We start from the raw sequence: 144179 nt of genomic DNA on the forward strand, positions 1-144179 counted from the left end.
AATATGAATATTTGCTTGTGTAGTTAATAGTCGCATACAGGATGTTTCTGTGTGTGCAAGAGAAAGACACAAGTGTGCAGAGAAAGGTGAGAGAGAAGGTTCAAGCTAGAGAGAGCAGGAGATTTGAGAGAAATTGTCAAAATGTCGCAGGTGGAAATGTCAGCAGTGAGGTGGAGAGGAGTCAAACCGAGCGAGAGCAGGAGGTTGAAACCATAATTAGTGTCTGTGAGTCACGGCGAGAGGACCTGTGTGATGTCACCGACTCCCGGTCCTCTGTCTCCACCGCTGAGGACAAGCAGAGGAACCAGCACGTCCTGACCTATGGCCTTTCTGAAGAACACGCTGTACTCTACTCTGTTTCACCGCTGCTCAGACTGCAGTCTCCAGGCCCTAGCTCCACTTGTGTCGGCTGTAAATGACCTCATCACTATTTGCAGGGTCACAATCAGGCCCGCTGCGACTGTCGATGTGTACGTGCCCCCGTTTCCAGCGTGCATCATATTTATCTCTAGCACAGCATGAGCAGCTGCTGCACGACTGCCAGTAGAATCAAATTGCCGTAGAAAATGCCGTCTGCCTGACCATCTTGCCAGGAAATCAATGTAACATTGGAGCAAATCAGAGCAACATATGAGAGGAGGCCTCTGTGCATTCCCTTTCTGTGAGGCAGACGACTGTGGTGCGTGTCATGCTGTTTTCTCCTCACTGTGGTATCTCAGGGAGACAGGCAGCCAACCCCTGTGAAGGAGTATGCTTGGGAATGACAAACACCCACTTGATCTCATGAACCTGCATGACAAATGGTTATAAGAGCCACAGACATGCAGGCCAGCACCATGAGATAGAAAGGAAGAGGAATTCAGAGAGCTAACTCACAAAACAAAGCAGTAGTCCCACTATTGTTGAAAAAAAGTGTATATTCCAGGTCTGGTGAAATTCTGGTTTTAAAAAGCCTTGATCTATAACCTTGCACCCATAAAGCCAGTTTAAATTGATAAACAAAATGCATAGAAAAGAGAAAAAAACACCTGGTGCATACATGCCAACCTTTCCAAATCCAAAAGAGGTAGGTTTGCGCGCGGCAAATGTGCACGCCCAAATTAGGTAATCAGAAGAAATGGAAGCCCAGTAATTACAGGTATAAACCATGTATTTAACATATATTGCATAATTTTATGCATTTTTCAGAAAAAGTGGTAGTTTGGTAAACAGTGACATCAACGACATGTTTGGTCTGTAAAATGCCCGAAAAGTAAAAGAATGGGAGATAAATATCCCAAAGTCTCCACATTTTATTATATTTTTAATGTGTTTCTGGTCCTCTTTCAATTGAGACAGTGTAGATGAAGGATGTGTCAGGATGTAGAACTCTTGTGTGAACATTGGATAAAGCCAGGTTCATATTCTTGTTTCATGTTGTTGACATATAGTCAAAGGTTTGCACAGAGCGATATATCTTTGTGTTGCGCCATAAATCAGAAAATACCGCATTAAAAAAGGCATTTCTTGCATTTTTCTACTGATAAAGTGTGATATAAATAATGTACAGGCTTTCAGATTGCTGTAGTTCACTAAACAGAGACATTAACGACATATTTGGTGTTGAAAATGTCAGAAAAAGTGAAAGAATGGGAGATAAATATCCCCAAATCTCAAAATGGTATTATATTTTGTGTGTGTTTGTGGCCCTCTTTCAGTTGAGACACTGTAGGTGAAGGATGCTTCAGGAAAAGACCAAACACTGGATGTCTTTCAGTCGCCAACATGTGTTTTCGAGACACTGATATTAACGGGGAAACCCTGCAGGACTCAAATGCCTCGTCTCTGTTCCCTTAACTAATTTGGGAGTGATTACCCATCAGCCCCGGGGGTGCACGTTGTTTCTCTTTCAGAAACACGGAGGACTGTTTGTATGATGGGATCACAGACACGCTGCAAACGGTGTCCGCCAAAAGTCGAGTCCAGTGTCTATGTAGTGTCATTTTTATTTGTTATAATTTGGGAAGGATACAAGCGGCCGAGATGGGTTTTCTCCGCAGGGTGGCTGGTGTCTCCCTTAGGGATAAGGTGAGAAGTTCGGTCATCAGGGAGGGACTCGGAGTTGAGCCGCTCCTCCTTCGCGTCGAAAGGAGCCAGTTGAGGTGGTTCGGGCACCTAGTTAGGATGCCACCTGGGCGCCTCCCTAGGGAGGTGTTCCAGGCACGTCCAGCTGGGAAGAGACCAAGGGGTAGACCTAGGACCAGGTGGAGGGATTATATCTCTTCGCTGGCCTGGGAGCGCCTTGGGATCCCCCAGTCAGAGCTGGTTGATGTCGCCAGGGAAAAGAAAGTTTGGGGCTCTCTGCTGGAACTGCTACCCCCGCGACCCGACCACGGATAAGCGGGAGAAGATGGATGGATGGATAATTTGGGAAGATTGAAAATCGGTAGGGAAAGTCAGCTAAATCGGTAGGCGGTAGAAACATGTCAAAAGCGGTAGACTACCGCCCAAATTGGTAGGGTTGGCAGGTATGCTGGTGGGACTGCTCCATAGCTAATGGGACCAAGTGACAACATAAGCATTAGCTTGCTAACACAAGAGCGTTTTAAACTAAGGAATAGAGTAGTAGGCTATCATCCAAATCTGACACCAGATCAAAAATAATATACATGTTTACACTGGGAAGATTTTTTAATTTAAATAAAACAAGAAAACCACAACTACAAAATGTCACAGAAATAGCAGCTTAAAATATCAAATGTGCTAGCTTGCTTAGTGAATATTGCCTCTCGTGCATAAATACTCTCATGCATAAATACTAAAAGAAATATAACAACAAAATATTAAACAAAGTCATATCTACGTATCTACAAAGTATTGGCAGGTCAGCTTAATATGGCTATGTATTTTTGGAAGTTATGTAGCTAAATGCTAATGCTAAAGTGACCTTCTGTTAAGATAACTTATGATCTGATGGTGTTGAAAATGTTTCTTTACATACAAACACAAGTTTTAACTTATAAATTACTAGTTTGAAAATAGCTAGTTGTTACAGTGAATTGAGGAATTTCTCACAAATTGGTGTTGAAACTGAACCCAGAATAGTAAACAGACCTGAGAGATCAAGTGGGTGTGTAACACCAAAGCAGATTAGAGAGGAGTTCCAACATTTCCAAATGAATCATTTGACACATGAAATGAACAAACACTTGGTGTAAAAACACAGGTTTCTGTGGTATTTGTTCCACGAGTGTCTGGCGCACACCGTGCCAGGATCTGCTTAATGCGCCAAGTTAAACAGATTGGACAAAATGGAGGGAGTAGCAAGCTGCTTGTGTTCCTGACCTAGTGATGTATTTCAACAGAAAAAGCCGTCAGGGAGCCTGATCAGAAATACAATCCAACTGGTGCTGAAAAATAAGCAGGCTCTTGTGTCTGTCTGGTGTAATTCTCAGTGTTCAGCCTCTCGTGAAATTATTAAGTGCAAAAATCCTGCGCTATAGGGATTTCTCTGTCTTTTTCCTACTCTTTCTCCTGATCAGTCGAGCAACATATGATGTATGTAGATTGTCTCCGAGCTCATCTGTCATTTAAAGAAGACAATGGCTGATTCCACCTGGCTGGGAAATGCACACTTGTTCTGTATTCATCTAGTCCTGATCCGTGCACACCCATACATCCACTACCAGAAAACAAATGGACAAAGCTTACTTTGTGCTTTAAATGAATGTTGTGCTAGGGCATGGCTGTCATAGTAAATCACAGTAACGCAGCGTCCACATGGCGGCGTGCGTTGAAGGGTTGAAGCTTGCCGGCGGGCGTGTCTGAAACTTGACCAACAACCAATCACATGAATCTCCCACCCCGGACACACAAGCACACGGTTTGATTGGCTCGAGCTTGTACTGGCATATGATTTGATTGGCTGACGCTTCCGTCAAAGCTTAAAAAGTTGAACATTGCTCAACTTTTGAAGCGAGCAACGCGAGCAAAGCGAAGCGACGCTCCCACGATTCAGTTCGGCAAAGTGTGACGTCACCCCATTCAAAGTGAATAGGCAGAAGCGTTGAAGCTTCAACGCACGCCGCCGTGTGGACGGGCCGTAACACGCAACATGCTACTATCCCCCTGCTCAAAGAAATGCAAGAGCGTCCATTTATCTGGTCTGTATGTCAAGCTCCACAATGCTGGAAACCAAATGGGGCATTTTTACTGAATAATTTTACTGGTACGTTCTTCATTATGTATCTGGTACACGCCATTTAGTGGCCTCATTTAAAGTAGCTGATATGATATTACTGTGTGTACATATGGCAATGAAAAAGAGCAAACCAAGGGAGAATATGTGTCCCCTGAACGTATGAGCTTTTTGTGTATTTCAAATGTGTGTACAGTTGGAGAAGAACGCAGGGTTCTTACGGTCATTAAAAACCTGGAAAAGTCATGGAAATTCAAAATGCTAATTCCAGGCCCTGGAAAAGTTATGGAAAACAATATTTTTCCCAAAGTTTTGGAAAAGTCATGGAAATGTAACTAAAGTTGCAACAAATATAATTATATTTTAGCTAATCGCCGAAATAGTAATACTATAATGATAATAAATACTGTATCGCATATAATGAAACGTAAAATACTGTCGAGGTATTTTGCTGGTGAGAAATGTTAGTTGCGTGTAGAAGCTAGTAAGCCTACTATTTGATTTGTTTTAGATAGGCACAACATGTTTCATATGCAGACCTTATTTTCCTGTTCCATGTTAAAATAAACCACTTTCAGTGGTACCGCTGAGAAAGAGTAATTTTTTTTGGTCATGGAAAATTAGGTAAAGGTCATGGAGAAGTCATTGAAAATCATTGGTGAAAAGGTGTATGAACCCTGAGAATAGTGTGTTCCACACTATAGGAAAACCAATACATAAATAGGATGGCATCGTGCTGTCTGTTTATTAATTCATAAATGTCAGAGCGTATCACCGTTCAGCAATGACAAAAGATGAGGGGAAACCTAAAAGTCTTATTTATGAAAGTATACATTTTCCTGCTTGAAACAATCTTCGGTAATCCTATCCCCATCGAGACATGAAGCTGAGTTTTGTCCACTTGTAAAAGGGGAAACCTGCATAAATGGGATTACATTCAATACAAGGGACACAGATAATCAGTCTTACTGTAATGAGGAAACATCCTCAATTTAGACAATTATCTTTTGTGTTAGGCCTGCAAGTTTTAGAAATGTTTGATGATGTTGATAGTAATTTATGGAACATAAATATCATATACATAACATTGCTAAAGCCAGGTAGAAATGTTTTAATTTATTATAGAAAGAATCTGTTTGTATTATTACATTAACCAGAACAGCTATTTTCTCCATATTTTGAGGAATAAACTGGAATGATATATGAACAAAGCCCTCTGTAAAAACCTTCAGAATATAAATAGGAATAGTTTGTTTATGTAAGTGCTACTGAGAACTTCTGACATACTTGGGAAAACAGTCTTTAGAAATATGTAATAGAAAATTTGTTATGATTTTGCTAAAACATCACAGACTCTCCACAGTTAACAAAGCGTAAAAAACAATGTTTTGACTGCTGTTTCGGATTAATAGAATATCCAACAAAAAACAGCACACCCACTATATTATGGCCCCCTATGGCCTTCATCAGGCTGTATTTATGGTTGCAATCTGGCATCCCATTGTGAAAAATGGGTGATTAGGGGTCGCATTATGATTTTGCCAATAACATCAACCTTTAAGTTAATGTACTGATTTCATATTGCAGCTCTTTTTTCAACATTGATTTGTGACCAGCATTTACAAATGTACATACATGCTTAACCAACCCAGTCTCATAAAAAAACGTGTAATACCTACGTTGGTCCACAACGTAGGATGTAGTATTTCTACAAAAACGCCTCTGAAATTGTAAGATCCTTACGTTTTTTTTCACCATTCCAATGGCTGGCGTCTATGTCACGTGATCTTCACATTTCTCCCTGCAGAAAAAAAAAACATGGCCGAACTTCGTTTTATTCTCGGTGTAAAATGCCTATTTTAAAGTTAGTTTGGCCATTAAAATGCGTTTTGATGTCATTTGATGCGAGAAATATGAGTTTTTATTTCAGATTATGTGTGCAGTGGATGTACATGATCTTTAGTTTGCTAGTTATTACGAAGATTATTTCAGGAAATTGTGTCTATTCAACGTTTTCATTGTCACCAAGGTGGTTGCTAGGGATGCTGCTATCGATATTATTTCTGTTATGTTGTGTAACAGTTTAATGGTGTAATCGTTATTGCTACCCCCTTCCCCGTCAATGTGTCCACAGCGCAAACGTATTAGTTTAACAAAATCCGCATCTAAAATTGTGGCATAGATACGTTATTTTCCCCTGTGCAATTCCAGTCTCACATCTCACAGCACATCGTCATAAACAAATACCGGAAACAGACCGAAAACACTTTATTCCGAGTGTGCTTGCTTTTCTCTTTGGAGGTCATCACATAACGGCATTGTAATACACGGTTCGGCTGCATTACATATTACATATCTGCCGTAGTTCTCTATTTATAGAGCCTTGATGAGAAGACTTCTAGACAAACATGAGGAACTGCCGCCCACACTGAAAACGTGACGTGGATCATAAATATATCAGCCATTAAACAACATCTTACATTTCTTTTCACACAATACGTCTCCTTGCAGTATCAACACTAATTCGGCTGACTTTTATATTTGATCCAATTGGTAGATAGGCTGTATTTACACCATAAAGGTGCACAGCTGATATAAAGGGACACCTAGTGGTTAAAGCATGTTATTGAATTTCATTATTTTTATTATTAGATATTAATAGGATCCCTAGCAGTGACCACCAACTGGCGGCCCGCGGGCCACATCCGGCCCGCCAGACATTCTCATCCGGCCCGCACGACGGGGGTGACTGCGGCGTGGTTACTGCGTTCGCAGTACCGGAGTCCAACAGAGAGGCAGCAGCTGCGGGACAGTAGACTGCGTACTGCAAAACCTTCCCTGCCTTGAAGAAGAAGTGATCCTTCGTTGTGAACAGAGCCATATAATATAATTATTCTATATATAATAATTATATTATATGGCTCTGGTTGTGAAGAGTCTGGTTTGTGCGCTCCGCACCACTGCAGTAGCCCTGCTGCGACAGAGTCCAACAGAGAGGCAGGAGCTGCGGGACAGTAGCCTAGAAGCAGGGTTGGGTTGTAACGAAATACATGTAATGGCGTTACGTAATCAGAATACACAAATCAAGTAGGCTAACTGTATTCAGCTGGCGTTACATTTGAAAAACGAGTAATCTGATTACAGTTACTTTCGTAAACCTGAAGTGAATACATTTTGGAATACTTATTGGAATTATTGGTGGACAAATTTCCTCACAAAATGTAATATTCATTACCGGCAGAGCTGTGTGCACACTGCACGGCGCTGCAGCATGTCTGTGAGCGAGAGAGAGATGCAGCGCGTCTGTGAGGCCCCGCCCCCGCACGCAGATGAGAGAGAGATCTCTTTTAAAATATATTGACAGTTAGAAACGGAGATTGTTAGATAAAATGTGCAAGATAACCTTTATGTAGAATTTCTTTATTGTCGAAATGATGACATTTCATAACGGGATCAAATCAAAGTGAATGGCCTGCTGCTGCTGAATGCCTGGGGCAAGTGACTGGAAAAAGTTTTAAAAGTTATAACATCGTTTCAGATAATAAATAATAATGATAAATCATTCTATTTAGGCGCGCCTTTCAAAGCACCCAAGGACACCTTACAATTCATAACATATTCTAAGGAAAGGTTTTAAGACAGTACAAAGAATGCAGTTCGGGTGATGTGTGGTGCAGATGAGAGGGAGCTGTCCAGAATGACACCAAGATGTTGTGTTTGAGTTCTTGATAAGCCATTAAAACAGTAAAATACGTGTCTCCTGTTCACCAAAACATACCCATCTGTTATGGAAAAATAAAGTATTCTAAAAGTAATCTGAATACGTTAAAGTAGACCCAATTCCAACGTTTAAGACACGTAACTGTAACTGTATTCTGATTACTTTCAGAGCCATGTATTCAGTATTTAGTAACTGATTACAGAACACTCAATACCCCCCCGGTCTACAACTTCAAAATTCTGGATTATATAAAAATCGCTGGCCCGCGATAGTGTCTATTGGATACATTTTGGCCCTTGGACAAATATAGTTGGTGATCCCAGTATATTCATTACTCGTTATTCTCTACTAATAGTTAATTGAACACTGTATATAATGACTATTTTGCACATCCCTTTCAAGATTTCAAGATTTTCTAAGGTTTATTGACATATCATATACACAAACGGTGTAGTTATGCAATGAATGAAAAACTTTGTGTATACCTCCAGCAATGTTAACTATGTTGAAGCACTTATTTTAACTGATATTATACGTATGTATTATACTCTTATATAAGATGTATGTAGGTAGTATAAGAAATGTGCAGAATACGACAGTTTAATGGTGGAGGTATACACACATATTGATCAGATGTCTTGTAATGCACTGTTGAGGAATCTGCGACCAAAGTTTTTCATCTCCGGCCTTGTCAGGTATTGAACAATCAATAAATATAGAACACAGAATTATTAAATATAAAACACAAAATTTGTGTGATTATACTAAATGATTTACAAATAAACACTACTGCATATTTACAACTGTTACACATGCTGATGTAACGCAAATGTTTCCAACTTGGGATCAATAAAGTATATCTTATCTTAAGATGATCGATGGCTACTGCCATATTTGCAAAATGTGCCTCTGAACCTTGACAAGTGCATGTTTCAGGCTCATCAATAAACAACAGGAGGGGTCACAGACATAAGACCAGATGTTAAATAAAGTTCTTCTGACCTTAGCTGGCATGTGGGTAATGCTGCCCATTATGGACACAAGCAATTTTCACCCATTTATTAATTATATGTTTTACATTTGAGTGTTTCCTATCCCCTAAACCTCCAGGGATGGACACAGTTTAATACTGGTCACTTCTTATTATGGGAAATACGAAAACGTCTTTTAAAACTACAACTCCCAGTAGAGGAGTGCCATAGAGCATGTTGCGAAACACAATAGCCAGCATGTGTAGTTCTGGGGACGGGGTGGGGGATGGGGGGACGGGGTGGACCCGTTCAAATCCAGTTTTGGACAGTCTGCCGTGGTTCCATCCCATTTCAAGTGCTGTTCGACGCTCGGCACACTCTCCAATCACAGAGCTTGAGGACTATCACAGGGTTTGTCAAGCGAAGCGGAGAGAATACTTACTTCCGGGTGTAATATTCTGTAAAGCAAATGAGCTGCTCCGACCCTCGGTCCATGGGAGCCTGCCTGCCTGCAGACCTCCACTCTCAGGACAGTTAAATAAATAAACACAAGGATAATTATGTGTTATTGTTGAGTAAATGGAGAATTGCACAGGGGAAAATAACGTATAACAGAAATAATATCGATAGCAGCATCCCTAGCAACCACCTTGGTGACAATGAAAACGTTGTATAGACACAATTTCCTGAAGTAATCTTCATAATAACTAGCAAACTAAAGATCATGTGCATCCACTGCACACATAATCTGAAATAAAAACTCATATTTCTCGCATCAAATGACATCAAAACGCATTTTAATGGCCAAACTAACTTTAAAATAGGCATTTTACACCGAGAATAAAACGAAGTTCGGCCATGTTTCTTTTTTCTGCAGGGAGACATTTGAAGATCACGTGACATACTGTAGACGCCAGCCATTGGAATGAATGGTGAAAAAAAACGTAGGGATCTTACAATTTCAGAGGCGTTTTTGTAGAAATACTACGTCCTACGTTGTGGACCAACGTAGTTATTACACGTTTTTTTGTGAGACTGGGTTGGCTTAACTTAAAACCCTCCCCCCTCAAATCAAGTGGAAAATTCCCCAAACATTTGCGATTCTACTTCAACCTTTTGAAGATGCTGTTTTTTATTGCACTTCCATGTTTGTGATGATGACAGGTTTTGTTGATCTCTTGCGCCTGTTCCTTTGCAGAAGACCACATGGAAGCGTATCTATGTTCCCGGCAGTTCAATATCCTCATAATATGACACATACACAAGCCTTTTCAAATGATTTTATGTTCTCTTTTTCCCATGTCAAATGTTAATTGTATGTTTCCCTGGGTCAATATGAATCATAACCCACCCACAGCTTATTACCGTATGATCATAGTGATGACTCCACATCCTTTTACATTAAAAACTTCATCAGTAGACATACAAAGAAAATGAGAAGTATGTGTGCTAATGTGAAACCAAATGCTTAAACATGCTGCAATCAGCTCTGTGGACTACCTGAGGGCATAATAGTAAGATTGGCTTGGTAGTGTAGGTTATTAACTACCTGTTCAAAGACATAGGCTACTGTAGGCTACATCGACGTCTGCACTCACAGTGCCGCTGACTGTAGGCTACGTAATGTTACTTTGATCCGGTTACTTATGTTGTGGCAGATATTTAATTAAGCTTTCTTAACATAGCCTAATAGTATAATAGTCAGATTGCTCTGAAGATGGGAGGTGATGTTCTATTCATTTTCACGTTCACACAGTCGGTGATTTTGGCCGGCCGTCTTTCCTGCAACGGCAGTTTAAACTGTATTTCCTCCGCACACTGAGCTCTGATTGGTCAGCAGGCGGGTGCTTTCGCTGAGTTGATCTCTTATCCTGGAACCTATCCTGCTTCGGAGCACAGACTAGGTTCCAGGATAAGTCACCATGGAGATCTAGCCCGCTAAAAAGTGAACCAGCTTCGTAGTACCGGAAATCCCAGAAGTTATCTTGCTAAACGAAAATCCTGCTTCGTAGTATACCCCCCAGATGTGTCTTGTCTTTGTGATTAGTCTTGTTTTCAAATAGGCCTGTCTCTCCTTGTGTTCTTTGTCGGTTCGTCGTCTTTGTTCCTGTCTGTTTCCCAGAGGTCCTGCCTGTGTTGCTGCTTCTGTTCCTAATGCCCTCCGGTCTGTACTCGTTCATTTTTTCTTTATTTTTGTTGTTTTATCTTGCTTTGCTTGTTCTGGTCCCCTTTTTGTATCAGCTTTATTTAATTACTTACTTTCCTCCTCTTCATTCTGCGTTTGGGTCCTGATTTTCTTACCCCTTGACATTCATAGCGTTAATAACTTAAGGAAAGATTGTATAGTGAAGCAAAACAATTACAAATAATATCTGGATTATTTATCATTGGAATAAATGCCATGATCTGTGGCTGTGGTTGCTTAAATAACTGTTATTTAGCAACCTCTGCCTGTTAAAACATGAATTTAAACTTTTGCCAATGTCTATGTATCCACAAGTGTTAATGGCATATGAAAAATACCCTATACAACCACATTCTGTTTTCATTTTGTATGCTTAGCACCAGTGTTCGAATTACCCATTTGCTTTCGGGGAGCCCTATTCGGCAATCATATAGGCAGACCTGAAATATGTATATGTTTCCTGCATTAGTTCAATATTGATTGCCAATAGGCCTACCTTATTTGGTAGGACATCTTTTTTCTCATCTCCGAAATCTCGATCGCTTTTTCGTGTGCCTGGCTCTTAGTGCTTATAAATCTTTTTCCGCAGGTTATTCTGTTGATCACTGCTGACTTTTCCCTGAATCCATTCTTGTGAAAGGTGCACAAAGGTGGATTTTTTTGCGAGCGGCATGGAGATCAATATACTTTTGGCCTCTTTGCAAATCTCACATCCTTAATTTTTTTTGAAAACCATGGATAACTTTCATTCCACTCACTCCATATTTTCTGTGTCCAGTTAAAAGGCAGGTCATGGGCATCGTCAGGTAAGGTTCGCTAGCGCAGGATGCGCCGGCGGCTGTAGCCGTTGTTGAAGCCTCTTCAGGCTCCGCAACCATCCCTCGGTGTGGAGCTGTCAAACTCGACCCTAACGGCGCTTACATTACATTGCATTTAGCTGACGCTTTTATCCAAAGCGACTTACAATAAGTGCGTTCGACCAACAAGATACAAACTTGAAGAAAACAGAATCATATAAGTAGCCTACATCAGGTTTCATAGAGCTAAAACATTTCAAGTGCTACTCAACTGGTTTTAGATAAGCCAGCCCTTTATTAATATATAAGTGCTCTGTTGGCAATTCTTTGTTAGTAATTCTATCGATCAAAGTGGAGTCGAAAGAGATGAGTTTTCAGTCTCCCCCGGAAGATGTGCAAGCTATCTGCTGTCCTGATGTCAATGGGGAGCTCATTCCACCATTTTGGAGCCAGGATAGCAAACCCACGTGTTTTTGCTGATGGCAACTTGGGTCCCCCTCGCAGTGCGGGTGCAGTGAGCTGTTTGGCTGATGCAGAGCGGAGTGCACGTGCTGGGGTGTACAGTTTAACCATGTCCTGGATGTAGGAAGGGCCAGATCCATTCGCAGCATGGTACGCAAGTACCATTGTCAAGTGTCAAGTGGATTCTAGCAGTTACTGGAAGCCAGTGAAGTGAGCGGAGGAGCGGCGTGGTGTGGGAGAATTTAGGAAGGTTGAAACCAGACGGGCCGCTGCATTCTGGATGAGCTGCAGAGGTCGGATGGCACATGCAGGTAGACCAGCCAGGAGGGAGTTGCAGTAGTCTAGGCGTGAGATGACGAGAGCCTGGACCAGAACCTGCGTCGCTTTCTGGGTCAGGAGGGGACGTATCCTCCTGATGTTGTAAAGCATGTATCTGCAGCAACGGGTTGTAGCAGCGATGTTTGCAGTGAAGGACAGTTTGTTATCTAGGGTCACACCCAGATTCCTTGCAGTCTGAGTCGGGAAACAATAGAGGTGCCAATGTTGATTGTTAGGTCAAGAGTAGGACAATCTTTTCCCAGAAGGAAAACCAGTTCAGTCTTGTCAAGGTTGAGCTTGAGGTGATGAGCAGACATCCACTGAGAGATGTCCGCTAGACAAGCAGAGATGCGTGCGACGACCTGGGTCTCTGAGCGGGGAAAGGACAGAACTAAAACTAAAAGTTGTTCCGTTCACGTTGTCAATTTTAGACTCCTTCGCTTCTTTGCTTGTGAATCCAAAAGCTGCGGGGCTTGGCTGTTATTTCGTTTCGCCATATTTTTTATTACAAAGCTAGAGTTAAAAAAAATATCAGTATGAAAATATCAAATACCGCTCCGGCATCGCCTGCCGTAACCATAGCAACGTAAGTAGCGTAAAGAATGCAGCGCCGCCACGTACAGATGGCAACACCCAGAAATATGAAACAAATATAAAACAAATATTCAGAAACTGTAATGAACAATGACTATTATTTATTTCAAGAACTTTTATTTACAGAAACTCAACATTTCTAATCTGTGTGACACAAATATGCACGATTCTTTTGGGCTCCCCCTATTTATCTCAAAGTCGGCCTTCAGGGGAGCTCCCTCCCTCTCCCCCTGGCTCCCCCCCATTTCGAACACTGCTTAGCACCAAGATGGGTCTTTCCCTGACAGCAGCCCTGGTCTTCCTCCTCTGTTTGTCTGAGCACAGAAATACTTATGTTAGCATCTGCTCCTGCCTGTCTGCACACACCCCAGAGTACTTTGCTCTTAAATGTTTCCTACATGGTAAACAGTGCAGATTATTCACGTAAGGAAACATTATTATACACCTTTAAATAGCTAGGGACGGGTGGCGCAGTGGTCTGTGCGTTTGATCATCAGATCAAGGGGGTGTTGGGGAACTCCAGATCGAAACCCGCTCCCGCCCCACTGCGTCAGGCCGTTGTGTCCTTGGGCAAGACACTTCACCTGAATTTGCTCCTGTGGGTATTGTCCACAGTAGATGACCATTACATGTATGATCTGTATGTGTAATGTGTATTTGTAAAGCGCTTTGAGAGTCATTGATAAAGCGCTATAATAAATATAAGGATTATTATTATTATTACCTCTATTAGTATAACATGAATAATTCAGCAGTCCAGGACCTGAGGGTGTGTTATTTATAATCAAGATTAGGACGACAACAGAGTTTATGAGTTATGAGTTCTGGGGTCCGGGGTGCACTGTCATTGCATCGTTGCCACTTAATTATGCTTATGATGTATGACGTGTTACACATGAGCAGGGCCCCGAATAGCCAGCATCCTATTGGGGGAGGTCGCAACTTTATTACTCTGTCCGAGATCAGTGCGAGAGCCTGCTCAAACAAGCTAAGACCAATTATTTAGATTAATACGATACACCCTTCCCAACCTCATTCTGCACGGAGCATCTGCTTAGGCTCGAGGAAATGATGATGTACGAGGCGTAATTTAGAGAGAGAGGGAGAGAAATCACTGCAGCTGATTGTGGCCAAATGGAATTCGGATGATTATTAAGAAGTAAAGGGGATGGGGGTGTTGAGGTAAGAGGTTTATCAGTGTTAATAAATGCTACGGCCATCTCCTCTGCAAGCTCTATCAGAGCCATGGGGGCCTTTAAACGCACAAATGGACTTTATATCCTCTGTGCCTTGCAAAGGATTCAGGATATTACATCTGCTCATTTCTAGGAGTTAGTGCTGCTTTAATAAGGATATATTTCTCAGAAGTTGATTGGCAATATGTTGGATTGGTGTCCTCTTTTAGCTAAGAATGAACAGTGATGTTTTTGAATGGGCATCCCTGTCGACTTTCCAATTCAAACGGCATAGAGAATCGCGCGAGGCACCAAACTTCTGCGACAGTGGGTGCAAATGTCATCATTACTTATGAATTACACCAGAGCTCATTTTAGCAGCAATGAAATCTTAAATGGGGTTATGAGAACATCATCACCAATTTGTATTACTGAGCTTTATAAAGTAATGGATTTAAATGGAAACTCACTGCCAGCCTTAATGAAGCATGAAAAGCATTCCCAGTTTACATAGGGAGAGGAAGAGTGAGAGGGAGGGGTGAATGATAAAAGAGGAAGGGACGTCTGTTGTTTTATGTTTGTGACAAGGAGTGCCATTGAAGGGATGTCAGGTTTTCCTAATTGTATCTGAATAAAATCAGCAGGATCCTTTGGGGTGGTTTAAGGTTTGAGTGTTGAGAGAGTTAAAGGTATACAGCTTTACATTTAAATTAAGTCTTGTCACGTTCTTTGTAATTAGTTGTACTTTTCCATTGTTCCTAATAATTATGCTTGTTAACGAACCAATTGTTTGTACATCAGACAAAGAAAGACACTGTGTTTGTTTTTCAAGACTTTCTTATGCCATCTGTTTGTGTCCTCATTGACATCATATGAGACGAAATCTCAGAGCCCATCGGCTATTTATCTGGTGAAAAATGTTTCACCGGGTCCAATATTTCTTGGGTTCCAGTATAGTCAGCAGAAGATAACCGGGTAATGAATATCTGGGCCAATGCTTCTTCTTTTCTATGCTGGTAACTGTTTATAGTCCAACTAGCAACTTGAAACGCAAGAATGGAGTTAACAGAAAACAGAAGTAGTAGCTACGATGAAAAGAAGAACTGTCGTCAGAACCCTAACCCTAGCCCACTGGTTCCAAGATATCATTTCAGTCAATGCATTCTATTCCAAAATGGACTGCATGTCACCAAAGCCCGCTCAAATGTCATTGGTCAATATGACTCACACTTTAAACACAGACAAGAACGCTTGTTTTTATAGAGCCCAGGTTAATATGAAATCTAAACTATTAATTTCACATCTTTTGTTGCCATACATTCGAGAGTGTGTTATGTTGAGAGCAACGGGAGGGGCGTCAGACAACACAACCAAATATATTTATCCTATTTAGCATGAAAATAGTTTATCTGTAAGTGGCATACCCCGTTGAGTTTAATAGCATTTTACAAAATTGTACAGGTAGGGCTGGGGGACTCTTTCAAACCCTTTTGTGTTTGAATTGAAAAGGAAAAATACATCTGGAGTTAAGTTAGATTGAAGTGTTTTTTAATTATATATACTGATTAAAGTCTGCCTGTGTGCCTATGTTTCCGCATGACTATATCTGTGTGTGCGCTGGAGTCCACTCCGAGCTATAGATTCACGCCTTTGTGGGCGCCGAAATGCAGCCATGTGTTATGCTTGCTAATGAAGCTGAAGGATGAGAAGAAAGAAACCTTGTTTACTCAATGGAGATAACAACAGCTCAATCACCGACCTGACCTGAATCCTTAATTGGTATCATTATTAAACTGGGGACAACTAAAAGAAGATAAGTTCCCATTTGCATAACAGACCGGAGATGATAACTGACGCTGCATGTCACCTGTAGACAAGGAACTTCCATCATAGTATAGACCAGATTTATAGGTTGCTTACTTACGGAGCAGATATCATTTATTAGTCGGCGGTTAAAAGTAGACAAACACATTTCACATCCTTAATGAGGCTTCTTTACCATATGGGAATCAAATCTCTAACTGTCATGCACACTGTACGATCAGAGGTGGGAAGTAATGGAATACAAATACTTCGTCACTGTACTTAAGTCAATTTTTCTGGTATCAGTAGGCCTACTTTACTCCACTACTTATTTTTCTGTCGACTTTTTACTTTTACTTCTTACATTTTTAACACAAATACCTGTACTTTCTACTTCTTACATTTTCAAAACAGGTTTGTTAGTTTAGTTTTAATCTGTGTTTAGTGGCCTGATCATTATTATTTAGAGTCATTGCGTGTCTGTTGATTTTAACACGATCCGTGTATCCATCATTTCCTGGTCTTCTCTAAAGAAGAGGGACCAATGAAAACGTTGTCATGTTGCCGTTGTTCAGCATCGAAACATTCATTAGCTAACAATGACATTATTGTTCTATTGATATAAAGGGAGGTCAGTTACTAAAGCAGTTGGTAGTTATGGGTACTTTTTACTTAAGTACATTTCGAAGCCCATACTTCTTTACTTTTACTTGAGTAAGGAAGTTTAGTCAGTACTTCTACTTTTACCAGAGTATTTTTAAACACGAGTATCTGTACTTCTACTTGAATAAAGGATGTGTGTAATGTTGCCATCTCTGTGTACGATCCAGATCACCATATGGAAGACGTTTCCATGCATCTAGTAGCCCGGTTAAACCTCTGTGAATCCGCTGTGGTGGACACCAGCTAATCTGAACTAATCCATTTATTAGGACGGAGTTGAATGTGTGATATTGCTTTCTGCTGAGTGCTGCGACAGGTGCCATCTGATGTGCATGCGCGTGGTCGGCGAGCTTAAGTGAAATGTCACTTTTACAGTGTGCCTGATTGCATATGCCTCTCCAGGTGACACCGACCCTGCCGGAGCTCACTGGAGGCTTCTCTGGTTAGATATTCATTTCACTCAGATCTGCCCACAGTTGGCCTGAGTGCATGAGCGGATGAATGCACACAGTCACATATATACAACCGCAAAAACCTCACTTTGAGCTTGAGATTTCATTACTGCTATGACTTAATTGCCATTGGCAGCGCATTGAGGAATGAAATGCCACTTTCCCTAAAGTCAGCCTGGAGTTATACATGTGTGAAATATGACAGACAGACAATTTTACACCCGGCTCTTTGATCAAACAAATCAATTTTATGGCCACTATGTGTCTATGTAGAACTGACACTTTTCCGGCTATAACAGTAAATGTGATTCATGAGCCAACCTGTTATCAACATTGTGTCATTTCCCCTACAACTCAACCCTAATGGTAATAAAGGCCAAAAAGAGGCAAAAAAGATCCTCCCAATGTTATTTTTTTATATTGCATTTCTATGGTTCCAATAAAAAAAGAAAGAATAAAACATAACAGGTTCTTTATTTGTCATAATATTGGTTAATTCACATATGCGCCTTATGACAAAATTAGATATGAACATCTCATGTCTGTATGGTAAATATGAGGCTACAGCCAGCGGCCAATCAGCTTATCTTAGCATAAAGACTAATAATAAAGTCACAAATTCCACCCGGGTGCACCTTGAAAGCTAACCAATTAACAAGATGTATTGTGTTAATTAGTGAGCTTTAGTAGTGTAAGTAGGACCTATCCATTTCCCCATTTATATGCTTGGATGGCTCTATCCTTATAGTTACCTCGCCGAGATATTGGTGGTATCGATCTTCTTCATTTGATTCACGCCAAGAAAGCATTTCCCAACAAAAAAGCAGTTTCTTTAGGGACCTAACAAGCTGACCATCCCTCCTTGCAGCTAAGAGGTCTTTAGTTTCCCGCAAAATCTCTCAAAGAGCTGCAATGAAATCAATCTTTATTTTCAAACCGTAGTATCAGAATTGCACATATATTTTTATTTCTTCATTCATATACAGGCGTTCAAAGCACCCACTCAGCAGTATTGGTTGGAACCAGAGGAAGCAATATTATAGCCATACATTTAACCAGATGGGAGTGTCTTTGAAGACTTCGATTCATCAGGGGGGGTAGGACAGGAGGGCTGAGGGGGCAGATCTTAGCTTTTCTTATTGATGTGCTCATTACTGTCAGTTCCACCAACCATAGATGCTTCCAGACGAACAAGTTAACTCCGGCAACTCCAAATCGGCACGTATGAAAAAGGAAAATAGATTTGATCCATTACCTTGTCTCCACAGTGTGCATTTAGCATGTCATTACCCAGCTCCTATGTATCAGGCATCGGAAGCCATTACAACGGAGAGTGGGAGGATAACTATACTCTCAAACTCTATCTTTTCTATAAAGTAATTTGTAGCAACGGTGTTTCAGTCAGGCCTCTGACAGTGGCATGGAATATTGAAGAGTTTGTGTCATTCTTAAGTGCCAGGGATTGTGTATGTGTTTGTGTGTACCTGTGTGCACTTGTACCGCCTGAATACAGATGGTCTATTATGGATGTAGAGAACACTGAATGACAGCACTTGCAGTTAGCGCAACTCAACAGCTAACAGAGGAACACTTACTGCCACACTGACTGAACTAAGGTAGCTGGATGTGAACAAAGGCATTTCAGAACTGTTTTTAAAAGTATCCAGTGTGCTGTGAGTTTAGCAGGCTGAAGAAGAATTTATTGATCGTTTCATCCAGACCTCGTCGGATTAAAGTCCAAGCATAATGAGTAATTGGTTGGCAAATGATTTGAATGCAAACATTGGCAGTTGCTATTGAGTCTGTTCACCAGGGTGGGTAATTATTCAACAGCATTAACTGAAACACATTGCCGTTGTCTGCTAGAAAAAGGGTACGCTTCAATCACACCAATACCGTTCTTATTAGAGTTGAGTCTCATTTGTTGGCGCAAGAAAGTGCAGCTAGAGGAAAAGTAAATGGACTGTCTAATGCACTGAAACCAGAATGTGTATTAATCCATGTCATGTTTGGAAATTCAGAAGAATTACAGGGGAACATTCTTAAAATGCCACTGAGCTCATAAAACATTCCTCAAATTATATAAACTGGCAAAAATCCATCTTCTTATATATTTTGGCAAAGTTTATTTGTAAAACAATATAATCACAGAAAATGGGATTGTTTAAACATTACATTTCATTCCCCAGGAGCATTTTACCAGAGGTAGCAGAGGTTATTTATTACAGACTCAAACGAGGCTAGTCGTCTGATGAATCATCTACTTCTCAAGGCAAAGTGGGCAACTGCCCCCCATCTTGACTAAGGCAATTTGGGGAAATGTGATTAATCGTCATCTTTTTTAGTAACATGCACCATAAAACATTATTAATAATTGAAACGTTAAGAGCCCTTTGACTGCTCCTTCATTTTTAACAAAGCTTGAGGTCTTGCCACATATATGGCCTATGTAAAATAAGTAAATAAAAAGCTTTTAACCTCCTTAAACAAGTCAACTCGTCATTACACTTACAGGGTCGTTTTACACAGTAGAAATATAGGATGGTTTCTTAGGCCAAAAGTGTTTATATATATATAGCAATTTGGCATAAGCATGTCTCATAGGACTTTAACGAGAGGAACCTATCTGTATATGCTGATAAACTCTGGACAAAATGAAGCAATTAGCATGCAGCAACATAAAAAATACCATAAGCACAGCAAATTGCAGAATCCTAACAAGGCTACCATAACCCTCTTTTACTGGGTTCCCAATGGCAGCTCTTTTTTTGTTATAGCACTAATGTCTTAATAAATTCTCTGCAGCACTAGGATGGATCAGTCATATGAGTACAGTGAGGATGGATGATTTTGAATTTGGATGTTTTCAGAGTTTTCACTAGAACTAAATTGCAACAGGATATGTTGCCAGCAATGAGGAACTGGGGAGGAAAATGCTCTGCTGCTTGCAGATTTTTTTTCTCGATTCAGCAAGCTAACAGCATCCTGCAACTGGAGGACATGACAGGGTAGATGGAGGATGAAGAGGCTGAATAATGGAGAAAAAGGGCCGGTGTAATGATTTACGGCACAGCATATGTCAACACAAGCACTTGAATGGAAGCCTATAAAAGTTTCTCAACACTGGTGTTCGTAGGGCTCTATCCATTGGGCCAATCAGAGGGCTCTCAAAATGTAAAATGAATGTTTAATAACTGTCCAAGCACCGACATCATCTCATTGGTCGATTGAGACAAGCCTTCTGATTGATGCCTTGAAACAAGCCTTCTTATTGGTGCATTGAAACAAGCCTTCTTATTGGCGCTTTGAAACAAGCATTCTTATTGGCGTATTGAAACGCCTTCTGATTGATGCCTCGAAACAAGCCTTCTTATCGGTGCATTGAAACAAGCCTTCTGATTGGTCCTTTGAAATAATTCCCTCTGAATGGCTTAATGGAAAAAGCCCTCTGATTGGCCCAATGGATAGAGCCCTACGATTGGGACACTATTTGTAATTAAGCAGTTCTCCTTATTGATATAACTTACAGTCCTAAATAACTTTTATATTAACACTAGTTGTTTGGTTGACAACTAAGATTTACTAACTGCCTCTCCATTCAAAGCAGTCAACAACCGGTTCTACTTGCGGGAGATACAAGTTTTTCATGTAATATTTTTAGTATCAAGAGTTGTTGAGTCTGTCTCCCAGTTGCTCAGGAGTCATCAATCCACAAGAGCTTTATCTTGGACCCATGGTTAATCTCTCCACTATCCTGCTCTGTCAGGATAAGTAACAATACTAAGTCTTCATTTGCCCCCTCTTGCCTCCCTCATAAATAAACTAATTAACTTGGGCAGCTGTGGGTGTGTGAAGGAGACATAAACTGCCTAACACACATACAAATATTCACAGGGAAGCACACACCTGGCCATGCACATGTATTAAGGGATACATATCCAGAACACACATGCACTCACATCTTCTTGCCCGCTCACTCTTCCTTTCCCTCCACTCTGTCAGGTTGTTTGGAGGTCCAGATGAATACAAATCAGTCGTCTCCTGTCTGACTAGGTTTAGGGGATTGCAGCTCGGTAAATACCCAGAAACAATGTGCGAACAAATGGAAGAAGAGATTTCATAAAGCCGATTGTCGAACCTCAGATTGAGGAGGAACAATGCGGATTCCGTCCTGGTCGTGGAATGAGGGATCAGCTTTTTAGTCTCGCAAGGATCCTGGAGGTGGCCTGGGAGTATGCTTATCCGGTCTACATGTGTTTTGTAGATTTGGAGAAGGCGTAAGACCGGGTTCCCAGGAAGTTACTGTGGGAGGTGCTGCAGGAGTATGGGGTGAGGGGCTCTGCAGTTCGGTGGACTAAGGATTGCACCACTGCTTTTTGCAGATGATGTGGTTCTAATGGCTTCATCGGTCTGCGACCTTCAGCACTCACTGGATCGGTTCGCAACCGAGTGTGAAGCGGCTGGGATGAGGATCAGCACCTCCAAATCTGAGGCCATGGTTCTCAGCAGGAAACCGATGGACTGTCCACTCCAAGTAGGGAATGAGTCCTTACCCCAAGTGAAGGAGTTCAAGTATCTCGGGGTCTTGTTCTCGAGTGAGGGAACAATGGAGCGTGAGATGGGCCGGAGAATCGGAGCAGCGGGAGCGGTACTGCAGTCGCTTTACTGCAGTCGCTTTACTGCACCGTTGTGACGAAAAGGGAGCTGAGCCAGAAGCAAAGCTCTCTGTCTACCGGGCAATTTTCGTTCCTACCCTCACCTATGGTCATGAAGGATGGGTCATGACCGAAAGAACGAGATCGCGGATACAAGCGGCCGAGATGGGTTTTCTCCGCAGGGTGGCTGGTGTCTCCCTTAGGGATAAGGTGAGAAGTTCAGTCATCAGGGAGGGACTCAGAGTTGAGCCGCTCCTCCTTCGCGTCGAAAGGAGCCAGTTGAGGTGGTTCGGCACCTAGTAAGGATGCCACCTGGGCGCCTCCCTAGGGAGGTGTGCCAGGCACATCGAGAATCTGCTAAGTGTAGTGTTTAGTACTAATATGCAAATGTTAGTATGCTAACACGCAAAGCTAAGATGGTGAAAAGACAAATTCCTGGTATGTGTTAACCTATTTGGCAATAAACCTGTTTCTGATTCTAATTCTGAAACATTAAACTTTCTATACATCAGCATGTTAGCATAGTCATTGTTAGCATGCTAGCTATGGCATTCTGCTCAAAGCACAGTGCTTTAAAAAACAAAGAGACAAGCTGCAGGGCCTTTAGTCCACAATTGTTATTCCTTTTTTCATATTTCGGCAATCATTATTTTCCAGAAGGTCAGAGGTCAAACACTGCTGTAGCAAAGTAAAACGTTAGATTAATATCACTATGGAGGAGGATAAAGTAGCAAGGAACTTTTAGCATGCTTAAGGAACATCAGTAAATTATGTATTTGAGATTAGTTGAGCCATTAGCTCCAAGTTATTTATCATTTATGAAGAAGTGATTAAGAGATTATGTAGAAAGTGTTACCAGACATTATGTCAACTGGAGCATAAATAAGGCAACACTTCTAAAGTTTTGCCACCTTCATACTGTCAACATGATAATTAGTTGGGCTTGGTTACTATGTATGTATCTATCATATATCAGCATGATGCAGCACTGAGTCAGTTTATTGTGGGTTTTTCAGATAATGACTGCAATATTGTATATTCCCTCATGATACTTTTCTTTCACCCCTTCAGCAAATGGCTTTCCCCGCATCTACCAAAGGCTCTGAAATAACCTCTCCTCCTTCTTTTGGAAACAGATATTATACAAAAAGCCAATCTATTGCAGAAGCCCTGACAGAAATCTTATACATTATTTTTGGGGAGTGCAGAGGAAGAGTGAGCGCGGGGAAAAAGGTAATCCATTTTAATAGAGCTGTCTCTGTATTATTGGCAACTTTCCCTCCATGCGCCTCTTTTGAGTTTCATATAAGACACTGCATGTGTGTGTGTCAGCACAATACTGTAAATAATAAAGGAGCCACAGTAGCGATAGGAAACTGCAAGTCTTGAAATAGCTTTGAGGGGAGAGAATATTTATTCACTTTAATGATCAAGCCCTTTATTGACTTTTTGGAAAATCCAATATTCAGCCTGCAAGCCAGTGAGAATCTTTCTCATCGCACTGCAATCTCACGATGGTCTCTGGGACTATAAGCATTTATAACCTTTGAATAGACATCACATGCAGGAACATACAGACACCTCCAGGGCTTAAATGTAGACAATGATGTACTGAATATGTACGTACATGCACATCTTACTCACATAAAGCCTTTAGAGAGAATCATAGATTACAAATGCGTCATGAGGCATCTAATTATTCTGTCGTCTCATTCATTCAGATGTGCGCAGGATGTTCATTTACACACATACATTATGGCTGTGAACATATGGAAATGGACATTTATTGTCACATTCATCTCTGGTCAGATCTGGCTTTCTGTCCCTTGTTCCCAATGTCGTGTGCTGTTGGCCGTCATCACACTGTAGTATCCAAGGATGAGACAAAACATGATTTTATCTGGCAGTCAGTTTCTGGCACTGCATTGATACATGGTAATCCAGCTGTCAACGGGGAGCTGAGGGGGGAAGAGCTGCAACAAGGAAGAGCAACACAAAGGGAGAGACAAAGACAGAACAATAGAGAAAGTAAAATATATGAAAACTGCTAACAGGCAACACAATGGGGATGGTTTTGCAATATTACAGTAGACATTTGGAGCACCAGAGAGCTGTCTGTGCAGAAATAAAGAATATTTAACAACCAACTAGTAAAAGAGAGGTACCATGAAATGATTGGATACATTAGATTCATGTTAAAACAGCTATCATTAATATTTCTATATTCAAGGATCACATAAATACATGTTTGTGAAAAGGGTTTCTCGTATCGACAGAGATTTATCCGTATTCCTCCAGCTTGTTGTTTTGGGTTTTGCTGCCCAATCATCTGTTTTATAGACCATTCGCTGTCTATATACTTTTAGCTAACTTAGCAAAATCTTGTAGGAAAAAACGAGCCACCTAAATTGATAATTAACTGTATTTCTTGGGTGAGACAGCAAAGTTGGACGTGTAAAACTGCCGCTACTTGTCGCCTCTCGCTGACGTTCGGGAAATGGAAGAGCCTACTTCCTTTTCAGTAATTGTCTTGCTCATAGACACCGCAGAACACGATCCTAGAACACTAGATTTGATTATCAGCTGAGCAGGCAAGACAAATTCATCAGCGGCCTCTGACCATTCAGAAGCACTGAACGATTACCAGTAATGCATATGTGTGCAGATGCATTTCAGATATTTCATTAATGTCAGTCGGAATATGTTCGACTCCGGCATTCACCAACCCTTATAATACCAATCATGCGGCGGTGCAAAAATGCATTAAATTATCCTGCTATGATAGTGAGGGAAGCCATCAGGAGACAAGCTGTCTGTACTGATGAAATATCTCCAGACTCAGTATTGATGAGCTATTGATTTTGCAGTTAGATGTTGAGGTTGATTTGATGGCAAATGTCCAGTGAAAGCCTAAAGATTCTTCAGCAAATGATATTTCCTTTAAAACACTTAATCATGAACTAGCGTCTAAACCACAAAAGCCCATCAATCCTTTTTCTAAATGAAAAGTGTGGAAATGTGCAATGCTTAATAGTAGGCAATGTGGTTAACAGGCCTGTGTAATACACCTCATCTGACTTAATGATCCCTATAGGAGCTATCTCATCAGGCTCTGCACTCAAGTTGGACGTTTCCTTATAAGTGTTTCTGCCCTGTTGTAACCAATTCCAATATTGGCATTTGGTTCATTAAGCCAATATCTCATTGTTAAAGCCTTTACACCAGTGATACTAAACTATACGATCCAGGTGTCCTGCAGACAGCTTTCTTATTCTTAATGCCAATTGAGAAAATCGATTCAAAATGGAAAATGGTTCTTGTACTCAAATAAGATGCCAGAGAGCATAACAAGCTACAACATAGAGCTTGTAAATACAAAAAACCCTACACTCATGTTCCCTTTTCAAGCGTGTTAAAAGAAAAAAAAACTACTGTTGCCTTCAGGTAACCTTAAAAAGCAAAGACCCTATCTTGAGCCACAGTTTGATTTGTCCTTTCAAGGTTTCTGTAGTACCATGGCATTGCAACATGGCAGACTCCATGGAAAAGGACACTGTGTAGATAAGAAGAGTTTAATCTAAGCCATTAGCTCCAAGTTATTTATATCATTTATGAAGAGGTGATTAAGAGATTATGTAGAAAGTGTTACCAGACATTATGTCAACTGGAACATAAATAAGGCAACACCTCTTAAGTTTTGCCACCTTCATACTGTCAACATGATAATTAGTTGGGCTTTTTTACTATCTACGTATCATATATCAACATAATGCATCAGTTAAATGTCACTGAGTCAGTGGTTTTTCAGATAATGACTGTTCCCTTTTCAAGTGTGTTAAAAATAAACAACTACTGATGCCTTCAGGTAACCTTAAAAAAGCGAAAGGCCCTAGTCTTGAGCCACAGTTTTGTTTGTCCTTACTATGTTTCTGTAGTACAATGGCATTGCAACATGGCAGACTCCATGCAAAAGGACTTGCTCCCTGTGTAGATAAGAAGAGTTTAATCTAAGGCAGTGGTTCTCAAACAGTGTTTTTTTTTCTGTCAGGCCAGGTCAGAAAAAAAAGTCGGGCCCCCCCAACACAAATAGTCATGTAATGGGCCAAGTTAACATTTAATAAAATACATCAATATGAACGTGAGCATTCCTTTGCTAGAACAGTGATAATAAAACAATGCTCCATAAGTCTGTGTGGTCAAAACAATAAATACATAATACAATTGTGCAATCCCTTTGCTAGAACAATAAGTTATAATACTTTTCCACTTTGCAATCTGTGCAAAAAAATGAACAGAAAGAAAATGCTGATATTTGACAAACAAAGTGTGTCTTATCACAGCATTAGTGGCTGCAATGAGCCTGTTTGGCACTGCACATTTCTTCAAAACGGGGTTGCAGGCTCAGTGGCGGCGCCAGAGATTTCTTTTGGGGGTGCTGTGGGGTAGCTTGACGTTTCATCGAGGGTGCTCAAACATTTAGGGTTTCCCATTAATGTACCGGTCGCTACAGTGGAATTTTCTACTGCAACACTCCCCACGCAAATACACAGTGTACTGTTACAATGAAGGCTCGATAATCAGCTCACGGCATATAGGTGTAAGCAGGGGTAAAGTGCTATTTTTATAAGTGGGGACCTAACCTCCTCTAGGGGGGTCCGTGGGCATGCGCCCCGGGAAGATTTTTTTTTAAATATTGAAGTTAAAAGCATTAATCTGGTGCACTTTGAGAGCAAAATGAAGAGATCTATGGATACATCTCTCAACACCCATTTGAAACAGAACTGTAAACAGATTTACTTTTTCTTTATGGATATTTTACAAATCACTCCCGTTTTAAACTGTATTCTTGTTTTACTGTCATATAGTATTTCATACCTGTTTTTCATTTATTCTCTTATTTTTTTATAACTATAATGATCATATAAACGTGTGCCTCGGAAATAATTGTTTACATTAATCGTGACCAAACCGTTTGAGACCCGGCCACTAGCTCGCTAGCACCGGAAGCTAACAACAACGATCTCCGGTACCGGTGCGCTCTCTCTCTCTCTCTCGCTCGCGCACACACACAAAATGGCTCGTTCCACACACACACAGAGCCGAGCTTGAATGAAACATAGAGACCCAGACGTACTTGTACTGTACTGTATCATATTATTTTCGAATCAATAATTTTTCAAATTATGATTTAAATAAATAAATAATTCAAAACCATTTTTCCTCAGGTAACAAAACACAACACAACAAAGGAAAGGAAAAGAACAAGTCAAGCTCTGAAGTTAAATTGTAAGCTGTTTAATGATACAATTCAGTCTGCATAACATGGCTGCACAGACTTCAACGTTTTCTGATTACCAGTAGTGGAACACAGGCATACACAAATACACCTAGCAGCATTTAACTCCCCATGGATACTTTTGAGCAGCACCAAAACAAGTGGTGGTGGTGTTGAAAATCCTGAGGCAGTACCAAAACAAACAAGAGCTGCTACGTTTGCAGCATGTTGAGCAAGCAGTTGTATTTGCTATAAAGTGTCTCTACTGTAGGCTATTTTTATTTTATGTACAGCACTTTGGCTCGACCAAAGATCGTTTATAAATGTGCTAAATAAAACTTGATTTGATTTGATTTGATTTGAAGCTGCCAGTCTGTATACTCGGCTAACATCAATATGGGTCTGGTCAAAGCAATAATGACGACTGATATTTTGAAGGCTGTCTGCACTAGACAGCAGAACTCCATGTCCAGAATTGTTACAGCATGTAGCATTAAGAGCCGTGTTATGGAGCCCTGAGGAGGGCACTGTGGAGACGTGGACAGAAACACACAAGGCTGCTTTTAAAGGATACAGTTCAGCAGTTGATCAGACTGAAGCTCAGTTCTAATAGGGGCCAAGGGATTGACTTATTATGCATCCTGATAACTTCCTCTTGCTCAAGGGAAAGTAAAATGAACATTGTACATGGGCAATAAATACCCTCAAAGGATGGATTTAAAGAAAAATGTTTGAAGATTATGCTTTTTTACCTGCTCTTTTCCTGAGAAATTATGGTGGAAATAAAGAATTAGATGGAATAAATCTTAAGGTATTACACACTTAAATTCAAGGTTATTAAGGAACTGATTCTTCTTTTTTTCTCAGATGGTGGCACGTGTTCGTGTGTGTGTGTGAACAAGAGTTAGAAGCTTATCAGATAGATAACTCATCAATACTAAGAGTGTAGGAGTCAGAACGCGTATCAGATATTCTTAAAATGTTGTTTAACATAGTACAAAACTGTCCTCCATTTAGTCTTCATTTTGGTAATAGCATTTAAAGGGGGATAATTGTTTTAATTGATTCCAATTTAATGGGCAAACAGAGGCTGTGTGTGTTAATAGCATGTTGGAAACACGCGGTGTGTGTGTGTGAGATCGATGATGAATAGATGGACATCTGGTCAATAGTTGGAGTGCAGAGCAGCTAAAAAGATCAGATACTCATTTCTGAAGTAAATAGACCAATGCTTATTGTGACCAATTGAGTGTGTGATTGATTATTAAGCATATACTCAGAGGAGACCAACCACAGTGTTACTAATCCTGTCTTTCAACCAGAGGCAATGTTTCTGAATAAAAATAATGTTTTCTATGAACCTATTCATATTCTGGAGATGGAACTCACATAAGCCCTGGGTTACAAACACCCTGCTTAACATGTGTTCCTTCTATGTGTGAAGGATAGTAGGTATCATATTATATATTGTTAGGTTGGTTGTATCTGCTATAATAAATATAGCTACATCAACATGGATTAATAGGTATTGAAATGGGGTAACTTGAAGTATCAAATCCCACAAAATCATGACCCCACTTCTCAGTTCCTCTTAGCTTTCTAGCATCTCTCTGCTCATTGTTTTGTAGCCCGCAACGTTTCTGTTTTCATTCATCCTCACCATGTTTCCAGACGCAACAGGCAGCTATTTTTCATCAAAAAAACATACTGTAGGGGAGACCGACGGCAATTGCAACAATTTTCGGTTTTCATGTCATACCTTAAAAACATCTTGAACTATTTGTATACAATTTGTATGTGGTAACTTGTATCTGTGTTCTACCTGTTACATAATCATCAAATGTGTTTACAAGCCAACACTAGAAGTCAACAGCATGGGGGCAAATGTGATACCTATATATGATTCCAGGAACACAATAAACTCCCAAGAATATAGATGTAGTGTAAATAATGTAATACCCATTATACAACTACCTGGTCAGCATCACGAGAGAGAGAGAGAGAGAGAGAGAGAGAGAGAGAGAGAGAGAGAGAGAGAGAGAGAGAGAGAGAGAGAGAGAGAGAGAGAGAGAGAGTCACACAGTTAACGACAAGCTGGTCATAGCGAGCAATTAGCAGTGAGACCAACCTCTGGGTATTAAAAAGGAAGCCAATGTGGAATTGCTTTAAACTTGCATTCTCTTTAACAGCCAGCAGAGGGGTGAAACTACAATTCAGATTGTACCGAAGTCTATGAGAAAATGACCCCACGTCTCACGGATTTTTTTGTTAAGTTTAGGGTCTCATTTGCTGGTTTGAATTATTCTTCAAAACAGCATGATCTGAATTTGTCAATGATGGTCCCATTTAGAGCAAAATAGATGATAAAACAGCGTACATAGTAGAAAGAAGCTACCCTTTGATTGACAAGTCCTTACAACAGCGTTACGTCAATTCTGATGTTCAAAGTGTGTTTTCAGTTCATAAAAGTTAATAGTAACATTTTAGTCTCTTTTTCATGTCTTTTGTACATAAACATGACTGTGTCCCCTCTGTGTAAAGAGACTCTGAAAGTTTCAGGAAAAAAGATTCGCTCACTTTTTGTCCTGATCCATTTATATAAAAACTAGGGCTGTCAGTCGATTAAAATATTTAATCGCGATTAATCGCAAATTAATCGCACATTTTTTATCTGTTCTAAATGTACCTTAGAGGAATATTTTTCAAGTTTTTAATACTCTTATCAACATATGAGTGGACAAATATGCTTTATGCCAATGTTTATTATCATTTGAACAATGACAAATATTCTCATGAATATTAAACACAACAACCTCTGAACATTACAAATATTCGCCTCAATTCAACCTGGAACCTCTCTCATTCAATAATACAATACAAATGGTGTGTGTGTGTGTGTGTGTGTGTGTGTGTGTGTGTGTGTGTGTGTGTGTGGTGTGTGTGTGTGTGTGTGTGTGTGTGTGTGATCGTTGGAGCTATGTGCAACTCAAGGCGTATGCTCGAACGGGAGCTGCCTGGATGCTGCAATCATGTTGCGCACACTATCCGTGCTGAGTGTGCTGACTTTTCGTACAGTGTCCCACTGTCTGGCTTCCTGCATAAAGTCAAGTGCTCGGCGCAGTTGTGGCGAAATGTTTTCATTTAAACAGCTCCTTATATCCGTTAGCGCAGCTAGCTAGCACCAGATGCTAACAACAATAATGCAGTTGCACGTAAGGTCCCTCTCTCGCTCGCTCGGGCCACACATACACACACACTCCCGGTCCTCCCAATAGCCAGTCGGTGCCTGCCGGTGAGCGTGGAAGTGTGGTCTGCCACAAGCGGGCGGCAGGAGCGGGGCTGTCAGCATCAGCTTGTAGACGGTATTTTAAACTCGATGCGCTCTGAAACTACGGGGCGGCCGAGGAAAAAAAATACACATGCGTTAATCGCGTTAAAATAATTAGTGGCGTTAATTTTTGTTTGCGTTAACGCGTTATTAACGCGTTAACTTGACAGCCCTAAAAATTATGTATTGTAAAATATGTTACACATGTCAAATAATCAAAATATAATATGCTAAATAAACAAACAAATAAATAAAAATTACAAATTCACTTTGTCTCAATAACTATTTACATTCCACTCCCTATCATCACACAAGGTTAGCCTATTAGCTCCTACTGGTTTCCATTTACAGTGCAATCCACCAACCTCATGGTTAATACTGATTACAGCCAGACCACTGAGGCGTTCTTGAGCCATGGTTGACCTCAGGTATGTTTTCAAGAGTTTTAATTTGGAAAAATTAATTATCGCAGAGCAATACACAAGTTGGGATATATTTCGGTGAGCTGCTTTGTGTGTATGAATTTCAACAACTCAAGAGTTGTCATGTTCTTTGATGGCAAGTCAGGTACATTTTCCAACTCCTGAGCCAGCTCCTTCCCATCCAAATCAGATTGCGCTCCATGGCTTAAGGTGTGTGCAAGTGCCTCTGCTTGCTTCATCAGCTCTTGGTGTGGCAGGTCTGGGAAGTTGTACAGAATGCCAAACTTGTCTTGCACATGTTTAAGTGTGGTAAACCTCTCCTTTTGTGCTGACACTGCAGCATCCACCACCACGTTAAAGAACGTTACCTCCAGATTTTGCAAGGCATCCCTCAATGGCTCATCAGGAGACTCATATGAGAAGTGCCTCTTTGTTAACTTCAGCCGCTTTTGAACAAGGACTGCGTCCACATTCATGTCTTCACACATGTCCTTGGCTGATGTTTGTGCAGCCACAAAGCCTGTGGCTCTGTAGGATTCGAGAGTTTTTTCAGTCTTTTTCAGTAGACTTACTGCTACATTCAGTTGCATTGTTTGGGACTGCAGGAGTTTGCTCACCTGCTGAATTTGACTTAACACATCATACCAGACCACTGTGCACAGTGAAAAGCGGAATGATCCCACTTCTTCTGCCAGAGACTGGGCTTCAATCCTGATGATTGGGTCTTTGGCCTGGTTTCTCACCTCAAGCAGTGCCTCTCTCACAGCTGCGGCTTCATATCGCAGAGGCTCCACAGCTTTCACTCTGCTCTCCCACCTGGTTTCTGACCACATTTTGAGTGAAAGGTTGACGTGTTTCTTGAGGATGGCCCATCTCTGTTTAGAGGCAGAAAACAGGCAGTATAGCTTCTGCACAATGCCAAAAAATGATATGGCATCTTTGGAGCTTTTGGCAGCATCAGCAATGACCAAATTGAGTGTATGTGCCCCACAAGGCACAAACAAAGCTCTGGGTTCAACTGCAGTAGCCTGGCCTGTACTCCCTTGTTCTTCCCTCTCATATTTGCGCCGTTGTCATATGACTGTCCTCTGCAGTCATTAAAGGCAATCTGCAACTCCTCCAGCCTCTTCAAAATCAGGGCGGACAAACTTTCACCAGTGGACTGCTCTGCTACTAGGAATCCCATGAAGTGTTCTTTAATCTGGGGGTCTTCTTCCAGTGTCACAATTCTGATGACTACTGACAGCTGTTCAGTGTGGCTAACATCCGGGGTGCAATCTAAACTGAGGGAAAAGTACTTGCATTTCTTTATTTCTTGCACTATTGTAGATAGAATCTTTCCACTGATGCATTCAATCAACTCATTCTGAATGGTTTTGCCCAAGTAGCTGTGGTGGGATGTTTGACTTTTCATCTTGTTAGTGTGGTCTTTCATCACTGGGTCAAACTGCGCCAAAAGCTCAACCTCTTTCAAAAAGTTTCCATTTGAAGGAGAGTGGAGTATTTCTATCTTTCCTCTCAATGCCATATTTCGCCCTGCCAGTGACTACAATAGCAACCAGTCGTGTCAACACTGCTCTCCACCGACTCTTCTCTGCCTCAAGGAGGGCCTGCTCTTGTTTGTCTATTGTTGTACTTTGTTTTAATCGAACTGCCAATTCTTTCCATGACGCCAAATTGTTCAGGTGTTCCGGACTATTTTCATGGCTGGTCAAAGCAGCACTTGCATTTTTCCAATCCGACAGTCCTGCATTTGTCAAATGAATTTGTTTTGGAGAGAAAAGTTGACAACAAAAACAAAAAAGACTGTTCTTCTTTTTTGAATATGTCACCCATTTTCTTTTGATCCTTTCTCCATTTACTAAGGTCCTGCTGAAGTACTGGTGGTGGCAACTTCTCCCATCATCTCTCCTTGGGAAAATGAAATCAGGTGTTATCTGATATGGTCCTCTCTGAACAAACTCTGTCCTCATTGTGTCTGTGAGATGTGAAGGGCAGTCAGCAGGATCGGTTGGCAGTGGATCGTCTGTCTTTGCTGCATCTGGAGGGCATGTGAAGCACATTTTCTCACCTCATATTCACAATATCTTCACACACACACACACACACACACACACACACACACACACACACACACACACACACACACACACACACACACACACACACACACACACACACACACACACACACACACACACACACACACACACACACACACACACACACACACACAACCCCAATTCCAAAAAAGTTGGGACAGTGTGTAAAATGTAAATAAAAACAGAAAGCAATTATTTGAAAGCATGAGGACAATTAGGTTTATAGCTAAACATCTTTACATTCATCCGGCACACACCTGAGAAGAGTGTATGGGTGGAATCTGTGGTGCAATCAGGATGAGATGCAGCAGGCTGGTCTGACGTTCCTTGCAGTGGTTCTGGGCCTATACATATATAGAGAACACACAAGAGCAAATATATTGGCTGGATTAGAAATGGCACAACAGTCATTTTTACATTCAATTATTTATCATCACATCAGGAACATCTATTGACATATTGTACTCACCAGAACAAACAGGCACAGTGGTCAGTGGCAGGGTGGAATCAGTGGTCATCTCATCAGGATGAGCAGCTTGCTGTTCTGACATTCCTTCATGTGGTTCTAGGTCTATAAATATAGAAAGAACACACAAGAGCAAATATATTGACTGGATTTCACATTAAATTATTTATCATCAGGAACATCTATTGACACATTGCACTCACCTGAGGAAGCCGGCACAGCTGAGCTGCATGGCTGTTCCTTGTCAACTGATGCAGCAGGTGGTCCCAGATATTTTAAAAGTGAATCTAAAATGATATAATAAAATGTGTATTATCAACATTGAATAATTTCCATTTGTTAAATGTAGCTATTATTTAGTTAGTAAGCATTTGGACAGCCTGACAGGTCTGATTCAACTAATCAAGAGCTATGCCTATCTTATTAGAACAGTTGAATCAGGTGTGTTAGTTCTGGGTTGGAACGAAAACATTCAACAGGACTGGAGTTGAGAACCACTGAGCTAGTTAGCTAACGATAGCGCACACTATGACAGGGTTGAATTTGGCAAATGTTTGACTCGGATAGTCAATGTGCTTTTTGAGGTAAACTTAACGTTAGCTAACGTTACCAACTAACTAACATTCCACCACACAGCTCGCTAGCTCACACTAGCTCGCTACACCAAAACAAACATTGTTATTATTACTAATATTTCTATTTCATGACACAACGAAAATAGCCTTATGACAGTTTAGACTGAATGGCAATAACAAACGCTGGCTAGCTAACGTTGGCTTGGCTAACTAGCAAGATTACATGATCCATTCGCCAATGTTGATAATACAATCAAAATTGCATACCTTTCACCTTGGCACGTTTCTCTTCTTCTTCATTTCTTCAGTTTTTATACTGCGCCCCGGATGGCTTTTGCCTCGTCATAGTTCTCTAACGTTAGTCTTTCTTTCCTCAACGCTCAATTTTATAAACACTTGACTGATAGCCATCAATGCACAGCGCTCTAGCATGTTCTGACTGTGAACACCTAAAGCCGAGGCTCTTACGGCCCGTCCACACAGCGGCGTGCGTTGACGCTTGCCGGCGGGTGTGTCTGACACTCGACCAACAACCAATCACATGAATCTCCCGCCCCTGACACACAAGCAGCGGTTTGATTGGCTAGAGCTTGTACTGGCATATGATTCGATTGGCTGACGCTTCTGCCGAGGCGTCATAAGTTGAACATTGCTCAACTTTTGCAGCGAGCCACGCCAGCAACGCTCCGCGTCGCTTCCCACGATGCAGTTCGGCTAAAAGTGATGTCACCCCATTCAAAGTGAATGGGCAGAAGCGTTGGAAGCTTCAACGCACGCCGCTGTGTGGACGGGCCGTTAGACCGACCGACCGTTTTAGATTGTTGGCTCATTTTCCCTTATGTTAGAATTTTTTTGTATAATGTTGCAGATATAGAGGTGGGCGCCAAAACTGCGCCAAGCAATTTTGCAATTTTTGGCGCCCCCCTCTGGGTGGCGCTCTAGGCAACCGCCTATACCGCCTGTAGGAAGCTCCGCCCCTGCTTATGGAGAAGATGCATGTTTGCAAGAATGCCAATCACTGCTTTATTGGGCTACAACATTACAGCTGCTTCTACTAACCTTGTTTTGTTCTTCTTTATTGCCGCTTGCGTTCAATAGACTGCTGACTCATGCCTCACGCTGGATACTCTGTTTCACCACTGAAGCTATACAATTCACCTAGCGCACCCTGTGAAAATGAAACTTTTTTATCAGTGAACCCCACAGTAGTTCAAGTAAATGAAAAACGAGCAGCAAATTGACAAAACCCATTCCTATAGGGATGTTATTCTTTAAACACTCTGTGAAAGGTTACATACATATCCCGCCTGCGCACCTGTAGGTTTGACATTTTGATTTTGCAAGCTGTGTGTGGAGAGTTTGTTTCCAGACTGATGTGGATTCAATACTTTAGTTTATCTGTGGTGTGTTTAAAATAAATACAAGTTTTCTTCAAGCTTTTCTCACCTCCCCCAGCTGCTTTTTATTCAACTCACCAAGAAATGGGCTGTATATGTTCATACCCATGCCGCTATTGAACTAGTTAAGTACGGAATGAAACATTGTTCTCAAAAGAAAATAAATAAACAAAATGTACCCAGTTGAACATTTCATGAATGTCTCAAACTGATAAAATAGCACTGTGACTGTCTGAGTTGCAGAGCAGGGGAAAATTGCCAGTGCCAGCGGCCCTTTCATTTAAAGCTAGAAACCATCAGGCATCTAACAGATGTCAAACATTTGACAGGAAACTCAGGGCTTCTGTTGAACATCCCGTCATCCACAAAACAATAAAAAGTACAGATTTGGCACAGTCCCACAGTGCATTTGCAGTTTTGCATTCAGCCAGCCACATTTAATGTCAGACATTGTGATCATCAATTCCAACGATTAGGTTTTTCCTACAGTGAGTTAACATACGCAGCATTGCTTGCTTGGAAGTCCCCTTTCATGCATATTTATACATATTGTCATGTTCTGATTCTGTAAAGTTCAATTTTCATATGCCTTTGCACATTGCCAGTCCTTTTCTACCTGTTCGATTGTTGCAAATCTTCATGATCCCATATTATTTGCGTCCATAAGTGAGGCAAGTATAGCATGGTTCTCTCTAATTGCATGCAATCATGTAGCTGCAAGGCTCCCTGCAGAACTATTATAGGATGAACATACTGTATCTTGTACAGTTTTAGTTATTTTTTAGATAAACATGCTCCGTTTCGCCGGTTCAGGGTGAAGGGCCGTGATAACCCCTGGTTCACTTCTGATCTGGCAGCCCTCTTACGCAAGAGGAATCTCCTTTGGGCTGCTGCGAGGAAGACAGGTTCTGAGGCTGACTGGCTTCTTTTTCGTCAACTGCGTAATCGCTGTACTGCTTCCATTAAAAAAGCCAAAAGCGATTTTTACTTATCCCAGACCACAGACAGTTTAAACGATCCTAGGAAATTTTGGCATACCATAAAATCCCTCTCTGCCAGCTCTCGCTCCTTAGAGCTGCCTCCTAACATTGTTGTTGACTCCACCCCTGTGTCAAATAAGACAGAGATGCTTAATTGTTTTAATAAACATTTTATTGCCTCCAGTTCCTTGTTTGACACATTATCTTTTGGTAAATCATCTCCCTCCATCACCACCAGTCATGCCACTAGTAGCCACACTTTCTCCTTCAACCCCTTCAATGTTGGGGAGGTTTGTAAGGCTCTAAAGGGCCTAGACCCCAAAAAATCAGCAGGTCCGGACGATCTCCCCCCTTATTTCTTACGGCTAGCTGCAGATATTATAGCCAAACCACTTAGTCATGTTTTTAATCTTTCTATAACAAGCAATGTCATTCCAGATGTTTGGAAAACTGCAAATGTTCTCCCCTTATTGAAAGGTGGTGATCCCATGGTGATGAATAATTACAGACCAATTTCCAAGCTCTCTATTTTAGCTAAAGTACTTGAAAGGCTGGTGAATGATCAAATCAAAGAATATTTAAGCTTGAACAACATTCTATCTCCTCACCAGTCGGGCTTTAGGAAGCAGCACAGTACAGTAACGGCTGCTTTGAAAGTAGTGAATGACATTGTTGAAGGCTTGGACGCAAAGAGCTACTGTGCTGCCCTTTTTATAGACTTATCCAAGGCATTTGATACTGTGGACCATGGCATTCTGTGCCAGAAGTTATCCCATATAGGCCTGTCTGACCAAGCTGTTGGTTGGTTTGCAAACTATCTTTCAAATCGCAAGCAATGTGTAAAATTCAGCGGTCTCTCCTCAAGCTTTCTTAATGTGCCCAGAGGCGTTCCTCAAGGTTCGGTCTTGGGACCGACCCTTTTTACTATTTATATAAATGATGTGGGTCAAAGTATGGATGCGTCTGTACATCTATATGCAGATGATACTGTTGTGTACTGTTGTGCTAGCACTGTTGCGCTTGCATTTGAACGTCTGCAGTCTGCTTTTGACACTTTTCAGTCACATCTGTTCCACCTTAGGTTGGTGTTAAATTCAGATAAGACAAAAGTCATGTTGTTTTCCAATAAGAAAAAGTTACCAACTGTTCTTCCCTGCATCATGTCTGCACAGCATAACCCCATTGAAGCTGTTAACACCTACAGATACTTAGGCATCACCATAGAGGAAAATCTCTGCTTCAAACCACACATTGACAATCTTTTAAGGAAATTGAAATTAAAGCTGGGATTCTTTTTTAGAAATAAGGCCTGCTTCTCCACAAGTGCGAGGAAACGGCTTGTAGCTGCCACATTTTTGCCGCTCTTGGACTACGGGGATGTTGTGTACATGAACGCCTCAGCTCACTCCCTTCATCTGCTGGACGCTGTTTACCATGGGGCTCTGAGGTTCATAACCAACTGTAAACCCCTCACACACCACTGCACGCTGTACGCTTTAGTCAACTGGACATCATTATCAATGCGCAGGTCACTGCATTGGTACAAACTCATCTATACCGCTATGCTTGGACTGCTGCCCCTCTACATATCCACTTACATATCACACAAATAGTACAGCTATAGACTAAGATCTCAACATTACATCACTCTGTCCGTCCCCTCAGTCCGCACGGTGCTTGGGAAAAAAGCCATATCATACTCTGCCCCCTCGACCTGGAACACACTTCAGCAGGAACTTAAGCTGACCACTTTGATACCCATCACGGATTTTAAACTCATTTTAAAAAAGCTGGAGAAATCATCTGTGGGTGTTTGCACCTGCTATATCTGACTGCTGTATATGGATTTTAATGACTACTTTTTTTACCATGTTGTATTTTAGTGTTGCCTCTGTGTTTAGTGTCCTGTCTGTCTGTAACTTTGTGTGGTAGTGTTACCACTGACAGGTCTCTCTTGAAAATGAGACCTTGTGTCTCAATGAGATCTACACCTGTATAAATAAAGGCTAAATAAAAAAAATAAAAAATGATGTTGTACATGCTACTCTAAATCATATATCATGACACAATCATAAGAAAAGATCACAGGATTTTCACACAGGGGACTGTGTGAAAACGAGTTTTATAACAAGGTAATTAAACTAGAATTGAGCCACATAACATAATAGCCTTACATTCTTTGAAAATAAATCATGATTTATTTTTAACTAAGTGGTTTGGTGGCCTAAACCTAACTGCGATGTTATGGCAGGTAGGTATACGTCTACGAGTGACACATAACAAGGTAAGCCACGCTCAAGGTTTGCTTTTGTTAAGATTTGATTATACACAGTGTTTTTGTACCCAGAAGAAGGCTTGATGCCAAAGTACAAATTAGTTTGTATGTCTAACCATGAAATAGAGACGTTTCAAACATTTAAAAAGTGTGCCTTGAAGTTTTCTTGTGATTCTTGCCTCCACATCTATTCATATCCAAGGAGCATCTCAAACAAGGCTCAGGCTGGTTCTTTTTGGAATATAATGAGTAAAGATTCATTTATATTTTTCATTTGTAGGAGTATACAACAATAGGCTTTACCATGTAGTTAGTTCCTATACTTTATTCATTGACATTTCAGAAAACGGGCTGTATCATACCATGATAAAACATTTGTATCCATACCAGGATAGGATTTTTGTTCCCAGCCTATTCTGTTGATGTTGCGCTTTTAAGCAGAGCGACCACCTGAAGGTGCCCCCCCACGAGTGAGCTTTAATGACATCACGGTCAACTGGCTGGCTCAAGTGTGTGTAGCCATGGGGGGCAGAAGAAAGCGAGAGACGGTGACATTTAAACTCACTTTGTTGAGCATTCAGCAGAGTTGCGGGTCGTCTGTAACATCAGAGAGAATGTTGTTTTGAGCTGAGTTATGCTTCTGCATTTTTGTTTCATCCATCTCACAGATAGCAGCCTCAGCTCCCCTTGCTTGAGCTTTTTTCACAGCAGCAGTGAAAGTCCATCACTCCCTTGCAATGTTAATCTCAACTCTTCCTGCTGCTGTTTAACGGTAACAGCCTTCCAGCCGAGTGGTGTAGAGTTTATCAGCACAGGTATTCAGCCCAAGGGAAATCTGCCCATATTGTCTTTTTCTTCTGATCTGTTATTTATTTCATTGTTATGTGGGTTAAAGCCTCTTATGTCTTGCTGCTGCCTGAACCTATTATTCTGCTTTGGCGACTTTTTTAATCATATAGCTCTTCCTTAATATTGTCTGTCAGGAATGTTGAGTATGTTTCATAACCTTCATTTAGTAAATTATTTATATTCCATTTTCTTTGATGTACTTTGCTGCTGCAATGTGATTTATTAACCCATCACTGTACCCTGTATGCAAGGGCAGGTTTGCCTTGAAAAAGAGATCAATGATCTCAAGGGATTCACCTGGATAAAGGTTTGAAATGAAATGAAATGAACGTTGTTTCATTGCATCAGATCGTATCAGAAAGAATCCGAGCGTGAATAGTGAAATATGTAGAACATGGTTACTTTTTCTGCAAATGAAAAGCACATTATCAAGTACAATGTTGAAGGTTCATAGTTAAGATGTAAGATTTAGATAAATTAAACATGAACTTCAATAGTACATTCAGTGATCAATATACAGCTGCCCAATTTTTGTACATTTATTGTAAGGTGATATTTCACATTCATGGCGGAGACAGTCTTAAGTTGAATTGATTAAATTAGCTTTGTCTCTCAGTATCCTGGCAAAAAATGATTTTTCTATGCTATGCCACTGTTTTTGGTAAGACTTACTGCCAGACTTTCATGCCCCCATCTGTTGCTAACTGCTTTTGAAAATCATAAGGAAAATTGGCCAGAGTGCACTTCCAGAATAATTTGGTAAAATCACCATCACAGCTGCTAGCTAGTAGGCTACCTATTTTCATAAATAGCTGGAAATTAAGTTGAAATAACTGAAAGGAAAAACTGTATTAAACTGCAAGAAATGCTTCTTGGGATCATGCCTGGCAGCTGGATAATGGTATTTGTAAGAAAAATAGGCAGTGACCTATTTTCAAAATGAGAGCACATAATGCGCCTTATTTATTAAAATAAGCACATAATACAAAATATTAATTAAAAATAAAGTAATCCAAAGAAAATTTTACCAAATTGGGTTAACTGTGACCTTCAATACTTCCTAATTATAATTCCATTGTTAGTTTTATGTCTGTTACTTGTTCATCCCCAGTCCATAGGTATTGTTGGGGATCTGCTCCTCAACATCGACGGTTCCATCATCCACCCTTCGATCCTCAGACTCCGGCCTGCTCTCCATTCCCCATTCACGCCTCCGCACCTTCGGGGACCGTGCCTTCAGTGTCGCTGCCCCCACCCTCTGGAACTCCCTCCCTTCTGAAATCCGTAACGCCCCTTCTCTGAACATCTTCAAATCAACACTGAAAACTCATCTGTTCAACAAAGCCTTCCAACATTAACTCACTCTCCCCCGCCCCCTGCAATGTAACACTTCCATTTCTGCCCCTGTTTTATGTCTCGTAGTCTTGTTATATGTTCATTGCTAAGTGACTTTGGGTTGATGAAAGGCGCTATATAAATTAAAGTTATTATTATTATTGTAGCGATCCTGTATAGGGTGCTGTGTGGGTCACTCAAGCATCCCCCGTCTCTCTGCCAATCACAGAGCTGCACAGTAATGCTGGTCGGTGTGCGGGCCTGTGGTTGTAGGAGCAGAGGGGGAGGGCTGCAGTGTGTGACATTGACCCCGCTGTGTGTGTGTGTTAGGGGTTTCACAACTACCAATATTTACTAGTCGACACGTTTTTCAAAATAGCAGTCGACTAGTCGACTAGTCATTACGTCATAATAAAGACACACAAAGAGAGGTGTACAACTGTATTTTATATTGGAACTCATACAGTTACATTAAACACTGCATTTTAATTTGTGTTACATGGCTGAGTAAATAACAAACAGTAACTGGATTTAGTAAATAACAAACAGTAACTGGACTCACCAAAATCGACAGCAAAGAACTCTGTTTACTGAAATACCACGTAAATCCAGTGCGCAACAGCGCATTGCGCAACACTTTACTCGCTGTCCTCCACGATAACGTCCACCTTTCCAGATTGTTGGTTTGCGTTGAGGAACACCAAAGCATCGACATGTGAGGGAAGGAGGCTTGACCACTTTCGGGTGACAGTGTTGCCTGCCAGGGAAAAAACCCTCTCGCTCGGGGTGCCTGTGGCTGGAATAGCCAGGTAGCTCCTCGAAAGCTTGGCTAAACGGGGGACACGGTGCACGTTTTCTGCCCACCACTCCAGTGGGTTATCCATTGTGGGGATATGCGGTGTCCGCTGGCAGTAAACCCTAGCTCATCATCCGCATCACTGTAGACCCGTTTTTTTGCGGCTCGTCTGCCTCTGTCCTGTGCTGACGCCGGTCCGTTGCTCACTGGTGCTAGCATTACTGCTAGTGCTAGCTGTCGGCAGCGGGTGTCTCATCTTCAGATGGTTGCGCATAGCAGATGTTTTTTTGTTGTACTTCAGTACAGCTGTACACAACTGACACTTCACTGTGGAGTTGGTTACATCTTTGTTGAAGTACTGCCATACATAAGAATGTCGGACGTGTTTTGAAGCATTTTGCAGCACTTCGTTTACCTCCATTTTTTTCACGACTAGTTGACTAGGGCCTACAGCGCCGACTAGTGGTAAAAAGGTAGTCGACTAGTCGATTAGTTGGTGAAACCCCTAGTGTGTGTGTGAATTACTAGTGACGTTGAACCTGCGACCTGTAACCTTTAACCTATGTGTTGGGAACACGGCGTGCAAAAGTATACGGGTCGTGCTACAGCTTGATTTTCCTGTCCTCTGTTAGAAGGTGTCGGCGACGGACGTGCGAGGAAGAACGGCTTTCCACAGGCAGTTCCAATTTAACTACTTTATTGATTTCCAGGGTAGTACATTTTACATGCAATGGTAGTTGGATGGGTGTGTGAATGGGTGTGGTATCTGTAACATAAAGATAAACAGGTATGAACAAACATGTAATACAGAGGGACAATGACTAGTGACACCTTTACACAGCAAACCAGGCAGACAAAGAAATGGCACAATTAGCAGGCCTATGCTGCCCTCGATTGGCCAAAGGCCGCAACAGAATGGCGATTGAAGTGACACGTTATTACATAAAGTAATTAACTATTATAAACAATCACGCATGAACAACATACAGGAATGCACACAATGAAGTCTCTATAATGAATACAATTTAAAGAACACTGCGAGTGACGATACTGCGTCACTCGCAGGGAACGCTTGGCAGTGGTGCTGTCCATCAGGCACTTTAAATACTACCTGTGTGGCCAGGTGTTCACGGTGAGGACTGACCACTCTGCACTACAGTGGCTCATGACATTCAAGGAGCCAGAAGGGCAGGTCGCCAGGTGGTTAGAAGAGCTCCAAGCTTTCGACTTCAAGGTGGAGCACCGGGCTGGGGTGTGTCACACCAATGCAGACGCTCTCTTCCGCCGCCTGTGTGCCGCCGACGGATGCCATTACTGTGAGAGGAGAGAGACCCGTGAAAAAGAGCTGCTGGAGGAGGACACGGTCTGTGCTGCAGCTCGACAAGTTGAAGAGGTTATTTGCCGGGAGCTTCGGATAGTGGACGTGGCAGAGTGGAAGCAACAGCAAGAGCTGGACACAGACCTACAGCCTGTACTGCAGTGGGTGGAGGCGCAGCAGCGGCCACCGTGGGAAGAAATGGCAGTGTTCTCCAAAGCAACCAAGGGGCTGTGGTCTCAGTTTGAGGCTCTGCGCCTGTGTCAGGGCGTACTGCAGGTGGTGGTCCAGAAGGGTCTGCAAGAGGATGTACTCAAGGCCATGCATGGAACGGCAGGCTCTGGGCACTTTGGCGTCACTAAGACTCTCCGTCGCCTTCGCCAGGGGTGCTACTAGGGGCAGTGCAGGAGGGATGTCGAAGACTACTGTCGCCGCTGTGACCCCTGTATGGCTCGTAAGGGTCGTTCCCATGCATTCAACAGTTTCCCGTGGGGGTCCCGATGGAGAGAGTAGCAGTTGATGTGGTGGGGCCGCTACCTCGGTCAAACAGGGGTAACCGCTACGTCCTCACCCAGTGATGTACCTGAACGCGTTCAATGAACGATTGTTCATGAACGCGTTCATATTTTGGGCGAACGTGAACTGAACGTACTGTATTTCCGCTAGATGAACGTAATTGAGAACGCGTTCATTCTCAGCGCTGTATAACGGCGTTCAAAAGTGCGTTCATTCTCAGCACTGTATTATAACGGCGTTCAAAAGTGTGCCAGATTTCATATGCCTTTCAGCCGAAAACCCAGTTAAAACACACCGTAAACAGGCTTCAAAATAATGCGGAAAACCACCCAATCTGGCAACAGCAAGCTGCCTGTGACGCGTACGCGCCTGTCACCCCTGGCTGTCGCACTAAAATATACATCATCAGACTCCTCACAACAAACAATGTGGAACCGCTGAACCGGCGAGCATTGAATGAATGAATGAATTAGTATAGACGAAGCCGAGAGCAGCTGCAGCAGCACTCGCTCAGAGTCAGACTCTACGGCGTCGGCGTATGAGCATTTAAAAGAGTTTTACGTTAAAGTCAGTACTGACTCAGACGGAAAAAATCTAACGTTTGCCTGTAACCTTAGTTTCATACCTCAGCCTGGTTCCTAGCTCGTGTTGTGTTAGTACAGAGTTATGTCGGCACATGTTTATATAATATGTTTGCACAATGACTACTTTCACTTTTGGTACTTTAAGTATATTTAGATTATTATACTTAATAAAGACCATTCAAGCAGCACGTTTTTCCTCATGTTTTTGAAAATATACTGTAGAGATTAAAGCTGCAGCTGCTACTAGTGTGGACTGGGCGGCAGCAAAGCGTTATGGAAATGCCAGTATTCTGATTGCTGTCTGTAGTTCTATATGGGTTGTGGCAATCATTTTGACAAATAATAGCTCGCAGCAACGTATTGAAAAAATAACTATAAACTATAAATTAGTTCATTTTTGAAACCATTAACTTTAGTTCAACATTTTGAATTATGAACTATGAACTGAACTAGTTCATTTTAAAATTTGTGAACTGTGAACTGAACTAGTTCATGTAGAAAGTGAACTTTCCCAACACTGTCCTCACCCCCATAGACCATTTCACAGTCGCAGATGGCCGGCATGTTTAGCCGGTTTGGAGTGTCGGAAGTCCTGCATAGTGACCAGGGGAGGAACTTTGAATCCCGGGTGTTCGCCTCCATGTGCACACAACTGGGCATGCACAAAACTCGCACCTCCCCCTTGCAGCCTCAGAGCGACGGACTAGTCGAGAGATTTCATCGCACCATGCAGCTGGCCATCCTCACGTCTCAGCACCAGCGTGACTGGGACGATCATCTGCCCCTGGTGCTCATGGCATTTAGCTCTGCAGTCCAGGAGGCCACGGCCTGTTCTCCTGCCCTCCTCATGCTTGGGAGAGAGCTTCGCACCCCTGCCGTTTTGGCGTTTGGTCAGCCTCCGGATTCCCTGGACACTCCTCCAGGGCCTGAGTACGCCAGGAGACTTCAGGACCGCCTTGATTCAGCTCATGCCTTTGCCCGCGATCAGCAGAAAAGTGCTGGTGTGAGACAGAAACGGAGCTATGATACAAGGACACAAGGGCAGCACTTTACGGCCGGGGAGCTGGTCTGGGTCTACAGCCCCCAACGGAAAAAAGGCCGGTGCCCAAAACTTGACAGCCATGACAGGTCCCTGCAGAGTGCTGGAGAGGGTGGGGGAAGTTGTCTACAGGGTGCAGCTGCCTCCCAAGGGGAGACAAGTTGTGCTCCACAGAGACAGGTCGGCAACAACTTCACAAAACTACAGAAGTTATTTGACATGGATATATTGACCACTTCGCCTTCATGAATGGAAGGAGCCTCAAAAGTAAGTCAAGCACAACATGTGTCTGTTACCTCATTCACACCAATGGTGTTTCAGTGCCGGTTCGGAGCTGGAGCTTGAAAAGCACCGGGTTTTCCTCTTCACACCGCAGCGGAGCAGCCTCTTAGCTCCAGAATCCGGTTCGTTTCAAGCACCAAAAAAATTGTCCGGCAAGAGCAAAAGCACCACATACGTCACGCTTACGTCGAGGCGGGGACAGAGACAGGATCAACTCCTGAACAACAACAAAAAGCCCGCGTTTTATCCAGTTTGTACACAACGATGGAGAAACTTAACAAGAGTTTCAGTGTTTCTGCCATAGACTGTACAGGTTTCTGCTCATGGTGAAGCAAGGTGTCTGCGTGTTAAGGTGGAACCTGAGCATTCACGTTGATCACCTCTCATTATAACTCATTATAAATCTATAAAACTATAAATATTAAACTTGACTTCACTTGTTCATTTGAGAACAGCTGTTACATACCTGGGTGAAGGTTACAGTTCATTTAAATGAAAGATACAACGTTACTCCACACTCATGGTTCAGTCCACCTTAAGAAATAAGTCCGACCTCGGAAGCAGTTGTGTTAAAAAAACCTTTATTGACACGAGTACACTTTTTTATAAGAATATAGTCTACTCTAAACCACAGAAATGACTCCGGAAAAGCTGCAGATAGAGCCATAAGAAATTAATGCAACTGATTTCATCCGCACGGTTTGGCTTTATGAAGCAGGCACGCAAACGGTTACGTCATGACGCAAACGATGACGCAGCACCAGTCGGACTCTGGGCGGTGTGAAAAGAGCCACAGCTAAACCGAAGAACCGGTTCTGAACCTGAAAAGCTCTAGCACGGAGCTTGAACCGGAGTTGCGTTGGTGTGAATGAGGTATGTATGTCTCTGCTCTCTGGTGGTTTTACTGTTGACATTTTGACTGCTGTTGAGTTACTTCCCAATTGCTCTACACCAGTGATGGGCAACTTTGATGGTGGTGGGCCACATAATTGATGTACTGGCCACCAGGAGGCCGCAGATTCACTTGGAACACACACACACACAAATTCCATGTGTTGTATGTAATTATTAACAAATGTAATAAGTCTGACATCTTCATTGACATTTTACAATCTTTCAGGTAACATCCTCTAATAAGCTCACTAAACAAATATCAGTTCACAGAAATGTTATTTAATTTTTACAAGTGGCATGTTTGTATTGAACAGGTTATTTAACAGTGGAATGCAACTATTTTAAACTATTGGAAAACACGGAAAATGTGTGTGCATTGAGATTAACCATTACAGTTTTTCTCGATTGCTAACACACACACAATTGCTCAGTTTCTCAGAACACTAAACACAATTCACAAAACCACACACCCAAAGTGCAAAAACACCTAATTTGCTAAGTGAAGAACTGCACTCAAAACTACATAAACACTTACCAAATGTAAACTTTTGCACCAAATATAACACACTTCGTTCATAATACTAGATTGTTTGACCACCCAATCACTTTCATCTTTTATGGGCTATGCTCTGTACATAGAGGTTTCTGCAGAGAAAGTTGCTTGAGTTTACAGAAATACAGTAAAGGAAGAAATACAAATGAGTTGTTGAAAATCACATTTTATTCAAAGATAACATTGTGCAACATGCATCTCAGCACATAGTTACTATGCTTCGGATCTCTCTAAGTGTGATGGCATTGTTTGCCAAAACCCAGTTTGTAGCTGCTGCTTCCTGTGCCTCATTGAAAATCCTTAGCTTTCCACCTGCACCTCTTTTTTTCTCAGTCGTTCAGAAAAACAACAAAGATATAGTGGTTGGTCAGTGTCTGTGTTGCATAAAATGTGTCGTAAAACTGTGAAGTAACACATTTTTTGTGTGAAACGCTTATTGAACTACATCTCTGGTCTCGCAGACTCTCACAACAACACACGTCACCAAGATGGCCGTCAATACTGTCTTGTCAAAAAAGTGATGGACTACCCTCACTATCACCACAATGAAACACGTCCAGAAGAATGTCATGCAAAGTTGTCTGCCTTCCTTTGATTCTCTCTGAACTGCCTGGTCTTTTTAATGTTTAATGTCAACCATTTGTGCAGATAGCATGAAGTAGAAAATATCGCCAATGCTAATGTAGTGTTAGCATTTCTCCCCCGGGCTTAAATGGTGTATTATAGAATGATCACACGTGTGACAGTACTCTTCAAAGGGTTCACGAAATATGACTACTACTCTTACTGTTTAACATTTTGGGTTACTTGATGTTACTTGATGTTAAGGCTAATACAAATGACAAGGCTAAGGCTGTAATGCTAACTAGCGTGCTTGCTACTAGCTAGGTAGCTAACTTGATCCAGCCAGCCAGTCCTGGTCCTTTCATCAGACTGGAAGCGAAAGAACGAGCAAGACTAGGGTGACCAGATGTCCCGCTTTGTGCGGGACTGCACAGCATTTTCACGACTTTTGGTGCGTCCCGCAAATAAAGAGGCGAAGTCCCTCCCCTTCCGGGAGCCTCAATGGGACCCCGGAAGCGGAAAATTATACATTGAAGTCAATGGAGAGAGAAAGGTTATCTTTTGATCCCGTTTGAATTGTGCCACGAATGACACATATGATGTTTGTCAATTTAATAGAACATTTTGCAAGTCAAAAAAATAAAAATGTGTCGTAAAACTGTGAAGTTACACATTTGTTTGTGTGAAACCGCTCAGTGAACTACAGGTCTCTGGTCTCGCACAATACGCGTCACCATCACAAAGACGGCCGTCACGTTAGCAAATTTCACCTGTTTCTTTCAGAATGAGGCGAAAAGTATAAAACGAGGTGAACATCACTACAAGTCTGGGCATGTTGAGAGCTGTACATACACGCAGGGGCGGATCTACCGGGGTGGCATGGGGTGGCAACTGCCACCCTAAACAATAGCCTTGCCACCCCAGCTGCCACCCCAGTTGGCATCTTTGTTTTGAAAGAAAAGTTGTGGCTCATCGGACATTTATGAGCGAAAGTCTCTAATGTCCGAGTGCAAGTGAATGCAGCACAAGATGCACGTCATGTAACCCCTCCCCCGGTCCTGGCGCGAGAGTGGAAATATGATTGGTGGCGAATTCACTTGAACGGGGGGACGGCGCAAAACGAGAAGCCTTTCGGACCCAAGCACTGAAGGAATGAGGTAGTTGCGGTCTACAATGACAGAGAAGAGAATGTCAAGTTTGGCTGTACTCAGCATTGAATCAAAACGCACTAAAGCTGTTGATCTTAATACATTTGTGAGGCGTTTTGCTGAACAAAATAGTAATCGCCGCATTCAGCTGTAATAGACATGCCAACTTGATGCTCTGCTCACGGATGACTCGATGAGAATAACAAACTGTTAAGATGATGACCTTGTATGCGTGTATATATATTTTCTTTGAGGGGGTCTGCCCCCAAAAAACAGTTTTAAGTCCTGAGAAAGTAAAATAAGACGGTGTGTAAAACTACACTGCCCAGCCAACAGAAAGTAACCACTTTGATTTAACTAGGCCAGTAGGTAATGACCTTCCACTGGATAATAACTGCAGCGATGTTTTAGCTGAATACACGTTTTTTAACCCTAACTGATGCAGTTAGTCACTTCTTTAATGTTTGTTCTTTCTGATGTAAAGTCAAGGTTGTAACTGTATATCAATAATTATATAATTACTTGTTTTTCAAATTTGAAGGACGGTGAGTAAGCATCTTGATGAACATTCATCATTAACTCCTCCAAAAAATATAGTTTATTCAATAATAAATGAATATGTGAATCATAACAGTTCTTCACTATATCTGTAAAGCGTCTTTGAGCACCTGTAAAAACGCTAACAAATTAAATCTATTATTATTATTTATTAACAGTGATTGACAGCTGATAGGAATAATATGATTGTTAATAGTATCATATTCATTCAGACAAACATCGATGAGACAGTTAATTAATGTACTTATTGCAGCAGTCTGTATATATTTGGTACCCCTGCTGGTCTAAGAGTGAGACAAACTCATTCAGTTATTGTTCAGTTAAAATTCATTAAATTACGTCTGCCACCTTATATGTAAGGCTTTACTGATGTGCCACAATAATATCACCTATGTGATTGAGTTAAAATATTAATATTGTGGCTTTCCAAGTTAACATTGATTGTAGGGGTGTAACGGTTCACAAACATTTCGGTTCGGTACGTACCTCGTTTTTAGGTCACGGTTCGGTTCGGTACGTTTTCGGTACATCAGAAAAAATTATCACAAAACATTAAATATTTTTTTTAAATTATTATTAAACTGACTAATGTATTCAAATAAATACAAAATATAGTAAAATAAACATTATGGTGCAGCATTTCGATGAACTGAAATAATCTGTATTTGAACTGTACTAGTACCTAAGCAGCCAGCTTGACATGAGGACTCGCTTGTCATTGTATTTTCATGTTGTTTTAAAGAAAGATGAACTTGTCCACATTGCTTGCCGAAAGGGCAGATCTGCTGGCACTAACACAGTCTCCTGCTGTGGAGAACACCCTCTCTAGGGACAGAGGTAGCAGATACAGCCAGGTAGCGCTTTGCTAACATGGCAACATAAGGATATTTGGCGTTTGTAATAGCTTTGGCTCGGTCTGAACTTTTTGCGAGTGGTGGAGGCTTACATGCTAGCGGGAGTTGGGTTTGCACTTCAGTCTTTTTTCTTTTGGTACCGGTGATATTCACGTTCGGGTGATGCCTTTTCAAATGAGTGTGCAAGTTTGATATATTGCCAGCCGCGTAACCAATTTTAGTTGAACAATGCCGACAAACAGCTTTGGTTCGGTCCACCTGTCTTTGTCCGTCATCCTTGTACGTAACTGCGAAATCAAAATGTTCCCAAACCGGAGACTTCATTGATGCTGGAGGATTTTCAGCTCAACTTTATCTACGTTCGCCATTTCGACAGTTCCTCAAATTACTGACTACATTTGAACGCATCCCTGTGACCAGCTCTCATAGTATGCCTCTCGTCCAATGAAATGACTTGGTCGCTCTATGATATATACCTGAGATTACTTCCAGAAAGTTGTTCTCAATTTTTTACGTTTAACGCTATATTCGTTCGGTACACACGTGTACCGAACCGAAGGGACCGTACCGAATAATTTCAGTACGGGTACGTGTACCGTTACACCCCTAATTGATTGATATGATTGCGATTTCAATCAGCATATACTTCTGTCAGGGGATGCCACCCCTCAAAACCTCCTGCCACCCTCTTGCCACCCCATGAATATTTGTCTAGATCCGCCCCTGCATACACGAAAGGGGAGTTAGTCGGTTCTGTAAGAGCCAGCATGCGGGACCGGTGAGTAATATGAGTGCAATGTGTAACGTTAATGTCAGCTAGCTAACATTAGCTAACAAGGTACAGTAAGGTGTTTTGTTTTAGTAACTAGTTTTCTCCTTAAGAACTTCGTGGTCTCTGTGTATGCTGTGGATAACATTAGTGTTCACAAGAACAAGGTACACTCCCGTGTTTTGTTTTAGTTGCTCTTCAGATTGAAGCGGACAGTTTTATATTGACTATACTGTATGTGTGATCTCCTTTTTCTCGTTGTGTCATTTGACTTTATTTGCTGTGTGTAGATTCAAGGATTTTGGTTATCTAGGCACAGCTGTGTGTGACTCCCTCACTGGTATGTGTTTTCCTAATTTAGAGAGCATTGATTAATTAATAAACTACACACTGAGTCTAGATCCTGACCAAATCAAGGAGAATCACCCATACTGGCACCAGGTCCAAGGGCAGCTGCACATCACAGACCGGAGTCTCTGCTACTTTGTTGTGTGGACCACGAAGGAGGCGATCATCATCCCCATCCCCAAATACCCTGCATGGCATGGAAATCTCCTCCTCCTGGAAAAATTCTACACCCAGCATATGCTCCCTGTGTTGGCCAGTAGAGAGGAGGACATTTCAATAAACATACTCTTAACACCCTCGGACTCTGCGTTGTGTTTCGTATGTGTGATGGGGTGTTATGCAGGGGGGAGGAAAACAGGACACAGCAGATTGGGATTGTGGTGGAGATGCTGAGCAGTTATTTAATTGTTGCATGTAATTATTATTATACTGCGTGTTTCTTAGTTATTCCATCTTTTGCTGTAACATGGATCTGTATGTAACTCTATATTTACTTGTTATCTACCACACTTCCTTCTACATCATACACCATCATTATACATGATGGTGTATATAGGATATATATATTTGTATACATATCTGTAAATTGTATAATTTTATTTAAACGTCTTTTTGATCTCTCTGTCTATAAACACAAACTGAGTAAGATTGACAATAAAGTTGACTTTGAAAAATATATATATTCTTTATGAAAATAGTTGACTGTTGTCAAATGAATCCAAATGAAACGTTGGACTGAACTACAACTACGCCTTTAAATCTCTACGGACTGTTTTTCAGTGGGATGGCAAGTTCCTATCTTTAAACATTTATTAGTTTTTTCTCAGAACAGATTTGATTTTCTGAAGTTAATTTAACTTTGCTGACCATGTAAGGTCATTATTAAAAGGTACAATCAATTTGTTTAGGGTTGACTAAAATAATGAAAAACATTTCATTTGGTTAATTTACTGACAGAATAAGAAACTCAATGATGCTCTACTCACCTGTTCCCTTTTTATAAAGTGAAACAGTTGAAACGATAGATTTTAGTAAACTTAAAAACAACCTTCTCCAAAAGCTATCAAGGAATATACTGAATACTTGTTTTAGAACTTTATTACATATTTTTATATAGTTTGAATGATCCATAATTGACAGAAGCTTGTGTTTACACTGACCTGTTACTCATATATTAATGTCTTTGTAACTTCAGTAAACCACTACCTCACTAATTTATTTCATTCATCACGGTTCAGTAAACTAAGTGATACATGAACCAGTTTAATCATTATAATAACGTAGGATTGCAACTCTTTGAAACTGTAGGTGGCTCTTAAAAGAGCCGTTGTGTTTGGGTGTGCTGGTCTCAGGTCAGTCTAAGCCCTCTCTCTGCGCATGCGGCGGGCCGGCTGGATGTCCTTGGGCATGATGGTGACCCTCTTTGCTTGGTTCATCTTACTGGGGGGCAGCTACATGGATGTCGGTGCAGTCCACAATTATTGTGCAGTTGAAGGCAGAATTAATTTATTATTGACTCCGAATGAAGCACAACTTCATGTCATACAATACAATGACTTTATTTGTAATTGTGTAAAAAAATATGAGCATTGATTAGCAAGCAGGACCTGCAGGAACAGAGAATGGTGATGGATGGAGCTGGGAAGAGAGAAGAATAAAGAAAACAGATCAACTTTATTATCGGATATTAAAAATTCAATTTCAAAACAAGTTGCCGCTCCTACAGTTTTCTAGTATGTAAAGATGATTTCACATGACCTATGCAAAATATCACACTCAATACATGTGTGTCTCTGGGGGGTGCATTGTGCCTTTGATGTATATACATAATATACCATAACCAAATACTATTACGTACAGTGGAAATCAGGTTGCCAGAGCAGGTCAGTCCAGTGTGCATGTTCCTCAGGGTCTCAGCAGTTACAGGTGAGGTAAAGAAAATAAAAGAGAAAAAGGTCAGTAACAACACTTAGTTTAAAGTAACAACACTTTGAAACACTTTGAATAATTATATCTTCTAACAATTTTCTCTCAGTAAGCACACAACGACTGTCTTTCCAACAAACAGATTGACTCACCCTCACTGTCATCACAATGAAACACGTCCAGAAGAATGTCATGCAAAGCTCCCTGCCTGCCTTCGACTCTCCCTGAACTGCTTCCTTAGCACCCGGTGGAGGGCGCAGTATGCTACTCTTCAAATGTTTCACGAAATACTTACCATCATGACTACTCTTACTGTTTAACATTTTGGTTTACTTCATGTAATAAAATAATAACTTCATGGTAAGGCTACTAAAAATGACAAGGCTAAGTAATGTAATGCTAACTAACATGCTCGCTACTCGTCGCTACTAGCTAGGTAGCTAACTTGACTATGTTCCATGCACAACATGTATATTACCTATGATATTACCTGATATGTCTGATCCAGCGACTCCTGGTCCTTTCATCAGACGGGAAGCGATAGAACGAGCAAGTGGTATGATCACTTTTGTGATTACAACCTGGTACAAAGCACACAGGCATCTTGTAAAAGTGAACCAACCACTTGGAGCATTATCGCCTGTGACATCACTTACGCGACCCAGAATGGGATTTGGGATTTGTAGTCTTTGTAGTCACGTATTTTTATTTTTATTTCAACAGTTTTACGACAAAATGTGACTTTTTTGACATGGAAATTATTGTTTAAGATTGACAAACATCATATGTGTAGTTCGTGTCACAATTCAAACGGGATCAAAAGATAGGTTTTCTTTCTCCATTGAATTCAATGTATAATTTTTCGCTTCCGGGGTCCCATGGACCGGAAGTAGATGGGCGTGACTTCGCCTCTCCATTACGACGGGGAGAAAATTAGCTCATTTCTTTAATACCTTCCAGGTCATGTGACCGATTCACTCAAAATCAATGTTGGGTCAAAGAAATACACTGGCTGAATGGGAAACACCTCTTTGTATTGCATTTTAACAATGTCCCGCATAACATGTCCCGCATATTTGATTTTGATAGGCTATAACGCTTTTCTTAATCAGATGTATCCAATGGCTGTTGAGAAAGCAGGGAAGGCTATCATCACGGGGGTGTGTTTGCTGTCAATCAAACTGTAACACACGGCGGGTGCTGGTCAAGTGTTAACCAATGAGAGTAACTCACTCACACACACACACACCCCCCGCGGCCCCGCCAAACAACAACAACGAAAGTCAGTCAATAATGCAGGCGACGCAGCAGGTTATGGAAAATGGAGGAAACTGAAACTACAGCTAAGAAGAAAAGAAGATGCACATACAACAAAGACTGGGAAGACACTTACCCGTGGGTGAAGAATTTTTTTCCCGGGTGGGGGGGGGTGCTGTTGAGAGGGTGTCCCACACAAACATACTCCTTCTCCCACATTTGGTTTGTTGGGACCCTGGTCACCCATTGCTGGTATGATCACAACCTGGTACTAAGCACACAGGCATCTTGTTAAAGTTATCTTATTTTAGCTATCTCTTATATTTAGCGGAGGAAAACAATTGTGACATCAGTTATGACATCACTTACGCGACTCTGGGATTTGTAGTCTTTCTAGTTGCGTATTATTCATAGTCTTATATTTCAACAGTTTTACGACAAACTGTGACTTTTTTTTACATGGAAGTGATTTTTTAAGATTGACAAACATCATATGTGTAATTTATGACACAATTCAAACGGGATCGAAAGATAAGTTTTCTCTCTCCATTGACTTCAATACATAATTTTTCCGAAATAAGGTCCCATGCACCGGAAGTAGATGGGCGTGACTTCGCCACTCTATCGTAATCATATCGTAAGACAGTTTGTTTTCATATGATTTCCAATAAACAAAGTCTTGGTTTTTAGAATATTAAACTCGTTTCGCCAAATTCAGATGATAAATACAACCTTTAAGCTTGTAAAGGCATAATTACAAGCGGCAATTTAACGTCGAGGCATAACAACAGCCGGTGTTTCTTGTGAGTGTTTCCCCGGGAAACAAACACAAGAAAGCTGACATCCTCGTGGATTCATCTTCTTATTACAGACACATGCATTTCCTAACATTCGGTCTATATGCTGTAAAATGTATTATCTCTTCGATTTACACACGGCATCTATTGCACGTCTGTCCGTCCTGGGAGAGGGATCCCTCCTCTGTTGCTCTCCCTGAGGTTTCTCCCATTTTTTCCCCTTAAACTGTGGGTTTTCTCTGGAAGTTTTTCCTTGTACGATGTGAGGGTCTAAGGACAGAGGGTGTCGTTTTTCTCATACTGATATTCTGAACAATCTGTGCTGTTGTATTTGCTGTAGTGTCTCTACTGTAGGCTATTTTTATTTTATGTACAGCACTTTGGCTCGACCAAAAATCGTTTATAAATGTGCTATATAAATAAAACTTGATTTGATTTGAATACACACAAACGCGTCACAGATTATTTCGCGATATTTGAAATCATGTACGCAGCTCGCGACGTAACTAGGAGTCTAGTGGACGGTATCAGTACTACACGTAAACAAATAAATAATATATATATATATTTTTTTAATTAATTACGTTGTTTATAAATTAATCGAGATCAATTTATGTTTACTGTGTAATTTGTGAATGTTTGTTTTGCTGAAAAGGACACTGTAGTTGCTTGTTGTTTTGTTTTCCAATTCGGATCTGTTTGTGCTGCATAATGAGTTAGTCTTTTGGTATATTTTTTAATGCTCCGCAGAGTACAATGAGTGTTAGTCATGTATTTTATACATGCATTGCTGCTTCTTTATGTAAACATAAACTTATACTATAACTACTATATTTGAAGTGTGTATACCGTTTAAGTTGCATTCAATACTGCTGTCTAAATGTTATCCAGTGGTCAACTAATTCAATGTTGTGTAATTTGTTGTGAAAGGCATGAACCACAAATTGAAGAAGTGCTCCAAACCGTGTTATGTTTTTTTGGTAAATTGCGAATGTCCTACTTTTTTATACCTTGTGCACAGTAAATTCACAGCTCAAAACAAGCAGATCCCACTGTGGCCCATTAAAGAGGCCAGGATTTGCATTGTGTTTAGAATACAACATTTAGATTTAAAATGGCAGTATCTACAGCCTTCTTTGTGGAATATTTTTAATCGCTTTCATAAGGGGAGACTGATGTAGATAACATTTCCTATGACTGTGCTGGTACTTAATCATGATATGCTAATGTTTTGGGACATTTTGATCCGGAAGCTTTATAGAACATTTACTAAATGGGGTCTACCATTATTGGTGTTTAATGACATTATCAGCATGCAGTTGTGTTCAGTAATTGCTGACAACACAGGAAACTGAAGCTCCATAGTTTTTCTCAGTATAAGAATGATTGCTGTTGATCACATAATGTAGCGGGTTCATGTTCCCTTGACTAAAGGTCTGGAGTTAACGAGTCATGAAAATGTGCAATATGCAGTCAACCGGTATGTTGTTTCTGTCATGAACATCTGATCATTAGAAAAAACTATATCAGTTAGCAACACCTGCTGTATTTGCACTAATTAACATTTTACATGTTGTTATATAAAAAAAACCTGACCTTTGCAACATTATACATCGAATTCATTACACCATGAATGTTTTAGCTGAAAATAGCTTTTAATCTTCTTAAGTGGAAGGATCTCTTTCTACTTTTACTGTAATAGAAAAAAACCTTTGTGTTAGAAATTGTGAAAATCTTCTCTTGTAAAGATGCCATAATCAAAAGATAAGACGGGCCTGTTTCTCTTTGTTGGGTCTGCAAAGTTGGTTCCTGCCATATGTCAGAACTTATACTATGTATGACTGTTTAATTCTCTCTGAAGCAGTTTCCTCTGAATTGTCTACTTCCAGTAGCAAGCTAATCCTTACACGCTTGTCAAGTCCCCACATTGTAATGCTGTGTCTTTTGCTTGGAAAGCTGCTGCATGAATTCAGTCTCACCTTATTCTGTGACTGGGAAGGCATTACAAGTCTCCTAAGTCCCTCATCCTTTTGTGCCACTTTTCAATGGCATAACCCAAAGTATGAATATAAATGGTATTTCAGTAATTTGCCAAGAATCACTTTTAAAAAGAGGCTCCATAAAACACCCTGCTCTTGAATAAATCCTGAAGAACAAGAATCTTACATACCCTCATGTGGGCACTGGCTGTTCTCATCACCTGATTAAATAGTTTAGGCAACAGCAGACTCATTTTATGAGGTACAAAAGGGTAATTTACATTTAGCTATTGCAACATAAATGTCAAGACAATAAATGTCCCTTGGTCATGCTTAAGCTTTTACTGACTTGTAAGGGATTCTAGTCCAAAAAGGAAGTTTCTAAGATATCAAATGGACATTAACCTTTTAACCTGGATTTAAATTGAGAAATAAACATTCAGTTGCCGACTACTATTTATGTCATGTTGTTTCTTTGTTTACAACATGGAAAGTATGAAAGCTGAAACTATCTGTAGCAAATCTTGACTTTATGCTGAAGGCAGTTTTAGAGTTTGAGGGGTACGAAATTACACATTAATGCGCTCTACTAGTCTTTCTTTGGTCTTTTCAATCCTGCATGTTAAAATGAATTTCCAGTGGATCTCTCCTTTTTGAATTGATATGCATACAGCGAGGAAAAGGTTGGCTATGGCAGATCAACAGAGTTTTTGTCAACAGAGCAACAGTCTGATGACAGCGTGACGATCATGCTCGGTGTAGTCCTAATCTGGTCAGGTGTACTCGAGGCTGAGCACTAAAGAGAAGGCAGGCTGTAATTTTTGGTCAGGCTAATGGGCTATTTCTCACCTCTGCAGAGCATAACTCTGCCATCTGCTGCGGGGAGTCTCTCTCAGCGCCTCGCCCCTCTCTCTGGAACAGGGAATGGACAAATAGCAACCTGAGAGCGGCACTCAGCAGCTGAGTACAGGGCTGTCGCACATGGACTCTTTGCTATTCTCCCTGACCTCCTCCTGCCCACCCATCCACCCCCACCTACTACCACCTTGTCATTTTTAGTTGTATAGCCCAATGTCCCAAATCACAAATTTGCCTCACGGGGCTTTACAATCTGTACAGCATAGAAAACACTTAGACCCATGATTTGGATAAGGCAAAAAAACAGAAAAATATTCTTAAACCTCAGGAAGAGTGTTACAAAAATATCACTCGTCACCGGCTTGAGCTTCAATATCAGGATCCATGTATTTATTATCCTTGCAAGAATGGAAGTAGTCATCACATACAGAGCATTTAGTACAACTAGTTCCATTACAGTGTCCTTCACATGCTGATATACGAGAGAGGGAGTTACACAGTCACAATATGCAGGAATACCGGTTCAAAGCAGTATACAATGTTTAGTTTAGACTAGCTGAGACCAACGTCAGAAATGTTCTTGCTCTATCTCCATAGAGGCTGAATCATCATGTCAATCGTTGTCACATAGCTATCATATGCCTAAAACAGTGTGTCCTGACGCTCTTCTGGGTAATCATACATATTGTCATGTACACAGCTGCGTAGGGCCTTTGTTATCATGTGCTACTCTGATATAGGAAGAGTACATTCAGTATTTTCCAAACAAAGAGCCACAGAGAAGTGATCCATTCTCAAAAACAGACCTGCGATAGATGAATTTCACTGTGGCTCAATCCTTTCTTAGTTTGTCCTTGAAAAACATTGACCCACAGTTGCATGCATTCACAAGCACACTGAGCTTGTTGAAAAATGTACAGGCTTGAATTTGTAAGAAACTAAACAATTTATGAAAGGTCTTGAAACCATGTATAAACCTTTTCTGACTGAATCAGCAGTCGTGTAGAAATGTAAAGAACAACTTGCAGTACATTTTATATTTGACACTAGGTAGGTGTACATGTTTTTGTCACTGAGTCACGTTCTAGAACTCGACAAGGCAAAGAGAACTTGATGACATGCTCCTTTCTACAACCTACCTAATTTTCTCAAACTTGTTAGACATTTCAACTTTAGCCCTTGTGCTAAAGTAAGCTGAGGCAGATCCAGCATCTGATTTATCCCACAGCCCTCCCCGTTAAGTCTTCTACAGTGAGCACAGATAAGCAAACCTGGGAGAGATGCTATCAGACAGCTGGGTTAAAGAAACTGACAACTTAGTCAATTCAGAAGGGAACTGGAGAGCAATGTGTGTACTGTAGAGCAGTCTGAGATGATACTCTGTGTGATGCTTTGCACAAGATATAACTGCTTAGGAAGGGTTAGACGGTATGCAGACTTTGAATAAATGAGGGGGAGGGCAGGCATTCATAGCAGTCTGACATGGTGCCCTAATGTGCTGCAATTCGTCTAGGTTTCTGTATGTTACTCACACATTGACCTGCAACAATGTACTGTGGAATATGTCTGATTCCAGATCATCTGAAGGAATAGAGGTTAGGGAGAAATTAAAAACCTCATGCATTTCTCAAGGCGACATCTGCCATTTCTTTCCTTAATAAAAACGAGTTAGGAAAGAGCTTTTAGTGTCTCTCTGACCTAAGGACAGTGGCAAGGTGAACAGTAGAAGGTTACATAACTGCAGGCCAGTCCAGGAGAAGGAAATTACAACAATTTAGCAGAGTGACAAGCCAGGCCTGGAGGCACGGAGCCTTATCAGTCATGTTCCCTCATGTATGACAGCCGGGGCACACTGCCCTAAGAAAAAAAATAATGACTGCACATTGTGTGTGTGTCTGTGTCTGCCTGTGCCCATGTGTGAGTGCATACTGTACACACACTGTGTTTAAATATATGTGCTGCCAAAGAAAGCCACAGCTCTGCAGAACAACGGGAGTCGTGTCTCCTCTGATGAGCAACACAGTCAAACGATTGGGCATTGTTTTTGTAATATGGTGGCATTCTGCCTCCAGCCTGCAAGCTGAGGCTGAACACAGAGGCATCTGTATCCACAACCTTTGAGTAGTCAGAACATGTACTTGGTATTCCTGATAGGATGGAGCTGCCTAACTGAGCTTTCCTGGCAGATCTGTAGAACTGACAATAGCAGTACAGAAACAATGTATAGGCTCAGAGTCAACTGAATGTTCTGTGTGTTCATGACAGGAGCAGAATAATTGGTCCAATTGATGCTGTGTGGATTTATGGCAAGCTGTCGCACATTTGGTACAGGCCCTCACGGTTTTTCGTTGTCTTCGATTTGTCATTGATGTGTCAGGGTTGAAAGAAATAGGTGCCCTACAAGCGCATGTGCGATGCTTTGAATGTTGGTAATGTTGCCTGAAAAAAAGGGAAAAGATGTGTTTGTGTGCAACCAATTAAAGTAATCACTTAATTCATTATATTGCCATTAAACCTAATAAAGCAACCCAGATGGAAATGCGGTTCTGGTGACTGCAACATAACTTAGAAAATGTCATCAGCATCATGGTGCACGCGCTCCAAAGCGGAGTCCAAGTTCACTGTACTGTGATCCTGTCTCTTGCATGTGGATGGCATCTTAGGCTTTTCTGTACGGCAAGGTTTTAGAAGTGAAGAAGCCAGAGAGATCAATGAAATGTACCAAAGTGGAACCAAGAGTGAAACGCAATTCCATGAACTTATAACTGTCAGACATGAAGAATATTGTATTCCTCCTATACACTAATGTTGATCTTTATCTGTTCATGTTTTCAGTTCAATTCTAGGCTACGTTTTTTTAGATACTGTAGCGAACAATATTTATGTTGCTGTGCATTGATGCACATCATCATTGGCCTAGCAAATGCAGGCATACTGCAAGTATAATAATATATTTTGCTCATCAGGATAGGGAAATCAACGCACTACTTTGCAGGGTCGCCTCCTGGCCAGTCAAGGTTTTCAAAACATTGGGTTACCACTTAGAAAAGATGGAGATGATGGGCACCACCTAAGGTCTTGACCACGTGTGTCTGATTGGACGAGGCATAGAGGTAAGATAACTGGCTGCTCTCCAGCGTGCTTCTTTTCTGACGGGGATCCTGCTGGCCAACGTGCAAATATTAGGATGATGGGCTCGATGCCCTCTGTGCTCGCGTAGGTTTACAACAGGATTTCAGGAACTATGATGCCCTTTTTGTTTAACCAGAACTTGGCTTGATCCTCTAGTGCCGGAGGGCGCAATCCTGCCAGGCTACTCCTTTTCTGTGCGCCGATCTGACAGAGCACTGTGGCAGGACGAGGGGAGAAGGCGTGAGCTCTATGGTGCATAATTCCCCTTTTGATGGAGCTAACAGGATTGCATTTTACCGGAATTGTACATTGTGCGATTAGGAATGGAGTAGGTAGATAGGTCGATATTCCATACCAATTCAAAAAGTCATACAGTAGGTGAAACCATTCCCTTAAGGTGCAATTTTCTATTGATTTAGATGGCTTTCAATGCATGTACTGCTAACTGGCTTTTATAAAATGTATTTGTTTTTTTAGGCGCTTCCTGGAGATATAGGAACCTCTCTCACAAACCACATTTGCACCATCAAGCACTGTTTATGCCCCACCCCCAGGCTCCTAGGGGGTGAACATATACCTATGGGTTTCGGCACGTTATGGACCGGCTGTGTACTTGTGCATGATTACCAATCAATACTTCTCTCTTTGAGTGTCAGCTAATCCACTGGTGATCCTGGAATATTATTTCAATGATGATGCAAGAGCCATGCTTTTTGCATTGCATTGTCAAGCATAAACAAAAGAAAAATGTTGCCAATCACTGAGATAACATATAGTCGCTGATGTTTCGCTCCATCCTATTGACCCTTCCACTTCTAGTACTTGGGGCTTTCAATCTTTTTGCAACTGAGTAAAGAGTTGTTTTGCTGATGGGTCTCAGTGGCTGGCTGTTTGAGGCCATAGTGACGACTTTGTTATCCCTCCATTGTTTAACCACAACCTTCCTGGAGGCGGAAAAGCATTTGGTGAATGTCCACCTCATTTTTCTTCATCATGGCCCGGTTAGCTCCGATTGTTGCTGTGGTTCCTATTCATTTTGGCAAAGAGGTGAAATAAGTGTAGCCCGCTTTGACTCTCGTGGCAAAGAATCCAAAAGGTGCATGACCAAAAAGCCTTCCCATAATGTTCTGAATAGAGGTGATATTGTATATGGTTGCAATGTTGAGGACTGACATCTTATACCGGAGACAAACATATTTGAATATCTTATATAAAACTGCTTTGCAGAATATCGTCTGAAGTATGGAATCATTCCATCATCCTCGATGAGACATTGCTTCACCAGAAAAATGTTATCTCACTCATCATTTTTACCAAAGAACCAATGCTTGCTCGCTTGTTACATACTGCTACATCTACCTTCATAGTACCTACCATTTTTTAATTTTTTTATAAATGCCTTTGTCTGAATGTCTTTCATTTTTGTAAAGCACCTTGAATTGCCTTGTGTTGAAAGGTGCTATATAAATAAACTTGCCTTGCCTTACTATAACATTCAGAATGTGTTTTCCCTCTTTGTACGGGGACAAACTCTCATTAATCCCATCTTTTACCATCACCAGGTCAACAATAGCATCCTGTTGTTTCCCTGATACATTTTGTTTGATGAATTCCTTGTCACTAGTAAGCTCTGCTCATATCCTCATGTACTGATGGAGAATTTCAATTACCTACTGTACCTGCAGAGAATTACAGGGTTTGAAGAAAATACAGTAGTTTCCTATTCTTATCCTGTGTGCACAAGTGCTCATTTATCTGGGCATGCTTCAGTTTCACCTGACAAACACCTAACCATCCTATGATAGCTGCAATCATGGAGCAGTGCTGTGGGAGACAGCCTGCGAGCTATTGATGGCTGCTGAAATGGAAATGGGGAACATTCCCTCTGTTCTCTGCAGCCTGAACAGGATACATAGTAGGATTCATACTGAGAGCCTCACCTTCGCCCACATCACGGGGCCTGCTGCTGCTGCTGCTGCTTCCTTTACAGAAGCTCCTTGCATTGATTGCTCTGATATCCCTCTGCACCCAGCGCTAGTGGTTTTTTCCAAGGAAGATTAATAAGAGGCACAGCGGAGGGTTGCTGGAAACTGCAGATGAAAAGAAACACGGTTCAGAGAGAAGGTCTTCTGTAGACCCTGCACACCTTTTTTAAAAGTGTATGCGATCACATGGACAAACTCAGTGTGGACTCGCAATAGTAGAGCTTCTTGTCTTCCCTTTCTAATACACAGAAACTAGATTGTTGTTGTTTTCCAAGAATTTTTTTCTTTTGCTCTCAGCATGGTCTCTCACTTCCGAGGTAACAGAAACACCAACGACACACCGTGCTTTTCTCCTGTCTTTTGGTGAACTTTCCATTTGCCGGGTGCACAATGGTTATTTCAGTAATAACTAGGCATCAGTCACAACACGGCCAACGGTCCAGCTGTCCAGTTGTTGAGGATTCATCACTTTCTCTTTAAGCATGCGTTTTTGCTGCACAAGAATGTTGAGATTTAAAAGGCTGTAAGGCTGTGAGAGTGGAGCCGATTGATAAGGACTGTCTATTGAGTGGCTCCAGGAAATGAAAACTGTCCTTATTACCTCTCGTTCTTATCCTCTAACCCAGGGGTGTCAAACTCAAGGCCCAGGGGCCAAATCCGGCCCGCGACTTCATTTTCTGTGGCCCCATAAGAGCTTGCAAAAAATATAATATGTTTATTATATGGTTACATGCTACTTTACAGAAGCACGTTGCCCATAAACTACATGTCTCACAATGCATCTCAAATTTGACTATTTTCTCAGAATTAGATTTTTTTTTTTTTTAAATGTTGCTTTTTCCCCAAAATATCACCTTTTGCCCCCAAAGTTTATTTATTTATTCTTCAGAATTCGGCTTTTCTTTTTAAATCATTCTGTGACATTCTCACTGAACAGACTTGCAATTATTTGCCCTAGACTTCTGCTTTTAGACGTAGTTAATTATGAAGTTATTACCCTATCTGATAATAATCCAATGCAGAGGCAATAATATAATATAATACATTATTTTATATATATTAAATATTTATATGTACTTGTATATAGTCTTAAAGTTACAACCGGCCCTTTGAGTGCAACCATAATGCTGATGTGGCCCGTGATGAAATTAAGTTTGACACCCCTGCTCTAACCCAACACACACACACACACACACACACACACACACACACACACACACACACACACACACACACACACACACACACAACACCACACACACACACACACACACACACACACACACACCACACACACACACACACACACACACACACACACACACACACACACACACACACACACACACACACACACACACACACACACACACACACACACACACACACACACACACACACACACACACACACACACACAGAGAGAGAGGTAATGTCTGGATTATATGGAAGCGTGAGCCGTAATGAGATGATAATGGCTTCTCCCATGCTGACGAGTTGACAGAAGGATGAACAGGCTTCTGGGATGTTGCTGTCAATAACTTGGCGAAGCAGATAAAATGACATTACAGTCAATTAGCTCTTGAGTTTGCATGGATGCATCCTGTAGCACCGCATTTGGTAACACGGCACTTTGAACTCCCGCAGATCATGATGACACTTGCTGTTTTGCTGTCATGGCACAGCTAAACACGTTTTACATTCTGTAAATGACGCTAGTGTACATAGCAAATAAATGAGTTATGATGATGGGTAAAATAGAAGCTACTGGGTTTGAAGTTATGCTATTATGGAACATTCAAAACGTCCTATAAATAGTATGATTTATTTTTATTTTACTGAGCTTCCACTGTGCTTGTCACACAGACTGTACTTGTTCCAACATATATGAATGCTTGGAGAAGAAAGAAAAAGGATTGCAGGAGTAGAAAAAAGAAAAAGCCATATATTTTTTTGACCCCAAGTGAAGAGTCTGTTTCATCTTCGTAAACTCACCTCCACTCCTCTTCACTCCCCTTTCCCTTTCAGTGCGCCTCTCGCTTCCTCCATGCGCACAAATCACCATCTGGGAAAGCCTGATAAGCTCAGAGGCAGACACCAGCATTTGGGCGTTGAGTTGAAGAGCTGCCTTGAGACAGCTGCTAGGTTAACCCGACCAACGCACAACCCTCCGAGTGCGTAGGTGAGACGGAAGTTCATCCTCTGCCTCTTTGTTTCTCTCTCTCTTGTTTATGGGCCTTTTTTCTGTTGATTCCTGTCCCCCTCCTTAATATTTCATCCATTTCCACACCGGGAAACGACAGCACCCTATTTAAGGGAAAGTGAAGAGATTTAGGTTGGACATATTTTTTGTTAAAGGGACTTAGTGTGTCATCCTGCAGGTGTGAGAGATTATCCTCCTGCCGACAGTTTACGTCCTCCCAATCTGAGGAATGTTCTCGACTGAAGGCCATAATTAACAAAGCTCATGTGTATTCATTTGATCCTTACACTGAGAGATAATTAACACCGCAGCTCAGTTGTCACAAGTTGGAGTACATGTGTCCAAACTATTAGTCACAACACTTTTTGTTAAAATCCTGCATGGAGTGGTGTTCAGTTTGCCGAAGGTCTCTGAAAAAGCTGTGTGTCTGACACGCATAAATACACATGTAAATGATACTTTGCAAGATCCCAGTGAGTCACCGGCGCTTGTGCACATTTAATGGGGTTGCAATTTCCTTCATAAGGGACTGGATTATGCTCTCGCTTATAGTTTGGCTGGAATGTCTCTGTGGTGCTGCCCATGGCCCTGACTAGCAAATGCTGTCATTAAAACCCCATTAACTCACATTCACTCAGTCCCGTACTCTCCACTCCTTTTTGTTCCCAGTCTCTTACATACACAAACTCCACATTCCAACTAATTATTGAAATTCTATTTGATATGAAGGCTACCATCTGAATGTGGCAGCTGGGGGAACATTCAGGGAGGACCCTTGGGGCCGAGTGTGTCCACGTTTTTACCTTAAATGACTCGCTGTGTTTTTCTGCTCCTCTCATTCCGTGCTGCACCTTGACCTCACACTACACCACATGATGAGGACTCCAAGGGACAAAGACGATTCTCTTTCAAACTCCCTCATAACTTAAGAAAAAAACATTAAAGGAATGATTAAAACAATACGTTTAAATAAATTTTGAACTATTGCGAGACTGTTATTTCTAAAATAATTGTATACATCCTTGCTCAATTCAGTACCGTCAAGAGTACACTACTTAGTACTCTTATTGGTGTGGTATTTGTGGTCACAAATGGTGGCTACATCTGATATAGATATTGTTGTAATGGGCATTACTGAGTCAGTTTCTCATAGACTATTTTCCACTTGTGCTACTCTATTTGTAAGCTTTTAAGTCTTATAACATAGTTTGTGGCCGCTGTTCTGCAAAATCTGGAAGTCTAGCTTTAAAAAAAAAAAATCATCAGTATTAGCTGCATCCTGATTAATCTGCAGATTATTTTCTTGATGAATCAAATTTCATAAAAAAGTGACAACATTTAATAAACATTATACAATGATATACAACAGAAGAGCAGCAAATCCTCAACACTGAAGCAATGTTGTGTGTTTTGGCTTGGTAAAAGTCACAGGAAGTATTAAAGGGTTGCCTTTAGAGCATCTTTTGGGTTTGTTCTGCAGAATGGACAAAACAAGACATTTGAAGACATCTATGTTTTGGCACGCTTAACACTTGTCAGCCAGGCAACATCACTTCAAATGTGTACGGTTCTATCAACATTTCGGCACAGTGTATTCAATCTGTCTATGTCAGCTCAGTGAAGGAAAGGCAGTGTGCATTCTCATGAAGGATTTGTTACTACATTGCCAACCCACCTGTATGGAGACAGACAACCAGCCGAGGATCAAACAGCGTCACACTTACAGGATATCCAGTTTATTTTTGAACCTTCAGCCAAAACGTTAAATACCAACACTGAATCAATGTTGTATCTGATGTAATCCTTGTAGAACTTTTCAAAAATGACCTGTTAAAGGGTGCGTGTTCAAAATCCATGTTTTGCGAATCCTATATAAAATCAATTGTATGGGTATTCTTTTACAATATCTATGACATGGGCACAGCCTCTACTTAGCAGACCAAAAACGACTCATTATGTACTAATATTTCTGACTGGTCAACTGGATCCTTGCTTTCTTTTGTCAATATGTAATAGAATTATGGTTTTGGGAGTGTTTTGCATGAAAAAATTATTATAGTTAAAAATGTATATCGGAATTTTTCAGCCGTACGGTCAACATGTTACTTCGCTGCCCTCTGACCTTAATGGCAACTCCTAATGAAGCCACACTTTTTACATGATTGCTGCTGCATCATGTGTTCATCAATATATTTATGTGCAGCAGCATTACCTCTCATTCAAAGTATTTACTAAATATTCATATCAATTGATTCATAAATCACTGATGCAGGCTGTGACCTTAATTTAGAAGAATAGATATATGTTGAGGCATCCTAATGTCTGTCCTCACAGATGCGTCTTTCTACTCAGACCTTTCATGGATCTCTTTGAAACGCATGCCTTCGTGGTGCTCGAAGCATCAAAACATGTCACCGCATTCCCTCTGAGGGCGATTGAGCCTTTGAATATTGTTTTCATTTTCTCTTTATTGACACAGTGAACCGCCATAGCAGCTTTTCGTCCCTCGGTAGCAATACACACATCAGAAGCTATTTGGTCGTAACATTCAAAACCACCTTCCTTTGCTTCAATTCAAGCACTGCTCTTTTTATTTCCTGTGCACGTGTCTCGCTGTCTTGGCATGACTCTTGAACCATAGAAAAACTGATTAAATATGTAGTCGAATCTGCATGAACTTTTTCACAGGAATCCAATGCAATGTGAATCCTTCCTTTTTGCTAGCATCCTTAAATGGACTTCTCCACAAGGTGTCCCACAGGAAATCTAAAGAGATTTAGACAACACTTCCTGGACACTCACTTATTCATGTGAGGGACGTGGGAGGAAGGAGGGAAGGAAACACGACGGCTCAGTAAGCCAAAGGCTATACGCTCTAATGCAATGCAGGATGAGGCTGCTGAAAGCCTTGCAGGACAGATATCAGATAAGGTCAAAGGGAAAAAGGGATTTGCCATCCATTTCCCGGGGATTTGATAAGTAGACCATTGGCAACATGTCCCCTGTAACACTGACACCTCAGGCTTAGTATGAGGATATCAAAGGTCCGATGGGCGGCGGAGATGAGTTGGATTGACTCTGCAGCGGGGGATAACGCGGCACACCGATGACTCCGCTGATGGGTCATTTAGAAGATTTAGTTAAAGGTTTTTTTTAAAGAAATACAATTTGAGACAATTAAATGTCATTTCTCATACATTACAGGGGTCATTTGCGGACCATGGCAAAGATGATGCAGAATATATTTGACTGTCTAAGATGACAGAGCAAAAAAAGTGTGGATATTAAATACAAATTCAGAATACTATGATCATTTGGACCTCTTCCATCAACATAAAAGCCGCTCCGGCAGCTGTTTCTGAAGTCCTATAACCTCTGGTGATGATTATAACCCCCATACCATAGAGAGGGGATTTGTTCAAATTAGTCATTATCCCCACGATCACTCCGCTGAGTATTACTTACTGATGTCAGTGACAAGATGTCCTAGTCTGCAGCGCCTGACCGAGTCACTGCAGACCCTGGGGAAAGTAAAGCTGAATGTAATATGCAAGCAGGAGTGAGATGCATCAAACATTTTGTCAGGCATTGCCAAATGTTCTCGCATTTTATGGGGAAAAAATGGCCACACAAGGGGAAATGAATGAAAAATACACTGCTGTGTAATTTCTATTTTCCTCACTATTCAGCACATGACAAAGAGGGTTGGAGGAACTCTGTATCCCATTGAAGCTGCGTTTAATGGCAGACACGTTACTGTAAGCATACTGCAGCGTCCTTGTGCTTCTGACTGGCACAGAGTGCGGCATGAGATAAGTGGGGTTACAGTGTGAGTATAGAATAATGAACATAGACAAAAGGAAGATGGATCACATTAATCTGAGCGGCAGAGCCCCCTCCCCAGCTCTCCTTTTTACAGTGAATACTGCAGTTGTGTAGCTGACACCGCAGCCTTCCCATTTGATGAGCAATTAGCATACCCTCGCCTGGGTTTGTATCGTGATGATCCATTCGTTTCCGCGGTGTAATTATGTGTATAAGGCTGCTCATTTGGAAAACATTGAACTCATCAATCTTTTTTGCACATTTTCTAATTCGGCCCATTGAGAGAACCCTGGGGGACACCAAAACCGCAATTAATTGTCCTCATTTCAGACAGCTTCTAATTACACCCAGTGCTTTAGATCTCGTTCATCCTCCTTGCCTTCTTTTTTCTTTTTCTTCCGTAACTGAACAGTTCTCAATGTGTAGGGAGAGAGTAACAGGGAGAGGTAGAAATTCCCTCGTCACCTCGCCCTCTGGCAGCTGTGCCCGGGATAAACAAACACGCGTCGCTGCACATCAGTCAGCAGGGTGGGAGCTGGTGCTTGATTAAAAAGCTCCCTCCGCTGTATCTCCATGGCCTTGCTCAGTGAGCGCCCAGATAAATAAATTAATGAATTGTTTGTTGAACTAATGGAGGGACCGAGCGGTGGTCTTTACAGCGGCTGTACTGTATTGTGTTGAGTTTAAGTGATTGAGTGGCGCATATTGAGCCACACTGTAAATAGCACTTAAAGAGATGATTACCAGCAGGAGCACATTTGATTTCCCCCTTACCTATCCTTTGCTGCTCTCTTGTTCGGCTTCAGCTAGAGAGAACCTGATCTGACACAGATGCTGGAGTTAATTTCAGTTGCTCATTAAGTGTACATCTGAAGGTATGGGACCTTTTGTTTGTGTGGAGGGCATGTAAGAAGAGCTGTGATACATGCTCAAGCTGACCAGAGTTTATAAAGCACTCAAGGACGAGAATTATTTCTCTAAGGGCACACAAAAAAGCAGCAAGGAGCTTTATAAGGCAAGATGTTCAGCAGGGTAGCCTTGGTTGTCTGAGAACATATTGGTCTGGATGTCACAATAAGAGAAATGTAGTAGACCATACCAATACAAGTGAAATTCCACCATTATCGATACCATGATAACATGCACCTCTTTTATGACCGTTTCACACTGGTTTTTGATAGGAACTTAAACAGGTCATAACTTAAGTTTTTTACATAGTTTCTGTAAAAACAACCTCTTCAAAAAACGGTATTCAAGTTTTTCTTCCAAAACAAAGTATTTCATAACTAGGCCTACATCATGGTAACGTTTGACCTATGCCAAATACTCATATTTACTGATGGAGCTTGAATGCACCACAATGCTACTCAAGAACCTCCTTGTCATTGGCTGATGATGGTTAAAAAACAATGTTTACAAATGCTCACAATATAGCATCGTCAGGAACAAAATGGGCGTCACTGCTCGTGTATAAAGTGAGTCTATTCCGTCCCAAACACAATTTCAATGTTCCCTGGGATCACGGGACACCATTAATCTCGAGCCCAATAAAGCATGCTGGTTTGCACACTTGCATACTAAATGAGAGGATGAAAAAGATACAGTTTTTTTAAAATGCACCTGTAGTGTTTGCAACAGTGGCCGTTTCTTTATGAGGCTGCCAATGCTCTACAACAGGGGTATTCAACTCAAATTCAACGAGGTCCAGTTAGAGAAAATCTCCCCATGCAAAGGCCCGGAACATCAAAATGTCTAACTTGCTTCATGAATTAGTGTGATATTGAAGTAGCATGTAGCTTTATCAACGTCTGCATGTAATCAACAACTGACTGCCAATCAAATAAAGAAAGTACAACTCAAAAACAATAATATTTATTGTCTATTAACATTAAACTATACAGATATACAGTAAATACTGTGGATATGTGTAATGTTCCTCTCGGGCTGCATTTAAAAATAAAATAGGAGAAAATAAATAAAATAGCTTTTGAAAATGTGTGCATCTTAAAAGTGCTTAATTTTAGATAAATAAAATAAAGTGTAGTAGCAGCTTGAGTTTCTCTTTTTCTTTGTTAACCGTTTCACATCATGACTTAACTGTTTCAGCCGATTATAGAACAATATCAGTCTTTACACATCATAACAATTGAACAGTGTTAAAATTTCTCTTTCTTTCCCTCTTATATTGCAGTCCCTCACTCACTTTTAAAAAAAAATTCAGTGCAAGAATTGAGCTTGAGCTTGTCCTGCCAGGAGTTTAAATCTGGGCTGAAATGGTGTCAGGGCCATTCTCATACACACATGCAGGTGCTCATTGGTTAGCTTTGTTTAGCCTGCCCTGGAACGATATTTAGTTTTCATTTTGATCCTGGTGGACTGATCATATTGGGCTCTGAGACTGCTTATTTTTTGTGACCTCAGTTCTGACTTGAGAGGGAATGTTTGGTCAAACACTTTGTGTTTTGTCTCATAGTGGCGTTTTGGCACTTTTAATGAGTGCCACGGTCTCTGAACAAATGAGACACACTGGCTCTGTGCTCCCAGAGGGCAGGATGAGCATGAATGAGTCCGTCCACTCAGGGTTAAAAGCTCTGTTCTCACTGTCCACTTTCCTCTTCTTGGAGAGCGCCATGTCTAATTATTTGTCTCTCCCTGTCGCTGCTAACACGCCTGTTCGTTCTCCTCTCCACTTCTCTCCCTGTATCGCTAATTATTCTCTTCACTCACTTTCCTCTCCGCTTCTCTCTGCCGCGCTCTCATCTCTTCTTCTGTGTTTCTCTCCCTGCATCGCTCACTCGTCTCTTTCGCCCCCTGTCGGCGGCGGTTACAATAGAATTGCCCCGTCAAAATGTAAATCCTCTATTAATGTATTGATTATAGGTCCGGGTCCGTATAGGTCGGCGTCTGGGTCCGGATCCGGACCGCGGTCCGCCTGTTGCCGACCCCTGCTCTATGATAATGACAAATGGATGAAGATGCTTTGAGGAGGTTTCTAGATTGTCTGTTAGAAATGGCTGTATTCATATTGTCTTTATCTAGTTTAATTTGGAAGATTGACCTCACAAGTATAAACATTTCTCAAGATACACATTTATGCCTTCCTGCATATGTATTATGTTTTAACAATATTTTACATCGTCACATAATACTAGTAGCACAATTTCACAGAATTTCCAGTAGGAAAAGCAACGGTGTGAATAATGAAATGTATTTTGTATGATCTCTCACTTTCGCCACTGTTATTGGTAACACTTCTGCTTTTGTTACTATGACATGTCAAATATCTGCTGTTACAAGGGTCAGTGGTCAGGTAAATCATACCTTTTAGAAATACAAAACCTACAAATATGAACAAAATAAGTAAAATGATTTTTCTATGGGTTTCATTTGCTGTTGCTACTGTAGTGTTTACACAAGCTCACTGCTTCTGACACTGAAAAGAGCTGAATAGCTTAGAGTCGCTGCTATGGCAACAGGGAAGAGCTCTGATAGGCAGCAGAGGCTGATGAGCCCGGGATTTTAAAGTGGAAATGGACTGAATTAAGAATCATATATGCTCTGTCTAATTTGACTCTAACTTAGTGTTTCCGTTTGTAATATGTATTGTACATATAGAATGTGTGTAAGTGAAATGTTATACACATGTTTAGTCCTTCCTGCTTATTGCTACACAAAGTCAGAATTTGGACATTCAGAAATATATGTGAGATATGTTCGGGGGGATACAAAAACAAATTCCCACCTACACACATTGTCTTGCTCTCTGCTGTAGAGAGACACTCACGGACATGTAAAACACGCACAATCCCCTGCTGCCTGCTGAACATCAAGGTCAACCCGGATCTGCATGTACCTGAGCCAGATCACACAGCTGGACCACTGTGAAGCTAATGACCTTGCACACACACTGCGGGTGCAAACACACACATGCTTACACTCAGGAGTGTGTGTAACCTCGAACAACATTACACAAATGCACACCAAATGCATTATTCAGAAGGCCTACGTACACGTAAACATCTCTTCAATTCAACACTTAAATTGAATGGCATATTTGACCTGTTGGCTCGGATTTAACAGCCAGAGGCATACCATTATTTAAACAAAGCTTCTGCCATCTTTAAAATGTCACAGATTCAAATAGGGGTCACATTTGTAGGACAAATGTACTTCTGCCTGTGCTTCATAATTTATGCAATGAGTCAACGAGAGTATACACCGACTGTGGGCACGTAAACACTTGAGCTGGCTTTAAAGTAGCCAACAGTGGTAGAACAAAAGTGTGAAATGTGGTATGACAGCCTAAAGCCTCAGATGAACCGAGTGTGAACTTTAGAGTAACAACATTACAGTATATGGTCTATCGCCTCCATAATAATCCTCTATCAGTGGTTCTGTTTTGAACTGGCCATTGTTTGTTTATGCTGCAGACACTGCGGCACTGCAGCATTTCTGACGCCAGCCCCTGTGTTCAGGAATTTAGCAATGTCCAGAACACATGCGAGAAATTCCTGTCGAACATTATCTGTTTACTTTTGAGCTTGAAAACAATTAATGGAAAGGCTGAAGAAGGACACCATCAAGGCTTTTACACTTATACTTTATTGAAATGTAGTTTGTTTCAAACTAAATAAGTCATAACGTAAACAAAAAATCATTTTATGCAAGCCTACGTCGTAACTCTTAACACAAAGAAGCTTAGCCTTTACGTCTTCTTATATAACATTTTTAAATAATAAAACCATTTGTAAACAAACCAAAATACATACAGGCCTGGCTCTTCACATTTTTATTAAGGCGTGCTACTCCAACTTGAAAGGAATAATCCTCTCTCTGCTGGTACACAGGAGACGGGATCACACATGCTACCGAATAGATTTAGTACACACTCAATCAATCAATCAATGTTTATTTATATAGCCCAATATCACAAATGTTACATTTGTCCAGTGGCGAACCGTCAGGGCCTTCAAGGTATTCAGAGAATACCCTGGAACACTCAGATAAAACAAACAAAAAATCGATTTAATTATATAAATAAAATGTAATAAAATGTATATAAAATGAATAAACGAGAATTGTATCTGTGTTGTTGATCTGTAATATTACAGTGTTACATTGATTTGTTTGTCCTTCTCGGACCATGCACTACGCATTTCAGTGGTTTTGTGTTAGAAAAGAAAGCAACCAATCAGATCTTGTTCTGGGTCTCTGGGTAGAATATCCTTCAACCAAGGTATTCTAAATCCTTGATAGAATGCCCTGGCCGTTGCACTGAATGAGAGCGTACGTTTGGACTGACAGTTTGATCAACCAATCATATATTGATTTGTAGCCAATGGGCGTGTTCTTCCAGAGTTTCTCTCGGTTCCAGGGTACTCTAGAACAGTGGTTCTCAACTGGTCAGGCCTCGGGACCCGCTTTTTCCTTTGTCAATAGATCGTGACCCGACATTTTTAACCACTCAAATCTATTCAACAAAAAATCGTGCTGTAATATATACGCTTTTCAGCATACAATATTAATTCAAGTGAAGTACAGTGCATATATCCCTTATATCCCTTCACAGAACAAAATAATGCTTTTAAATAAGGTTTAATGAGATGATGGAATCAAAGCTGAACTGTATAACATAAAAAGGCACATGCTGAAAACCCAACCCCAGAAGGGGGTCTGGGGGAGATTTTTAGAAATACTAACATATAAACTACCCATTCTGGTACACTCTGAGAAGAAAATATATAAATCTATTACTACCCGACATATTAATAATATTTTATGCCATTGTTTGTTTTTCACTTTGTTCTGACAGCTGAACTTGCTGCTCCTCACAGAGAGAAGAGCAAAGAGGAGATAGTCTGTGTGAATTACTTTAAATTGTGGGTAAGGGTAGATAGCCCCCATTGTTCTGTGACCTGTCAATCATCAAACCGGGGGTCATATTTCATTATGTGTTCATTTGTATCTGAAGTTGTACCCATGGATGTATAAAGAATAGTTCTACCGCAAAGTTATTCTCCGTGGGGACTTCCGACAACAATCTTGATTCTGATTGGCCAGAAGAATCGGCGGCGGCGGGAGGTGTGTGTGTCTACAGAAGGTCCACTTGTGATAGACACGGTTCGCCACTGCATTTGTCTCAGTGGACTTCACAGTTTGTACAGAATATCAGTATGACAATATGACACCCTCTGTCCTTCCTTAGACCTTCACATCGTACAAGGAAAAACTTCCGGAGAAAACCCACAGTTTAAAGGGAAAAATGGGAGAAACCTAAGGGAGAGCAACAGAGGAGGGATCCCTCTCCCAGGATGGACAGACGTGCAATAGATGCCGTGTGTAAATTGAAAAGATAATACATTTGCAACATAGGTAATCCAAATGTTTGGAAATGCATGTGTGTATAATAGGAAGATGAATCCACGAGGATATCCATCCAGGACTTATGATCCAGGACCACAGCCACGACTCAAGATCCAGGGCTCGCGATCCAGGACACAGGACCGCAGGATCATCCATGACTCCGGATCCCGGCGTATATAGACACCAAAAAGAAAGACATTTGGAGACGCTGGGTTAATCGGAACATGAGAATACACAGGTATAGACAGAGAGAAGGAAGAAGTAAGATGTCCCCCGACAAACTAAGCCTATATCAGCAAAACTAGGGGCTGAATCTAATCAGCCCTATCTATAAGCTTTATCAAAAACGCACTCTTAAAAACGGATAGGGTGTGTGCCGCCCGAACACAAACTGGAAGCTGATTCCACAAATGTGGAGCTTGATAAGAAAAGGCTCTGGCTCTCATTGTACTTTTAGAGACTCTAGGAACAACCAACAACCCTGCATTCTTGGAACGCAATGCCCTAGTAGGACAGTAGGGTATAATGAGTTATTTAAGGTAAGATGGCGCCTGCCCATTAAGGGCTTTGTAGGCGAGAAGAATAATTTTAAATTCTATCCTGTGTTCTATAGGGAGCCAGTGTAAGGCAGCCAGAACAGGAGTAATGTGGTCCTTTTTCCTAACTCTAGTTAGTACACGAGCTGCAGCATTTTGAATCAGCTGAAGCGACTTGACTGACTTCTTGGTACACCTTGATAATAAGGAGTTACAATAATCCAGCCATGAAGTAACAAATGCATGGACTAGTTTCTCTGCATCGTTTTGAGGCAAGATATGCCTGATTTTTGCAATGTTACGTAGATGGAAGTAGGCGGTCCTTGAGATTGATTTTATGTGGGCGTTAAAGGATGAATCCTGATCAAATATAACACCAAGATTCCTTACAGTCTCACTGGAGGCCAAATGAATGCCATCCATAGTTGAGTATCATCCGCATAACAATGAAAATGTACAGAATGATTCCTTATAATATTACCTAACGGAAGCATATATAATGTGAACAAAATAGGTCCGAGCACTGAGCCCTGTGGCACTCCATGGCTAACTTTGGTAACACTACTTATGAGGACAGACCATTAAGATATTCAGTTCTCCTGTTACTTTCGATGGAAATAAGGAGCCACTCCCCACGCCCCTCTGAGAGATATTTGGTTGAAAAGAACACACTTGTGCTCTAGGAGGAGATTCAGGTGATAAGGTGTGTGTGTGTGGGGGGGGTGGTTACCTTGGTTGGTGATTGGCTAATGGTTACACAAGCCACAAAATCGTTATGACATCATAAAGTGGCCAAAATCTGATCAGCTGATTTTCAGACAGGTTTTTATATAAATGGATCAGGACAAAAAGTAAGCGAATCTTTTTTCCTGAAACTTTCAGAATCTCTTTACACAGAGGGGACACATGTTTATGTTTAAAAGACATGAAAAAGTGCATTTTGCACAATAGGTGACCTTTAAAGTCTGGTATATACCTGTTAACCGAGTCACTACACGTTGGAAACTGCCAGCTGTGTGCTGAGCCAAAAAAGGTGACCAACACTAACCAAAGTTAGACATGGAAGTAGTTTTCCGTAAGTGACCTGCTGCGGAGCGTCCTGCACAGAGGGATTTATGTCCAGCCCAGGAAAGTCTCCACAGAGCAGACTAAGCAGTGGGGTGTGCCCGGGGGACAAGCCGCTTCATCATCGTATCGATTTGTACCAGTGCTTAACTGACTGGATCGCAGCATGGACTTTCATGATTGATTATTGATATCAGAGAGTGTCATCAACCCGCAGTGTTAATGAAACCGCATCTTTCGGTAGTGACTCTCCACACAATTCCAATTTGAATTGGAAACAAGGGCTGTCTGCATGGTAGAGTGAGCTTGTGTGTGTGTGTGTGTGTTAGGCAGGAGCAGAGAGAAGCACCTGAATCATAATCACATTTGTTGTTGCAATCGAATGCACACAAGCTGATTTCAAAGAATATTTTAACGGTTAAACAACTGGCTGCAAATAATAACTTTTCTATCTGTAGAGGCGGTGGGGTGGGGTGGGGTGGAAGGGGGGGGAATAACTTTGCAACATATTCTCTTATCTCGCCTTCTCCGTGATCTCAGAACAAGTAAATAAATAAGGATGAACTTCAACATAATAATTTGTAATTTGGCCTGTCAATTTGCTTTTATACAGCTGATTTGAGAAAAGCCTGTGTGTTGAGATGGAGTGTGTATCAGTGTGTACTGGTGTACGTGTGTGTGTGTTTGTGTGTGAAGGGATCAGCTTGTGTCGGCACGTCCAAAGAGATTAGTCAGTCATCTCACACTTTGTGATTCTCAATCCTCAACATAATTTTCTTAATTTGAGTGATTATCAAGGAACACTTACCTGTGAATTTCACAATGTAACACCACAGGATAATCCCGTTTCACTCCGTCTACAGAAATTCAAACAGGAAATTCATTTGGGAAATAGAGCCAGAAAGCAGTATTTGTTGGACTGAAAATGCAACTTTTCTTTTTATAAACCGCTTTACCGTGGTTCAGGCTGAATACATCAAATTAAACAATTTGTTTTTTTTTGCATTTTTCCTTTCCTTGTTCAGGAGTGTAATTATATCCAGGATTAGTATTGAAGTTTATGTTGTACAGTGGTGGTCCACAGGGGCTGGATTTACGTCTTTTCAACTAGTTTACAATGGACTTTGGTACTTTACACAACCACCAGAATTCAAAATGCCTCAAGCTCTTAAGTTTTTTACGTGTTTTTCTTGTTAGTGCAGCTTTAACAATACCACAGAAAACAACTTTTATTTTCCAGATTTCACAAACCCCAAGGCGAGTGAGTAAGCAGAGAAAGCTTTATCCAGAGATTAAATCAGTAGCCTCTGTTATTGCAGAATCCTGAGAAAGGGTCTCCAACAAATGTCATCACAATAGCGAGTATGCTCACATTGGGAAGAGGCTTTTTCAGCGTCTCCAGAAAGCCTTTCTTCCAGCCTTGTAGCAGTGGGCAGTAGCCTACCACAGGTGATGTACCGTGTAAAAATGGCCTTTTCACAATTGAACCATTTGAAAGATGTACCTTTGGTTGCCACTTAATACCATAATGGAGGTGAAAATCATAGTGTTACGCTGAGTGAAGCAAGCAGGACCCAAACGCAGATAACACTGAAAAAATCCTTTATTTCAAGGCTACCGTCAAAAACCAGAACATTCCCCGGTGAACAGTCACAGACAAACGACGAACCAACAATGACAGACAGCAAAAACAGAACTTAAATATACACAAGACTCAGCGACGTGCAGTCAGGGGAGGCAGAGCCTCACCTGTCATACTCATAGACTGGCCATACTCCAATGTAACGGAAAAACAGCTAAAGAAAAACTAAATAGTAATAATAATAACATGTCTCCACTGATCTGTGTTGTAAATGTGATTTCTGTATGATTCCAATCGCTTTTTATAGTCAAAATCAGCAAATTTGCCGAGCTCCGCTACAACTACATGGGAGCGATGAGGACAGGGACGAGCTCTGCCTCACGTAAGCCCACAGTAACTTGCTGGAGCGCGGGCACTAATTTAGCGCGGGCACTTATTTTGTGAGCGCGCTCAAGCCAGTTACTGTGGGGTAAGGTGAGGCACAGATGAGCTCTGCCTCACCTCAAAATGCGTCACCTCACAGAAACTGGCTGGAAAGCGGACCCTAAGCGTATGCCTGCACCATCTCACTGTAGGTCACCAATGTAATGTTTGTAGATCCCTTTATTACATTTATCCTCGCCATCCATAGTCTCTAAATAACTTATTTCACGTATATATGATATTTAGGCTCGCCGTACAACGGCAATGAAAAAAGCACCAGGGGAGGCAGCCATAACCTCTGCCGCACTGAAGGGGGCGCACATGAGCCCACAGGTCCTTGTTGCTACTGTTATTCTACGCAGAGACGGTATAGACGCGAACAACAAACTAGACTTTTGAAACTAGAGGAAGATACGGAGGACTTTTACAAAAAAGTAATAGAGATTGTTGTCCAGAAGGATAGCATGGACTTCATCTTCAAGTCAAGGTAAGACCACATTAGTAATGAAAATTGGTTCTTACTAAGAAAGAACAATCCAATATTTAGATTGTGGGTATCCTTTTGTTGAACGGTCTGTTTAAAATGAATCGAAACATCAGACCAAAAAAGCTTTTGAAAATAACAGAATATTTCGATTAAGGTCAGAATATAATATTTGTAAATCTGACTCTGAAAGAGTCAGTGCCTCACCAGCCATGAACCTCACCGCACGTCACTGGTACTAACAGAGGCGGGGGTGTTTGTGAACACAACGGGGACAGAGCTGCTGTCAGACGATCAGCTGTGCGGCGTCATCACAAACGGACGTCGCTTCACGTGACGCCCCGGAGGAAAGGACGTCCCATTGCTCTTAAAACTAATTTCCCTGCTTCTCGTGGTTTCCTTGCGTCTCTCCATGCTTCCCTGGTGGGAGGGACTAGTCGCAGGGAAACGACGCAAGTGAGGGACGCAAGGAATCCATTTAACCGAAGTGAGAAGGACCCCGTGTGTTCCCTCCTATCTGTTTACTTGATTGTGCTCACCTGTGTTTTCTCCTCCCTCCTCACCTGTCTCTTGTTTCGTTGATTAGTCTTGTCAGTGACGTGCGGTGAGGTTCGTGGCTGGTGAGGCACTGACTCTTTCAGAGTCAGATTTACAAATATTATATTTTGACCTTAATCGAAATGTTCGGTTATTTTCAAAAGCTTTTTTAGTCTGATGCTTCGATTCATTTTAAACAGACTGTTCAACAAAAGGATACCCAAAATCTAAATATTGGATTGTTCTTTCTTAGTAAGATCCCATGTTCATTACAATTGTGGTCATACCTTGACTTGAAGATGAAGTCCATGCTATCCTTCTGGACAACAATCTCCATTACATTTTTGTAAAAGTCCTCCTTATCTTTCTCTAGTTTCAAAAGTCTAGCTTGTTGTTTGCCTCTGCGTAGAATAACAGTAGCAACAAGAACCTGTGGGCTCACGTGCGCCCCCTTCAGTGCGGCAGAGGTTATGGCTGCCTCTCCTGGTGCTTTTTTCATTGCCGTTGTATGATGAGACCAGCGGGCCTAAATATCATATATACGTGAAATAAGTTATTTAGAGACTATGGATGGCGAGGATAAATGTAATAAAGGGATCTACAAACATTACATTGGTGACATACAGTGAGATGGTGCAGGCATGCGCTTAGGGCCCGCTTTCCAGCCAGTTTCTGTGGGGTGACGCATTCTGAGGTGAGGCAGAGCTCATCTGTGCCTCACCTCACCACACAGTAACTGGCTTGAGCGCGCTCACAAAATAAGTGCCCACGCTACATTAGTGCCCGCGTTCCAGCAAGTTACTGTGGGCTTACGTGAGGCAGAGCTCGTCCCTGCCTCACTCCTCTTCGCTCCCATGTAGGAGTTGTAGCGGAGCTCGGCCAATTTGCTGATTTTGACTATAAAAAGCGATTGGAATCATACAGAAATCACACTTACAACACAGATCAGTGGAGACATGTTATTATTATTATTTAGTTTTTCTTTAGTTGTTTTTCCATTACATTGGAGTATGACAGGGGAGGCTCTGCCTCCCCTGTCATACCTCCCCTGACTGCACGTCGCTGCAAATAAGAACTCATTCTCAAAAAAGATAAACGCCATTCTTAAAATGTATAAACGAACAATAGTTAGATTAATATTGATTAGAGTGCACAATAGAAATAAAATAATTGAGAGAAGAAAAAGAGATATGTTATCTATCAAAACCCAGTTAGATTAACATTCATTGGATTGCACACTTTGTTTGTTTGTTTGGATATGTAGCACATTAACATTTTAATAGCACTTAATGATTGACTGAATGGAAATGACAATAAATGAAAATGTAAAACGAAAAAAGCGATCATGAAAATGTTTCCAAAAAATGAATAAAATGATTTTTGACCACTTTGTTGTTCAGATATATCACATATTTGTAACTAAATGATACATGAATTGAAACAAAACACGGTAAAAAAAAACTACAGTAGGACCACCAGGGTGGGTGGAGGGGGTCAGGAGGACGGGCCTGGGCTGACAGCCCAGGAGCACAGCGGAGGGCCCGGAAGGGATCTCGGGCGGACGGCCCGGGGGCAAGGCAGAGACCATGGTGGGGGTCTCGGGCGGACGGCCCGGGGGCAAGGCAGAGACCATGGAGGGGGTCTCGGGCGGACGGCCCGGGGGCAAGGCAGAGTCCATGGAGGGGTGTAGACCGCGGCACTCAGGGGGCCGGGGCTCGAGGGCGAAGACCGCGGCTCTCAGGGGGCCGGGCTCGAAGGCGAAGACCGCGGCTCTCAGGGGGCCGGGCTCGAAGGCGAAGACCGCGGCTCTCAGGGGGCCGGGCTCGAAGACGAAGACCGCGGCTCTCAGGGGGCCGGGCTCGAGGGCGGCGACAGGACAACTCCGGAGGACGGGCCAGGAAGGCGCTGACGGGACAGCTCCGGCGGCCGGGCAGGACCCCGGTGTCGGCCGGACAGGAACCGGAGCCGGTGGACAGGCTTCGGCAGGATCCCCCACGGAAGAGGACCAGGAGTTGGCAGGACCCCCGGCGAGATAGGTGACGGCGGGACCTCCAACGGAACAAGACATGGGATTGGCAGGACTCTCAGCGGGACCTGCAACGGAACAGGACATGGGGTTGGCAGGACTCTCAGCGGAACCCCCAACGACACAGGACATGGAGTTGGCAGGACCCCCAGCGGAACCTCCAACGGCACAGGACAAAGGGTTGGCAGGACCCCCGGCAGAAGAGTATTCGGCGGGACCTCCAACGGCACAGGACATAGGGTTGGCAGGACCCGCGGCAGAAGAGTAGTCAGCGGGACCTCCAACGGCACAGGACATAGGGTTGGCAGGTCCCCCGGCAGAAGAGTAGTCGGCGGGACCTCCAACGGCACAGGACATAGGGTTGGCAGGACCCCCGGCAGAAGTGCAGTCGGTGGGACCCCCAACGGGACATGACATGGGGTTGGCAGGACCCCCGGCATCAAATCCCCCTCCTCGACTCCTCGGTCCTCCGGTAGTAACCCGGAAATGAATTTCAGTGCGCCATGTTGAAGAACATCTAATTTCTCTAAATGCACTTCGAGGACCGAGGATCGAGCGTCGAGGAGGCTCTCTGGAGGAGCTATAACCGAGGATACACTGATGGGTCCTCCACGGCTCCTTCGTGGATGCATTTCCGGGAACAGAGATGTTTCAAAGAGTTGTGACGCACGGCCGGACTTATCTCAGCCAATGACAGCTCTGCATGCATCCCCTGGATATTATTTTATTAACTGCTCTCATCGCAACGCGATGTTTACAGTGAGAACAGCTGTGAGGTCCGTGCAGAAAGCAGAGCAGTGTGTATAATATATATCACTCAGTATAACAGGCCTACTCTCTTTATTTGCTTTAGTTTAGTAGATATCTACAAACAAAGAGTCGATATTTAAAAAAACAAAACATTTAGTGCTTCACATAATAAAATACACAACGGCTGTAGCCTGATTATATGCTTTAGGACAGGGCTATTCAAGTAGTTTGGAATGGGGGCCGGTTGATGAAAATGATCCAAAGCAATGGGCCGGGAAAAAAATTTCTTGAAATATGAGCAATCATATTAAGAGCTTCAGATACAGTAAATACTACAGCAGGTCACCCTTGAAAAAGAGATCAATGATCTCAATGGGATTCACCTGCATAAATAAAGGTTTGAAATTAAATTAAATGACTACAACAGCATAGTGGAGTGCATATATTTTGTTTAATTAAATCAAACATAGCCCCAAGGCCTTTATAAATGGCAAGTTCAGAACTCAGTACATGTGAAGCAATATAACCATCAACATCATTAGATTTAGATTAAATGATCTAATAATTCACACAAAATAGCAATTTAGGGCCATACACAAACAACAGTGCATATTATGGTATAATAACAATAAAGACAAGTGAGCCATACCACATCAATTGCTTAATTAAAAGCAATAACAATTGTCAAAAGACTTGTATTAATTACCAAACCACAACACACAGCCTTTTAAAACTCAAACCTTTTTTGATTAACATAGTGATAACTGTATGCAACCAACTTGGCAGATATGTGCCATCTAATGAGAGAAATGGCATTTTTTCGATTTAGCATGAGCAGGGAAGTCGGGAGTATACGTTGTCATGGCAATACGCATACAGTGATGCAGATGCTGGTCGGAGAGGGATGCGCGATTATTAGTTTTTATGGCATTCATGTGTGAGAATGCCGATTTGCACGTGTAAGTCGAGCCAAACATTGTGAGGACAAAAAGTGCAAGACCCCTTGAATGAGGGAATTTCTCGTGGCTGACTTCATGAGTCCAGAACTTTTCAGAACCTGCCAGCTGAAATGACTGTCGCAGGTCATCTGATGACTGAATGTCAATGAGTTCGAGTTGTAAAGACGCCTCATTTAATGTCACAATCAGCTCCTTTGCTTTCAGTGCAGACTCCCCCTCTACATTCACAGAGAAAGGGTCCTTCACAAATCTCATCACTTCAGTCGGGAGACTGAAATGTTCAAACCTCGTGGCAAAGTTGGTTTTCAATGCGTCCATAAATCCAGTCATCACCTCGGTGATTTGTAAACCTGCAGTGTTGGAAAATGGAGCATTTTGCCTGGACATAAATCCGCCAAAAAAAGTGTGAGCTTTTTTTGAAACGCATGGAGTCTCTCCACAAGTTGTGTAACCATTTTATCTCTGCCCTGCAGCTCCAAATTGAGTTGGTTCAGATGTTGGGAAATGTTGCTCAAAAAGCAAACAGCAGCGTAAAACTCATCATTCTCTATCAGACACAGAAAGGCGTTGGCTTTTTTATGTTTTGAATTGCGGAGAAACGCCATGATCTCCTCCTTGAGTTCACAAAATAGTTTCAAGATGTTTCCTTTGCTTAGCCAATGGCACTGTGCATGAGCAAATCATTATATTGAGCTGACATGTCTTACAACATCCGGCGGAAAAGGCGGTGCTGTAAACTGGAGTTACAACGAATAAAGTTAATAATCGCCATGACAGAGTCCATTGTGTTTTTTAACTCACCACTCAGTTTTTTGCACAGGAGGCTTTGGTGGATGAGGCAATGCAGCGATCTCAGCTGTGGAGCCACATCTGCCAGCCTAGCGGACAGTCCCTGTGTTCGGCCCGACATCGCAGGGGCCCCATCCGTTACAAGCATGTTAATACGATCCAATCCCAACTTGTGCTCCTTGAAAAACGAAACCACTTTGTGGAACATCACCTCACCGGTCGTGCGTCCATCCAAAGGAATTAATCCAAGTAGATCCTCCCGAAAGCACTCACCATCAAATAATCTAACATAGAGGCACAGCTGTGCAACATCGCTGCTGTCAGTGGATTCATCAATAGCTAGCGACATATCCTCCACCTTTCTCAGTTTGTCCAAGAGAATCTCAAAAACGTCCGATGCAAGGGTCTCCACTCTCCTTGATGTTGACGTGTCAGGAATCGGAATGTTCTTAATTGAGTCAATAACGCTTTTTCTGATTTTCTCATCTGCAACCACTTCCTCAATTGAAGCAAGCATACTCTTTGACTGTCTCTGCGTCCGTAAAAGGCCTTTTCTTTTTGCCTAATATCCAGGCCACTCGTAGGGACGCTGCGGTAGCTCTCTCTTGGTCAGTGCAAGCCCGAAACAGGGAGCTACGTCTTTGGTCATAGCATGAAGTTAGCCCCAAAATCTTCTGGCGGCAAGCATCAGAGCCCGCTGGAAAAGTAGAGTCAAAGTTGGCGTGAGCTGTCTTAAAATGCCTTCTCAAGTTGTACTCTTTACACACCGATAAACACTCATTGCAGATTAAACACACGGGCCTCCCACTGACATTTACACACAAGTACTTCTCTTTCCACTCGCTGTTGAATTGCCGGTTTTCGGTGTCAACCTTTCGTTTTTTTAACGTAGAAAGAGACATTTTGATATCCAACTATGCTGACCAGGTTTGATTAATCGTTCCATTGGCGCGAAACCGTCGAAGGTGCGCGAGCTAGTAGTGAAGGGCAGCGCGAGCCGCGAGGACGCGCGCAGAGAGGCAATAAATGACAGGAGTTGGTAGTAGGTGGGTTCGAAACCCGAGTCTGCCAAAGTTTTCAGGCAATGTCTTCCCCTCTATCTTTCAATGTAACACCCTCTCAGGAATAACGGCACTCTGGTCAAAAAAAATAATTTTTTTAATAATTTTTTTTTTTTACTTTTTAACATTATACTCAAAGGGCCAGTAAATATCACCCGGGGGCCGGATTTGGCCCGCGGGCCGCCAGTTGAATAGCCCTGCTTTAGGAGCTGTAGGTGCGTGTGGTAGGCCTACAGTGTGTAGGTGTGTGTGTGTGTTATACAGTGTGCAGATGCAGCGGACAGACAGGTCTCAGTTGGTTTGGTGTCCTCTGCTTACTTTTAATACTTGTAAATAAAACTTTTGGCCCGTAATTTATTTTCCTCATTGTAGCAACCAGAGAGGGGGGGGGGGGGGGGGATATCTCCAGTCTCTGATAGTGTTACGTTACTATGAGAGTGCTCTGTTTGATTCTGAAATTGTATATATTTATATAAATATATACATATAGCCTATATGTGTGTGTGTGTGTGTGTGTGTGTGTGTCCGCATCTGTAGCCTGTTATTGTCTCATTATACCACACTGTGAATTAATTAAAGTAAATATATAAGTCGTCATGAACACATCTGTCCATCAGACAGAGGGCTGCTGTGCCTCCTGTCATCATTAATGGACGTCTCTTTAAAATGACCGCCAGCTGCTTCCCCTCCTCTCTCCTCGGTTCTTCTGCTCGCATCTCCTGTGTCTCGAGAATAGGACTCGAGGAGGGGAGTCGAGGAGGGGAGTTAGAGAAATGAGAAAGGGCCACAGACAGATCTAAACAAGACAAAACACAACGCAGACAGAAAATCAAAGACAGATCTAAACAAGACAAAACACAACGCAGACAGAAAACCAAAGACAGATCTAAACAAGACAAAACACAACGCAGACAGAAAACCAAAGACAGATCTAAACAAGACAAAACACAACCAGTGGCGTAGCCAGGAATTATTGTGTGGGTGGGCCTGGAGAAATGTAGGTGGGCCAGGGAGAGACATATTAAGCGTGGGGTCTGAGCTGAAACTTCATTAATGATTTTTTAATGCACTAATAGAACATAAGCATAAATTAGCAGTGAAAACAAAAAACATAGGCACGGCGGCCTCAGAATGTGTGTAAAACTGACATCCACATAGGGATGGGTATCGTTAAGGCTTTAACGGTACTACTACTTTTATCGATAGCGCTTATGCTCCAGGTTCAGTACCAACCACATCATAAAGTACGCGGACGATACAATAGTGGTGGGACTCATCAGGGACAACAACGAACAGGCCTACAGGGAGGAGGTGAAACTTCTGACAGACTGGTGTAACACCAACAACCTGATCCTGAATGTCGATAAAACAAAAGAGATCATTGTCGACTTCAGGAACAAAAAGCACTGTCACCCACCACTCCACATCAACGGCACAGCAGTGAAGACTACAGACAGCACCAAGTTCCTGGGGGTGCATATCACAAGCAGTCTGACCTGGTCCACTCACACGACATCACTATTTAAGAAGGCACAGCAGCGCCTACACTTCCTGCGCAGGTTGAGAAGAGCACAGCTCCCCCCTCCCATCCTCACCACGTTCTACAGAGGAACCATAGAGAGCGTGCTGACATCTCCATCTGGTCGAGAGACTGCAACGCCAAAGACTGGAAGTCTCTGCAGAGAGTGGTCAGGACAGCAGAGAAGATCATCGGAGTTTCTCTCCCTCCCATCAGAGACACCGCTCAGAAACGCTGCCTGACAAAAGCCCAGAACATTTTGAAAGACCCCACTCATCCTCACCATGCTCTGTTCTCCCTGCTGCACTCCGGCAAGAGGTTCCGCAGCATTAAGAGCAAAACAGTCAGATTCTGCTTTTTCCCTATGCCATCAGACTGCTGAACAGCAAGTAGACCAGTAACACAGAGATTACATTACGCTGTGTAAAGAGCACATATTTGTTATATAGTATGTCTATTTTATTTATATGTATAGTAAGTCTTTATATTTTAAACGCACACTTTATCTTTAATTTTATCAGCACCACGTCACTATTATTTATTTATATGTACAATTTTAGCAAGTTTTTATATTGTCCTGTTCCTGTAAGCCAGTACAACGACATTTCGTTTTAATAGCTCTGTGTCTTGTTGAAATGACAATAAAGTATGTCTATGTCTATGTCTTATCGATCCGGTCCTTTAACATTACTTTTATCGGTTCTTTTGGAGAAAAAAAAATAAGGTAAACTAACTAAACAAATTGTGAACAAAACTAACATTGCTTTTTATTTAAATTAAATACATAATATTTCACATCAAAAGAAACAACAATGTTTTAACAAATCGTATTAAATAATGTGATGACAGAATTGTAAACAAAATAGCAGAAACTTTAACAAAATAAATAACTCAGTTACCTCTAATCATTAACCCATGTTTGTATAATGTGGTTAACTCCGTGTGTTGCTGCTAGCATACATAACATACCTGACGTGGAAACGTTACTCGTGGACGGGGCTACAGAGCTACTAGAAAGACAGTCGAACCCGGTGCATTCCTCCGTCTGGATGTGGAGCACTTTTGTTAAATGTTTATACAAATTGCTCGTGTTACCGCCCTTACATGCTAAACGCTTATTCCACTTTTGGTAACGAGTATTGTCCACATCGACACGGCTATAGACAGTTTAACCACACCTCGGAGCGCGTTCTCTTCGCCATCTCCTGCGTGTGTGTGTGTGTGTGTGTGTGTGTGTGTGTGTGTGTGTGTGTGTGTTGCTGCATGTAGCATCTGCGTGTGTGTAAACTGCCCCGCCCCCTCGCACACAGACGGGGGAGAGATCTCTTAAACGGAGTTGGCGACACTTAAACTGCAATGTAATGTTTGTGTAGCAATAGTACATACAACATATATCGGGGGCACAGGTTGTTTATCCTTGACAGTCGCACAGTGGGCACACACTGAGTGTTTTCATATTCAGCAAATGTGTACACGCTAAACTGCAGACCTCAAGAAGAAATAATACTTTCATTCACTCACGGCAAAAGTTACTTTACTTAGCCTACTATAAAAACTCACGGTAAAAAAATGCACTCCCTATTCCATTGTCATGAAGGTGGAATCTAACTATATCCAGAATACGTTTTATTGGATCCAGGCTAGAAACATGTTTATTTCTGCTGTAAAGTTGGGCATTTTAACATGGGGGTCGATGGGAATTGCTCCTTTTTGCATCCATCCCCTGTCGGCCACTAGATGAACTGCAGTTTGTGGCACTTCCTTCTGGGCTTCCCGGCTCTGCGCTATGAAGCGCTGATTTCCGTGGAGTGCCATCCATTAGCAGCCTGAGGAGAGAAGGATAGAAGATTGCTCCAATTCTGTATCATTTTCTTGGAAGTACTATTTCAGTCAGCTTGGTCTGTTTTCAATCTTTTAAACACATTAATGTTTAAATAACAGACTTAATAAACTGATGTTGATTACAACAAATTACAACAAAAACTGTAGTATTTAAGTCTTACGTTAGAATATTTATTTTTATATTATTATTATTTATAATTAAGCGATAATTAATTATAATGACTTTTTAGTTTTAATCAATAGAAAATTAGACTTCAAGGTGGCAACCCTATTTCCAATACATTTTTCAAAGCTTTGTCATTTTATTTCAACAATTGGGCCAAACAAATTAGTTCAATGCTGCCTCTGTTTTAATAAACCGACTTTTTGTTTTGGGTTGTCAGGAAAGTGATGCTATTTAATTTTTATTTTAGAGTGATTTCTGAGAAAATGTGCCCCCTGAAAATGTGTGTAATATGATTTGATCCTCAGGGGACCAAATCACTTACATTTATTGGATGTCTTCACCACTTTTTCATTAACCCAATCATTATTGATTTCAATTACAGAGGCAAACCCCTGTTGAGGCGAGCATATGCCTTTAGTTGTGTCTCATGCCAAAGGAATATCAATGTCGTGAAATCAATTCCCTCAAGGACGGCACAAAACCGCATACAAACCCTGTGGCGGAATAAACACAGACCACAATAATAGCTTATTTCTCACCGACATACATTAAAATGCCGTTGTTATATGAATTTGATTATTGTGTCATTTTGTTTTATTTGATACACAATCCCCATAGTAATGCAACAGTGATTAAATAAATAATTCTCTATCTATGTGCTGACAGTTTCCCTATTAATAAAATGTCAAAATGGGGTTATCTAATGCATATTAAAAGTCAGGAGGCTGCAGGCTGGCTCAGTGGCTTAAAGCTCATCTCAGGTGGTAATTTGCGGCCTATTTTCCATATAAAAGAGACAGAATCCAGTTAATTCATCCAGCTGGAAAACCAGGAGTGTCTAGTTGTCTGATGTAGTAATTTGCCACTGTAATGCCTTAACCAGTTCTCAGTTTGTACTCTGGCTAGGTTTCTGTGGTTTATATCTCCATTTCAGCCTTAACCTTCCAACATCCACACACACACAAACATTCACCCTCACTTATACTCATGTAGCCACTTCCCGAGGGACAGGAAGTGCTGCCAGAGAAAGGGTTGCATGTTTACGTGTGTACTCTCTCTCTGTGCAGTTGTACATAAGACTGCACCCTTTACGTCCCCGGGGATGGAACCAGACATCATTCACAACCTGCATGCTCTTTTTCTGCTACACACACACACATTGACACCAAGTTTGCAGCTGTATAAGCGAAAAAGAGAGAGTGGAGTTTGAGTCAGCTGGAATATACTTGTGGGTCTGAGCTTCATGACTCAGAGGTGGTGATGGGTAAAATTACAATGGCAGAATATTTCATAGGATTACAATATTAGATAGGTGAAGCATTAAATGAATGCTAGTGGAGTGAAGGGACAGGGCACCTGTTTCACATTTTATATTCAATCTCCATTACCAGACCACAAGAAATAAATGAATTTGGAATTATATTATAAGAGAAAAAAGTTAATGCTAGCTTGCAATTGTTTTTATGCTAGACATACTCTGTTAAACCAGATTGAACCCGAGAATATAAATGTGTCTTTCCATTAAACGCATATCCCTGCTGTAGAGAAGACCCCAAAAGTAAGAATAAACATCCAAGTCACCAGCCCAATCTCAAAGCTTGTCATTAAATTCATAGCAGTGGTTTGTGGTGTTCGCTCTGTGGTGTTCAGGTGCACGGTAGCAGGCTCAGGCGCCCCAGCCTCATCTGTTCAAATCCACCTCATGAGCGTTTCATCCTAGCCCATCTGTCTTTCTCTGCTTAACAGCATGTTTGGAGAACAAAATTAGCTATGGGTAAAGAAAACAAAGAGTTTGGAAAAACATGTAGTCGTGCAGGGAGTTGGGGGATTTAAAGCACGTAGGACACATGAGTGCTGACTGCTGAGCCCCTCTGAGTGGAGACTTCTTTCTTTTACCTGCCTGTGGAGGGGCAACAAAAACAACTTAAGAAATGTGCATACGATGATCCGTAACATTGCTGTTGTATGCAAGACAGTCCTATAAAGGGTTTAAAAATGCATGAATTTGCTGATTATGTTATCAGCAAATTCAGATTTATTTTAAGGCTAATACTGGTCCTAAGTAACTAATGAAGTTTGGCAAAAACAACTAGATGAATGTATTAATTAGCTGTTTTTTTTCATGTGCAGTGCAAGGAGTATTTCCATGTTTTCTTTGAGACCATCATATATTTACACACTTAGTATTAAAGTGCTCCTATCATGCTATTTTTAGGCATATATTATGGGTCTCAGATATATACAAATATATAAACATGTCTATGATGAGTTTTGTTCAAAATACAAACAGATCATGCATTTCAGACGTCCCTCATATCCCTCTATTTCAGCCCTGTTAGAGAAATGTTGATTTTGGGTCCTTAGCTTAAATTAAAAAAAAGAGGAGGTGGAGCTAATGCCTGATCAGAATTCTACCGGAGATAAAGTTAAATTCTGCCGTGATAACACACCATCATGTTCTAAACCACATCAAGGATTATTCCTGAAACAGTATGGAGCTCAAATGCCTTTCTTCTTGCGGGTTTATCACAAGGTGAGTTCCTTTTTTTATTTCCTGCTTTTTAACACATATTACACTCTCTCCAGTACTGCGTTAGCTCTGAGTGTTAGCGATGCTTGCTAATGTTAACAAAGACCTATTACGTCCAAAACAGTCAGGCATTGTTTCTGATAGCAACTTTCTGTGGGTCCACCGTCCGAAATTACGTAATATTGGCAGCAAATCTGCATCAGCTCGTTGTACCCATATACTGTATATATAAAGGTTGTACCCCCGTTTTTAAAAGATTTGGGTACGGAGGAAAACTGACTTATAAATCAAGTAATAAGTCAGTTAGTAAATAATATATGCTACATGAATTGAAAACAGCATTTTAGATTTTATGTTGAATATTTATATAAATGTATCATCCCATGACGCCAGTATACCACATTTAAACATTCCTCATTGGAGTTTTTTGTAAAGCTTTCCTTTATTCAGGCACATAATGCAAATGAATAGCCTAACTATCTGGCTTTGAAAAAAAGCTTTAGAAATGCTGAATAGAAAATCACAAAGTCTGAAGATGCTTTTCATTTTGATGTTCTATTTATTGTGACAGGGATATTTCACTGATCTGGATGTTTTATATTCGCAAGAATATTTACAAGGGCCATAGAAAACGCAGGCAATATTCCAAATGAATTCAGATGTCAGGGTTTCTCTTTAAAGAGTGCACAAAACAGATATCATCCGTCAGCACTGCTTACCCGGGAGCTTTAGAGGAAACACTGAAACCAATTATGACTCTGTGTACTTCAGTTGAGTTAACAGAAATCAAAAACTTTGGACAAATTAAACCTTTTCAAACAATCAATGAGGGCTTAAGGGATGAATGCTGAAGCCTTGTGTCATTTTAGTGATTTGTTATTTCACACGTCACGCTCATGTTTATATTGTATGTGGAAATCAAAACCTAGAACAGAAAACTCTGTCTATATGGGGAAATAGGAAGTGACGGAGCAGGCTAAGGCCAGTCCATTGATATTCATGTGGGGGTCCAGCAAACTAATGCCTCTCATTTGTACCTAAGGCACATCATAAGTGACAGTCTATACCCTGACGATCTGGCCCTTTGACTTCAAAGGATGGCGTGAAGAAAGATCCTATTATTCTGCCGCAGCATAAATCACGAGACTCCAAATCTCTGATGTGGCGTTTGAGGATAGTAAGTAGTGAATTGATGCTGTACTACTGCTCTACTCATGTCTCATATATGTATTTATACTACAACAGAGAGATGGATGAGCAGACAAGAGCATCAATAAAAGGAGTAAAATTATATTTGCTCTGAAGTCCAAAGTGCTTTTTCAAAGTGTAAACTGCAACCTGCAGGAAACTGCCCTGCTGATGTGTCTTTGAACAATCGCTCCTTGAAATAATAAAGATGTTTTGTAGCTTGGTGAAAACTTTAGGCAATATTTGGGGATATAATAATAATACAATGGAGAAGGGGCCATTAGTCAGACACTTTTGCCCCTGGCTCGTCTTTTTGCCCCTGCCTGGATGTGCTGGGGTTATCCCAGTGCAACGAGGTCTCAAATTGTTTTGATATTTTAGGTGTTCGTCTTTCGTCGCTAGATTAGTTTTGTGTTCACTGGAGAGACTTGTCTTTGGACTTATGGATTTCTGTGTGCACCACGGCTAAGCTAGCTGTCAAAGGTAATTGAGTATCTAACTGGACTGGCACTTTGTTCAACCGCAATGACTTGTTATCTTTTATCTGCTTGTTATAAAACACTAAATGTGACATTTGGGGAATTTTTTCAGTTTAAAGGCACCTTTGCTAAGGCTATGCTGAGTACTGAAAGAGCAACACCAGGTGTCACGATATGAATAACAGTAGCCCATTGAACTGAATTGTAACCATGCACGGTGTTTAGCTGCACCCTCTTCCAATACATGTGCACATCATTTGCCAACATCCCATCAAATAGGCATTCAAGATGGATTGGGGCTGCTACGATATGGTAAAAGGTTTGTTTTTCCTTTTATTTTCAGTGTAAAGTTTACGCATTGAATATTCCAGGAACCCTACTTCAGATTGATCTTTAAACACACAAGACTCCACGTCAATTGATAGTACCATTGCCTATATCCGGTTAAAAGACATGTCCGTGAGAAAATCAAGCATTTACTTCAGGTGATGTGTTATATTTAATGCTGCCTCACTGTAAAATGCCACACAGTGCCTTCATTACTTACCTTTTATTCCTCCATACTGCTTTCTGTATTAGTCAACGGTGCGTCTGACACCAAACTGGGTTCATGTTAAGTAAGATGATATTTCCTGTTATGACACGTATACAAAGCAGTGAAATGCCATGCTCTGCAGGTACATATACTGCAGGGAGGGAAGAACATAATGATATGTGATCCGACAGTGACAGGCCGTTGCGATAGAAAAGGTCTTTTTTTCTTTATAAGAAAAAGTAGAGCTCATAATGCTGCACAACACATCATAGCAATTTTTGTATTGCACTCTCACATTTAAATAAACAGAGCAGAGCTTTTTTATTTCCAAGTCTTGCAATCAAATATGTGCGTCAAAGTTGTTTTTCACAGTGCATTTCCTTGAAGCAAAAATAATGAATCAAATGGAAACCTACCGTATGTTTTACCTCAAATTAAACCAACACCTCATAATTTGTAGGCAAAGCCTGATATCATTTCTTTATCCACCCCATAGCATAGGCGGCGCGTGAGGCTCAGGTTTGGGAAGGCTAAATAACTTTTTTTTTCATTTTACGCTGCCCGCCTCCGGCGTCTATAGAAAAGAGATCAACTCAGTGAAAGCACCGCCTGCTGACCGATCAGAGCTCAGTGTGCGGAGTTTAAATCTATCAAGTCATATTACAGGAAAGAGGAAATGCAGTTTAAACTGCCGTATGCAGAGAAGACGCCGACGTGTCGCACTTATCATTCATATCACACTGACATCACATCATCAATCAGATCATCGATCTCACATGGATATCACAATATTTCCTTATCTGAGTCAGCTTCTCGAGCCGTATCTGGCCGTGCAACACTTAGTTAGGCTACATTGTCACATATACTGTATGCAGACGTATTATTTAAAGCAACACATTAAGTTGACGAAACACTCAACTCAAATGTAATAAAGTCAGATCCCCTCGTGTTTTAGATGGGGCCAGGGGCGGGGCTTCAGGGGGGGCTGTAGGGGCAGGGCTCCCCGGGCCCTGGACGGTCGGGACCCAATGGGGGCCCGTCGCCGAGGCAGCAGGCTCCGCCCCCGAGATATTCGGGCGGGCCCTGCTGCCTCGCGCCACTGAGTGCACTGACGTTCGTGGTCATATTAGGTATAAAGCAATGTAGCCTATAATATGAGTTGAACTTGTGCTGCTATTTTCACACTCACATTTAACATTAAAACATGAAAAATTGCAAGTGAATCCCTTCTATTGTCTCCAAATGTATTTTGGGTAAAATCGTCATCATCAGCCGTCCATCAACACCATACGTAAATGAACGTCAACGTCATCATCAATCACTTGTCATTCAACAGAGCACTGCCTAAGCATGAGCAGTTATAAACACAAAAGTGGAGCTACAAAATGCAAAGAAAAATATTAAAAAAAGGAGGACCAAGGAAAAGCCAAATTGTCCAAGCTCGATGGATATTTTTTTCGCCAGCCGTGTTTCATCCCCGAGCCCCAGCCCGCCAACAACGTTAGTGGGGGTTAGCCAGATTTACAGGTAGGCTACAATCACGGCCACACACTGTCAACAAGAAAATGTGAGTTTGTGGTAAATGTTGATATCATATGGTTGTTGTTACTTCGTGTAGCTCGGCCGCCTAGCGTATTTCCTTTTCTGTCTCTCGGCTGTAGTGATGATGATAATAGGGACAACTCAGCAGCTGCTAGCTGCTCGTCTAGAGGAGAGCCAGGCCTGACGCTTGACCAGCCGCACCCCTCCCCCTCCGGCTCCTTACTGGCTGCGCCGCAAGGTGAAGAAGTACCGGACACTCTTGCCCTGGCTACTAAATGGGGAAGTCAAACACAGTTTGAAACAACCAGGGCCAGGAAAGTTAAGAGACACTTTGATGAACTTTCTGAAGACAGCCGCCTCACTGACGCAGAGAGCAACTTTCGGGTGACCGTTTTCAATGCATGTCTCGATATAATCATCCAGCAACTGTCCCAAAGATTCACCAGTTTAAATGCAACTGTGAACATGTTTGAGGCAATTCACCCCAACACACTACTGCAAGCAAAGGATGAGGATTTACACCAAGCTGCTCAGCGGCTTAGAGAGCACTACAGTCGGGACATCGCCGCCAGCTTCCCTGGCCAGCTGCTTTCTTTCAGAACCTGTTTCAGGGACCAAATACAAAAACTAAAATCTGTCGCGGATCTGGTAACAATGCTCATTGTTTACAACCCAGCAGTAACATCTACATTCAGTGAGGTTTGCACAGCCTTCATCTTATTTCTGACTCTTCCTGTCACCGTGGCAACCGCCGAGCGCTCTTTCTCCAAATTAAAACTCATCAAAAACTATTTGAGGAGCACGATGGGACAGGAGAGACTGAGTGGACTGTTCTTGCTGTCCATCGAAAGTGACCGAGCCAAGAAATTGGACATACAGCGTATTGTGGACAAGTTCGCGGAGCGCAAGGCTCGCCGAGTACCCTTCAAGTAGTGGTGAGTACACTTCAAATTTAATTTGTACAGTAGCCTACTTGTACGTGAATGTATGGGCCGCCGTGTCAATTTTACACTGCTCTGCTCTCATGGTGGCTGTCCATGGTGAATGGTGTGTCAGAAATGTAGTCATTTTATTAGGCTATGTTTTCATTGTCCTTGTGGTTTGTTGGACTTTATGTCATGTTATATCATTATTATCTCTGTTATATATTTCGTTTCTATACCCTTTGTAAAAACGAAATCTTAAAGGGATAGTGGAAATGGAACCTCAAATAGTTTCGTTTTAACTTATATACAAGCATAATTACGTACCAAAACAATCACACCTGATTACAAAAATATAATAATTGCCTTACGCATGTTAGAAGCACTTTATTGCAGCTTCCCCGAAGTTTTTTAGAAACGAAATGTTTCTCAGCCTAACCGGAAGTGACGAAAACTCAGGAAGACGATACGATAACAAACCATGGCGTCTATGCAGAATGAACGTGGAAGGGCAAATATACCAGACAAAGAAGAAGGATTGTACGAGGTATCCAGTGATGATAGCGAGTCAGAAACATCCTCTCGGCTTTCCTACGAAAATGTCGTTTTAGGAACTGAATCTGAATCCGGTTCAGTAAGCGACGATGGTGACAATATTGAGCCAGAAGATGGACCATTACGTCCTTATTTGTTCGAGCCCGAGCCCGAGGTGATGGTTCACGGCATGGGCAATGGCGAGGATGACCAGGACCAGGCGCCAGATGATGCACCCCTACGCACAAATAATCTTGACTGGTAGGTCCCTAAGCATAGCTCACGCATCTTAAGATCACCTGTAGCCTTTACAAATATGAATCATTGTTAACCAGTTAAGCCCGAAGGTCCCCCCAGTGGACCCCTCCCACAGTTTTTTTTCTCACATGTCTCAGGGCTTCTTAACATTTATGAAACTATTAATGTTTCATACCCTTTTAAAGGTAAGAAACTCCGCTAACTGACAATAAGAACAATTGTTAGCTAGAAAAAACACAAGAGTAATACCAAGCCTTTGAATTAGCATTGAGCGAAACAATGCTAACTAATGCTAACGCTTTTTTACACACAACACACGGTAGAAATGCCCTTATTACTATCTTAACTGCACAAACAAGATATACGATTTAAAGCTGAGACACCACAGATTCCACACATGTAATGTCATCACTGTAAGACCTCGAATTCCTGGAGCTATCAGCCAGAAAAGAGAAAGTAAACAACATCCGGTTCCAAAAATATTACAATAATTACGTCTTACCTTTTTTGATTTGTGATCAAAAGTTGTGTTCAACGGAATAAAAACGCATCTCAAGGTTAATCCAATGTCGTTGTGTCACGTAGAATTTTTCTGTCGCACTACAGCCATACAAAACACATCTATTCACCATAATAAAGGTCGGCTATTCACATGCAAATGCTATTGAATGTCCGCCATTGTTTGTGCCCGTCTTCCTGAGCTCTCGCCATCACCCGAAGATTCCCGACGATTCCCGAAGTATTTCGTTTCATTGAGAGGGCGCAGTAAAATTGAAAATAAAATGAAACTAGGCGGATGAAATTAAATTTTTTTATTTAATATGCTTCTTTTTAATAAAAATACATAAGTTAAACCCAAAATTCGCGGATTTCCACTATCCCTTTAAATATTACACCTTTTTCTTTAGTTACTTTTCTTTCAAACATTGTTTTAAATTGTAATCTTACTGACTGAGCGACTTTTTACGCACGAGCGTCAGATTACCACCCCGGACTCCCGATATTTTTGTCAAGCTTTATTGGGTTTAAAGGGCCCGGTCATGTGGCCCCGCCCCCCGGCCCGGGTCTGATATGTGCCGCCAGTGGATGGGGCAGTATCATAAAACTGTTGTACGCTTTCAAACACTCGGTAGTTTATTTTTTAACGAGTTGTTCTGTATTCTCCTTGCAGGTGCAACTATGTGGCTTGTATCCTGGATTATATGTTTAAGTCATCATGGATGTTTAAAGTTCATATTTGTCTAATATTAGTTTACTTTTCATTAATGAAGTATGATGTTGCGCTGTCAGTACACTTGTCCCTGTCTGTGATTGGTCAAATGTAGCTAACCCCGCCCCTTTCACGTGAACGCGTTCTCAGCTGGAGAGAGAAACCCTGGCTTGATTTACCGAGTTGATAACCAGCGCCGTAGGACCGTTTAGCGAGATCTCGTTTGTTAGGGTTAGTTAAGATAACTCAAGCATATCCAGGGTCTGTTGAACTGTCTTCGTGGTACAGGGCACAGGTGGCTGCATAGCAGCGCTAATGTCAAAGACATTATATATTTATTTTACCAGGATGCAGTTACACAAATATTTGGGAAGGCTTAGCCTTCCCTAGCCTACAGCACCCGCCGCCCCTGCCCATAGACTACTATTTATGTGCAAAAACGTTTAAGATGATAAATGAAACATTACTTATTGCATCCTTCACTATTGCCCCCCTCCCCCTTTTTCTTCAATAAGGATGCCCAAAACTTAGATCCTGAGCTTGTGTACAAAAAGCAATTTGGACATAATATTCAGCACCTTTAGCCCAGCATATATAATCTATTTGTTTGTGAGCAGTCAGGACTTTGGGTGGAAACTAATTGTTTTGATTAACGGTGGAGAACCAGCCCCCCACTGATCAAAACAGACATTAGGAAACAAACTGGAGCACTCAGGTCAACTGAATTAATCTTTTTCTTATCGACACAAGGCATTCGCTAACACCAGAGAGCCTGTGAGGATGCAAAACTATTCGCTGCTCTTTAATGTACCCAGCAGATGAGTTAAAACAGCATGTTGCGTGCTGAGTTAATGCACTTGTCTTTAAGGTGACCACAAGCAGTATGTCAGCATGTCATCCATAAATGTACTTATAACCACTTAAACATTACTCTGATGGTAAATGCATTACAGATCAGATCAGGTGAGACGCAGACAAACAGACTTTTACTTCGTTATCTGTTGACTTTTCGATGCACAACCAATGACAAAACAGCGTTATGAAACGGCGCAAGCTAGCAAGGTCGGTAACCATAGAGACAAAACTTAACTGGCTGTTTCCATCGCAAAGCTCTGCACCTAACCTCTCAGTAAGCACAACCTGTATCATCAGAGGTGGGAAGTAGTGGAGTACAAATACTTCGTTACTGTACCTAAGTACATTTTTCTGGTATCAGTACTTTACTCCACTACTTATTTTTCTGATGACTTTTTACTTTTACTTCTTACATTTTTAACACAAATACCTGTACTTGCTTGTTACTTTAGTTTTAATCTGTGTTTGGTGGCGTGATCATTATTATTTAGAGTCATTGCGTGTCTGTTGATTTTAACACGATCCGTGTATCCATCATTTCCTGGTCTTCTCTAAAGAAGAGGGACCAATGAAAACGTTGTCATGTTGCCGTTGTTCAGCATCAAAACATTCATTAGCTAACGACATTATTGTTCTATTAATATAAAGGGAGGTCAGTTACTCTTTAAAACCGCTGGTATTTACTATTTATTTAAATACATTTAAAAGCCCATACTTCTTTACTTTAGTAAGTAAAGAAGTTTAGTCAGTACTTCTACCAGAGTATTTTTAAACACGAGTATCTGTACTTCTACTTGAGTAAAGGATGTTTGCACTTTTGCCATCTCTGCGTATCATGTTAAGGTTAACTGTGACATACACAGATCTGGTAGTAGCAGAAAGAATAGCAGGTTCAGATAATGAAAAGCAAGTTTGACATTTTGAACACAGTCCATTGGTTGTTTACGGTAAAGAAGCTCATCTTCTATATCTGATTCAGGATGCAGGGCCACTTCTCAAATGTTCTGCCTGAGCTAGCCGGCTGTCAGGCTTTGCATCATTAATATTCAGTATTCAACACTCGAATGCAAACTATCATTTCTTAAGATTACATTAGTCACAACCATGTTTTGGATCTAAATCCTGAAGAACAAGCATTAAGTGTGACACGCAGAAATATCGTGATCAGCAGTTTTATTTTATAACTTTATACTAATTATTTTTGTTTCATACTTGCTCTTCCCCGTCCTGCATCTGCAAAGCTGCTGTTGAAATTCTTTCCAGGCAATAGCAAACCACCGAGCACCTCCAAAGCCTTTTGAAAAATGCACGACTGAATCATCATTCACTTCGATCCTCAATTCCTAGCCTACACTACATACATCCTTTCTGGTAAGTGCAGACATACATCATAAGACTGTATAAAGCAGCCAAAGACTTATAAATCATGCAGTTCGACACATTTTCAGTGCAGTCTATTTGCTTTTGTCCTCCGTATCTTTTAAAGCTATTTTACGTGAGCACCACTCTAATGTATGTACACAAATAATAGCCATATAGTATAGCGATATACTGCGTCTACATTTGGTGCCTCATGTATTTATTAAAGCAGCAATGGCTATGGATCACTATTTAGACGGTGGTTGAATGAACATGAAGTGTGAGCGTGTCGTGGCATAATAGAGTGAGCCTGCATGTTTTATTTAGACTTGCTTGCTTTGCTTTCCGCAGATGCAGTGTTCAAAAAGAAAATTTGGCTGCATTTCAATTTTGGAATCAATCAGACTTCTTTTTATCAAGGCGAGTTGACTGGAAACTATTGTGCAGGAGTCATTAGCGGAATGAAGACGGAACAATTCCGCTGCAGTCTTTTCAAAAGCAAATTTGTGAGTGCGTATTGGCTGTGGACGTCCGAGAGATTGTTGGTAAATTGTTTTGCAGATGAAATGGGCAGGTGACAGGAAGCAAAAGAGCATATCACAGGCACACATCTAATTCTCCGAGCACCTTGGTATTGGCCTTTATCTTAAGGAAGCTCTCTGCTTCCACTTCACTGACTGTCCCCACAAGAGGAGAGCTCTCAGTTCCAACTCCAACCACTTTCCCATTATGCAAATGATTTCCCCGCAGAAAAAAGCTCCACGCCTGGTGCCCATCAATTCAGCGAAGCCTCCAGTTTGAATACTTTTTCTTTTTCCTCTCTTCCACCCCCCACTTCTGAAAAGAAGGTCTATTTCTGATGTATAGCACTGGTGTTCACATTGCTTTGGTGAGGGAATAGAATGAGCTCTTACCCAATCAATTTACACAACTGCCTTTGAAGAGTATGACTCTCTTTTTTTCTATGGTGAGGAGCGAAATTATACAAATGTATGGGGAATACTAGCTGTAAAAAAGTAAAACTCATACAGCCATGGGTTGTTTAGATTGACGGCATTGCCATTCAACCTGCATACATAACACCAGGGTGTATAAATAAACTTCCAACACATTCGATTAACTTCTTTCAGGCCCTGGAGGTACAGTGAGTGGCCTTAAAACCTCACCATAGTTTAATCCTCTCCTCGGCAGAAAATTCCTGGAGTAAGACCATCAAAAATAGCTTAATTCTTTGAATTGCCACTGGCGAACAATCCATCTGCAACTCAAAACATAGCGAGTAATATTGAAGTTATTTTTGTATTTTCCCCCTTGCACTGCTCTGAATATGCATCCAATAAGATGTTAAAGAGATTCACAGCCCCAATATGCGGAAACCATGCAATTTATCACGTTTAGCTTTTCATACCGCTTTTAGATGTAATAATATTTGAATTAATAAAAAAAGAACATAATTGTTTTACAATAGCGTTTTAGCACCAGAGACAGAACGAAGGTCTTATACAGATATGGAACGTAGTTAATCTACAGTTCAGTTTGTGAGTCAGCATGTTTGTCATCACAGCAAAATGTGGTCCTGTTGACATGAGCCTTGTGTTTGTATCGCAGTCTGTAGTGTATAGGCCTACAGTCAAAATGAGGCCAATTTCACATTTTCCAACATTCACAACCCTTTTCACGCTTGTTTGTTCAGTAGATAATTTGTTCTTTTACATATTCCCTTTAACACTTACCTCTAAAGAAACTAAGACACTCTGAGCATCATGAAAGAGGCGTGTGGCGTAGTGGGATAGTGCGCTGGTGTTCGGATCAGGGGAGCACAGGTTCAAACCCCACTGCAGTCAGCATGTCGTTGTGTCCCTGGGCACGACACTTCACCCCAAATTGCTCCTGTGGAGATTGTCCACAGTATTGAGTATGTAAGTCGCTTTGGATAAAAGCGTCTAACATGTAATGTAATGAACTCTTAATTCTTCCAATATTCAGCAGAACACACAGTATGCTCCATTCTCGTTATGTGGGTTTAAAATGTAAAACCTCAGTTGCCTGCAGGTAGGGCAAAACTCAATATGACAGCTGCTATTATATATTTTTTCCTTTTTAAAATAACTCCTGCTTTTACCTTTCTTGCCCTAGGATGTAGCGGTTTCACAGTTGATGGTCTGGTGTTAGTTAGTTAGTTAGTTAGTTAGTTAGTGTCTAACAAGTAAGTCAGAAAATCAAACCACTTTCAAAACTTTTGGTTATTTTCAGCAACAGAAAATAACCAAAGACGCCATACTTGTATAACCTGAAAAATCCAGACTTTAATAAAATCCACACAATACTTAGGGTTTCAGTATATCACCCACAGCAAGACCATTCGACCATTCGACCATTTGACCAGAAATAAACCCTACTTTTAGTAACATTGGTAGACCTTCAGGCCAGATACCTGCTCATTACTTTGCAGCTGAGAGTCAGACAGGAAGTAGTTTCTCCATCCAGATGGTGAGAATGGCAATAATTGAGGATGTTCCTGAGGCTTTGGGTCAGTTCACGACTCTATAGGGACACTTTTGACTTTGCCAGAGGTGGGCTTGGATACATTGACGGACCAACTTCACGGGACACACTCCATGTCTCTCTAGGCTACGCTGTCCTTGTGAAGTTACAGGTTGGACCGTGTCAGTGTGGATGTCCATTATCGGATGAATGAGAACATGTGTATTGGCAGAAATAGATGTACAGTAACCCTTAAGCAGGAGATAATATTGACATTTTCAATGTGTTAAATCGTCCCTGGGTGCAGGTTAACTAGAACTGCAGGGTTGATTTCATGAGAATGATACTGGCTCCAGTTGCTTTGCATCAGCGTTTCCTCATTAAAGACCCTTTCAACAGCACACAGCAGCTTCCACTCACTCTGCCTGATTCGACCGCTGTGGAGGTTGAAATTGGGCGGCGCCATACAGGGACATATATTATGTCACAGCGCTATATGTGCCAATAAATATGCCAGAAGTGAAACAAGAAAGTGTCAGGAAATGTTTGTATACACCCACACAGTTCAGAGAAGATGTCTAATCAAGAAAAAGAAATGAATTGATCTGTGTGACATCTCAATATATCCGATTTATCTTATCCTGGCAGATGTGGGTATCAGATGATTTGTAAGATGTCGTTTAATACAGACGGCAAATTTTCTTTTCAACGCCCTTCCTTTGAACTTGTCACATCAGCTGGCATTTCATCAATACGACTTGACAGCTCTCTTCTCCCATGCTAAGTCTTTCAACCCCCAAAAAGTGGACACGATGCTAACTGGAGCTGACCGCAGGTTCATCCATAATATTAACAACCCCCGGCAGGCATCTCGCATAGAACTGCTGATCCCTACACTAACATTCCTCTTTTCCTGTGTGATCTCACGCAAGCTGTCACCAGCACTGGTTGTGATTGCATTCATTCTTTCCACATTGCCATGGGTTTTTCTTTTCTTTCCTCCTTCCCATCACAGACGGGCAGATGATTTCCGCAGGTTTATAAAGCAAACACATGGCGGATGAAGTAGGAGGCATGGCTTGTAATGAGTGAGTGGCGCACATTTCCTTGTGATTCAGAAGAGATTAGTGTGATTAGAGTGTGACAGCTGTGTAATTACATGCAAAGCTCCCAACAAGAGAGTAGGTGACATGTTTGAACAGCTGCACACTGACTTGGTCCCTCTGTCACTTTAGTGTGTATCATTCCTAGGGTTGCCAACCGTCCCGTATTAGCCGGGACGTCCCGTATTTGAGCCAAAATGGGCGTGTCCCGTACGGGACTTTGTTTGTCCCGGACTCCCGTGTAAAGGGAAAAATAAAAAATATTTTTCTGTATGCGCGCAATGCAGTGTGTCTGGCTGCGTGGCTGTGTGTTTGTGTGCTGTATGAGAAGGGCACTAGGACCGCTCAGTTGACAGGGCAGGCACAATGCTCGCACGTGTGTGTGTGAGATTTTCTCTGGTGGGCCGCGGGCATCATTGTTTGTGTGGCATGTCAGCCTGTTCAGTCGTGTGGGAAAATGAGCGCTGCCGGTGGAGGAGGTGATGATGAAAGAGGAGAAGAGAGAGAGGATGTGGTTCTGGGCCCTGGCCCTTCTAAAAAGAAAATACTTGTGTCTTACAACAAACAGTGGAAGAAAAACACAGTTGGGTAAAGCCTGTGAGTGGAGATCTGTCTCGGGTCTTCTGCGCGTGTGTGTGTGTGTGTGTGTGTGTGTGTTGTGTGGTGTGTGTGTTGTGTGTGTTGTTGTGTGTGTGTGTGTGTGTGTGTGTGTGTGTGTGTGTGTGTGTGTGTGTGTGTGTGTGTGTGGGTGTGTGTGTGTGTTGTGTGTGTGTGGTGTGTGTGTGTGTGTGTGTGTGTGTGTGTGAGAGAGAGTCAGTCAGCTGATTGATGGGAAAATGCTGGGAAAATGGTTGGTTGAAGGATAACATTAAGTCTAATAATGATGTACCGTGCATGTTCACATCATGTATACTTTGCATTACTTAATACCATTTTTCAAATATTTATTTTTTAACATTTTGGACAAAATAGCCAATTGTACATCGAGGTGCCCAGATGTCCCTAGTGCCCACCTATCCGATTTGAACATGCTGATGTACAATGTGATGTAGTAGCCTAATGCAGGTGTAAGATCATTATGTTTGTATTGTGTTATAGGTATGCATAGTTTTCTATGCATTTTGAGGGTTTTGTTGGGTTTGACCCCTCGAACCCTAAGGGGCTGGCTCCCCCAAAAGAATTAAATAACATAACCCTAACACCGAAATAAAGTAACAAAAAAATGTAATCCGCCAAAAACCCGAAAATCTTCGCGCGCGCGCGGGGGACACATGCATGTGTCCCGTTTCTCCATTTCTGGAAGTTGGCAACCCTAATCATTCCCTAAGTGTGGACATGACTCTGCATTTATTCAGGATCTGGTTTAAAATTACAGGTGATGTCTTGAAAGACTCTGTGGCATTAGAGGTAGAACACTGGTGTGGTGATGTGCGTAGATGCTTGGTACCTCCCATTGGTGCTGGCAGAGATGGCAAAAGTACACACATCCTTTACTCAAGAAGAAGTACAGATACTCGTGTTTAAACATACTCTGGTAAAATTACTGACTAAACTTCTTTACTCAAGTAAAAGTAAAGAAGTATGGGCTTCGAAATGTGCTTAAATAAGAAGTACCCATAACTAGCAGCTGTTTTAAAGAGTAACTGACCTCCCTTTATATTAATTGAACAATAATGTCATTGTTAGCTAATGAATGTTTCGATGCTGAACAACGGCAACATGACAACGTTTTCATTGGTCCCTCTTCTTTAGAGAAGAGCAGGAAATGACAGATATACGGATCGTGTTCAAATCAATAGGCACGCAATGACTCTAAATAATAATGATCAGGCCACCAAACACAGATTAAAACCAATAGTCTAGCAGGAAGGGCCCTCAGATGTTGAGATACCCCTACCCGAGGTAGAACAAAACACAACAATGATTTTTCTTATCTTTAGGGTCTCTCATTAATGAAATTGATTGTTGTCAAATTTTATTTTGGGGGAAAACATATTTTTTTGGTTGTTCTTTAGAACTACCCCTGAAAAAGAGCCAAATTAGACCAGGCCGAATGTGGGAATGGTGACTAAAAAGCCCATAACTTGAGAATGACCACTCTTTTCCTCTTCAGATCTGCTGAGGTACAGTATGAACCAGGTGGCTGTCCTACATCACCAAATAGTCAGACAATTATTTACCTAAAGAAATACTGAATTATAGTCCTGTAAACCTAGCTATAGTTTAGACGGAAATTGTACTTTTGGTGATAGGAACATTGGACTCCATCACTTTTCTCTCATTTATTAGAAATCACTAAAATATATACCATTACTGAATTGTCTAGGGTGCTATTGAACACTAACCAGTAGTTGTATGGACATATATGATACTGTTCTTTTGCAAATGAGATTTAAAGACATAGGCCTACCTCTTCTCTGAGACCAACACATCCTCACTCCCAGGTCGGCCTATGTTGACGTTATTTCAAGTCCTGTGTCGGCTTTTTCCAACGCAAGGGGGGGGCCTTAGCGTCCATTTTCAACGCAAGGGGGGGGCCCTTAGCGTCCATTTTCAGCTTTCCGGGATGTCCATATGCTTCTATGGACGCTCATGGAAGCACAGCATTCGTTTGTGTCGGCTGCCCTTAAAGGCAATGTGAGCGTCCATTCTCATTGGATAACGGAGAATTGTACACCCGGAAGTAAGTATTCCCCTTACTGTCGATTGAGTTTACAGTGATATCTGCACTACTCATCGACTAAAAAACACCAGATTATCCTTGTTAATTACACAACATTGATTGGTTTAAATTGTGTGCAATGCTTTTGTATTTTTCCCCTTCGATTCGGAGAAACAAATATTTTTTCGGAGTAAATGATGGCAGAAGACACTACACTACCCAGAATCCCCAGCTATCATTTGGACTATACCATGTGCTCTGTTTGACGTCACGTGATCTTCAAATTTCTCCCTGCAGAAAAAAAAAACATGGCCGAACTTCGTTTTATTCTCGGTGGAAAATGCCTATTTTAAAGTTAGTTTGGCCATTAAAATGCGTTTTGATGTCCTTTGATGCGAGAAATATGAGTTGTTATTTCAGATTATGTGTGCAGTGGATGTACATGATCTTTAGTTTGCTAGTTATTACGAAGATTACTTCAGGAAATTGCGTCCATAACGTTTTAATTGTTACCAAGGTGGTTTCTAGGGACGCTGCTATCGATATTATTTCTGTTATGTTGTGTAACTGTTTAATGGTGTTATCTTTATTGCTACCCCCTTCCTCGTCAATGTATAGTGTTGGTCCACAGCGCAAACGTATTAGTTTAACAAAATCCGCATCTAAAGAGACGTTATTTTCCCCTGTGCAATTCCAGTATCACATCTCAGAGCACATCGTCATTAACAAATACCGGAAACAGACCGTAAACATTTAAAAAAAATAAAATAATACTTTATTCCGAGTGTGCTTGCTTTTCTCTTTGAAAGTTATCACATACCGGCATTGTAATACACGGTTCGGCTGCATTAAATATTACATATCTGCCGTAGTTCTGTATTTATAGAGCCCTGATGAGAAGACTTCTAGACAAACATGAGGAACTGAAAACGTGACGTGGATCATAAAATAGATCAGCCATTAAACAACATCTTACATTTCTTTTCACACAATACGTCTCCTTGCAGTATTAACACTAATTCGGCTGACTTTTATAATTATTTGATCCAATTGGTAGGCTGTATTTACACCATAAAGGTGCACAGCTGATATAAAGGGACACCTAGTGGTTAAAGCATGTTATTGAATTTCATTATTTTAATTATTAGATATTAATAGGATCCCTATAAAGTATATTCATTACTCGTTATTCTCTACTAATAGTTAATTAAAGACTGTATATAATGACTATTTTTTACATCCCTTTCAAGATTTCAAGATTTTCTAAGGTTTATTGACATATCATATAGGCCTACACAACTATGGTGTCGTTATGCATTGAATGAAAAACTTGGGTCGCAGGTTCCTCAATAGTGCATTACAAGACATCTATCAATATTTGTGCATACCTCCAGCAATGTTAACTATGTTGAAGCACTTATTTTAACTGATATTATACATAATGTATTATACTCTTATAAGATGTATGTAGATATTTCATCTCCGGCCTTGTCAGGTATTGAACAATCAATAAATAAAGAACACAGAATTGTTGAATATAAAACACAGAATTTGTGTGATTATACTAAATGATTTACAAATAAACACCACTGCATATTTAACTGTTACACATGCTGATGTAACGCAAATGTTCCAATTTGGGATCAATAAAGTATATCTTATCTTAAGCTGATCGATGGCTACTGCCATATTTGCAAAATGCGCCTCTGAACCTTGACAAGTGCATGTTTCAGGCTTATCAATTAATGTAATGTAATGTTATCAATTCACAACAGGGGTCACAGACATAAGACCAGCTGTTAAATAAAGCTCTTCTGACCTTAGCTGGCATGTGTGTATATATATATTAATGCTGCCCATTATGGGCACAAGCAATTTTCACCCATTTATTAATTATATGTTTTAAATGTGAGTGTTTCCTATCCCCTAAACCTCCAGGGATGTACACAGTTTAATACTGGCAACTTCTTATTATGGGAAATACGAAAACGTCTTTTAAAACTACAACTCCCAGTAGAGACGTGCCATAGATAGAGAACATGTTGCGAAACAGAATAGCCAGCATGTGTAGTTCTGGGGACGGGGTGGTCCCGTTCAAATCCAGTTTTGGACAGTCTGCCGTTCGAGGCTCGGCGTAACCCTCGGAGCACACTCTCCAATCACAGAGCTTGAGGACTATCACGGGGTTGTCAAACAGAGCACATGGTGTAGTCCAAACGATAGCTGGGGATTCTGGGTAGTGTAGTGTCTTCTGCCATCCTTTACTCCGAAAAAATATTTGTTTCTCCGAATCGAAGGGGATAAATACAAAAGCATTGCACACAATTTAAACCAATCAATGTTGTGTAATTAACAAGGATAATCTGGTGTTTTTTAGTCGATGAGTAGTGCAGATATCACTGTAAACTCAATCGACAGTAAGGGGAATACTTACTTCCGGGTGTACAATTCTCCGTTATCCAATGAGAATGGACGCTCACATTGCCTTTAAGGGCAGCCGACACAAACGAATGCCGTACTTCCATGAGCGTCCATAGAAGCATATGGACATCCCGGAAAGCTGAAAATGGACGCTAAGGGCCCCCCCCCTTGCGTTGAAAATGGACGCTAAGGCCCCCCCTTGCGTTGGAAAAAGCCGACACAGGACTTGACATAACGTCAACATAGGCCGACCTGGGAGTGAGGATGTGTTGCTGAGACAGTCAAATTCCGAATGGGGGATAAGTGGCACAATAGCCTATAAATTAAGAATGCTCACTCTGATGGTCATCATATTTGGAGAGGGAAATACCAGGTGGCTGAACTACATCACCAAATAGTCAGAATAAGAGTAACCCAATACAATAAAGTGCATTAGTCAGAGTTCCCGTTAGCCGGTAATTACCGGACTACGACCGGTAAAATATGCTGAAGACCGGCAAATCTAAATCTCTCCGGTCAAAGTGTCCGTTCAAAATAATTTTCGTTTAGCGCAATAACGCATCAGTTGCGCAATTTGCGCCACTTTTGTGACAGACAAGAAGAGTATGTGACAGACAAGAATAGTCAATTCTAATGTCTAACACTTAATGTGGAGAAAGAGATGTCCTGGATGGGTTGATTGTGCGTTGATCTGTTGGTAATGCCTCGGGGTTCCGGTGGGCATGTAAACAAATGCATAATGCTGCGCTATACTTTGCGGCCTCACTCAGTTGCATAGCGACACTTATTGTTTAGGTGTCTTTTAATAAGCAGGTAGTCATATCATTAGCTAGAACTAGCTGGATCTGATCGATATGGACATAAACGCGAGTCTAATCTAACGGGAGAGAGAGATCAGCTGCTGCTGACGAGTCGACACGCAGCTCTGCATGATCACATGCAGCGGTGAGCGGACAAAACACACTCTTCAGGTTAGAATATCACACGTAGCTATTTTAATTACCTCTCAATCTACCTAAACTAGTTATAGATATGTTTAGTTTTACTGTCGGGTCACTCATTACTGATCCGCGAGTTGCATGATACTGAAGGGCTGTCAGGAGAGGGAGAGAGCGCTCCGTTTATTATTCCCGTGTTATTGTAAATTACTGAACACTTTTGAATAGTTAATCTACTATGATTAGTTTGTTTAATATCGAATCATATCAATTTGTTTTAAAGCACAATAAATAACAAAGAAGTCCTTTGACCGGCACTTTTCTCATTTTGTCCTGAAGATTTAAACTTTAACGGACATGTTGACCGGCGAAAAAATATTCTAACGGGAACTCTGGCATTAGTTCTAAATTGCAAGCCTCTAAAACATAGGTGTAAATAGTACAGGTTTGATTGAAACTGGAACCTTAATTCAAAGTACAGTATACAATTCATCAAATAATTCTGTGAGAGGTCAAGTATATAGATACTAGAATATAATGTTGAATGTCAGGTTCCTCAGAAACGTTAGGGGACACATTTTGACATTCTGCAAAGCAGGTGCAGAACTCCGTAGGGAAGGCCAACAGAGAGGCACTGGCACTGTCCACTCTCTCCACACTTTGCATCTTTGCAATACAAGTGAGTAATGTCTCTCACTTCTGTAGGTGCTGGGGGTTTTGTAAATAGCACTGGTTTAATGGCCCCGTCTCTGACAATCCACCCTTGCCAACAGGACTCCATAACAAGGGTTTGGGTTTGGGCTGTGACACCATATCACTGTCTGAAACATTGCTCTTTACATGTTGTTGAAATGCATCCTCTGTTAGCGTCAGATTTTCCGAGGCTGCATCTGTTGTTGATGCAATTATGAACCTCAGTTCCTCCAAGTTTGTGCACATCAGTCCAATTTCCTTTTTTCCATATAGCAGAAGCGCAAATTCTCTTGCGACTTCCAAGCTGGCAGAGAGTCCAAAATGGGCCAGATCTTTGAGCTCGCTGAGATGGGTCTTGGGTTTGGTGAATGCTGTTGTCTTTCCTATTCTGCACACATTGGACATATCTCTCTCTCATTCCATGGCCTGCATGCATGTACACTAGAGATGAACCAAACATGTATTTGCTTGCATAATATATGAGCAGTACTTCCACATCTGTGTCATCAGACCTCACAATGATGCGGGAATATGACTCTGCAAGATGTATGGCATGGAGCACCGTCCTTGTGTCTGTCTCCTCCTGATCAGTGATGTCAAACTGCTTACTCCTGCTGTGCAGATGCTCTTCACCTCCTACCCTTCGTCAAATCCACCAGCCAAGGTGATGGAGTCACCTGAGTGTAGTCTCTGTGGGGCACCTGGATATATATATATTAATATATCCTATATATATATCCAGGTTTTTAGTTTAATTTCTTTTATTTTCTCCATCACAGATGTTTTCTTAAATGATCTTCTCAGCAGAACATTTGAATGACAACATATGTTAACCGTTTTTTAAGGAGATGCAGTTGTATATATATAGATTTGAGTTAAGAGCGATGAAATGTAAAGCTATACAAGGTGACCGCAGACTTTTCACTTCGGCACAGCCAGTTAAGTAAAATAGGCAGTCCCTCCATGTACCTCACTCCTGTAGTTATGAATATGATTATGCCTGTATTTGGTTATTTTCTGCGATGATTTCCACACGAAACGAGGTATCTAAATAAAAATGAATTGAAATGGAAAGCAGACTTGACTGCAATATGATACATTAATGATTCACTGAATTTGTGATGGTGGTTTGCTTCGGCTACATTTCCCCAGTTCCTTCCCTTCCTCTGCCTTCTGCATATCAAGCAGAAGACGCTGACGGCAGCCTGTCTCAATGGGCGAAGCGCGCATGTTTTTATTTAAAAGTCACGCCAAGAAGACATCCCTTTGGATTTAAAGCGCTGATCGGGAATGTAACAAACAATGGTAATAAACAAGAAAATACAAATATGTGACTAGTTTTTTAAAGGAGGAAATGAGATGCTCAACAGTCACCACCGCAAACTCATTTGTCTAATTGAATACTTCCTTCTGCCTCATATCAGGTGCAGGATCTTTCAGTACAATTACCCTCATAATCAGACTCTGGAACAAATTTCCTTTTTTTATTAAATTATTTTTTAACATCGTTTAAGTATGATCACAGCCCCACTGTCAAAATAATTTAGCAGAAGTTAATTCATTGAAGAGGAAAATAAGTTCCTTACAGTATGTTGAGGCTGCTAGGAACTCTGATGATACCCGAGGAAACGGAGCTTATACGGCCCTTAAATGTCTAACCAATCTTCTACGGCCTCTTAAATTCGAGGAGTAATTAAAAAAACATCTTAGTCAAAGATGAAAATGATGTTGTACTGCCTTGCAACAACTAGCAGGAAGCCCCATCGAGAGCATCTTGAGAAGCAGGACACTTATTTACCAATTTACCAACTTATTATAAGTTTCATTGAATCATTTATTGACACTCTTTGTGGCTAAGGGCTTTATTTCAGTCCGCTTTGTTGCACAAGGCAAGCAGCCTTTTTTTTCTGGAGCAGTGAAGGTTCCTCTGGCATTTGAGTGACTCCCCATGAACCCGAGTACAGCAGGGGGTGCATAGTTGGCAATTCGGAACCGTTTTAGTGTCTGTATTAACGCTTTTTTTGGCATGTGGCATGAGTCAACAGGTCAACACATTTATTTTTTTTCTGCTATTTTCTTTACTTTAATAGGAGGAAATATACTCACACAACACCTACACAAATACTGCAAACCCTTTCTATGTGTATTTAGGTTGTCAGTTTCATTTTCACTATACATTCATCACCCGGCGAGACACTCCGAAATGCACAGCAAAAATAAAATGTTGTAGCAATTATGGCAATAATACCAGCAGGGCTGCGTAAACATTCATATCTATTCTTATCAGCATCTCTCATCCACCCTGTGTTCAGCCGATCAGCTCCCTTCACAGCCGTCTCAAGGTGACAAGTATGTTTTCCATCTGCAGACTCTAATTTGAGTGACACACATTGTCACAGTGTAGGTATGCACGGCTGATATGCTGTGTTTAAATTGATTAAATCATGCACAACCACACCAGGCTACTGCAGAACAGACTTCACATTGTGTGTACTTAAAACTGCTATCTAACTAAGAGCTCGGAGGAGGGTGCCTGTACTCGAGCCAAAGAGCACTTAATTACTATTCCATTACTAATAAAGTTAGTCCGAAGGGTTACAGGTCATGTTTGAAAGCATCCAGAAATAGGCTTTTACAGTAGGGGAAAATGTTAGCTAGGATTTACAGTGTAATGAAATTTGGATATATAATTTAAAGTCACATAATAAAAACCATAAAAACATCTAAAACCTACCTTATTTTCCTTTTCCCCTGTTGCTCATCTTGACAACTCACACAATTTTCACTTTACAAGTATCTGTAAAGTGTCTTTGAGTACCTTTTTAAAAAGTGCTCAATAAATAAATGGTATTATTATGAATTCCACAAGCTGCTGAAAAAGAAAGTATGCTACAATGTAACAAGTCACCGGCAGACATTGTTAAAAATAAGTACCTTTGATTTGAAATGCTAAATCCAACAAGGGGCATTCACAAGGTTCAGCTAAGGAGGCTTTGCTAACGTTAGCATCGCTGCTTCCAACATAGTTTTTTCTCGATGCCTTTTTTTCTTGTAACGTTAGGTATCAAAGCAGCCAAACGGGGTTAAGTTACTGTATAACACATATCCAGTCTTTTAGAACAATATCATGTATGTAATCATCAAATGCATCTTTAATTACCATTTTTAATTCTTGTGATATTAAAAGCAGTGTTCCATACAATTGATCGCCAAAAATCAACCTGGCAAAATATTGTCCTCACTTATTTAGATGTATAAAGCTGTACATTGGCATGTTTGTCTCTGAAGGTAAGAAGCTGCTCAGGACCTTTTGTTCTAAATGGCTCAGCCGTTCTTATTCCAGAGTTTACATTTCTCTCAGTTGTTTGAACCATCTGTGTTTATTTCTCACACGTATTGCGCCTGACTCCTCAGTCTGGATCTGGCATCTTGCAGACTGTGATCATTTTACGCCCCGCAATCTGTCTGGCCACGTTGTGACGAGCGTGATGGCTGATGTCTGTTTGGTGTGGATTTCTCTGTATTTGTGCATAATGATAAATGTGTTGTTCTTATTTGCCTCGCTAATGGATAAGCATGGCTGGATTAGCAAGTCTGTTAACACAACAGCAGAAATAGATCTTTCTCTGCTGCTGCACACTATCTTCCCAAATCCCCTCTGCCTTGTCAGTGCTGAGCATTCTGTTGTTAACTCACTCGCACAGCACACAACACCGCCATAATTTCTCTTCGGCAATCATTTCTTTTTTAGAGCATGAGATGGGCAATTGCCATGAGGAAGCTGTTGACCTGTTGTCCTCGGGCAAAGACAAAAGAGTAATCCAGCTGCGGGGTATTCACAGATAAGCATCCTTTTGTCTCGGGTCGCAAACAAATGACCATTTAGCAAAATAATAAAAGGCGTTGTTGTAAAACAGATGCAATCCTGCCGTCTCGGGTTCTGTCTTTGTTTGGCAAACTTTGAAAGGAGACAAACAATGTTCACTCATGTTTTCTGGATTGTTAACACTTGCGTTTCTTTATTAACAAAAAATACACAGAGGATCGAATCTCATAATTTCAAGCAATGGCTCCATGGGCAAGCAAGCTGCTGATTTCTGAAGTACATAATTGGTAGCAATAATGTAATCTTAGATGTACAAACCACTACAGGAAAAGGCAATTTAAAGCATCTTAACACAGCCTTCCTAACTGTGCCAATTAAATATACAAGATTATTTGTAGGCTACTTTCTTAGGAAGGTCGTCATTTCCTCTCTAACATAAAACTACAACTGTGCCAGAAATGTAATTTTACCAGGTAACATTTGAACATATCATTATAATTTCATTATTCACCTTCCCCAAATACTATTTTATTAGAATAGTACTCAAACTCATCGTGACGCAAATCAATAGTAGCTCGCTCCGCTAACGTTAGCTTATCGCTCCTGTTCTCCCTTGTTTTCCCACAGTACCACGGATACCTGGAGACTAGAGCAATGCTGCGTAGCTTGGCCAGTTAGGACGTTCCTATAGAAAACAATGCAATTAAAACTGATTTTGTTGCAGATTCTCCCCCGCGGCTACTCTAAATTGAGACACACAGTATTATTCTCGAGGGACCTGGTAGAACTTGCTGACCACATTGCGTGACTACAATGTTTATCTGTTGCTACAGAGTTACCTTTTGTGGCCAATGGCTATACAGTAGGGCCATGACAGTTGACTTGACAGCTTGTGACTTATGGCATAAGGCATTGAAATAGATTCAATAGACCATCATGATACAGATGAGAAATATCACAATAATCTGGTTTCTTGCTTGAAGGAAAACAATTTCCAGGTAGAAAATCTCCCAGAGATGCTTAACAGGTAGGCCATCACGAAACCACTAGAGCAGCGCAGAAAACATGAAAACACTGATATTCTAACAGCAAGCCAAAGTTCCTGAGATGAGTTTTAAAATCACTCGTACAAAAAGGTGTTTTTATTGTATCTGTTTGTTGTCCTGCGAGGATCTTATACTGTGCATCATCACTGAAAATGTGTTTTGATGTTTTTTTTGTTTAATTCCTTTTGTTCCGATTCACAGTGGAACATCCATGGCTCTAAGCATAAAATATCAATTGTATGTGTGTTTGAAGTCTACATAGAGATGATGTATGTTGGCTTTAGATCTTTTTTTAGCACCTGTTTGTATCAGAGCGCACGGATTGTAGCTTCAGTGCTCAAGGAAACACAGGGCAGGAGACTATTCATTTACATAAAGGTGTAATGTGCACTTTTGATAATGAATGGCAGTACTGCTTTTAAAAGATGCTTACGTGTTTACGTACAGCGGGTTTAATCGAGTCTTCCAGGGTGTGCGTTTGCGTCAACCCTGTATTTCCAGTGTGTGTGTGTGTGTGTGTGTGTGTGTGTGTGTGTGTGTGTGTGTGTGTGTGTGTGTGTGGTGTGTGTGTGTGTGTGTGGTGTGTGTGTGTGTGTGTGTGTGTGTGGGTGCTGCAGGGGCACTGGGCTAAGGATGTGCTGCAACTGTAGTAACGAGCTGCCTGGTGCCTCAGCATTTCTGATGAAGTCTTCCCTGTGATCACTTCTATACCTAATCCCTGTCGGCCAGGTTCCTAGCAGCCTGCCTTCCATTAGCACAGCCGCTATCTAATGCATGCAGAGGAACTCTCACATTAACTCTCTCCTGACCGGATAAAATAAAAACAGCTTCCATCCCACAGTGGAGCTTAGCATGCATTTCCATGCTAACAAACCTCTTGTAAAACATGATGCACATTTCACACTGCCTAATGAGGCCTAGATACAATACATAGTGTCGGGGAAAAAAGAAGAGGAACAACGACGCTGCTCCTGATTTTATGGGTGTGTAAGGTCAGATCCTACAGAGATGAGGATTAACTCGTGCTCTTTCCTGCAGCGCTGTGTCTCTCGGGGCAAGGGCCCATCCGTATGCCACTGTATCCGCGGATTCCTCCGTCCTTCTCGCCTGCTGAATTATTCATATGCCAAAGCCACTGCTCATATCTGTGGAGGCAGCAGCTTTCCCCACGTTATGAGCCTGCAGTAATGTGACTTTATAGGGACCAAAAGCTCCCTTTACCCGATCCAGACAATCCCAAATGATTTGCTCTCCGCCTCGGCGTTTCCCCCCTTTACCTTTCTGTTCCATTTCTCAATCCCTTCCTCTATCCAATCTCTGTCTTTGTCTCTTGTGTCCTTCTCCCACTCTCTCTGACGTTATAAGGACAGCCACTTTAAACCTGCTGCTTACAGGTTTTCTTTTCTTTACCTGTAATATCGTACTCTCCTTGTTTTTCCCCTCCAGCGTCTAGCAATAAAAAAAAAACCTTCCCTCACATATCCTACACTTGCCGTCCTTACCTTGCCTTAATGTCCATGTCCTCACTGTCCACCCGGAGAGGACACTGATCGGCCATCAATATACAGTAATGTGCCTTAGATGCACATCCAGCCCCTACCATGGACTGCCTGGATGTTAACTGGATCCAAGGGCATTTGTCAGTATTGCCATTGAACCATAAAGATCCATGCAATGCCATGTGAGATTTGCAGCGATCCCAGAGACACATGGCTGCCTTTAACAATGCAACGCTATAGGATTTATGCTTTTGTTGTTGTTGCTGTTCTCTATGTGTTCGCTGTCAGGGCTTATACGTTCTGAAGATGAACCGAAACACGAGTGTTCTCAGAGAAATGTTGTTCTGTAGCTGAATATCTTTTCTTGGACAGTTGGACTTTGTCCAAGTTATCAAAGTTGGAGTTCATCCCTTGGGGAAATGCTAGGCAGACTTGTACAAACTGTCGTTTTTTTAACAGTCAGTAGGTGACAGTACATGACGAATCCTCCTACAGTTACATTTTATTTATTTATTTAATCGTTTATTTGGCAGGGACAATGCACAGTAATGAACACTTAAAACATTCAAATGTATCAAGCGTAACAGTGCCAGATTTAGTTTGAGCTAATTTCTATCCGCAGTCCTTCACATAAAACATTTAAGAAAATTACATTTGACAAACATAGCAAAAACTAAATACATGATATGCAAAAAGTGCAAAAGAGCAAGAGCAGCATACACAAGTATTTATGACATGGTAATACAATATAGCAGCAACGACATGTAAAGTGCAAGAGAAGATACAAGAGCTACCTGAAGTGCAAGAGGAGATACCCCTGTGTTAAAGTGCATTTAGCGGTGATTGCACGTCCGTTTGTTTCTCAACCATTCTTTGAGTTGACCTTTGAAGCTATTGAGAGTGGGACAATCCTGTATCTCAGTAGGGAGGCTATTCCAGAAAGAGCTGCCTTTAATGGAGAGGACATTTTGTCCAAAAGTGGCCCGTCTGCGGTGGACCTCACAGTCTCCTCTGGTTTCTGACCTAGTGCAGCTTCCAGTGTGTTTTCTGTGGATGTCTTTATTCTTTGGTACATCATTTATATAAGTTATGGTCAAATGTTACATGTCAGAACATTGCTGGACACAACTTTGGAAAGCCGAAATTAATCATTTATCTCTTAAAAGTACATTTAAATAGCCATTATATAATCACCAGAGCCACAGTCGACATATTCAAGTTGCTTGTCTTGTAAAACGGTTGGTCTAAAACCATAATACATGACAAAAAAATTAGATCAATTGAATAATATTGAGAGTTCAGAAGTTGATGGTTTCTGCGTCATCAGAATTGTTATAGATTGACTGTTTTAAAAAAAAAAAAGGATCAAGCTACAGTACTGAATATATGTTTTTTAAGGATACAACTGATGGTTATTAGTTATGAATAATTTGCTCTTCATTTCATTGATCAATTGTTATTCCAATAAATGTCGAAAGAGAACAGAAACATTTCCCAATTTCTTCACCTGGAGTTCTCATACTCAAATGTGTTGTTTAATTTAAATAATACTAATTTGTCTTCTGAATTAGATGTCCTTCCAACATACAGCAGCTCCTCAACGCAGTGCCAGTATTCTCTGATCCTGGATGTCAGCCATGAAAATTGCATTTTCAACTACGTAACAACACAACCATAGCATAACAACACCAAAAGAAAATACTCTCCACTGTGATAAATTACCTCATATAAAGCAAGTTACCAGTGACATGCTAGTAACAAAAAACATACAATTTCTATCTGATAGACTAACACATATAAAGGGGACATGTTTGATGCTGATTGGCCCAGACAGGCATGTCATCGTCCATACGGTGAAACATGTTCACTGTTACCTTGGTATCTTATTTTTCCATTTCATTTTCACGGGCCAACCCATAAACTTGTACCTTATCGTCAGTGGCATTTCAACAACTGTAATTTTTTTAAATAACAAAGCATCCTGGATTAACAGTGAAACTCAAATGAATGCAATGTGGAGGAGAAATTAAAGGTGGACTAGTAATTTTGGAGAAACCTGGGCTGAAGTTGAATAGTCCATTTAGCTTAGGAACCTTCCTAACGGAGTGAAATGAGCCGGAAGTCCCTCACTGGCAGCCATGATAAGTGCCGTCCGAATTCTCTAGAATGATAGGAAAGGAGGTTTCAAACTTCCTTTATAACCTCCTTTAGCTTATGAACCACTGGACCTCCCTTGACGAAAGGAGAGGAGAAAATGCTGCCCCACAATGCCTTGCGGCCGCAGAATTTGCCGTCACACAACAGTCGGCCGTTCACGGAAACAACCGATTATGACCGATAAATGATATCATGAAAGTTACGGTGCTTATTAAGCATTTTAAAACGTATGTGGTAAGTTGCCAAAGTGCTTTGTTTTAACGTTCATCAGTATTATAATAAAAAAGAGAAATATGAACGTTAGTTTTGACTGAAATGATCAAATAAAGTCAGCATTTCACAGTCTTTACTGAGCTGTGTGGGGGTTGTTCAACTTTTAAAAGATGTTTGAATGGTGATATACACAGTGATAGATGTTAAGGACTTACGTTTATAATAAATACATCTGTATTGATTTTAAGATAGTATTGGGATCATTTGTATTAATGTGGACCGGAGGGAGAGGGTGACGAGCATAAGTTTCACTTTCCTTTTTTATTTCAATTCCAACTTTGGTCATGAAGAATATGTTTCTCTGTTGTCCACGTTCATAAAGCATAAAGCAACAGCATCAGAGCACGGTGCAGAGTCTCTAGATGAGTTTACAGTAGTCCCTCGTTCTTATTATACATCCATGTTGTAGTCCGCTGTATAGAAAACTGTAGTTTCCATAGTTTCACCACAGCAGCAGACGCACATTCATGACGTCCGCTGGCGCATCATAAACACGTCGGATAGTGAAAGTGCATTCGGATTCTCTAAAGTACCGCGGTCTCTTCTCCTAAGTCCTTTTGAATTCTCCTATCCACTATTCCTTAACCCCGTGCAGGGGCGGATCTAGAAAAATATTCATGGGGTGGCAAGAGGGTGGCAGGAGAATTTCAGGGGTGGCATCCCCTGGCAGAAGTATATGCTGATTTAATCGCAGTCATATCAATCAATGTTAACTTGGAAAGCCACAATATTGATATTTTAACTCAATAACATCAGGTGACATTATTGTGGCACATCAGTAAAGCCTTACATATAAATATGTGGTGGCAGACGTAATTGAATGAATTTTAACTGAACAATAACTGAATGAGTTGGTTTCACTCTTAGACCAGCAGGGGAACCAAATGCAGACTGCTGTAATAAGTACATTAATTAACTGTCTCATCGATGTTTGTCTCTATGAATATGATAATATTAACAATCATATTATTCCTATCAGCTGTCAATCACTGTTATGATTCACATATTCAGTGTTATTATTAAATAAACTATATTTTTTGGAGGAGTTAATGATGAATGTTCCTCAAGATGCTTGCTCACCCTCCTTGAAATTTGAAAGACAAGTAATTACTATCATAAATCAAAAGAATCTAAAGAACAGTTCAGCGCCCACAACTTCATTGCAAACAGTTACAACCTTGACTTTACATCAGAAAGAACAAACATTAAAGAAATGACTAACTGCATCAGTTAGGGTTAAAAAACGTGTATTCAGCTAAAACATATACATCGCTGCAGTTATTATCCAGTGGAAAGTCCTTACCTACTGGCCTAGTTAAATCAAAGTGGTTACTTTTTTTTGGCTGGGCAGTGAAGTTTTACACACCGTCTTTTTTGACTTTCTCAGGACTTGAAACTGTTTTTTGGGGGCAGACCCCCACAAAGAAGAAAATATTATACACACGTAAGGTCATCATCTTAACAGTTTATTATTCTCATCGACTCATCCGTGAGCAGAGCATCAAGTTGGCATGCCTATAACAGCTGAATGTGGCGATTACCATCTTGTTCAGCAAAACGCCTCACAAACTTATTAAGATTTAAAGCTATGGTGCGTTTTGATTCAATGCTGAGTACAGCCAAACTTGACAGTCTCTTCTCTGTCATTGTAGACCGCAAACAGTGGCGGCGCCAGAGTATTTGTGTTGGGTAATCTGTGGTAGGGCTAACCCATACAGTGGTGGCTCAAGTCAGTATTTGCAATGTAATTACATACACGCTCCCCTTGACAGTGAAACGCCACGCGTGAGGTTTAGATTATTTCCCTGTCTCAATCCAAATTGAACTGTATGAAATAAAAAGGCACATTTGTCTTGTAGTAAATAAAAAGGGCGACCTGGAGCCAATCCTGCAATTTCCCCACAGGTGAAAGAGTTGACATGCTGAAAACCCAACCCCTGCAGGGGGGTCTGGGGCGATTCTCCCCCAGGAGATTGTTTGAAATACTAACATAAAATACACATTCTGGTACTCTCTTGAGAAGAAAAATAAATACATCTATTACTACACGACATATTTAAAAAAATGAATGCCTTTTTTGTTACTTTGTTCTGAAAGCTGAACCTGCTGCTCCTCACAGAGAGAAGAGGGAAGAGGCTGTGTGAATTACTTTACATTGTGGATAAGGGTGGATAGCCTCCATTGTTCTGTGTGTCAAAATGAAAGACAGCCCACACACCTATCAATCATCAAACCGTGGGGTCTTATTTCATTACGTGTTGATTTCTATCAACACGTAATATTGTATCGATGTATATAGAGATGTACTACAGCAAAAGTATTCTCCGTCGGGACTTCCTGCAATAACACCACGCCAGTGGCGGTTCTACGGGGTGGCACGGGGTGGCAGCTGCCACCTCATAAAAATGCCTTGCCACCGCAGCTGCCACCCCAGTTGGCAGCTTTGTTTTGAAAGAAAAGTTGTGGCTCATCGGACATTTATGAGAGAAAATCTCTAATGTCCGAGTGCAAGTGAATGCAGCAGAAGACGCGAGCCTTGTAACCCCTCCCCCGGCCCTGGTGCGAGCGTGGAAATATGATCGGCTGCGATTTCATTTGAACGGGGGGACAGCGCAAAACGAGAAGCATTTCAGATCCAAGTAGACGGAAGGAATGAGGTATTTGCGGTCAGTGGCGGCGCCAGGGTATGGCTGGGGTAGGCTACAGCCATACCAAGAAATGGCTTTGCCCCACCTTAGCCCCACCATGAAAAATTATGTTAAAGTAAGCAAAATAAAGTCCGCCAACTCGCGCGGAGTAAATTACACAGACAGCAGTTAGTAAGATTGATTTCAGTAGCCACTTGTCTGGAAATACCGAAGACTAGAATCGGTTTTGAAAACTTTTGTCACGTAGTGATCGTCTTCTCAATAGAACATCTTTGATAATGTCTTCTGGCCAATCAGAATCACGATAACGGCGTGGTCCGTGACGTTTCACTCAGAGGTCAAGGAATAGACGATAGGGGGTCCTTCTCAAGTCGATTAAATGGAATCCTTGCGTCCCTCACTTGCGTTGTTTCCCTGCGTTTAGTCCCTCCCACCAGGGAAGCAAGGAGAGACGCAAGGAAACCACGAGAAGCAGGGAAATGAGTTTTAAGAGCAATGGGACCATTTCTTCCGGAGCATGAAGCGACTTCCGTTTGTGATGACGCCGCACAGCTGTTCGTCTGACAGCAGCTCTGTCCCCGTTATTTTCACAAACACCCCAGCCACACATTTACTGACACAAACATTTGTATCATCTGTTGTATACCTCAATAAATAAAATAAAATAAGAACTCATTCTCAAAAAAGATAAACGCCATTCTTAAAATGTATAAACGAACAATAGTTTGATTAATATTGATTAGAGTGCACAATAGAAATAAAATAATTGAGAGAAGAAAAAGAGATATATTATCTATCAAAACCCAGTTAGATTAACATTCATTGGATTGCACACTTTGTTTGTTTGTGTGGATATGTAGCATATTAACATTTAAATAGCAGTTAATGATTGACTGAATGGAAATGACAATAAATGAAAATATAAAACGAAAAAAGCGATCATGAAAATGTTTCCAATAAATGAATAAAATGATTTTTGACCGCTTTGTTGTTCAGATATATCACATATTTGTAACTAAATGATACATTAATTGAAACAAAACACAGTTTAAACTGAGGAGTGACTCTCGTGAGTTTCATTTATTTTCTTCACTCCGCTGGTAAACTGCTCTCATGAGATCAGTGCATGCACTGCATCGTCCAATCAGTGAGCGATACAAAGTAAGGGGGCGGGGCGAGTGTCTGAGGATTTCATCGGAGGATGGTCTGGTGGTTCCTCGATTATCACTCCTCCATTATCGCTCCTCGCTCCTCCGGCAGAAATAAGAGCCATGGGACGGTACTCAAGATGGCGCAGACAAATCAACTTCCGGTGAGACCGAGGACCGAGGAGCGAGGAAATGAAAATAGTCGACCTGAGACAGGGCCATAATAAGGACCCAGGGTTAGACGTTAGGAGCTGATTTTTGGATTATCCGACCGCAACCCAGCTCGAGTGCGCTAGAATTTGAAAATGCACAACCGGAAGAAATCTGCCACTTCCTTACAGAGCCCCTCCTCCATCACACACAAACGCGCACATGACCAATGAGGGCACGAGATAAGTTTATGCACAGATGGAAGGCTGACAGGCAGGTAGGCCATCCAGTTATTTTAGCTGGGTCGGCTAAAATGATTGGTCGTGCTTTTTACAGCGCCACGGCTTCCACAGATGAACATTTGTTATGTATTTATTGTCAAAGCATTTAATATATTCATTGCTATCGGGATGTTAAGAGCATTCCATGGAATATAACAAAACGTGTTTCTGAAATAAATTACATACCCCACCTTTAAGACATGCAGGATATTAATTGAAGCATATTATAAATAATAAGACTTTATGAAATCAATAAGCCTGACATAAAAAAGGAAAATAAAACGCTCTTTTTATTAAGCCAATACAACCGATGATGTGTTTAATAAAGACTTCATTGGCGCCTTTGGCTTTCCTAAGCTCTATGTCTATTTTTAGCATGGGTTTAATATAACTGTGTCATTGCATTTGATTTCTGCTTATTAGCTCTGTGGGCGTCCACAAGTCATAGAAAATGTCTCCACTCCATTTCCCATATTGTCAGAAAGAGCAAGGGTCCTTCAGAAATAATTAGTTTGTTACATGCTGTCAGCACCAGTAATGCAAATCAAGGTCCAACATCTTGTTATGTGATAATTTATCGATCCAGTCGGAGGAGATAACATCTAATTTACTAATGGAGGCTGATTGAACAGTCCACCTCCGAGGGGAGAGGGAGAGACAGCTGGAACGTTTTTTCCCCCACTACGTTATCACAGCTTGCTAATAGAAATGCTCTGTTCTCCTCACATACTGGAAAGATATTCATCACGCTGCTGTCAGTGAGATGATACAGTAATGCGTTTTGGAAAGAATAATTCTCCTGTAGGATCAGGAAAGAATAATATGTCCTTTTTTTTTCTCAATTTCTTTAAAATAAGGTGTTGCCGCTGCCTGTACTAACTCCTTGTCTTTTCGGGTCTAATATAACAAAGGGGCAATAGTAATGTTGTTCTATACCAATGCTACAGATGATAAGAAGTGAGCCAATGCATTTTCTAAAGGAGGCAGCTGAGCTTCTTTTTCCAGACCTGGTTTCACCTCAAGAGTCTAAAAAATGACGCAATACTTTTCTAAGGGTTCGTCTTCAGAAGTATTTTATTGCTTCTGAAACCAAGATCTGTGCTTCCATTTATTTTACCTTTTGAAGGCTTATGAAACAGATCATCCTCATTGAAGACAATGTTCTCTGTTTGTTCTAGTACATCAGTATCAGTGTGTATTCTGAGTGGAGATCAGGACAGACCAGTTTACCAAAGTCGAGCACTTTCATCCCGATGGAGGAGTCTTAATGCTGCTGCTGTTGTTGGGGAAGATGATAATTCACTTTGTCTTTGTCACTTTGTCTGTGGCTAGTGGATTTTCTTCTATCAACCACTCTTAATTTTTGACCACATATCACATATCAAGCACTCTTTTGTGTTAGATTGTATCTTGCTTAGAACAAAAATAATACACATTTTACCATAAAAGTATTCATTTAAAATGTATTCACTTATAGTTATTATTTTATTTCACACACAGAATTTGTATGCACCAATTAATATTGGAAATGTCTTTTATTTATGTAAAGGGTACGAAATTCAGGCGGCCGAACGCACTTTAATAAAAAAACGTAATGTATAGAAATACAATTCAGTAAGGCTCCAAGGAATTGTACATATGTATGTATGTATAACAATCAAATATTTATTTTCATGTTGAACTCATTTAATGTTGTCTGGACTTACCATAGGCATGATTTGATTTATTTTCCTCTTTTGTTCTGGGAAGTAACTTCCATCATTGGCATGTGGCGCTCTCCTCAATAATACATTCAATTGAATAATTCATAAACCCCTGGATTTATAACTTGTTAAAGCAATATTTCTGCTCAGATTTATAATCCTGCATGCTGCTCTTCATCAGAAGTGGAAAACCTAAACCACCTTAGAAAAAAACTCCTCAAACTCCCTCTACTGACAAACCTAACCACGCTTCTTTGCCCATGCTAAGCTAGGGCGTTTGAATTGTTTATCTAATGTCTCGTTTGTTTACCTGCCCTGGATGGTAGGTTGTCAAAATTCACCTGCGCTTTGTTCGGTAGTGCTAATGTCGAAACCCTGATATTAAGGCAGCATGCTACAGGTGCAGCTAAGTGGGAGTATAAGGGCTCTGCTAATTAGTAATCGACTCCTGTGTGGGTTAGAGGAGGCTGGTAGCATTAGCATACTCGATAAGAATGCTGTAAACCAGGAGGGAGTTGCCCATTAGCTTTTAATCAGTGGGATAATAAAGGGAAGTGGGGAAATATAAAAATGAAAAGATTTCAGCTTACTACTCGAGAGGACTATGATTCAAAGGGAGAAATATGCATTTTAGTGTTTATTGTTGGACGAGTAAAAATAGGAAAGGGCTTACTTTATTTGCTTAATAATAATCACATCAAATGTATTAGTATATGTTGTGGAAGAAGTAACCGGATACATTTTCTTTCATCAAAACAATACTTCATTATAAGTAGAAGTACATTATTTTTGCGAGAGTTACAAGTAGAATGTACCTACATATTGTCTTTCCACTGCAGGCTCAGTGATATGTTGTTTTGTTTTTTTCCCTGGATGCTTGGAGCTAGTTTTAGGAAATCACAATTCCCATTTTTGAATGTATTTGTACCTTTACTGAATAGACTGTAAACACATTTTAATTAGATCATTAGCCGAGAATTAAGATCTATGTTTGTAACTCTCATTAACACAAATACCAAGTGGGTGCCAAGAAATATTTGTGCATTACATTCGATGTATTTTGATTTTACAATGTTCTCGTTTCTTTGCAGCATTTTTCTGCTTTTGTTCCTGCTGTCAGTACATTTTTGTTTGCTCTTTTATTGCATCAAGGTAAAGGGAAGGTGGGTTAATCTCTGTCTGTGCTCTCTGTCTTCCAGGCTCTTTGGTACAACGGGGAATTGCGCAGCCTGCAGTAAACTGATCCCAGCCTTTGAAATGGTGATGAGAGCCAAAGATAATGTTTACCATTTGGACTGTTTTGCCTGTCAGCTTTGTAACCAGAGGTAAGAATGAGCATCATAACTGCACAACAACATTGCCTTTGAAAAAAAGGGAGTGATAAAATGGCCAATAGCTTAAATATTAAAAGCTGTTGAAAAAGCTATTATATTATAACAGACCACTGAACAAGTCTCAGTTAGAAAAAAAAGGTTGTGTGGTATTTTAAAATGAAGGTGTACTGCATTTTTAATGCTATGGTAATTATTACCTACTGTGACACTCAAGCAGTTTGTGGCTGAAACTGTAAATCTTTTAAGCCAGAATTTTCTAATTAGCGTGTGTTCTTATGTCTGCTAGGAGCTATGAGAGCTAAAAAAAAAAAGGTACTGTGCTGCAGCAAGGGAGACCGGACCTACACATGTGTGAAATGGTGTTTTATAGTGATAGGATCTATTAGCAAATTGGACTGAGCACAGAGCTTATTACATTACATTGCATTTAGCTGACGCTTTTATCCAAAGCGACTTACAATAAGTACATTCGACCAGGAAGACACAACCTTGAAGAAAACAGAATCATATAAGTACATCAGGTTTCATAGAGCCAAAACATTTCAAGTGCTACTCAACTGGCTTTAGGTAAGCCAGCCCTTTATTAGTATATAAGTGCTTTGTTAATAATTCTATCGCTCGAAGTGGAGTCGAAAGAGATGAGTTTTCAGTCTGCGCCGGAAGATGTGCAAGCTATCTGCCGTCCTGATGTCAATGGGGAGCTCATTCCACCATCTTGGAGCCAGGATAGCAAACCCACGTGTTTTTGCTGATGGGAACTTGGGTCCCCCTCGCAGCGAGGGCGCAGCGAGTCGTTTGGCTGATGCAGAGCGTAGTGCACGGGCTGGGGTGTACGGTTTAACCATGTCCTGGATGTACGAAGGGCCAGATCCATTCGCAGCATGGTAAGCAAGTACCAGTGTCTTGAAGTGGATTCTAGCAGTTACCGGAAGCCAGTGAAGCGAGCGGAGGAGCGGAGTGGTGTGGGAAAATTTAGGAAGGTTGAAGACCAGACGAGCCGCTGCATTCTGGATGAGCTGCAGAGGTCGGATGGCACATGCAGGTAGACCAACCAGGAGGGAGTTGCAGTAGTCTAGGCGTGAGATGACGAGAGCCTGGACCAGAACCTGAGTCGCTTTCTGAGTCAGCTGGGGACGTATCTTCCTGATGTTGTAAAGCGTGTATCTGCAGCAACGGGTTGTAGCAGCGATGTTTGCAGTGAAGGACAGGTTGTTATCTAGGGTCACACCCAGATTCCTTGCACTCTGAGTCGGGGAAACAACTGAGGTGCCGATGTTGATTGTTAGGTCAAGAGTGGGACAATCTTTTCCCGGAAGGAAGAGCAGCTCAGTCTTGTCAAGGTTGAGCTTGAGGTGATGAGCAGACATCCACTGAGAGATGTCAGCTAGACAAGCAGAGATGCGTGCGACGACCTGGGTCTCTGAGCGGGGAAAGGACAGAATTAATTGGGTGTCGTCAGCGTAGCAGTGGTATGAAAAACCATGCGGGCTAATGACTGATCTGAGCGAGTTTGTGTACAGGGAGAAGAGGAGGGGACCAAGAGCTTATGGTATGACATATAGAATATGACATACCCAAATATTGCTTTTTCCCATTAATATACTGTCGGTAATGGCAGCACTCTGGGAGCAGAACGTCCTTTTCATGCTTGTCAGGGGTGCTGTGACCCTGTTCCTCCACACAGCACAAGCCCATTAACCTTCTGCAGGCCACTAAGTAAATGGCACCTTCAGTAAGTCTGCTGTCTACCATCAGCTTACTTTTAATTAGCTCCCCTTTAGTTTGATAAAAATAAAAGCTTAATTTACAGATTAAGAATAACAACTGGGTTGCGTTCCGATAATCCAAAAATTAGCTCCTAAATTCTAACCCTATCTCCTATTCCTTGACCTCTGAGTGAAACGTCACGAGGTTAAGGGATAGTGGATAGGAGAATTCAAAAGGATTTAGGAGAAGAGACTGCGGTGCTTAGAGAATCGGAATGCACTTTCACTATCCGACGTGTTTATGATGCGCCAGCGGACGTCATGAATGTGCGTCTGCTGCTGTGGGGAAACTATGGAAACTACAGTTTTCTATACAGCGGACTACAACATGGATGTATAATAAGAACGAGGGACTACTGTAAACTCATCTAGAGACTCTGCACCGTGCTCTGATGCTGTTGCTTTATGCTTTATGAACGTGGACAACAGAGAAACATATTCTTCATGACCAAAGTTGGAATTGAAATAAAAAAGGAAAGTGAAACTTATGCTCGTCACCCTCTCCCTCCGGTCCACATATGATTGTATGAACTATTAAAAGATCTTAAAATAAATACAAATGTATTTATTATAAACGTTAGTCCTTAACATCTATCACTGTGTATATCACCATTCAAACATCTTTTAAAAGTTGAACAACCCCCACACAGCTCAGTAAAGACTGAAATGTTGACTTTATTTGATCATTTCAGTAAAAACTAACGTTCATATTTCTCTTTTTGATTATAATACTGATGAACGTTCAAAACAAAGCACTTTGGCAACTTACCACATACGTTTTAAAATGCGTTATAAGCACCGTAACTTTCATGATATAATTTCTCCCATTATCGTTTGTGTCCGTGAACGGCCGACTGTTGAGTGACGGCAAATGCTGCGGCTGCAATGCATTGTGGGGCAGCATTTTCTCCTCTCCTTTCAGTTAGGGAGGTCCAGTGGTTCCTAAGCTAAAGGAGGTTATAAAGGAAGTTTGAAACCTCCTTTCCTTTCATTTGGAGAATTGGAACGGCACTTATCATGGCTGCCAGTGACGTACTTCCGGGTCATTTCACTTGGTTAGGAAGGTTCCTAAGCTAAATGGACTATTGGAATGGGCCCCTGGACTTCTTCATCACTGATCAATTCAAAGTGTCTATTTTAATTCTCAAAGCTCTGGTTTATCTTGAAAACATCAGCTGTATTGTCCATGGTTTCCACACATTTCATCTTGAATGTGAGCGTTAGAAATGAAAATTCCATTTGTTTTCTTGTACTTTATGACCGCAAAGGACCTGGTCCAGTGCCAGCTTTAGACTCTCCTCACAAGAGAAACAACAGCATTCTGGGTTTGTTCTGCTCCAAAACATGACCTATATTAATGTGTTCCTGTAAAAGACCTCTAGTGCCTCTGTGAATTATTACCGGCCTCTGTCAGAGGCAAAGGCCGACGTAGCACAGTATTCTTTTTCATCAAAACCTTGTAGGAAGGAGGTTGATGTGGATGAATGTCTTTCCTTTTCCCCACTGAAAGTCAATGTTTTCTTTTAATCACTTCCCCCATTCATCCCTAACCTTATGTCCTTTTTCAAACCATATTTTTAACCTTGAACCTGACATTATCAATATTTGTATACCAGTTATAAATCTTCAGCTCATTGCTCTGGTTTAGCAGTTTGCACATTTTCTGTTTTGTACACGGTCTGTGATCTCATTGAAGTTTGAGCCACAGAGGTAAAAGATAGCTGAGCATTTATTTGCTAAAGAGACAGATATTTCTGACTGGATATGATCAGTACCAGACCAGGGAATCTGCATCTGCTGCATATATGTTGCTTGCTGAAACATTTGCAATATCAACTTCATGAGTTAATATTATGACTATATTGAAAGCTTGTTCAAATAAATCAAAGCAGAGGCGGCTGTGGCTCAGCAGGTAGAGAGGTTGTCCACCAATCGGGAGGTTGGTGGTTCAATTACCAGCAGTGCAATCGCCAGCACTGCGGTCAACATGTCTTTTTCGGCAATATACTTAAGTATCAACATGGTGTTTGGATGTTATTCTCCCCGAGTATATCGCCTTTATATGATAGTGCGTCAATCCTTGAATGCTGACTTCAATATGTAAAAGTGCTTTGAGGGGTTGCAAATACTGGAAAAGTAATATGAAAATGTAAGAAGAATTTAAGAGGATTTTGCTAAGCATCCAAACTAATGTATGCACTTTTTTTTATCTATGAACATATTCCGGCCAAAGCCCCCTGAGTGACACTGTTTCCTTTTCATTCTTCGTCTGCACTACTTATTTTCTTCCTCTTAGTCATATCTGTTGATAGGTTTTGGGTTTGCAGTGGCATCCCCGCTCTGTCCTGACATCCTGACCCTCCTTACTACACTGAGCCACATGTCCTTGTTGCTTTGTGTGCAAATGCCAGAACCGTTTTGCGCCTTAGGGGGTATGCAGAGATCAAATGGCCACAACTCAGTGTTGTGAACCACAGAAGAGGGGGGGGGGGAATGTCACCAGAGGTCTCCCAAGAGCACACTGTGTTCCCAGATGAAGAGACCTGCTGATCACTGACTGATAGTTAACCCTTTAACTACCAGACCAAGAAAAAAGCTATGGAAAAATTATTTGTTTGCATCTTTTATCAAATGGGACACAAATAACCACAAACAATTAATTTTTTTGACTGACCTCACAGTTTTGTTTTTATGAGCTTCTACCAAATGGTCGAGCTGGTAAAAGTGCCTTTTCAACAATCATCATCTACAGTACAGTATTTGTATGCATCAAACTCAAATAAAACACAAACTCAAATACATTTGTTCTTTTATGGAAAATGAGCAATATTTACAGCCAGATATATTCATACAAGATAATAAATTATAATTGTAACAACAACAAAATCGAAAAAAGTAATGTTAAGTGTTTTTCATAATAAAAAAAAGACTTGCTCATCTTACTGTATATGCTGAATTGGCCTAACAGGAAACCATTGGCCTAACAGCAAATGTCTATATCCTGTGTTATACTCCTGTTGCTCATCTGTGTGCAACTTTGGGCTGTATGAAAGGTGCTATAAATTATTATCACTCTGAGACTCATAAGGCAGTACTAGATTTAGTAATATTACCATAAATCTAGCTATTTATTTACCATATTTTATTGGAAAACATCTCTGAAACTCTGAAAAATTCATATTGCTACTTTACCATAAAAAGCCAATTCGACCGATTGGTTGAGCATATTTTACAAAAAATAATTACATCCTTGTTAAAACTTTTTTTGTGCATCAAGTTATCTAATTATGTTCAGTCAGTGCTCTGACACTAAAATATGTCAAAAATGATATGGTTACTTTACAAAAGTTGACCAAAAAGAGTGATTTCTTCAGTAGTGATTTTTAGCATGCCAACTTTCTCAGTGGAAGCTAGCTGAATGGCTTTCTGTTCAAACCACAGTGACATCTAGAGGTTGTTTTGTGCATAACATGTCAACCAAATGGTAGAGCTGGCTGTTAAAGGGGTCTCAAGGAAAACACCTGTGCTTTTCTCATTGCACTGGCTGTGCCACTAAAGGCTAAGAAAGAACTTGGTGGGAACTTGCTTTTTTGTTATGCTGGGCTCTGCATCGTATTCAGGTGTCTTTAGCAGATGCTTTACAGTATGCAATTGTAGCAAGGATTTGTTTCTGCAAAAAAGATGAACATAGCAATATTGCATGAGTCATCTTTCATTGTGTGGTCTGAAGCAAATTTGTAAAATAAATTACTTGCATTCAATTATCCATGAATACACATGAGCCAAAGACACAGAACAGCCACATGAATTTTGGAAAGCAGCCCCTCTTTCACAGAGACAAACATATAATAATTTGCGTTGCCATGGGAATTAGAGCTTTTTGCACACTCCAGTGAGAATGGCCTGCACTAAATGCTTACACAAGATACTGTTGTTGTTACATAAGTAGCACAAACACTTTGCAAGGCTAGCCCATTTTTGAGGAGCTGATATGCCATCGTCTCTTGAGTGCATCGGTACGTGGGTGGCGTGCAAACCAATCCTGAGCGGGAGCTGATCGAATCTGCACTGTCGGCACAGATGGGACTTCCTGAACGGGCTGAGCTGCTTCACTGATTGGCTGTCACTCGGCGTCAGTCACTGAAAGCCCCAATTTCAGTCATACAGAACACATACGTACGTGCACAAACACAAAAAGGAATAGGGCTTTGGAGAAGCCAGATTATTTCCAAGTAGATTGCAAAACGTTCATTCAGAGAGAATTACCCCAGATAATGGATGGGGAACGGTTGCCTGAGCCCACAACTGTTCCACAGCAGTAGTTTACTTGTTGAAATGTGAGATGCTCATTAGGCCTAGGGTTCCCTGATCAGACAGTTTAATGACATGCCACTGGGACTTGTGCGAGTGGTAGAGCTGCCATTATAACTTTTATCAGCACTGTGAATCAGCAAAACACAACACAAGTTCTTTATAATGCAATTGTTTCTATGGCCTTGTGGTATTCTTTACAACATGTGCATACGGCTTTTATTTTGTGAAGCTTTATTCCTGGACAACAAAACACACTACATTGTTCAGACCATGCAAGGTAAGGCCTCAATCCAGTGTTACCACAATGCAAGAAAAGCTGAAGATTTATTTATTCTTTGTAATGCAATTATTTCTATGGCCTTGCGGTAGTCTGTATGACATGTCCCTGGCTTTTATTGTGTGACGCTTTCTTCCAGGACAACAACACCAACCAAGGTTAGGCCTCAATTCAGCCCTACAATGTAAGAAAAGCTGAAGAGGGTGTATTCTTCATTGTGTGCACATACTGTAGAGTTATATTTGTATTTATTCATGTTAGCAAACTATGGATAAGCTTAAAATGGGAATAATTTGGGTAAAACTGTGAGCTGGATTTGGGCCTGTTGACATGTGTTTTTGAGGACAAAGGAAGATGGGGGAAGGTGATAGCATGTCCTGATTTGCATTCAACTTAGAACGAGCTACAGTGGTTGTGATATTAAGAGAGGTCCCTTGGGTTTCTCTGGTGGTTATCAACAGTAGCAGTTAAGTGAATACTGTTCAAACAATACCTGTGTTTGTGTTTTATATTGATTTCTCTGTTTTATCCTTTCATAAATGTAAGGACTACAAATGGCTATAAACATTCTGGGCTGGTTGGAGTAAACAGGGTTTTATTGCTCTGTGGGGGAGGTGTAGGTATGCAGGCCTTGAGACCTTTTGTTGGAAAGTGAGCCTGTTTGGTTTCCTGCTGCGTTTCCTGCTGCGTTGCGTCTCCCAATGAGATGACCTGAAAAGATGACCAGCTGACCTAACACCAAACCCCTCCTTCTTACTCTGGTATATATCCGGTGGATCCCTGGCGTTCGGCCTCTTCTTCACATGCTGCCCTCGGGTGAAAGTAGCTCTGCAGTATGCGAACCAGGGCAGGAGTAAGCCGGTATTACTCCTTAAGCATTACAATATAACTGTAATATATCATGTTGTATTGTAATGATTGTATTGCATTGTCATATTGCCATTAAAGTAGATTATTGTTAACGGTTACTTTGTAGATATGGATTCCTTCCTGTATTATAACCAGCTTCATAGGAACGCGCGGAGATTTGAAAAGCGGATCAGTTATCCCTCCAAATCTCTAACAAAATGGTGACCCGACGTCTAGAGATAACGAAGCTGAGGAAGAATTCAGACGCTTTCAAACATCTCAGACAATCAGCAGGACTCTGCAACTTTGCAAATAAGGTAAGCAGACGATGAAAGTCGCCTGTCTGTAATTGGATACGCTAAAACTTTAGGATTGTCTGTAGGCGTTTCACAGTGTTTTTATAGTTTAAATGGAATATACAATGCATATTTTACTATGTTAGGAAAGTTATATACAAAACGTAAACGTTGATCGACAGGTAGACGAAAGTCCTGCGTTACGTAAAATAGAGCAGTTTGGCGTGGATCTGCAGGTAGATTATTCCTGAGTGGCGTAGAGATGGTGCAGTTTGTTATGCGAGGTTTGATTCCTGCACGACAAAACCTGGAAACTCGATAAATCAGATCGAGTCGCCGTTTAAAACTGGGGTTTAAATAACAGACCAATGCTAAAAGCTTAAAGCCAGAGGTCTGTTATATATTAAACCAAGGTAGAGCGTTTCCCTTTGTCTGGAAACTTCTGCTGCTGCCATCTAGTGGCTGAAAGGTGGTATCACACCCTTGAAACTTCTGCTGCTGCCATCTAGTGGCTGAAAGGGGGTATCACACCCTTGAAACTTATGCGAGCTTAGAGTTTAATCATTACATTGCTGGCCGGTATTGAAGACGGGAAGCACGTTCCCAGTATATTAATTATAACTGATTTTGGTAAACTGGTACAAAACAATAAGGGATTGAACATTTTTTACAACGACAGCACCAGGAGATGAGTAAACTCAAGAATCTGTAGAGTGTAAATACATTGTGCAAAACACATTTTACACTCGAACTGTTTGCAAATTTAGACAATATAAATAAATGTTCAGAAAGAAGACATAGGCCTACACTTGATTCAAATTTCATTACTGTGATCCGATTGGTGTGCTCTGCAGGTTTACTATTGTTCGAAGTAACAGTGGGATTTAAAATGAGAGAACATATGGAGATGTTCTTTCATAGTGTGTGGAATATGTGATGCTGGAAACATGTAAGTATTTCAGAGTTGTGTTGGGTAAATATGTAACAATGGATGAAACAATTTTTGGAGTGAGTTTTTGTAATATCATAAGTAGACATTAATTATGTTGTTTACATGGCATTTAACAACTAAGACAGATAGTATGATTAGAAAGAGACAGAGTGGAAAGGGTTGGATTTATTTAACATCAGTGGGCTAGACTTCTTATAGGTAATGTGTACTGAGACCTGGACTCCCCCTCTGAGTTAGAAAGGCTTTGATCCCGACCCTCCAAGCAGACAAAAAGACCTAACCCAACAGGAGACTCCTCCTTCTCCATCGTACAGACAGAGAACCAGAGCTGAACCAACAACAACAACAACAACAAGACTACATCAAGACTGCAGCCAGAACTATCTCCACCTGTGGCATCCAGAACCAAACCAGCATGCTGACAAAGAGGCAAGCTCTCATCGGTCCCTCAAACAGGACATGAAGTTCCAAACTGCGCCGCGAGATTTGGCACAATAGACATGAGAGCAGAATCCGCCCTCCATAAAAACAGCAGAGAGACTGTAAAGGAGGAGTGCAACAACAGTGGCATGATGGGGCTGCAGATGTGACTGGGCCAATGGCGGCCTACAAAAGTTACAGCGGATGGATTCAACAGCTGATGGACTGAAGAGAAGACAGAATCAGAGGAGTTGGCAGGGTCGATTAGAAGTGAGGAGGCCGGGGTCACGGCTTGAGAAAACCAGGGGAGGAGAAAAGGAGAACGGGAATGAGTGAGTTACACATAAACACACTTATTCATGAAACGCACATTTAAATAACTTGAATTAACTTCATAAATACGTAGAGACAGAAAGATTTATTAATCATTTGGTAAATTAAAAATAGCAGTAAAGAGGAAACTATTAAAGTAAAATGATAATCATCCTAAAACACACTGACAGAGTAGAACCATATTCTTCAATATTTTCATCATGTTAACAATTCATTCTTTAAGACATTTGTATTCACGTGTGAATAAAGTAGTGATCTCATTGGTTAGGAACCACTCTATAGGACAAATCTTTGTTTGTATTAATGGCTAGTGCCAAGCCACATATTAAATTCCAATCTAAAGTGTTGATTTCACCATTGTGGCATAGTTATTACCAGACTTCGGTTTTAAATCCTTGATAAAGGAGGGAGTAATTGTTGCATGTTCGGACACCCAAGGTTCCACACACTGCTAAAAGACTTTAACATTGTTTTTTAAGTAGACCAGAATTATAATGAGCTATGAAATGCAGAGCGACACAGATCCTAGTAATGTTTTGACTCAAGATAATAGTTATGTACACAAGTTTATAGTTGAAATCGTGACATATTTTTGTAGACAACGGATACTGGCCTATGCTGAAATGTCAAAGTCTCTGCAGAGCACGACACAGGGCCAAAAAAGACGGAGACCAACTGACCTTTGACCCTGACCGACAGTGTCACTTGACAAGGCACTGTGGATGACTGACTCTGGGGTGAACCTGACCAAACTTGACATGACAACCAGACAGTGTGAGTGTGAATGAATGCCGGCATGTGATCAGTGTAACTGCATGATTCTAAAACAATAACTAACCAAGCATGTTTTTGGACTAACATATTATTTTGGAGCTCCAAGGGAAACGAGAGGTTTCCTAAAAATTCCACAAAAAGGGGAAACCGCACATGTGATATTTTCCTCTCACATGAGTTGGCGGTTTGCAAATGTAAAACTACAATCTGAAGATTCTGTTTCTTTTAGGCCGGAAGGACGGAGAGGAACACTTCTTTTCACTGAAGTGTTCACTGTGGAAATAATGATAATGATGTCAAATTTAAAATAATGTTCGTTATGTCCCTAACCAATTACCTGACAGTTTTTGTTCCCCTCCCATTACAGGGGTTTGTTACACATGATTTAATGTGTAAAAGGGGGGAGTGAGTATAATGTATAAATGTCAACATGGCTGTAAAATTCACAATTTAAATTTTTCTTTTAAGGATTGATAGAAACCTTCCGCCCCAACCCAGATGTTCAAACTGAGCATTGAATGTAATTAACCTGCTCCATATCTGGGGATAAGATACTGTTTGATGAATGTTGAGATGTTTCTAAATATTGATTTGAATTATAACAGGTAACACAGAATCAGTGGCCAAGGGGCTACTGTGAAACCGAAGAAGTTGACCTGTGATAATGAAACAATTTTGTAATATTTTAACAGACATTAGTAACTGAGGTTTGAAATGTAGAAAGAACATATTACAGTTAAAGCTAAAACATAGTAGTGTATTGAGACAGAATTTAATTTAGACAACATCATGTAACTAGCCTGGTAAAGAAGTAAAAGCCATATACTTTAATCCATAACATTAGTGTGTTTCTTTACCAGAAACATTAGCAGTTCATATTATATTTAGATTTTAAATAGGATTTCATTTAAAAATAAACACGGATGCTTGTCAGAAATTCAGAGCTATTGAAATATGTTATTTGGTTTACCTAAAGATGTTGAGGTTCTTATTTAGTTGGCACAATCCAAGTATTAAGATTCTGAAGCTGCACTGGCAGATAGGAGGTCTACAATTAATTTGGAAAACCTGTTCACAGACGGCTGTTGTTTCAAGACACCCCACCAACAGGCTCCAAGTGGGGCAAAACAGCTGAGCGTAGGCTTGAGGGAGTTGTATCAGATTTCTCCACACAGGTCGCTGGCGCCAAAAGGGGGACCCGAGAAGCACGAGGCCGACAGCAGTGTTCGTCTGGCTGAAAGTCATCAGGACAAAGTGGCTCAACCCCAGGCTCTCCGACCCCGACCGAGTGACCCAGCGGACCTCTTATGCCGTCTGCCTGGGAGAAAAGGGGGACAGCTCGTACCACGGGAGCCAGTGTGCGGCGGGGAAACCACCTACTAGGACCAGGGGACGACATCAGGACGGACGTGGCCCTGGCAGACGTGGACTACTCGGAAGCAGCAGACTGGAGGAGCAGGACCCTGGAGACATCTCTACAGCATCGACCCGGAAGCCGCCATCAGCGGGCCGGAGGACGAGGAGGAGGAAGACATCTCTCTAGCAGGCAGCCCAGAAGCTGCTGTCAGCGGATTTGGGGAGACAAAGACACGGCAAGCCAGGACGGCACAGGGAACTTGTCGAGGCAGCAGAGGAGTCTACTTCGCTCTGATCAGTTCTACCCGTGAAGGGCAAGCTGCATCTCCCCCTCCCTATTAGCTGTCCTTGTGGGCTATTCCTCCGGGGGGGGGGGCTGATGATTCTAGCACTCAGCTACCCCCTCATGGTTCCTTCACTGCCATGGAAAGTGGTGTTCTGTCTCCATGAAGGTTTCAAGTACTCTAAATACCAGCTTCGGATGGATTTACGGACACAGTAGAAAAGAATGACAGTGGGTATATTTCAAAATGCCTTGTCTAAGTTTATCTCTGGAGAAGGAGATAAAAAGGGGGATTTAGAGTTATATTTGTATTTATTCATGTTAGCAAACTATGGATAAGCTTAAAATGGGAATAATTTGGGTAAAACTGTGAGCTGGATTTGGGCCTGTTGACATGTGTTTTTGAGGACAAAGGAAGATGGGGGAAGGTGAGAGCATGTCCTGATTTGCATTCAACTTAGAACGAGCTACAGTGGTTGTGATATTAAGGGAGGTCCCTTGGGTTTCTCTGGTGGTTATCAATAGTAGCAGTTAAGTGAATACTGTTCAAACAATACCTGTGTTTGTGTTTTATATTGATTTCTCTGTTTTATCCTTTCATAAATGTAAGGACTACAAATGGCTATAAACATTCTGGGCTGGTTGGAGTAAACAGGGTTTTATTGCTCTGTGGGGGAGGTGTAGGTATGCAGGCCTTGAGACCTTTTGTTGGAAAGTGAGCCCGTTTGGTTTCCTGCTGCGTTTCCTGCTGCGTTGCGTCTCCCAATGAGATGACCTGAAAAGATGACCAGCTGACCTAACACCAAACCCCTCCTTCTTACTCTGGTATATATCCGGTGGATCCCTGGCGTTCGGCCTCTTCTTCACATGCTGCCCTCGGGTGAAAGTAGCTCTGCAGTATGCGAACCAGGGCAGGAGTAAGCCGGTATTACTCCTTAAGCATTACAATATAACTGTAATATATCATGTTGTATTGTAATGATTGTATTGCATTGTCATATTGCCATTAAAGTAGATTATTGTTAACGGTTACTTTGTAGATATGGATTCCTTCCTGTATTATAACCAGCTTCATAGGAACGCGCGGAGATTTGAAAAGCGGATCAGTTATCCCTCCAAATCTCTAACAATACATGGCCTTCTAATAGTGACTGTCTTTAGGAGCAGTTTATACTGCAAACCCATGCACCCACCCTCATTCTCCTCCTTTGAACTGAGCCTGTTTGAGCCGACCGCCCAAGTACAACAAATACTTTATAAAGGAGTTTTCTGAACTATTGGCCGGTATCGTGACAAACTATGACAGCGTTTTAATTGTCGGGGATTTTAATGTGCATGTCTGTTGTATATCTAAACCACTAGCAAAATACTTTCTTGATGTTTTATATGCTTTTGACTTCATACAACATGTCTCTGGCCCCACGCAAGAGCATGGGCACACATTAGACCTAGTCTTATCCCATGGTCTGCCCATTTCAAATGTCAATGTGTGTGAGGCAGCTTTATCGGATCACCTGCCTTTGCTATTTGATTTTATTCTGCCCTGTCATAGTCTTAAATCATGCGCTCCTGTCCGTCACGGTCGTATGATGAAACCTTCCACTGCTGCTAGTTTCTCCCCTGCCTTTGTTAAATTAACAGTCTGATACTATGTCCGCTGACTCCATGGACACTGAGCTATTAACCTCAGCCTTTCTCTCTTCCTGCACTGGAGCTCTTGACATTGTTGCTCCCCTGAAACTCATGCGCTCAAGTTAAATCTGAACCCTGGCTCAATGACGTCAGGCGTGAGTGCCGGCAGGCTGAACGCAGGTGGAAGAAGGACAAGCTTCATGTAACTCGTGACATTTTGAAAGAGAGTTAGAGAAAGTATCAGAGCACTGTAAAAGCTGAAAAGATTAGTTACTTTTTTGATATTATTTCTAGTAATTTAAACAAACCTCGTGTTCTCTTTAAAATCATTGATGCTATGTTAAACTCTCCTTTATCCACTTGTATTGATGCTTCAACTGAGATGTGTGAAAAATTCCTCTGCTATTTTATAGACAAGATCTCCACTATTAGAGCCAGTATCTCACCACCCTCTTTTGACCCCTCCATTGACTTCACATGCACTGCTGTCTTCCAGCAGTTTGGACCTGTGTCGTTGTCATCTCTCAGTGACATTGTTGCTAAATTAAAACCCTCATCTTGTCCCACAGACCCAGTCCCTCCTCGACTTTTTAAAGAGATACAGTATGGGACACTATTGGACCTAATGTCCATAACATTATAAATAGCAGCCTAGAGTCCGGTTCTGTGCCAGTTTATTTTAAACAAGCGGTTGTGGCACCCCTGATAAAGAAAACTAATCTGGACACTTCTGTCTTCTCAAATTACAGACCCATCTCGAAGCTTCCTTTTATTTCAAAAATATTGGAGAAAACCGTACTCTTACAGCTGCAGACTTTTATACATGCACACAATATTTTCGATATTTTTCAATCCGGTTTTAAAGCGCTTCACAGTACTGAGTCTGCCCTTCTAAGAGTATTCATCCATCCTTATGCTCTTAGACCTCACAGCTGCCTTTGATACGATTGACCACTCCATCCTTATCTCTTGTCTAGAGCACTGTGTGGGTATCAGGGACGCTGCTTTAGAGTGGTTCAGGTCCTATCTGTCCCAGAGATCTTTCTCTGTTAGGCTTGGTGACTTTACATCCTCTTCTGCCCCCTTATCCTGTGGAGTTCCCCAAGGTTCTATTTTGGGGCCTATTTTATTTTCCTTATACCTTCTCCCCCTTGGACTGATTTTTTGAAAATATGGCGTCTCCTACCACCTTTATGCGGACGACTCCCAATTATATCTACCCCTAAGAAAAAACACTAGCTCTCTGATACCCCTGGTTGACTGTCTTAATGACATAAAGGCCTGGATGGCGCTAAACTTTTTAAATATAAATGAGAGCAAAACGGAGGTAATTGTGTTTGGACCAAATGGTGATGTCCCTTCCATTGACCTGGGTTCCCTGCAACAGTATGCAAAACCCATGGTCACAAATCTGGGTGTCAAAATCGACAGTGCTTTTAAATTAGATAAACAGATAAACTCTGTGGTTAAATCCAGTTTTTATCACTTGAGGCTCCTGTCCAAAATTAAACCAGTTTTATCCTTTTTAAACTTTGAGCGTGTAATTCATGCCTTTGTTTCAACTCGTTTAGATTATTGTAATGCACTTTATGCCGGCCTAAATAAGACTTCGCTGGCTCGCCTGCAGCTTGTACAAAACGCTGCAGCGCGGCTGCTTACAGGAACCCGCAAGTTTGACTACATCACACTAGTTCTGGCTTCCCTCCACTGGCTTCCTGTCCATTTTAGAGTCCATTTTAAGATTGTATTGTTTGTTTTTAAATCTCTTAATGGGCTGGCCCCAGAGTACATCTCCGACCTCTTACAGGTGTACACCCCCTCAAGGGCTTTGAGGTCGGCTGATCAGCTGCTGCTGATAGTCCCAAAAACAAAGAAAAAGACCAGGGGCCTGTACTACGAAGCTGGGTCAACCTAACCTGGATATGTTTGAGTTAGCCGGTTGGCCTAATCCAAAACATACACGCTCTCGCTAAGCGGTCCTACGACGCGGGTTATCAAGTGGATCGCTCAAGCCAGCCGTGTCCTATCTAGTTAGGTGCGCGTTCACATGAAAGGGGTGGTATCTGGAGCATTCGACCAATCAGAAACATGGAGAAGCGTACTGACAGCGCAGCGTCATACTTCCTGAATGAAAAGTCAACTATAATATTAGACATATGAAGAAGTTAAACTTTAAACATCCATGACTTAAACACTTTATCCAGGATAAAAGTGTTTAAGTGTTTCGTCAACTTAATGTGTTGCTTAAAATAATACTTCTGCATACAGTATGTGACACTGTGAGTGTTGCACGGCCAGATACGGCTCAGCTGACTCAGATAAGGAAATATATGATACATTATGAAGTGATATGCCACGGACTGTACTTAATGTTACTCTGATCCGGTTACTTATGTTGTGGTCAGATACGGCTCAGCTGACTCAGATAAGGAAATCTATGATAGCCTACATTATGATGTGATATGAATGATAATGGGACACATCGACGTCTGGCACTCACAGTGCCGCGGACTGTAGGCAACGTAATGTTACTTTGATCTGGTTACTTATGTTGTGGCAGATATTTAATTAAGCTTTCTTAACATAGGCTAATAGTAGGGTATAATAGTTATATAATAGTTTTTAATAGTCCGATTGCTCTGAAGATGGGAGGTGATATTCTATTCATTTTCACGTTCACACAGTCGGTGATTTTGGCCGGCCGTCTTTCCTGCAACGGCAGTTTAAACTGTATTTCCTCCGCACACTGAGCTCTGATTGGTCAGCAGGCGTGGTGCTTTCGCTGAGTTGATCTCTTATCCTGGAACCTATCCTGCATCGGAGCACAGACTAGGTTCCAGGATAAGTCACCATGGCTCGCTAAAAGGTGAACCAGCTTCATAGTACCGGAAATCCCAGAAGTTATCTTGCTAAACGAAAATCCTGCTTCGTAGTATACCCCCCAGGTTAGCCGCTAAGCATAAGTTACCATGGAGATTTAGCCTGCTAAAAAGAGAACCAGCTTCGTAGGACCGGAAAGCCGGAGTTTTCCCTGAATTTTGCCGGCTAAGTGAAAATCCTGCTTCGTAGTATACCCCCCAGGGGAGACCGAGCGTTCTCATCGGTAGCCTCCAGGCTCTGGAACGACCTGCCCCCTCATGTAAAATTGTCGCCCACTTTTGAAGCCTAAAGACCCACCTCTTTTCCCTCGCTTACCAGTCAGTCTGAGCTATGTCATACCTATTTGTTAGACCCTCCAGAAAAACCCGATTCTGCGATTGCAGAATTGACTGCATAATCAGCAAAATGGCGCAGATTTTTAAAAGGCCGCATATTTATCAAAAGGCCGCATAATCCCACACAAAGTTGAGGAAAAAAAAGTTAACTCGTCTTGACGACTCGTCATCAGCTCGCGCATCACAGAAGGTAAACAACACCGTAGAGTGAACGTGTGGAGCTCACACGAGAGAGAAAACACCAAGATGAAAAAATCGAATCCATCTCATTTACCGACGAACATTTCTGCTAAGGACCGGGCAAAGCAGTACCCCGATGTCTTGCACGAAAGTGGGGGGGAAACTATTCTGCACCCCGTGCAACTGTGTGTTGGAGCATAAGAGAACATCGACGGTGACGACCCACTTTGATTCATTCAAACATTCGAAAATGCTTTCTGCTGCTGCGGACAAGAAAGCCAAACAACTCACGTTCACCGAGGCATCAACCTCCAAAACCCTTTCGAGGGCTACAAGAAACGAGGTGAGTAGCCTACAAGATTGAAGCTGGTCAGATAACGAACGAGTAAATGAAAACAAAATGAGGCGGAGAAGTAAGTGTGTGTGTGTGTGTGTGTGTGTGTGTGTGTGTGTGTGTGTGTGTGTGTGTGTGTGTGTGTGTGTGTGTGTGTG

The 144179-nt window shown here is 41.3% G+C and overlaps 1 long non-coding RNA gene across 1 annotated transcript; it reads right to left on the bottom strand.

The window, feature by feature from the left end:
• Positions 1-33357: 33357 nt before the first annotated feature.
• LOC117554273 lies at positions 33358-33848 on the bottom strand. Its single transcript, XR_004570250.1, has 3 exons — positions 33770-33848; positions 33570-33671; positions 33358-33444 (listed from the first exon to the last, which is right to left on the bottom strand). It is a non-coding gene; the product is annotated as an uncharacterized LOC117554273 (long non-coding RNA).
• Positions 33849-144179: the final 110331 nt, after the last annotated feature.

Source organism: Gymnodraco acuticeps, unplaced genomic scaffold (genome assembly GCF_902827175.1).
Source record: "Gymnodraco acuticeps unplaced genomic scaffold, fGymAcu1.1, whole genome shotgun sequence".
Taxonomy (NCBI): domain Eukaryota; kingdom Metazoa; phylum Chordata; class Actinopteri; order Perciformes; family Bathydraconidae; genus Gymnodraco; species Gymnodraco acuticeps.